This window comes from Dasypus novemcinctus, chromosome 6 (genome assembly GCF_030445035.2).
Source record: "Dasypus novemcinctus isolate mDasNov1 chromosome 6, mDasNov1.1.hap2, whole genome shotgun sequence".
Taxonomy (NCBI): domain Eukaryota; kingdom Metazoa; phylum Chordata; class Mammalia; order Cingulata; family Dasypodidae; genus Dasypus; species Dasypus novemcinctus.
Window position 1 is genome coordinate 100,095,946 of NC_080678.1, and position 144,179 is coordinate 100,240,124.

The 144,179-nt window shown below is 43.7% G+C and overlaps 1 protein-coding gene and 1 long non-coding RNA gene across 2 annotated transcripts; both read left to right on the forward strand.

The window, feature by feature from the left end:
- The first annotated feature begins 49,738 nt into the window (after window positions 1-49,738).
- Window positions 49,739-106,595, forward strand: LOC131278899 (anthrax toxin receptor-like). The gene is made up of 16 exons (XM_058299538.1): window positions 49,739-50,092; window positions 67,402-67,473; window positions 68,154-68,225; window positions 70,110-70,194; window positions 70,299-70,332; window positions 71,347-71,426; window positions 71,504-71,572; window positions 71,915-71,992; window positions 72,111-72,171; window positions 80,134-80,232; window positions 99,237-99,306; window positions 100,216-100,294; window positions 100,735-101,205; window positions 104,019-104,045; window positions 105,331-105,414; window positions 106,530-106,595. The coding sequence occupies exons 1-16, from the start codon at window positions 49,902-49,904 to the stop codon at window positions 106,593-106,595; spliced, it is 1,638 nt and encodes a 545-aa protein (XP_058155521.1). The 5' UTR covers window positions 49,739-49,901.
- A 104-nt stretch (window positions 106,596-106,699) lies between these two features.
- On the forward strand, window positions 106,700-116,027 carry LOC131278998 (uncharacterized). The gene is made up of 2 exons (XR_009186343.1): window positions 106,700-106,779; window positions 115,706-116,027. It is a non-coding gene; the product is annotated as an uncharacterized lncRNA (long non-coding RNA).
- Window positions 116,028-144,179: the final 28,152 nt, after the last annotated feature.

The following is a 144,179-nucleotide window of genomic DNA, read 5'->3' on the forward strand; positions in this document are numbered from 1 at the left end:
CAGGCTGTACTGTCTTTGGCACTGGGCAGCTCTCCTTACGGGGTGCACTCCTTGTGCATGGGGCTCCCCTACACGGGGGACACCCCTGCGTGACAGGGCACTCCTTGCACGCATCAGCACTGCACATGGGCCAGCTCCACATGGGTCAAGGAGGCCCGGGGTTGGAACCGCAGACCTCCCACGTGGTAGACGGACACCCTAACCACTGGGCCAAGTCCGTTTCCGGCAAATGCCTTTTAGATACAACACCAGAACTCCAAAACACAATCTGGGAAAGAAAACTGTAAGTTGGACTTTATTTAAATAAAAAACTTCTGCTCTGTGAAAGACACTGTTAAAAGAATGAAAAGATTGGGAGAAAATATTTGCCAAAACACATATCCAATCATGGACTTGTATCCAAAAAATATACAAAGAATTCTTAAAACTCAACAAGAAAAAAAAGAAAATTACACGCAGGGCAAAAGATCTGAACAAACACCTTACCGAAGAAGATATATAGATGGCAAAAATACATAAAAAGATGCTCAATATTGTATTAAAATCTAAAACATCAATGAGACACAGCTATATACCTATTAAAATGACTAAAATAAAAAACACTAAGAATATCAACTATTGTCAAGGATGCGGAGCAAGAGGAATTCTCATTGTTGGTGGGAATGCAAAATGGACCAGCCACTTTAGAAAAGAGTTAAGCAGATTCTTACAAAGCTTACACAGTCTTACCATATGAACCAGCAATCAGGCTTCTAGGCAAATTACACAAAGAGTTGAAATCTTATGTTCCACACAAAAAAACCCTGCACACTAATGCTTAGAGTAGCTTTCTCCTTAATTGAAAAAGGCAAATGAAGAGAAGAATGGTAACTCCCAGAAATCAAAAGTTCTACACAAAAGCTGACGCTAGAAAGGCAAACAGAGGTGAAATCCTATGCCAGGCTAATGGACTTACCCATGATAATAATAGTAACAGAGAGCTAAGGAATCATTTTAAAAGGAAAGTAGCACATTCCTATTTGCATTTTAGGAAGGTTCTGTAGGAGCTGTGAATGGGACACAGTGAAGAGGGCAGAGACCAGGTGAGAGATGGAAGGGGCTGCCACCAAGTTCACATAGTAGGAACAGAGAGATGAAGAACCTAGACATAGGAAGGTGATAGAATCAAAAATACTTTGTGGCCACTTTTGGATGCTGTAGGTGACTCAAAGCTTTCTGGTTGGACAACTGGGTAGTTACATTAAATAAGCTATAGACTAAAGCAGGAGGGTCAAGTTTGAGGAAGAAGTATGGTCAATTAATTTGGAAAAACTGAGTTTGAATGGAATGTGAGTCAAAGAATGGGATTGCCTACTTGATATTAAAACTGTGTTGCTGTGATCTGTTTCTGTTTTATGGTTAGCTTGAGACAGGTGAACAGCCAAAAGCAGCCATGTGTGGGTTGGGGGCAATACCCTTGTCCCACTGCCAATGGCAAGGCAGCATGTAGGCCCCTGCTGTAGATGGACAGCTCTGTTCCCTGTTGTATCTGTAAAAAATTACCAATGAATGTGGCCAGAGCTTGAGGTCTCCAAAGCAGCAGATGTCTCAGCCTATTGGATATGTTTTCGAGGCTTTGTGGCCTGAGAAGCAGCAGTGCCTAAGAACAAAGTGAATGGATCGCTGCAAATAGCCTAGTGGCAGTGGCTGCAAGAACTAGCTGGCCTGGGGGACCCACATCCGAGAACATGCGTAAGGCCCCAGTGCTAGCTACCAGAGCTCATCATCATGTCACAGCTCAAACCCCTGACAACAAAAGTCACACCACTCACTCTTCACCTTTCCCCTGATGTAGACAGGAAAATAACCATTTTTAGCTTACATGGAAGGATATCTCAATATCTGTTTTTGTCTCTGTAGCTTGGTTCATTCCCACAGTTGCACTCATCAGTCGAATTCTCAAGTTCTAATTCCTTAAAGAGGTAAGAAATATAAATCGTGTATTTACTATAACCACCCCCCAAATTACCTTTTTTCAGTGTGGCAATCCTTAAACCCCCATATGTCATGGCCTGCTTTAAATGTGTTGTAAAGTAAAAGTAGAAAAAGTTAGAAGCCCCATTAAAAGAGAATTATGTAAAATATCTCAGGATTGAGATGCCAATCAACAACTTGTTTAATAGAAAATGTTAAAACCTTTAGAGATACTTTTTCCCTTATGAAACTTCATTTTTTTTTCTTTTTCATAAGAAAAAGGCCTTGTAGAATATTTACTCCTTAGGACCCCCTCTGCCTACCCATCAGTTTATGGATATCTAGTACTTTTCCAGATATTGAAGTACAAAGATGAATCGAAAGTGGCCTTACTCTGAGGAGTTAGAGTAGTTAAGGAGAAGGGTTGCCGCCAAATGATGTGATCAGATTCAGAGAGAGGAGTATGGCAGAGCCTTAGGCTGTGCCCAGAACATGAGGCAGTGGCCCTTGAACTTGGCCTTAGTGAATCGTCGGCAGTCGCCAGGTGAAAGTGAGTATGTGTGGGAAGGAAAGAAGTGGGAAGATGAAGGCACAACTTTCTAGGTGGAGGATGTGAGTAGGCCAGGGAACAGCGTGCTAACAAGAGCACCAAGCACAAGAGCTGGCCCAAGGCAGGCTGGAGCTCCGCTGGAGGCCTAACTCACAAAAGAAAGGAAGAGGTATCCTGTCCTATGTACTCGAATATCTGTGGGGCAAGCCTGAGAATCTGCATTTTAATAAGCACTCCAGGAACTCTTGGGTAGCAATCTTGGCACCACCAGTCTTTAAATAAGCATTGGCAACCAGCACCATGGGGAAGGAAGAACCAATGATGAATTAAGAAGGAGGCTAATGTGATCAGATTTGTACCCTTTTAATCTTTGTGAAAGCTGATTCTAAAATAAACCTGGAAAGAATCTGTGAGAAGAACCAGAAAAATTTTATAAAAGAAGAATAGTGAGGGGCGACTACTCTCAACAGATGGTACAAGATAATACAAAGTGAGGCTAACTAAAAGAGTTTGGTACCACCACATGAATGAGCATATCAATAGGAGAAGTCCAAAAATTAAAAAAAATATATATGTGGGGCTTCAGGATATGATAAAAGTGGTATTCTCTATCACTGAAGAGAAGTTTCAAAAGGATCTTGGGAAAATTGGATCACTACTGAACACCTTAGACCAAATTAAATTCTAGCTAGATTGTTTTAAACATTAAAAATGTCATAAAATCACTAAGGAAAAAACACAGAATAATTATGGTCCTAAAATAAAAGAGGCATTCCAAAAGAACAAAGAATACTTTGAACCATAAAAGAAAAGCTTGACAGAATTGACCACTACAAATAAGCTGTTTCTTCATTATAAATATATGTGTGTATGTGTTCATTGCACATGTGTGAGACACAACAAAGTAGAAAAATACCATATATAAAACAGACAAAGGGGATAGTTTCCTCATAATATGAGTCATTATTTATAAGAAAGAGAATAGAAAATTGGACCAAGAATAGGAACCAGCAGTTCCCTGAAAATAAATATGAAAGACTTAAAAACATATGGAAAGAGACTCCTTGTCCTTACTTAAAAAAAATGCCAAGTAGAACATCAACAAGAAATAACTTATCATTTAAAAGATGAACAAAAATCCACATATCTGAGAGTACAAAATACTGGTGATGGTGTTAGCAAACACTCAGATTCATTATTTTTATGAAGACGTAAACTGATGTAACCTTTTTGAAGAGCAATTTAGCAAAGTCAAAATAGAAAATATCTGCACCTTTGACCTGGAAATTCCATAGGACTTCGTCCTGAGTCATCCCCCCCTCCTGCCCAGCCGTGGGAAAAGGGATGGTTGCTGTTCAGATCAGCCTGCACGCCCACCACAGAGGCCTACTCACATACACCCAGGTACGTGCCCACACGGTTAACTACCGTGCAAGACCTGAAATGATGAGATAGAGGTAAATGTGCGGATAATATATTTGGAAATTGTATCTTATGTGGAAAAAAATAAAGTATAGAACAGTGAATGAAATACATGCCAACAATTTTTCTCGAAGTTTACGTGAAAAATTTAATAGTGGAAAGGGACCCTCGGAAGTCTAAAGTGAGAGAAACACTTACTACCTATTTTACCCTGTTTAATGCTATGTGACTATTTTACCATGTATATTTGTTACTTTAAAAACTAATTTAACATTTAAAAGAAGATCACTGCTCCCAATTTAAAAAGAGAGAGAAGTAAATGAAATGAAACCCTCTGGTAGTGTAAAAAAGAAATCACATAGATATACAGATAGATACTTTTTCAATATCTAAATAATTACCATAAATTCCTGGAGAATTTCAGAGTTTGCTACTTTTTCTTCAAGCTTTTCAAAACAAGTCTTGATGGATGATTGCGCTGAAACAGTGAGTATCAATGGTCGAATCTGAGCTAAATCAGCTAGCTCCATTTCAGAAACAATTTGTATACCTAAGAAAGGAAAAAACCACATTTGGAAATTACTTGTATGTTACAGTGTTTAAGGGCGATTTTATTTTTGTGTTGTTTTCTCTTAAGTACAGGTACAGCCATTTAAGAGTGAATGGCTTTTTACTGTTTAAGAGGTGAACAGTATATTTCTTTGAAAGAGACTGCCTTTGTTTTAGAAAAATCATGACTATCCATATTTTAATTACACAAAACCTACTGTTCTTAGAAGAACTGTGAAGTATTGACAATTGTGTGAATAATTAAAGGAATAACTGACAATTATACCATGGCAGGAATAAACGAGACTTGCACTAGGAAAAAGCGAGACCCTGCTGCCCTCCTGGGGCTGAGTGCCCCAAGTCCCAGACTCTGGCTGAAAGACTGCAGAGACCCAACACGTTCTCCTCCTCTACAGCAGACCAGGCAGGCAGGCCTGCACCCTCCCTCCAAGGGCAGGGAAGAGCTGTGCACCATAAGTACAAGACTGAATCACAGACAGCTCCATCTGTAAGGAAACATGTCACCAGTAACAAAAGAAGAGAATTCCTTCTACTTAACAGCATGCAGGGAGTCACTGTTTTTAAAATGATATTTTAAGACACATTGACAGATTAAATTCCAAATATCTGAAATTGTACAGAACATGTCCTCTAATCCAGATGCTATCAACCTAGAAATCAAAAGAAAAATAATATTTTTTTAAATTTCAGAATTTTGAGGTAAAAATGTTGAAGTGAAACCAATTTAAAAAATCTCCCTTCCCAAATGGCAAGTAATACGAATAAAAATCTAATTAATGTCTGGAAAAAATATACAAGAAACAGTTAAGCAAAAGAATGGCTACCTCACACAAACCAGAAGTTTCTAAGCCTCTGCACAGCCCAGGGCAGCTCATCTTGTTTTGGAACCCCAAAGGGATAGACAGTTAGACAAGCTAATGAACAAGTTGGAAATAAAACAAGGGAATTCTGTAGGCATGATGCAGAATAAAATGAGGAATGCAGTATACTATGTATGTTAGGGTTTTCCAGAGAAAAAGAACCAACAGGATACATGCCTAAATCAATCAAGTGATTCATTTTGTGAACTTGGTTCACATGACGTGCAAGCTGGCAAGTCTAAGATCGTGGCACAGGTTAGCAGACTGGAAATCCCAGCAAGTGCTGATGTTGAAGTCTTTAGCCTGTGATCTGCAGAGGAAGGCAGCAGTCTAGAAATTCAGAAAGAAGTAGATGGTGTGGTCTTGAGAAAGAATTTCTGTCTGTCTGTCTCCCTTTCTTTCAACCTCAGTTCTTAGCTTTCAAGGCTTTCAGCTGACTAGAAGAGGACCACCCATGTCATCAAGGGTAGTATCCTTAAAGTCAACTGTCTAGATGCTCATCCCATCTACAAAAGACCTTCCCAACATCTGGGCCAGTGTTTGATCAAATGACTAGACACCATAACCTGGCCAAATTGATACATACAATTAACCATTACAGTATGCCAATTGAGTTTTTATATCCTGAAATGGAATATAACCTAAAAAAGAAAATTTACTGAGAATAAGTCATCTGTAGAAAGAAATAAGAAGAATATGAATTATTTAAGTAAACATTTTAAAATTAAATCATAAAACAATAGAATGATATGAAAAAGAAGATACAGGTATAAAGAAATAAATTAATATTCCAAAGTTCATGATTATTGTATTAGTCAGCCAAAGGGGTGCTGATGCAAAATACCAGAAATTGATTGGTTTTTATAAAGGGTATTTCTTTGGGGTAGGAGCTCATGGAAACCAGGCCATAAAGAATAAGTTACTTCCCTCACCAAAGTCTATTTTCACGTGTGGGAACAAGGTGGCTGCCGATGTCTGCCAGGGTTCAGGCTTCCTGGGTTCCTCCCTTCCAGAGTCTTGCTTCTCTCTGGGTTCAGGGTTCCTCTCTTCCTCGGGCTTCAGCTTAAGGCTTTAGCATCAAACTCCCACATCAAAACTCTAACATCAAAAGCCCCCAACTCTGTCCTTTGTCTTGCCTTTTATCAGTGAGTCCAGAGCCACCAAAGGGTGAGGACTCAATGCTCTACTGGCACAAGAGGTTTACATGATTACTTAAGCAAACCTCTGAATCCAATATAATCTAAAATGCCCAGAGGAAAAGATCAGTTTACAAACATAATCCAATATTTTCTTTTTGGAATTCATCAATAATATCAAACTGCTACAATTATAGAATAATAACTAAATTTTTCAAAATGGAAAGAAACAAAGCTACAGTTGAAAATTAAGTGATTGACACAGGACAGAAATATGTATCCTTAAAGGTAATGAAGAGGGAAAAAGGCAAAACAAAATACACAAAAATCATGATAATGCATATGTGCATCTCATCAGAGTTTCAGGAGAAAACACCAGAGAAAGAATGAGGGACTGGGAAAACCCTCTCTCATGGTCCAGGCTTTGGGAAAGGAGCAGTAGCTTCTGCAGGAAAGGCATGACATCCCACCCAGATCCTTTCCCCCTATCTCCTTTATGAATCAAAAGCCTAAGAAGGTGAGGAGAAGACAGCAAATCCTTTTGTCTTTAAGGCCCAAAATAAGCCCCATAACCTTTGGGGACAAGGAGGGGGACCTTAGGGGATCCTCTATCCTGAAGAAAGGCAAGATAACTAAGCAGGTACCACACCTGAGGCTGAGGACACTGCACTGGGCTGCCTAAGAGTAAGGCTGAACAAGAACAACAGAGAATGCCACCACCCCCTCCACACCCCATCTAAAAAGGCAAGCAAAGGACTGGTTACCGATAAGGGAACAAGCATACTCTACTTCTGAGGTATGGACAAAAACATGCAGAGGGACTTTCTCCAAGGTCCAGGCACAATGGGAATTTCTAAAGCAGACAGTGGAGTAAACATTGAGAAAAACCATTTGGCAGGGAAGGGATGTGGTTCAAGCAGTTGGGCACCCACCTCCCATATGGGAGGCCCAGGTGCAGTTCCCAGAGTCTCCTAAAGAAGACAAGCAGACAAGGAACTAGCACAACGACCTGATGCAAGGACTTGATGCACTGAGGAAACACAATGAGCAGGGAGTGGATGTGTCTCAAGTGATGGGGTGCCCGCCTCCACCATGGGAGGTTTTGGGTTCAGTTGCTAGTGCCTCCTAAAAATAACAACTACAAACAGCAAGCGGACATAGTGAGAGGACACAGTGAGCACCCAGCAAGCAGACACAGAGAGCAAACAGCAAGCGCCAACAAAGACAGATGAAGGAATCATCTTGGGCAGTGGGGGAAGAATAAATAAATAAAAATAACTAAATCTTAAAAAAAAACTTATGGCAAACCATTCCCTATTCTAAGCATAAGGCAGGAAGTACAACAATTTGAAGCTGAGGGTAGCCATAGCAACATCAAAACACAAACCCAGTTCAATTCCTGACTAAATGAACTCAACTCCCCACACTAAGACTTACCAAAGAAGAAACAAGGCTTTTCATAATTATCTCAGTCCCTGAACATAAGATATCCCTCTTTTGACAGCAGCCACCAAAAACCATGACATATATAGCAGCAAAAAAGGGGGGGAAAACTGTCATGAGACACAGCAATCAGCAGAAGGATATGCAACACAGATGATAAAACTATTAGACAATTAATTTTATAATAACTATGATCAGTATGTTATTGGCAAAGTAGACAACATGCATAAACAATGGTAAATTTCATCAGAGAGATGGAAACTATAAGAAAGAATTAAGTGGAAATGCTAAAAAAAATATATTTACCAATGAAAAATGCCATCAGTGGGCTCAGCATATGGCTTAACAAAGAAAAGAATCAATGAACTGAAAATATGTCCACTAACATGTGAATGGGTGAACAAAATGTGGAAGTACACATGATAGAATACTAAACAGCAGTGAAAAGGAGTGAAGTCCTGACGCACGCTGCAACATGGATGAACCTTGAAAACATTATATTGAATAAAATAAACCAGATGCAAAAGGATAAATATTGCACAGTTCCATTTCTATAAAATATCTAGAAATAGCAAAGTAGATTAGAGTTTACCTGGGGATGGGGGAAAGGAGGAGTTGTAGCTTAGTAAGTAAAGAGCAAGAAAAAAAGTATGGATCTCATATCAGACCTACTGAAGCTGAATCGCCAGAGGTGGTGGAATTTTAAAAAGCTGAGGATGGACTTTGGCAAGCCAGACAAAGAGCAAGACAAGATGAGGTTAGATGTAGACAGGAACTGAAATATGCAGAGTCTTAAAGGCCTTACTAAAGAGTCTGAAATATATTCTGCTATTTTACATCTATATTGTGTTTTAATTTCTTCTTTAATAAATTATGAAGCAGGGAGATATTCCACACAAGCATCTTCCACAGTTTTCAGTGGAGATGCTCTGCTATTGTCCATTGTTTAAAAGATAAAAATTTTAAAAAGACAAGAGAATTACCCAAACTAAAATGTAGAAGGAAAAAAAGAAAGAAGGGGGATGAGGGGAACAGAAGAAGCGCTACAGACTAATACTAAACAAACTAATATGCCTGCAATAAGAATCCAAAAAAGAGAAGAAAGAATGAAGCAGAAAAAAATCTTTGAAACAATATTGGTTAGGAATTTTTAAAAATTAATGAAAGCTACCAAGCCTCATATCCAAAAGCTTATAAGAAATAATATAAGCCAGAAGACAGTGCAGTGACATCTTTAAAGTACTCAAAGAATTTTTAAAAAAAGTAACTCAGTCCAGAATCCTCTAGCAACAAATATAACTTTCAAAGAAATGAAGGAGAAATAAAGACTTTTACAAACAAACAAATACTGAGAGAATTCATTAACAGCAAATTTTTACTATAAGAAATGATAAAGAAGTTCTTTGGGCAAAAAAGAATATATGACAAAACAGGAAACTGGACCCAAACAAAGAAATGAAGAATTCTAAAAATGACATAAATATAGTTAAACATAAAATTATTTTTTCTTTTTTATAAAGAGGTACTGAAAATTGAACCCAGGACCTCATACATGGCAAAGAGGCACTCAACCACTGAGCTACATCTGCTCCCCAATTAGAGTTGTTGTTTTTTTCACTTGTTTGTTTGTTTAGTTTTTAGGAAGTTCCGGGCATTGAACCTCATACATGGGAAGCAGGTGTTTAACCACTTGAGCTTTATCTTCTCCCCTATTTTTTCTTAATTATCATTTTTCTGGAGGATTAATGGCTATCTAAAGCAAAACATGATAGACATGTATTACGTGTTTATTGTATATTAAAGTTAAAATGTATGACAACAATTGTACAAAGGATGGGAAGGAAAAATTAGGAAAACACTATTGTTAGGTCCTACACAGATGTGAAGTGATATTGATGTGGGCTATGGGTGGGAGGCTCTTTGTCTCTTCGGAGATAACCTAAGCTGTCTGTGATTTGTGGGTGTGGGACAGTAAGAGGCTGCAGTCCTGCCCTTGGTGACCATGGCAATGACTCCAGTCCTGGGAGGCAATTTACAATGCAGAGTCTATATACATACCAGTCAGTCCAGGGAAACTCTGATAGTGGTGATACCGAAATTTAATGGAACTTGGACTTGGCCTTGAATGGGAAATATAATATAGTCTGTGCATAAATTCAAAATCATCTAATTCTGTATCCAAGTATGCCTAGTCTCTAGAAGTCCAGTTAAGTGACATGGACTTTGAATGTTCAGAAAGGATGTAAGACTAAATGTGTATTCAAGGTTGCATCCAGACAGAATATGGGCAAGATGCTAATTCTGATATAGCCTGTGCATAAATTCAAATTGTTTCCAAGTGTAACCTAGTCCCTAAAAGTCCAAACAAGTAATATAGGCCCTACAGTCTTTGAATGTTCAGAAAGGATGTAAGGTGTATTCAAGGTTGCATCCAGATGGAATGTGGAAGATATGCTAAACCCAAGCTGGCCTGGAATGTGGGGAATATGCAACTCACCTGGAGGAAACAACCTATGTGACGCTCAGCTCAAACACTGAAGAAACTAACCAAAGGTCTGTTTGCATACCATCACCCTTTGTCTCCCTAATTTTAAACCTCTGTATAAAAGGGACCGAAAAATGTTATTCGGGGCTCAGTTTTTATTAGGACAAGAGCCGCTGAGTCTGGCCAGTCAAAATAAACCAACTTCCTTCTCAGAGTTCTCATGTCCTGGCCTTCAAAACCATGCACACCCCACTTCTCTACAACAATTCAAGCTCACCTGAAATGTGGGTGATATGTTAATTCAAAACCTACCTGGTACTCAGGCAAAAACTTAACGAACAAAGAAAGTAGTTTTCTTTGAGAAAAGCACCATTTGACGCCCCACCCTGTATAAAAGGAACTTGAAAATCTTGTTCAGGGCTCAGGTTTGAAAGGGAAAGTTCCCAAGTCTGGCCTGCCATCAATAGATCATTTTTCCTTCTCAAAATCATTCCTGAGTCCTGGCCTTTCTAATAATTGAACCTCTCTCAAATTCTACAACAATAATAATTGAACCTCTCTCAAATTCTACAACAATATGATTTGAAAGTAGACTGTGAGTTAAAAAATAAATTATAAATTCTAAGGTAAAAATTTTTAAAGAGGCATAAATAATAAGCCAATTGTGGAGATAAAAAATGGAATCACAAAAATAATCCAAGGGAAGGAAGTAAAATAGGAAAAAATAAAGAAAAGAAGGAAGAGAAACCTATCAGCAAGATGTTAGACTTAAATCTAAGATGGTAGCTATAAATGCAAACAGTATAAATATACCAATTGAAGGACAGTGATTTTTATATTGGATGGAAAAGCAAGGATTGGCTACATGCTGTCCACAAGAAATGCATTTTAACTTGCCTATGAACATAGGCAGGTTAACAGTAAAAGGATGGAAAAATATATAGCATGCTAACATTAATCCAAAGAAAGCAGAGTGGCTACATTAATATCTGAAAAAGCAGACTTCAGAACAAGAACATTAAGAGGATAAAAGGGTCATTATATACTGATAAAGAGATCAAGTCACAAAAAGATGTAACAAACCTAAATGAGTAAGCATGTAACAGAGTTTGAAAATGCAGAAGCAAAAAAACAGATCTGAAAGAGGAAACAAAAAAATACACAATTGTAATGAAAGATTTCAGTATTCTTTCAGGAACCAATAGAAGTACAAAGAAAATCAGTAAGAATATAGAAAATATTAAGCAACACTATCAAACAACTTGAATAAATTGATCTTTATAAAATACTCCTTCCAAAAACAGTAGAATAACATTTCTTTTACAAGTGTATGTAGAACCATCACCAAGATAGACCATATTCTGGCCAAAAATCAAACCTTAACAAATTGGAAAGTACTAGAATAACACGTAGTACGGTCCCGGGCAATATGGAATTAAGATAAAAATCAATAACTGAAAGAAAATCCTCAAGCATTCATAAAGCAAAAACACTTCTCAGTAACCCATGGATCAAAGAGAAAGTCACAAGAGAAATTAGACACAGATTTTTAAAATTCATACTTTATTTTTTAGAACAGTTTTACATATACAGAAAAATTAGGCAGACAGTACAGAGAGTTCCACCACATACACGCACATGGTTTCTACTATAATGAACACCTTACATTAGTATGGTATATTTGTTACAATTAGTCAACCAACACTGACACATTATTATTAACTAACGTCCATTCTTTATTCAGATTTCCTTAAGTTTTATACCAACTACCTTTATCTGTCCCAGAATCCCACCCAGAATCCAACATTACAATTAGTTTTGGTGTCTCCATAGGCTCCTCTCGGTTTTGACAATTTCTCAGACTTTCCTTGTTTTTGACGACCTTGACAGTTCTGATGTGTCCTGGTCAGTTTTATTGCAGGATGGCCCTCTATGGAATTTGTCTGATGATTTTCTTATGATTAGACTAGAATTATGGGTTGTGAAGAGGAAGACTGTAGAGTTAAAAAGTCCATTTTTAAGACATCACATCCAGGGCATGTACTATCAGCATGATTTACGACAGTCAATGCTGACCTTGAACACCTGGCTTGAAGTACCATTTTCTTGTTTCCATCAATCCCCCATTCACACATGCTCTGAGAGGAAGTCTTCATGCACAGCCCACCCTTAAGGGAAGGGGGTTATGCTATCTGTCCTCCCATGGTGGGGTATCTACATCATTTATTTGGAATTCTTCTGCATGGGAGATATGTCTTTTCATTTATCAATTTATTCTGTCATTTACTTAATTACTATGGATTCATGGATACTTATTATATAAATATCCACTACTACTTTAATTTGTTGCTCACACTGTTCTGACTTTGGTCATTGCAAGTGTGAGAAGATTTTTAATTGAATGAAAATAAAACATCAGCATCTGTGGGATGCTGCAGGTAAGAGTGCTTAGAGGAATACTTATTGTATTAAATGCTTATGTTAGTAAAGAAGAAAGAACTTGAATCAATGATCTAAGCTTTCACCTTAAGAAATTAAGAAAAGAGTAAATATAACCCAAAGGAGGAAGAAAATCATAAAAATAAGTGCAGAAATCAAAAAAGTTGAAACAATAGAAAAAAACAAATGAAGCTAAAATTGGAAAAGAACAATACAAGTAATAAATCTCTAGCCAGATTAATCAAGAAACAGAAGATATATTTTACCAAGTCAGGAATGAAAGAGAGAGCATGAATGCAGATATTACAGAGATTAAAAGATTAACAAGGGAATATTATGAACAGTTCTATGCCCATAAATTTGAAAACTTTAATAGGAAAATTCAAGTAAAGATGCATACTGGTGAAGCTCATTAAAGAAGAGATAACTTGAATAGTCCTATATGAATTAAAGACACTGAATCTGCAATTTTTATTTTAAAAAACATTTTATTTGTCTAAATAAATAAACTTGAAAAGTACACATAAGTGTATACATTGATGAATTTTCACCAATTCTACACCCAGATCAAAAAACAATATATTACTTGTACCCTAAAAGCCCCTCCCCTCATAATTCCCTTGAGTTGCTACACACTTTATCGTTAACCTCTGTGCTAACTTCTAACATCATGTATTACCTTGGCATATTGTGAAGAGGAATGTAATCACATAATGAATAGCCACAGTTTTCCAGAGAAACAGAACCCATAGGAGATTTTATTAATACAAGTGTATATATAAACATGCCCTTACATATATAAGTATGTACATATATACACCCACAGGCATACATCTGAACATGTATTTTAAATTCTTCTCACAAGCAAACTCCAGACCCAGAAGGCTTCACTGGTGAATTCTACCAAACATTTAAGGGAAAAATAATTTCAATATAATACAAACTCTTCCAGAAGATAGGCAGAACACTTCCCAACTAATTTTATGAGGCAACATTACCCTGACACCAAATGCAAAGATATTAACAAAAACAAGAAAACTACAAATCAACAGCCATTATGATCAAAAATGCAAAAATCCTCAACAAATACTAGCAAGTCAAGCCATGCAATATGTAAAAATGATAGTAATCTTTGGAGACCAAGTGGGGAATCAACATTTGAAATCAAAGTAAATCACCATATCAATATATATGATCATGTCAATAGATGCAGAAAAAAGCATTTGACAAAATTCAACAGCCACTTTATAAAACTTGCAGCAATGCAAAAAGTCATTCACAAAATGCCTACAGCTAACATTAGACAATGATGGAAATGGAATGCTTTCCCTATAAAATCAGGAATAAGGAATATTTATTCTCACCACTCCTATTCAACAGCATACTAAGTCAAGAACAAGAAATAAAAGGCATACATACTGGAAAGGAAAAAACATAAAATTGTTTCTAATCACAGACAACATGAGTGCCTACTTAGAAAATCCTAAAAATTATACAAAAATATTCCTAGAATTAATGAATGAGTTTACAAAGTTGAAGTTACAAGAACAATATGCAATACTCTTGTAGAAGTTGAGAGAGGTTCAATTATCTGCATATAGAAAGGCCAGGACTCAGGAATGATTTTGAGAAGGAAAAATGATTCATTGACTGCTGGCAGGACTCAGGACCTTTCTGTTTCAAACCAGAGCCCTGAACAAGATTTTCAAGTTCCTTTTATACAGGGTGGGGCGTCAAATGGTGCTTTTATCAAAGAAAACTACTTTCTTAGTTAAGTCTTTGCCTGAGTACCAGGCAAATTAACATATTGCCGACACCTCAGGTAAGCTTGAATTAGCATCTTGCCCACATTCTGTGTAGATGCAACCTTGAATACACATTCAGTCTTACATCCTTTCTGAACATTCAAAGCCCATATCACTTAACTGGATTTCTAGAGACTAGGCATACTTGGATACAGAATTAGATGATTCTGAATTTATGCACAGGCTATATTATATTTCCCATTTGAGGCCAAGTCCAAGTTCCCTTAAGTTTCAGCATCACTGCCATCAGAGTTTCCCTGGACTGACTGGTATGTATATAGAGTTTGCATTGCTAAATTGCCTCCCAGGACTGGAGTCATTGCCATGGTTACCAAGGGCAGGATTGCAGCCTCTTATGTCCCACACCCACAAGTCAGGACAGACAGCTTATCTCCGAAGAGACAGAGCTTCCCACCCATAACCCACATCAATATCAATCATGTATTTCTATACACTAGCAATGAACAATTGAAAGTTGAATTTTTTAAAGTACCATTTGCAACATCATAAAAATCATGAAATACTTAGCTATAAATCTAACAAAATATGTATAAGAACTATATATATAATTTTTTTCTCACTGAGAAGATGATTTATTCCAAATGCACAAGCAAGGAATTAAGGGATCTGCCCAAAACCAGTTCAAAGTGAGAAAGGGTCTAGGGTTTTTATAGGGGGAATAGGGGTTGAGGATCAAGCGATGATTACATGATATATTCCTGCCATGTGGGTGAAGATTCTGGAATTTTGCTTGCAGGGTCTCCTGTGTTATCTCCTATATGCAAAGCTCCTGTTTGATGCCTAGTTTGCAGCCTTTTATCCCAGGGAAGTTGTATTGTAGCAGTTGTGAGAGGTTCAATTATTTGCATATAGAAAGGCCAGGAATAGAGGAGAGTATGGGCCATGATGTGAACCAATGTATATGAGGTGCAGAGGTGCCCAAAGATGTACTTACCAAATCCAATGGATGTGTCATGATGATGGGAACGAGTGTTGTTGGGGGGGGGGGGAGAGGGGGGGTGGGGGGGTGGGGTTGAATGGGACCTCACATATATATTTTTAATGTAATATTATTACAAAGTCAATAAAAAATAAAAAAATTTAATAAAAAAAAAAAAAAAAAAAAGAGAAAGAAAAAAAAAAAAAAAGAAAGGCCAGGACTCAGGAATGATTTTGAGAAGGAAAAATGACTTATTGATGGCCGGCCGGACTCAGGAGCTTTCTGTTTCAAACCCAAGCCCCAAACAAGAATTTTGAGTTCCTTTTATACAGAGGAAGGGCTAAATCATTCTTTGTTTCAGTGCTCAATAGGTTTGAATTAGCATATATATCTTCCACATCCTAGGTAAGCTTTTAGCATGGACTTCATACATTATAGATAAGCTTTTAGCACATTTGCTTTGCATTTTCCCTGAATATTTAAAGTTTATAGAGTTTGCATTGATAAACTATTTCCTGGGACTGGAGTCATTGCCATGGTTACCAAGGGCAGAGCTGCAGCCTCTCACCATCCCACACCCACAGGTCAAGACAGACAGCTCAGGTTAAGGTTATCTTGGAAAAGACAAAGAGCCTCCCACCCATAGCCCACATCAGTTGCAGATTTTCTGGGCAATAAGGTGCTCCTGGTACCATTCTGTGGTTTTGTGGAGATGTTATCTTACTACTGACATTCCTGGAAGTAGAACTGGGAAGTTCTGGTTATTGTCCTTCTAGGAACTAAGACCAAAATGTAAACTACTATGATTAGGTTAATAGAAAACTAGGCCAGTGGATCTGCAGACCAACAGTGCTGCACTGTGCTGGCTGTGTAAAGGATACACCCAGTGGAGCAATAATTGCCAGAGTAAATGGGTAGTTCAACTAGATCTGGAAAGGGTCTTGGAATTTTTCATAACTGCTTAAGAAAAGATATTTTCAATAAGCACATTTTCCAGCCATCAAGTCCCACCTTGTGATTATACTCTTCTTATTCTTAAGAAGAAATATTTGTAAGCATTCCCCATTTGAGGGGAATGGGCAAAGGTCCATCTTCAGTAGTTACTTCCTGCTGAGCATGGGTGAAGAAAATATCCATATTATTTTAGAGGATGCTCTTGACATAAACCCACAAAGACAACATAGACAGCAGCAAGACAAGCACACGGCAAGCAGAACAAAGGCAGTTCTTGAAACAGCCACTCTCCATCTTGTAGGCAAGTTCATCAACCACTCAGAAAATGAATCTAGTTTTCTGAGATTTTTAACATGTTCAATATCATTTTGCATATGATCCAGTACAGGAGATATTATTATTATCATATTCACCAGGTACAGTACTTAATACTAATCAATGCACAAGCTTTTCTCTGAGTGGCAGTTAATAGATCTAAGCTCCAGGTTTGCAATACTATACATGTTGTCCCTCCATGGAAGCAGGCCATAATGCCAATTGTATTTGTTTAGGTTCTACCCATTTACTCTGGCAATTATTGCTCCACTGGGTGTATCCTTTACACAGCCAGCACAGTGCAGCACTGTTGGTCTGCAGATCCACTGGCCTGGTACACAGCACCCTGTGGCATGATGAACAGAGTCAACCTGGAGACAAGTATCCATTGTAAGTCTAGCGATATCAAGCCATCACTGGCTGGCAGAGCCACAGAAGCCTGAGGCAGCAACATATTTCCACCTACTTCAGAGCATGACCAAATGTGGCAGATACCTTTATTGTTTTGGGGGTCTTAGTGACCAATCTAGCCAATAAATCAAATGGAGAGACACCGTACATGGCACTGGGACCTGGTTTAAATGTACAAGAGAGTCCAACAACATCCTCTTAGTGTGTGGCTTTCTGGATATGTCCCTATGTCCCCTGCTGTAAGGCACTGTTTGTGGCTGACATTGAAAACAGGCCTCACAATCTTGTATGATATGAACTTGTATGATATTAATAGGGATGCCTAATGCCTTAGCCAGGCCCACCCTGTGGCAGCTCCTCTATGGTATGCTTTTTGTATATGTACCCATGGGGCTACTTCTTTATCACTTCTAGAGCTGGAAACTTTAACTCTGGGTTCCTGATGTCATATGGGTGCTAAAAAAATTTGGGGAGCTATTAGGTTATACATAAAGAACAAAACATCTCAGGATTTAGAAATACCAATCATAGACCAGAGCTCAAGAATAAATGTGACTGCTATAAAAGCTTACAATCTAGGCCTTAATATCCTTAAATTAAGCTATTTCTAGAGATCATTAACTACAACTTATAGTAGATGTTTTGTTTCATCTTGCTTTTACTCTTTTACCAAGATTATGTTAATCAATAGGAAAAACATAACAAACTTCTGCCTTGCTTTTTCCATTAAGGTCTTTTTGTTTATGATGGGGTGACTGCATGATCTATTCGAGAAGCATCATAGCAAAAGAGTGTAGCTGATAAGAGATTTTGGTTGTTCTCACAGCATCACATTTTTCTAAGAATAACTAAAAGTATAACCAAAAATCATGTCATACAGATCAGTATTAGGATAGAACAGACAGTGTGAACTTTGAAATTCTTTAAGAATTTTTTTATATATTCCCCAAATATATAAGGAAATTACACATTTAATTCCTTCTTCATGTTTTCTCTTTTAGAAAGATACTGTTTACCACAAAGAAACTTCAGAAGTGCTGGAAGAAATTTATTTTTGTAAATTTATGAAAACTTGAGATGCCCTATGGAATCAAGATCATATTCTCACTACCACCAACTTAATATATTACCGATTTTTTGGGACATTAATATCCCCACCATAAGAATATATTACTTTTTCTGTGAGTAAGAGAAGATGTACATCACCATTGCAGGGTGAGGGGAATATGGAGAAACATGGGAAAACTACAATTGGTGTGACCTACAGACTCTGGTTAACAGCAATACTATAATATTCTTGCATTAATGCCAAGCTATACCGTGTTGATAACAGAAGTGTATGGAAAAAGTGTGCCAAATGTATGCTATGGACCATGATTGGTGGTAATAGTCTGATATTATCTCATAATCTGTAACAAATGTTCCACCAGGGTTTGGAGTTGTATGGGAAATCTATACATTTGTATGATTGTTTTGCAAGTTCACAATATCTGTAACAAAAATACATTAAAAAAATAGTATGAGTTGGGGGAAAAATAGATCAAATGTAAGATAAGGAATATAGTTGGTAGTAATATTTTGACAATGCTCTTGCATAGTTTGTAACAAATGTTTCACACCAATGCAAGGAGTTGGTGGAGGGGTGATGTGTGAGACCCCTGTGTGATGTTATGAATGTTTATTTTTAAGTTCACAATCTTTACTATATACTTATTGTTTATGTGTGTTCATGTATGAATGATATAATTCAATAAAACAAAAATTTAAAAAAAAGAATATATTACTTTTAACAATGTGAGTGATTCCCTAAACTTCAGAGTGGTAAATGTAGTATGGGTTTTTACACATTATTAAGTGTATATATTTTAGCACCTCACTTTTTACAAGGCGAAAAACAAATTCTTCTATAACAATTTGCAATTAAAGAAGTCCTTAAGGGTTTTAGAACATTATATTCAAACAGACCTCTACTTATCACAGTAACAAATAAGTTAATCAAATAGTAAGAAAAGACCACTTCTAAAATAGTACTGGTTCTCTATTGTTTTAAAACCAATAAGAATATGATGAAGACATTCTGATAAGGCACCGATTCTTTGTTATATATACACTGATTGTCTCAAAAGTTTTATATCCATCCATTCAAAACAGACCAGCCATTTAAGAAAACTGTGTTATTTAACAGAGAGAGAAAGTCAAATTTTAGTTTTACATCAGTACACCACTTAGGAAACAAATCTTAGCATATATTAGAACAGACTGAGGATAGGTTTTTTGCTATAAAGTTAATTTTTGCTATCAATATCAACTCTTAGATTTCTACTTAATAATGATTTCCTGAAATCCGTCCTTTACATTGTAATCTTTTAGTTTGGAAAATGCTTCTACAAACTTCCCATAACCATCCATAACCACATAGACTAATTAATTCAAGACAAATTTCACCTTTAAATAAGCTTATTGAATTACAGTTAGCAATAAGCAAAATTCCCTTCTGCTAACCGATCTACAACTTTCCATATGCATTTAATTCTTGTCCTACATTTTTCCATCCTGATTTTATGAACACCGGCCATCTTATCATAGGACAAAAGACACTATCTTAAAGAAGCTTTCACAAACCTTCTACTTCTTTCATATCCATTCATATCTTATATCATTCATTCTGAAGAACTACATTTTTAAACTACAAAACAAATAAGCACTGTTGAAAGAAATCAAAGCAGAACTAAGAAGAATGAAGAATGCTTCCATCAGAGGAGACAACACTGAACTGGAAGTTGAGAATATCACCAGGCCATTTTGGGCTCCTCATGCTACTAAACTGACAGGCAATGAAGGAGATTTCTGTGCTGCCTGATGTAACTGATTCTAATTATCAAGGGGAAATTAGGGTGCTGCTGCACAATGGGGAGTATGCAGGACGAGTGTGACTGGCATGCAAGTGACACTCAAGGGTGCTTCTTGGGTGATTAAAGTAGAACAGATGGGAAACAAAAACAACCCAATTTAGTGAGGACTGTTAAAGGCCCAGACCCTCCAGGAATGAACAAACTTAAAATATATGAAACAAAAAGTGACAGAATGCAAAGAAGAAATAGACCAATCCAAAATTGTAGCTGGAACCTCAACACTCTTCTCTTGCTGATTGAAAGAATTACATAGAACCTCATAAGGATGTAGAAGACATGAACAATTCTGTGAATTCACCTGGCCTGACAGAGAACATAGCACCCAATTACAGAAGAAGACACATTTGTTTCAAGTGCCAATGGTGCATTCACTAAGACGGACCATATTCCAGACCATAAAACAAACTTCAACAAAGTAAGAAGAATTAAAAGCATGCGAAGTATGTTCTAACCACAACAGAATTAAACTAGACATGAATAAGGAAAAGATATGAGGAAAATATGCAAATATTTGAAAATTAAGGAACAAACTTCTAAATGACCCAAGTATCATAGAGGAAGTCACAAGGAAATTTAGAAAATATTTTAAATTGAATGCAAATATCAAAATTTCTCTGTGCAGCTAAAGCAATGTTCAGAGGGCATTTATAGCTTCTATTAGAGGGCTTAGAGGAAAATTATAGCACTAAATATTTACATTAGAAAAGAAGATCTTAAATCAATGATCTAAGATTTCATCTTGAAAAACTAGAAAAGGAAGAGCAAAAGCAAGCAGAAAGTAATAAAAGTAGGAAATAACAAAGAAAGCATATTAAAGGAAATAATAAAGATAGTAACAACAGTTACTGAAATAAAAAAGGGAACAAAATCAAGGATATAAAACCTGATTCTTGAAAAGCATCAATATTTTGATGAACTTCTAACAAGATGGATTCAGAAAGAAAAGAGAAAACAACAATATTAATATCAAGAATTAAAGAAGAGGCATCACTACACATTCTACAGACATAAAAAAGACAATAGGGGAATATTATGAACAATTTTATGCCCCAAAATTCTACAACTTAGATGAAATGGACAAATTCCTAGAAAAACACTAACTACCAGAGTTCACTTTTTAAAAGTATGTATATATATATATATATATATATATACACACACAGAATGAATAAATCTATGTTTAAATGAAACATTATAGTTTATAAATTTTTCAACAGACAGAACATTGAGCCCAGATTGCCTAATAAGTTCAACCAAATATTTAAGAAAGACCCAATTCTCCACAAATTCTTCTGAAAATAGTAGAGAAATAAGCACATCATAATTCATTTTATGAAGGCAACATTGCTCTCACCAAAGCCACACAAAGATATTACCTTAAAAAAAAATGAAGACCAATAAGCCACAGGAATAGAGATATAGAAACCCTCAAAAGATTATCAATAAACCATATCCTGAAATGTAAACAGGGAATGAAAAGTCAGTTCAACATTCAAAAATCAATATAACTCAGGATATCAACACACTAAAGAAGAAAACCATATGACCATTCCAATAGATACAGAGGAAACATTTGCAAAATTCATTTTTCAATGCATGATGAAACTTTCAGCAAGCTAGGAATAGAGCTTCCTCACCATGATAGAAGACATCTCTGAAAAAACTACAGCAAACACAAAACTTAGGTGATGAAAAGCTGAATGCTTTCCCCTAAGACAAAAATAAGGCGTGGATGTCCTCTCTCTCCACTCCTATTCACTAGCACAATGGGAGTCCAAAACAGTGCAATAAGGCAGGGAAAAAAAGGAATAAAAGGCATACATATTGGACAGGAAGAAATAAAACTTTCAATTTATAGACAGCATGAACATTTACATTTAAAATCCCAAAGAAGCTACAGAAAAGCTACTTGAAGTAAATGAGTTTAGCCAGGTTGAAGACTGAAATAACTTTGGGAAAGACAAAAGTAAAAGGAATGAAAACAGATCAGTGGCTGCCACGTGCCGGAGGTGGAGTTAGGGACTGACTACAAAGGAACACAAGAGATGTGTTGGAGATGATGGAAATGTACTAGATGGTGACTGTGGTGGCAAATATAAGACTGTATACCTTTGATAAACCTTATTGAACTGTATGCTAAAAGGATGAATTTCACCATATGTAAATTATACCTTGACTTTTGAAATATATTTTCTGGCTAACTATTTCTGTATGAGACCTGTATTTTAATAATTGCATAATATAATACAGTTTTTATTAGCGTAAATGACACCAGCACTTGATGGGAAGTTACATGGGTGATCTTTTAGATCCTCTAGGATCCAAAGTTTTGAGGTACCTATGTGATTCTCCAACCTCACACACAAAAATTATAGATACATATATATATATCATATATAGGCACACATATATATTCCTATTTATAGTTATTATGTTATCTTATATACAAATGTGTACACATACATATAAACTTTTTTGAAATATTCTTCAGTGTTATGATTTATTTTATTAAACATGTTCAAATTTTCTTTTTTTCCACATTAACATATGGTTATTTGTAATCCAAAAAAAAGTTACTATTTTAGATAAACAGTAAAAACCATGCAACAAATCAAAACTAAGTTAATGAGGAAACAGGTCAGATTACTCAAATTTATGCAAATCTATAATCTAATCCCTAGTTTAAGAAAACATCAGTAGTTCATTGTATTAAATTGGCATGTTTGATATGATTAAATTCTTGAAGGAGTAAAAATTTGCCCTAGTAAATGGGGGTGTGAGGACATTTTCTTCAATTTAGAAAGAAAATCCTAGAAAACTATGTTCTCCCCCATTTTAAAAACTTTTCCTTCATTTGTATTAGAAATGTCTTTGTGCCCTCATTCTGAAATACATCCTCCTCAGAAATTTGCTAAAAATGATGAAATCGTACCTGCAAGCCCAAAGGATGTTTTCCATGATGACCCTGCATCCTCTTCATCCTTACTGCGCCAACTTGCTCTTGCAAAGCATCCACTGGCCTGCCACAGAGTAGGCTTACTCTCATTAGAAAAGAAATTTATATAGTTATCCATGGTGTCAAATAACACATACATTTTAAAAAGGATCTCTGATAATCTAATTATTCAGTTGACCTTCATCTCCATTTTAGTTCAGCCACTCTCCTTACCATCAGGTAGAAATGGACCACTTCTGAGCTAATTCCCAAATCCCACTGTCTGGCTACAAGCTCCATTATTTTACACTTCCACATGGCTTGCAAGCAAGCCCCCTTGGGTCCATCCACATATTCTTCTTCTCCCCTAATTTACCAAAGCTGTCGGAGAGAAGTCCTGGGCTCACTGGGGTTTCTAAACCCAGCAGAACCATTTGGAAGATATTTGCTACTGTCCCTAGCCAGTTTCCTCTACCCTTCCTTCACTGCAGCTAATTCCCAACTACCACCCTCTTCTAGCCCCTACCTTAATTCTTTGTCTTATGAAAGTGTAGCCTCTTCTTAGAAGTACAAGCCAGCAACTCATTCTCTTTGTATACTTAGATGCATCAGCATTCTTCATAACACCTTACTTTCCCCCTGTTCAGAATTAATTCTTCCACATTCTCAACCCTATTTCCTTCTGCTTTCTCTGAGACATTTTTCCATAATTTATTTTTCATCTATCTATATATATATACACACACACATGCATATATATAATCTCTACCTATCTACAAGTTTTTACATATCATAATTCTCAATTCTCTCACCTTAAAAATAGAAACCCCTTTCAACTTTCCATCTCCATCTAGCTATTGCTTTAGCTCTAACAGATATTTCAAATACTAGTCTATACTCACTTTCTCTGTTTCCTTTCCAATGTCTCACTACTCAACTTACTCACTTAGGCTATCTGCTTGGCACTGGTTGAACTTTGGTTTGCAATTCCACTTAGCAAAAGTCTCCTAAATTGCCTTCTTGGGTCTAGTCTCCACTGTCTAGGAAAAAATTCTTCCTACAATGCAAATCTAATTATAGCCGCCCACTGACTTCAAGATAAACCATGGATTCTTGCTAGGCATATAAGTGTAGACCATTGACTACCTGGCCTTTGCCTGCCTGCTCACCGTGACCTCTACTAATTTCCTACATGTACTTTATGTTTTACCCATAGCAAAATACATGGCTTTTTCTTTTGCTTCTATGGGTAAATTCAAGTTTCTAACTCTTTTCTCCTTTTCATCTTTTCTTTTAGATTACTGTAAACATCTACCTACTAATTTATTGTGAACATCTGTCTAGTAATTGTTTTTCACTTCTTGCCACTCCAACCTATCTTCCACCTTACCAGCAATCCACCTTCTAGACAAAGAGATGATACATAGATGGTAGGTAGACAGGTAGGTAGGTAGGTAGGTAGATTAGAGATAGATAGATAGATAGATAGATAGATAGATAGATAGATAGATAGATAGATAGATGTAGGTAGGTAGATGAGAAAGTAAAACAGGAAGTCTCCATCTCTGTTTTATTTTCATTCTATGGGACTGAATCAAATGCATACTCCTTGGCATCACATATAGAATTCGTTTCCACTCTGGCCTAGTTTCTATTTTCAGCTCTACCTTTCTTCAGGTTTCCTAGCATTCCACCTCACCCATTCCCTACAACTCCTATTACATAAAATTTCTCACCACTAAGATCTTTTCACAACTCCTTGCCTTTGCTCCACTGTAGCCTGGTTGAGATTCTTATAACAAGTGCTTATTATTTTAGTTTACTGTGAATATAAAACTTCCAGCACTATATTTATCTTTATTTTAGTATTTATTCCATCTAATCCAATAATATTATGTAGTTCTCCCCCATGAGATTTTGCTCTGCCTGAGGAAGACTTTTAGTCCACTTTGATGCATTTATAGCGTCCTCTACAGTACTTGGTCCAATGGGGAATGAAACTGAATTACATTAGATGGCAGAAAAAAATCACATTAAAATAAAGATTCACTAGTCAGTATTTTAGCCCTCGATTCTGCATCATCTACTCATTCATTCAAAAAATATTTTCTGAGGACCTCCTATGTGCAGATATTATTCTAAGTGTTTGGGATACCCAGTGAACATGACAGATGTGCTCTGCCCTTACGAGTGTATATATTCTCATGAGGAGACAGATAATAAACTAGCAAACAAATAAATCATTGCCACTGGCGATAACTATTAACAAATAGAGCCTACTGATACATAACTGCCATGTGCCTAATATATGAAAAGAAGCTCAGCAAGGAGCAAAAGGAATGACAGGTTCAAAGGCCCATGGCCTTAAATTAGCTGGCCCTGCCTAATTCTCCATCCTCAGCTCATGTCACTCTATTGCTCCCATTCCTGCTCCAGCCATAATCTATGCCCTTTCTTTTCATCTTCTTGGTGGTGTCTGTTTATAATTTTGAATGCATTTATTTTTTCCTTTCTTGCTATTTAGTGCTATTTAGTGTGGGTGTGGGTGTGGTGCTTAATTCTATTCCATGAGATGCTCTAGCCTTGGAATGACTCTTACAGACACAATTAGATATGTGATTCCAGAATAGGGGCCTGAGCACAATCATTTTTACCAATAAGCATGTACATGTACACATGTAAACAACTACCTTGCATTCCTATTAAGCAATTAGTTTGGCTGAATGAGCCAAAACATGTTTTTACACTAACATGACTATGAATCTCCTTACAATAAATATCAGTCAACTTGTGTTTTAGCAATAACTTGATCGTTTTGGAATGTATTAAGTTCTAATGGATTTCTAAAATACAGTGCCGTTTTGAATTATATATAAAACATAGATTTAAAAAGCCATTCCCTACAATGAATAAGAAAAATATCAATTCTGCATATACTACTTTTTAAACATTTTTGCTTTTCCCTCTGACGATTTAGTCTCCATGGAATGAACCTCAGTGAACCTGCCCATTCTGCTCAACCACCAAAAGTGGGCTGTGAGCTGCTCACTCACTCCATTAGCTTCATGGAAGGACAATGGAGAGGAACCTCAGCATGCTTGCAGGACAGCCTAAGCAGGGGGCCTCAAAGCAGTCTAGGGTCAGGCAGGTGTGAGGCAGTGAGAGCACATGGGTGGGTCCACGAGAGCCCCAGGTCCATGGGAACCAGTGTAATAGAGCCCACAGACCTAACTTCTGGGGATCACAGTGAGAAACGTCCACATTTAGAGCAGACTCCATCTGTACTTTCAACAAGTCACAGTCCCTCCAGTCCAGGTGCAGTTCACCAGTCAGCACTGAATTTACCCTGTGCAGTGGTGCTGCCAGGTGACACAGTGGAGATTCTACTTTTATCAGGTTTCCAGAGAAACATGGTGGTAGCAGGCTAACAAAAGACCATTTTCTTATTGAGAAGGACAGGCTTGATTGACATTTACTCACAGGTAGTATTGAAGTTTTATTTTTACTATTTGGATAAATTGCTCCAGCACAATTCATCGAGTTGACCATTCCATCTCCAATGATTTGCAATGTCACTTGTCATATATAAAGTGCCCATGGGTCTTTGCCAAGACTCTCCACACCTATGCACTGGTCTTAAGTGCCAATTTCTACACCATTACCACATTTTCTTAATGTACAACCTTATAATATCTTACGATCTTACTAATTTGCAGTGCAAGTCACCCCTCCATCATATATACTGTACACATGCTTTCATGCTTTTTGCTTCTTTTCCTTTTTTTTTTTTTGTTTTTGTTTTTCAGGAGGTACTAGGGATTGAACCCGGGACCTTGTATTAATATATGTGAAGGCAGGCACTCAAAACTGAGCTACACCTGCTCCCTCCTTCTTTTCCAAATCTCTCTTGACCTTCTGCTTTCCCAAGTAAATTTTTGAATCAGTTGGTCAAATCTACCTACCGTGCAAAAACAGATATTCATTGAAATTAAATTCATTATGAATATTAAGTTGGGGATATCTGATATCTTCATTATAGTATGCCTTGCTATCCATCAAAAACATTTCTAACATTCTCAAAGGCAAATCACATCTTTTTAATTTATTCTAATACTATATAATTGATACTATTGTAAATATAAGACTTCTAAATTAGATTTGCAAAGCACTGTACAATCAGCAAACTGCAAGTTTTCATGTAAAATATTTTTATATGTATTCAATTCTAAATACTTGATATTCCTCTTGATTTCTTCTTTAACTCACAAGTTTAAAACTATGTATTGTGCCTGAGTTATTCAATGCATTTTCCAAAACTGTGGAGGATGGTAGAGACTGGAGGACTCCACAAATGCTGATTGAAGAAAGAGTAAAATATCAGATCCAGTGTCAAACATGAAAGTGGACATGCATTGTTAAGCTCTTTCTGCAATGAAGACAGTGTTCTGGAGACTGAGGCAAGATGGCATTGGTTTAAGTGCGCACTCACCACCTCTCTCGCAAAAAAGGCTAGGAAGGAACAAGATCCTGGCCGAGAGAGCTGTTTTGGGAACACACAGAGCAGGAGGCATCAGGGCATCGATCTGCAAGGAACAGGGCAAAGAGATAAAAAACCCAAAGGAAAACCATCAGTTTCTCACCCCAGTGACTGGAAACGGTGGGCAGCTAGGCCCTCAAGACAAAAAACCACAGCTAACTCCCTGACTCCCAATAGTCACTGAGCAGGAGGGAACCTTCTCCAGGATTAATAGGGTTCTGGCAAAGGGTGGAGAGGGGTTTCCTTTCTGTGGGCTTGGTTACCTGGTCCCCCTTTGAACTTTAGGGAGCATACCTAGGTGGCCCTAGGAAGAGGGGAGGGCAAATTTGCTCAAGCAGCCTGATTTACCAAGCTGATCTGGGAGAGAGGAACTTGGGCTGAGAGATGGTGGAGTCAGGCAACTGACTGGTGTGGTGCTGAAAACTATTAAAATTCCAACTCCCCTAAGGGAGGCAGGCAGTAGGAAGCATTTAATAACCTTCCAAGAGCCTATTAGGGTCCCCCAGGTGGAGGGGGAGGTCTGGAAGAAGGTTGAGAGTCATTTCTCCATGGTGAGTTCACATAACAGGGTCCCATTTGAATTTCAGGAGGGAACTCAACCTGACCGGAGAGGTGAGGGGAGATCCAGTCACACAAGCTGTCATGTCCTGCTGCCCTGGGAGAATAAGCAGTAAGAGTAGAAAGGGGGGACAGGGGACAGACAGGCTCCTATAAGTAGTAATACCCCAACTGCAGGGAGTCAAGCCTATCCTGGGGAAAGTGACTGGATAGCTCTCTAGCTAACAGACCAAAGTAGAAAGGTTAGCTCAGTGGAGGAGTCTCCAATTTGAATATACAAGGGCCCTGGCTTGATTCCCACCTCTCCTTAGAGTAGTGATCTACCAGGTGATCAAACACACAGCTGATACTTTAGAACAGGAAACACATAAACAGTATTGTATTAGCTTCTCTTGGGTCTCTTATTTTTCTTCAAAAAAGGTTCCTTTTTAAAATTTTACTTATTTTACTTGCTAAAATCCGATTCAAAATTTGCAGAGGGCAGGCTTCAGGGTAACTGATTGACAAACACTAGTAACCTGAGAAGCTCTTCAGGGGCTTAAGTGAGAAGGCTGTTTCTCCTAAATTTTTGTTTGATTGCTTATTTTTTTGTTCTTTTTTTTCCCCTTTTCCTCCCCTTCCTCACCATTTTTTAAAAATTAGGTACTGCTGTCTTGTTTCTTGTTTGCTATTTTCCCCATCCTTTGTTTCCCCCCCTTTTTTTTGTATACAGATTTTGTCTATTTATGCTATTTCTCTTCCTTCCTTATGTTCCAATATTCTGCTTTCTGTTTTGGTTCTTAAATTCTGCCTCTCTATGTTTAGTCTTCAATTTTTCTTATTTTTATTTCTATCTCCTCTATTCTCTGTTTTCTTTCATTTTTAACTTTTTTTCTTATTGTATTTTTTCTCTTTCTGTCTCTTCTTACCATTCAGGCCTTTTAATTCATTCTAGATATTTTTCTCTATTCAGTTTTTCATTTCATTGTACCCCTCTTCTTTATTCTAATTCCTCTGTACTTCTTACATGAGTTAATTATTCATTTTCCTAGGCCTTATATGGTTCCTCTTCTATCTTTTACTATTATTATTTTTGTTATCCTTTTTCTCTTCTTACCTCTTTCCTTTTCTCTGGCCCTAATCTTCCTCTATCAAGGGAACACAGACAACAGTAAGGAAACAGAATAGGAAGAACTAAGTGTCAAAGAGAAAACTTACCACACACACAAAAACAGCAATTAAATAAAACCCAAGTAGAGAGAGAAACTAATCAACTGAATAAACCCATCAAGATAAAGAGATGCCTAAAAACCAACAAAAATTTATAAGTCATGCTAAGAAACAGGAAGGCATGGCCCAGTCCAATGAACAAACTAAAAACCAGGAGGAGATACAGAACATGGAACAACTAATCAGAGCTGTCCAAACAAATATCTTGAACCAATTTAATTAAGCAAAGGAAGAGATTAAGGATATTAAGAAGATGCTGGGAGAGCATACTGAAGAAATTGTAAACATATATAAAAAGATAATGGATATGATGGTGATGAAAGGCACAATCCAAGAAATCAAAAATACACTGGAAGCATATACCAGCAGATTTGAACGGACAGGCGGAGGAAAGAATTAATGATGTGGAAGACAGTACAGCTGAAATCAAACAGAGAGTAGAAATGATAGATAAAAAGAGAGCAAAAATCTAGCAGGGACTTAAGAATCTGAAGAACACAAAACACTCAAAAATATGCATTATAGGCATCCCAGAGGGAGAAGAGAAGGGAAAGGGAACAGAAGGAGTATAGGATGATATAAGAGCTGAAAACTTACCAACCTTATTGAGAGAGATGGATGTACATGTCCAGTAAGTGGAGTGCACCACAAACAGTATAATTCCCAAGAGGCCTACTGTAAGACATGTACTTGTCAAATTGTCCAAGACAAAAGACAAAGAGAGAATACTAAAAGCAGCAAGAGTTTAAAAGAGAACCATCACATACAAGGGAAGCTCAATAGAATTAAGTGCTGGTCTGTCATCTGAAACTATGGAGGCAAGAAGGCAGTAGTATGACATAGTTAAGCTGCTAAAAGAAAAAAACTTATAGCCAAGTTTATCCAACAAAACTGGCATGCAAAAGTGATGGAGAATTCAAAATATTCACAGACAAACAGAAAGCAAGGAAGTATACCAATAAAAAACCTGTCCTTCAAGAAATAATAAAGGGAGTACAGCAGATTGAAAGGAAAAAACAGGAGAGAGAGAGTTTGATGACAGTGTAAGAAAAAATAAATTTAAAAAAAGACAGAGAAATATAAACAACACATGACGTACATAAATCCAAAGAAAATATAGCTTATATAAGTAATTCCTTGAAAGTAATAACACTGAATGTTAATGGATTAAACTCACCCGTCAAGTGACAAAGAATGGCAGAACGGATAAGGAAATATGACCCATCTATATGCTGTCTACTAGAAACCCATCTTAGACCCAGGAATTCAAGGAGTCTGAAAGAGGTTGGCTGCAAAACAATTTTACAAGCAAACAACAATTAAAAAAGGGCAGGAGTAGCTATACTAATATCAGACAAAGTAGACTTTAAATGCAAAACTATTGAAAGAGACAAAGACAGGCACTATATATTAGTAAAAGGGGTAATCTTTCAAGAAGAAAGAAAAATTATAAGCATTTCTGCACCTAACCAGGGTGACTCAAAATACATGTGGCAAACACTGGAAAAACTAACTGGAGAAATAGATACCTCTAAAATTATAGTGGGAGACTTTAATACACCATTAACACCACTAGACAGAATTTCTTAACAGAATCAATAAAGAAGCAAAGACTCTGAACAACACATTAGAGAATCTGGAGCAAATAAACTTATACAGAACACTACAGCCAAATACAGTGGGATATACATTCTTCTTGAGTGCACATGGATCATTCTCCAAGATATACCACATGCTCGGCCACAGAAAAATTCTCAGTGAACTCAGAAAGACTGAAATCATACAAAGTAACTTCTCTGACCACAAAGGAATGAAGCTGGAAATCAGTAAGGGCAAGGAACCTGATTTGGCACAAAGATAAGGAAGTTAAACTACACACTAATAAACAAACAGTGGGTCAAGGAGGAAATTTCAAAAGAAATCAGTAACTACCTTGAAACAAATGAAAATGACAACACAACATATCAAAACCTATGTGATGCAGCAAAAGCTGTACTGAGAGGGCAATTCATAGCCATAAGTGCATACATCAAAAGAAAGAGCTAAAATCGAAGACCTAAATGGACACATAGAGGAATCAGAAAAAGAACAAGAAAGTAAACCTAAAGGAAGTAGAAAGGAGGAAATAGTAAAGATTAGAGCAGAACTAAATGAAGTTGAAAATAAAGCACTAGGCAAACAAAACCAAAAACCTGATTCTTTAAGAAGATCAACAAAATTGACAAAGCCTTAGCTAGACTAACGAAGAAAAAAAAAGAGAAAAGATACAAATACACAAAATAAGAAAGAGGAAAGAGATATTACATCAACCCCACATAAATAAAGAATATCATAAGAAGTTACTTTGAAAAATTATATGCCAACAAGAAGGATAATTTGGAGATAATGGGCAAACTCCTAAAAACACAAAAGCAGCCTACATTAACAAAGGAAGAAATTGGTGAACTCAACAGACCAATCAGAAGTAACAAGATTGAACTAAGAAGAGTCCAAAACTAGATGATTTCACAGGTGAATTCTACCAAACATTCTGGAAAGAACACTAATCTTGCTTAAAATCTTCCAAAAAATAGAAGTAGAAGAAACATTGCCTAACTTATTCTATGATGCCAAAATTACCCTAATACCAAAGCCAAACAAAGACACCACAAGAAAGGAAAATTATAGGCCAATCACTCTAATGAACATAGATGCAAAAATACTCAACAAAACACTTGCTAATCATATTCAACAATACATCCAATAAATTATGCACTATCACTAAGTGGGTTTCATTCCTGGTATGCAAGGATGGTTCAACATAAGAAAATCAATCAATGTAATACACCACATAAACAGATCGAAAAAAAAATATCACATGATCATATCTATAGATTCAGAAACAGCATTTGACAAAATACAGCACCCTTTCCTGATAAAAACAATGCAAAAGACAGGAATACAAGGAAACTTTCTGAACATGATAAAGGGTATATATATGAAAAACCCACAGCTAACATCATTTACAATGGCGAAATCCTAAAATGTTTCCCTCTAAGATCAGGAACAAGACAAGGATGCCCACTCTCACCATTCCTATTTAACATTAGAAGTACTTGCTTGAGCACTTAGGCAAGAAAAAGATATAAAAGGCATCCAAATTGGAAAGGAAGAAGTCAAAATTTCACTCTTTGCAGATGATATGAACCTATACATAGAAAGCCCTGATAAATCTATGACAAAGCTTCTGGAGCTTATAAATGAGTTCAGTAAATTCACAGATCATAAGATCAATGCAAAAAATCAGTAGTTTTTCTGTACACCAATAATAAGCAATCTGAGGAAGTCAAGAAATAAATCCCATTTACAATAGCAAGTAAAAGAATCAAATACCTAGGAATAAATTTAACTAAAGATGTAAATGACTTATACACAGAACATCCTACAACACTGTTAAAGGAAATCACAGAAGACTTAAATAAATGGAAGAATATTCCCTGTTCATGGATGGGAAGACTAAACATCATTAAGATGTCTATCCTACCCAAACTGATCTACAGATTTAATGCAATTCCAATAAAAATTAACACAGCATTTTTTACCAAATTGGAAAAACTTTGAAATTTATTTGGAAGGGCAAGAAGTCCCAAAAAGCCAAAGAAATATTGAAAAAGAAAAATGAAATTGGAAGAATCACACTAGCTGACTTTAAAAACTACTACAAAGCTACAGTGCTCAAAACTGCATGGTAATGGCACAAGGATAGATATACCGACCAATGGAAACAAATTGAGAGTTCTGATATAGATCCTTGCATATACAGTCATCTGATATATAACAAGTCCACCATGCCCACTCAACTGGGAGTGCATGCCCTCTTCAACAAATAGTGCTTGAAGAACTAGATATCCATATCCAAAAGAATGAAAGAGGAACACCATCTCACACCCTATAAAAACTCAACTCAAGATGGATCAAAGATCTAAATATAAGAGCCAAGACCATAAAGACCTTGGAAGATAACATAGGGAAGCATCTACAAGACCTTGTAATAGGAAATGGTTTCCCAAACTTCACACCCAAACCATGAGCAGTGAAAGAAAACATAGATAAATGGAACCTCCTCAAAATTAAAAACTTTTGCACCTCAAAGGAGTTTATCAAGAAAGTGAAAAGACAGCCTACTCAATGGAAGAAAGTATTTGGTAACCATCTATTTGATAGGAGCCCAATATCCAGCATATATAAAGAAATCCTATATCTCTAAAAGAAAAAGAAAAACAGCCCATTAAAAAAAAATGGGCACGTGATTTGAACAGATACTTTTCCAAAGAAGAAATACAATGGCTAAAAACCACATGAAAAGATGCTCAACATCACTAGTTATTAGGGAAATGCAAATCAAAACTATAATGAGACTTCATCTTAAACCCATTAGATAGGCAGCCATTTAAAAAACAAAGGACTACAAGTATTGGAAAGAATGGGGAGAAATGAGAACCTTCATCTACTGCTGGTGGGAATGTAGAATGGGTCCAGCCATTGTGGAGGCCAGTTTGGTGGTTCCTCAAAAAACTAACTATGGATCTGCCATGTGATCCAGCAATTCCAATACTGGGTATATACCCAGAAAAATTTAAAGCAAGGACATGAACAGATATATGCACAACAGCAATTCCAATACTGGGTATATACCCAGAAAAATTTAAAGCAAGGACATGAACAGATATATGCACAACAATGTTCATAGTGGCATTATTCATTACTGCCAAAAGTTAGAATCAACCCAAATGCCCAACAACAGATGACTGGATAAATAAAATGTGGTACATACATACAATGGAATATTACTCAGCTTTAAGAAGGAATACAATAGCAACACACAGGATAACAAGGATGAATTTGGAGAACCTTATGCTGAGTGAAGCAACCCAGGCATTGAAGGACAAATATTACATGACGTCACTGATAGGGATTACGCAAATCAAGCAGAATCAGAGAGCTAGAGTCTGGACAATAGGTTTACAGGAAATAGAAAGGGAGAAGGAAGTTGTGAGCCAATGCTCATTTGGGCGAAATCTATGATAAGGTAGAAATGAGTAGTTGTGCAATGAAGGAATATGACAGGGATGTAGTGATACTATTGGGTTGGGTGATGTAAGTTTGACAGGAGAGTGAGGGGGAAGGGTGGGTTGGACATTTATAGAACTGGGAGAGGGTTGGGGAGTGAGCAGGTGAACTCTGGAGATTGGCTGGTATGTGGTTGAAACTACAATGTTGAGGAACTTTTTTTGGCAATATGACAAGGAAGGTTTACTGTCTTACGGTGTTGGATGAGGGGGCATTTGGGACAGGGTGCACCTGGGGCAGTCTTCTAAAGAATGTGCAAGTGATCATTTTGTTATAGTGTGTTGTATCAGTGGGTGGAGACCCACATAATGAGAGGGAAGGAGTTGGACTCACATCCTGGGGAGGACCAATATATTCTCAAATAGAGGGGTGGGTGTCTCAGAGAGCATGGGTGGTTCCTAAAAGGTGGGGACAGGCCAGTGTGTCAAGCCCTTGGTGTTGTTGCAAGTAACTATGAATCCTGTCCTTCAAGGAGTGAAGCCTGGTAGTCACTGTGGGTCTTCACAGGAGGAGGAGGGAGGATTAGAGTATATGGAAGAGGGGGTATTTAGGGGGCAATGGAAGTGTTCTGCTTGATCTTGCAATGATGGATACAGGCCATGTTGAATTTCATTAAAAAATTTATAAACATGTGTGGTCTAGAGTGTAGACCATAATGTAAACCATTGACCATGGTTAGTGGCTATGTATAAATATTTATGCATCAGTTGTAACAAATGTACCATCCATATATAAAAAGTTTATTGATACAGGAAGGGGGAAAAGAGGGAAGATGTTGGGCCTATGTGAGTCCCCTGTGTACTGTATGTGACTTTACTGTGACCTAAAATGACTTTTGTAACATCATTTACAATGGTGAAATCCTAAAATCTTTCTTTCTAAGATCAGGGACAAGACAAGGATGCCCACTATCACCCCTTCTATTTACTATTGTGTTAGAAGTACTTGCTTGAGCACTGAGTCAAGAACCAGATATAAAAGGCATCCAAATTGGAAAGGAAGAAGTCAAAATTTCACTATTTGCAGATGACATGATCCTATACATAGAAAGCCTTAGAAATCTACAACAAAGCTTCTAGAACTTATAAAGGAATTCAGTAAAGTTGCAGGTTACAAGAACAATGTGCAAAAACCAGTAGCATTTCTGTACACCAATAAAGAGCAATCTGAGGAGGAAATCAAGAAACAAATACCATTTACAATAGTGAATAAAAAAAATCAAATACCCAGGATTAAAAATTAACTAAAAATGTAAAAGATTTATACACAGAAAACCAACACTGTTCTAGGAAATCAAAGAAGATTTAAATAAATGGAAGAATATTCCCTGTTCATGGATAAGAAGACTATCATTAAGATATCTATCCTACCAAAATTGAACTACAGATTCAATGCAATCCCAATAAAAATCAACACAACAATTTTTAATGAACTAGAAAACCTACCTATGAAATTTGTTTGGAAAGGAAAGAGGCCCCAAATAACCAAAGATATATTAAAAAAGAAAAATGAAATTGGAGAACTCACATTACCTGACTTCAAAACATACTACAAAGCTACAATAGTGAAAATGGCATGGTAGGGAAGCGGACGTGGCTTAACTGATAGAGCATTCACCTACCATATGGGAAGGTCTAGGGTTCAATACCCAGGGCCTCCTGACCTGTGTGGTGAGCTGGCCCCCATGCAGAGCTGCCATGTGCAAGGAGTGCCATGCCACTCAAGTGGTGCACCCTGCAAGGAGAGATGCCCCATGTTGAAAAAAGTGCAACCTGCCCAGGAGTGGCACTGCACACATGGAGAGCTGATGCAGCAAGATAACACAACAACAAGAAAAGAGACGCAGTTTCTCAGTGCCACCACGGGTGCAAGCGGACACAGAAGAACACATAGTAAGTGGACACAGAGAGCAGACAATGGGGGGGAGGGGAGAGAGGGAAGAGAAATAAAAAAATAAAACATAAAAAAAGTGGGATGGTATTCACACAAGGATAGACACACTGACCAATGGAACTGAATTTAGAGTTCTGATACAGATCCTCATATGTACAGTCACCTGATATTCAAAAGGCCACCAAGCCTACTCAACTGGGAGAGAATGGCCTCTTCAACAAATGGTGCCTGGAGAATTGGATATCCATAAGTAAAAGAATGGAAGAGGATTACCTTCTCACACCTTATACAAAAATAAACTCAAGATGGATCAAAGACCTAAATATAAGAGCCAAGACCATAAAGACCTTGGAAAGCAATGTAGGGAAGCATCTACAGGACCTTGTAATAGGAAATGGCTTCATGAAATTCACACCCAAAGCATGAGCAGCAAAAGAACAAAAAGATACATGGGACTTCATCAAAATTAAAGCCTTCTGCACCTCAAAGGAGTTTGTCAAGAAAGTGAAAAGACAGCCTACCCAATGGGAGAAAATATTTGGTAACCATGTATCTGATAGGAGACTAATATCCTGCACATAAAAGGAACTCCTGTATCTCGAAAATAAAAAGACAAAAGACCCATTTAAAAAATGGGCAAGAGATTTGAACAGATGCTTCTCCAAAGAAGAAACACAAACGGCTAAAATGCACATGAAAAAAATGCTCAAAATCACTAGCTATTAGGGAAATGCAAATCAAAACTACGATGAGATACCATCTTACTCCCATAAGAGTGACAGCTATCAAAAAAAAGAAGACTACAAGTGCTGGAGAGGATGTGGAGGAATGGCAACACTCATTCACTGTTGGCGGGAATGCAGAAGGATCCTGCCATTCTGGAGGACAATTTGGCGATGTTAGAGGTTTGCAATAATTAACAAGCTGTACCTGTTTCCCCTGATGTGCACTGGGAAAAAGGTAAACCCCCTCCCCCCTGTGGCACTTTCCCACAGGTTAAACAAAGGAACCCAGTAAGGACAGGAGTAAAGGGAGATAGAGATCTTCACCATCCGCATATCAGAGGGAGATGGAGATCTTTACTACCTCTAACTGCATATCAGAGGGAGATGGAGACAGAAACCTTCACTATTTACAGACCCTTTTAAAACCCTACAGATCAAAAGAAACATTTGCTCTGGCAGCTTTCCAAGAAGCCATAGACAGCCTCAAACCCCCCCCCCCCCCACTAACTATCATTTCTCTGCCTAGGAAAGTTCTGTATAAACTCAAGTTCCCCTTTTCCAGGAGTGGGCTGAAGTCTCTCTTCAGACCCCCACCATGCTGGTGGGGAGATTGAAATCTGTTATTCAGATTCCCTCCATTGGGAGAGTTTCTCAGTAAATAAATTCTTTGCTTATGGTCAATCAGTCTCCATGTCTCAGTAAGAGCCATATTTTCTCCAACAGGTGATTTCTAAAAAAACTAGCTATAGATATGCCATATGACCCAGCAATCCCATTGCTGGGTATATATCCAGAAGAGCTGAAAACAGGGACAGAAACAGATATATGCATACCAATGTTCATAGCAGCATTATTCACTATTGTCAAAAGTTAGAATCAACCCAAATGCCCATCAACAGATAAATGGATAAATAAAATGTGGTATATACATACAATGGAATACTACTCAGCTATAAGAAGAAATACAGTACAAATACATGGGATAACATGGATGAATCTTGAGGACCTTATGTTGAGTGAAGCAAGTCGGGCATTGAAGGAAAAATATTACGTGACCTCTCTGATATGAAATAAGCAAATCAAACTGTCTCAGAGAGCCAGAGACTGGATGATAGGCTTATAGGAAATTGAGGGAGAGAGGAAGGTTGTGAGCTGATGCCTACATGGGTGAAATCTATGATAAAGTAGAGGTAAGTATTTATACAGGAAAGGATAAGATGGAGAATTAAGGATACCTTTGGGTGGGGCAGTGAAGGCTTGAGGGGGGCTAGGTTTGGAAGGGTGGGTCAGATGGCCCAAGGAATTGGGGGGAGGGCTGGGGGAACAGTTGAACATGGGAGATTGTTGTGTGTGTGGTTGACACCATAATGTTGAAAAAACTCTTTAGAAAATAATATAAGGAAGGATTACCTGCTTAAAGGTTCTTAAGGGGGGTGGGATGTGCACAGGGGCAGGCTTCTAGGGAGTGTGTGAGTGCTCATCTTGTCATAGTGTGTTATACCATTGGGTGAAGACCCATACAATGAGTGGGAAGGTGTACCCACATCCTGGGGAGACCTGATGTTCTGAAATAGAGGGAATTGTGTCTCTTGAGAGCATTAGTGGCTCCCAAAGTCAAGCCCACAGCATTGTTGCAATTATCTGTGAATCTGGTCCTTCAAGCAGTGAAGACCAGTTGTCTCTGTGGGCTCTGAGGGGAGGGGGAGAGAGGAATAGAATAGATAGAAGCAGGGCAACTGGGGAGGGCCATGCAAGTGTTCTGAAAGATTGTGCAATGATGGATAAAGGTCATGTTAAATTATAACAAAAATGTATAAAAGTCTATAGGCTAAAATGTAAACCACAATGTAAAATATAAGGTAGCTAAAAATTTTGAAAATTTTACAGTCTAAAATATAAACCATAATGTAAACCAAAATGGAACCATGTTTGGTAGCTATGTTTCAATATCTGTACATCAGCTGCAGCAAACATAACATGAACATGTAAAAAGATCATTGCTGGGGAAGGCAGAAAAGGTTTTGATGGTAGATATATGGATATATGGGAGTCCCCTAAGTAGTATTTGTGATTTTACTGTGATCTGAAACTTTAAGGCAAATTAAAAATTAAAAAAAAAAAAAGGATGTAGAAATTGAGGAAGAAATGAAAAAAATTGCCTTGTCACTGTACATACAGGGCAATATCCACTACAGTGATGAAAGGCAAAACTTCAAAAACAAAGTATTATAGTATTTTTCATTTTTTAATACACCAATTTATTTTTACTTTATTTTAGCTTTTCTAAATTATGTATTCTATTTCTAATCTTTAAACCTATCACTACTATTACATTTTCCTATTAATTGAATTTGGCAATATATTAGAATTTATTGTTGAAGATGTCTTGGTTATTTTCATAGTAGTTAGAGTTACAAATGACAACTGAGTGAGTGCTGAGCTCCCAGCCAGAGGAGCTCTGTCACATTCCTCAATGGAATAGCAACAATTCTTCAAGAGCAAGGGCAAAGACCAGTAAAGAAGGATCCTCCAATGATGAGCCCTTGATTCTGATGACAATGCTTATGAGCCTGTGTGCCTGAAATTTCTATGAGGCCTAGAGCTGCAGGGTGCCTAGAAGTTATCTCCTGAGAGCCTCCATGTTGCTCAAATGTGGCCACTCTCTAAGTCAAACTGAGCATGTAAATGCATTACCATCCCCCCAGCATGGGACATGACTCCCAGAGATGAGCCTCCCTGGTGCTAAGGGATTACTACCAATCACTAACTGGTGATGCAACTAGGAAAAGACCTTGATTAAAAGGGGGAAATGGTAAAGACAAATGAATTTATATGGCTAAGAGACTTCAAAAAAGAGTCATGAGGTCATCATAGAAGTTGACCTTACTCATGCCTCATCAGAATCCCAGAGACAGCCAAAGTAGATACAACCCCAGGCACTGGTGCTCCTGAGGGCTATGGAGACACACAGGCTCTACAATCATGGCAGTTGGCTCTGGAGTTCAGTGCTTTGTCAGTGGGCCCTACTTTGGAATTTGTGTTCCTGAGTGTGATGGAGTTGGACCCAGATTCAGATGGGACCTCTCTACACATGCCTCTTCTATCACTTTTACTGGACCTGTGGTTGGTGCTGGGGTTGGTGTATACCCAGGGGACTTCAATCTCTGGACCTGCCATGTGGCACCTGGGCCCTGAGCCTCAGCAGAGTTGCAGCTCCTATTCTCCAGTTTGTTGGACTTGCACAGGTCAGCTAATAGGGAGGTGAAGATGGTCAACTACCACACCAGGGAACCAAGAGTGCCTGTAACTCCAAGCAGGAGAATTGTGTCCATCAGCCATGTGGGATCTAAGCCCCCTCTTGATATAGAGGTGGAGTGGACATCAACAACTCAGCATCCACAGGATGGAGGAATAAAATATAGATTAGATTTAACTTACTGTATTCTACTATAGAACTATTGTGACTAGTAATGGAACAAACTGTAGCACTGACCTGGAGAAAGTGGCCCTGCTGAGGGCAGGGAGAGGGAAGAAGAGATGAGATGTGGGAGCATTTTTGGGACTTGGAGTTGTCCTGAATGATATTGCAAGGACAGATGCTGGACATTATATATCCTGCCATAACCCACTGAATGGACTGGGGGAGAGTGTAAACTACAATTAAACTATAATCCATGTGGTGCAGCAGTGTTCCAAAATGCATTCACCAAATGCAATGAATGTGCCACAATGATAAAAGAGGTTTTGATGTGGGAGGAGTGGGGTGGTGGGGTGTGGGGTATGTGGTAACATGTTATATTTTTTAATGTAACATTTTTTGAAATCTATGTATCTTTTCTAAAAAAAGACAATTTAATTTTTAAAATAAAAAAAAAACCGTAATGAGATATCATCTCACACACATACACACACAAAAGCATAATAAAGATAAAAAGAATTGAATCAACCTTGCATCCTCAGACTAAACCCAATTTGTATAATGTGTATTTTTCTTTACATATAATGCTGGATTCTATATAATAATATATATTTTAAAGATGCCAAGTCTTTATTCCTCAGTAATATTGACCTATAATTTTCTTTTTCTATCCTGTCTGGTTTTTCTAGTATGGTAAATTTGACATTATGATCTAATTTTGATAGACTCCCACAGTTTGCTTTGAAGACAATTCTAATTAAAATTCCAATTTTGTTAATGAAAAAAGTAATAATAATAAAACTGCTTTTAAGACAAAATGAAAAAAAGTAAGACACTGGGGGAATAAATGGAATAAAATGCCACTATACACACAGGACAACAGATCTTACAGTGATGAATGAAAAAACATCAAAAATTTTTAATATTCTTTATTTTTTTAATATTCCAATTTTTTTATTTTAGTTTTACTTTTTCTAAATTATTACATATTTTATTTCTTATGTTTAAACCTATCATTATTATTTCATTTCACTATTAATTGTATTTCATGATCTTGGCTTCATTTTTGAAGAAGTTTTGGACCACAAAAGGGTCACAACTGTGGCAGGGGAGGATCATTGGTATGGGCTTCAGTGATAGGGGACACATGGGAGGAAGTTCACCTGGGCAAACCTATAAGGTACATAAATATGTTCAAATGTTCATGGGGCATTGTCACAGTTGGTGGAGATTCACACAATAACCCAAAGAATATTGAATTCCCATCCTGGGAGCTCTGCCACATTCTCTAATGGAACATCACTGATCCCCGAAGTGCAGGGCAATGACTACTAAAGAAGGATGGTCCATTGATGGACCCTTGATACTGACAATTATGCTTATGAGACTTTGCTCTTAAATTGCAACTTAGCCTAGTGCTACAGGGTGCCTAAGAGTTCCCTCCTGTGAGCCACCTTGTTGCTACAATGTGGCCTCTCTAAGCCAAACTCAGCATAAAAATGCTTTATTTTCCTCCAAGCATGAGATATGACTCCCAAGGATGAGCATCCCTGGCACCAAGGGATTACTACCAAGCACCCAAAAGCAATGGAACTGGAAAAAGACCTTGAATAAAAGGGGGAATAAGGTTTAAATCATGTCCTTTTTCAAGCAGGTTTATGAGCAGATTTCTATCAAGTAAGTCTTTTTCTTTTCTGCCTAATCATCCTAATACTTAAATGCATCAGGGAATAGCTCTGCTGGAAAAGCATTTATTCCATGCATGACATCCCTGTCTGTGCACTCAAGGTTCAAAATATGAAAACCTGTTCTGTGTGTGTTTGAATAAAAACCATAAATAAATATTTTCTTTAAACAAAAAAAAGGGGGGGGGGTAAAGACAAATGAGTTTATATGGCTAGGAGACTTCAATGTGAGTCGGGAAGTCATTCCAGAGGTAATGCTTATATAAGTCTCAGTAGGAGCTCATAGATTGCCAAAGTAGATACTGCCCCAAATAGTGGGGCTCCTGAGTGCTACGGAGACACCCAGGGCCTACTATCACAGCAGATAGCTCCAGAGTTTGGTCCCTTGCCAGTGGGCCCTATTTTGGAGTTTGTGCTCCCCAGTGTGACAGAGTTTGATTCAGGTGTGACTTCTCTACACATGCCTCCACCATCCCATTTTATTTGAATCTATATTTGGTGCTAGAGTTCTTAGGTGTATGTCCAAGAGATTTGAATCTTTGGGCTGCCCATGTACCAGCTAGGACCTGAGCCTCAGCGGAGTTTCAACGCTTACTCTCCAGTTTATTGGACTCAACCAGGACAACTAACGAGAAGGTGAGGATGAATAACCACCATGCCAAGGAAATGAGAGAGTCTACAGTTGTAACCAAGAGAGTCCCATCCATCAATAGGCAAGATGGCAGCAGAGTAAGGCACTCCTAGAGTCAGCTTCTGCTACAGGGCAGTTAGTAAATACCCAGAGCTATCTGGAGCTAGCTGAAACACCTATCTGGGGCTTCCAGGAGACCAGAAGAGCATTCTGCAACATCCTGGAAAGAATGGAAAGAGGAGATTGCCCATCTGCAGAGAAGACTCATAAGTAGAGACCTCAATGCCAAGGAGGGTAGTGCCCATCCTCTACTGGAGGCTCAAGCCGCCTTGGGAGCTGTTCTGGGACTGGAATTGAAAGCTCCATTTCCCAAAAACAGTGGAACAAGAGACGGTTTTTCAACAACTTCAACTACTTATGAGTAAATTCAGCAGGCTAAAGTATAATCCTGAGAAAGCTAAAGTTTGAATCTGTCCAAGTCAGAAATAGGCCAGTAACCACCATCTTAACTCCATGCCTGGCATCAGGAGAAGTGGGGCAGAATGAAAATCACAGTGCTGGTAGGGACTGGCTTCTCTCCATCTAGATCAGTTTGCAGCTCTAGCATAAGACCAAACCCCACCTGGAAGCCAGGGGGACCTGTGCCAGCCTCTCCAAGAAATTACCAGCCAAGCCACAGAGGCCAGTGATCATCCTACTTTGGCAGTACAAACTGTCCCAGGAGCTATTCTGTGGCTGGAATTTGAAGCTCCATTTCCCTAAAACAGGGGAGGAGGAGATGGTTGGACACTGATTTCAGCTACTGATTGGCAGATTTGACTGGCTAAAGTATAACCCTAAGAATAGATAAAGTTTGAACTTGTCCAGGTCAAAAAGAGGCTGGTACTTGCCATTTTGACTCCGACCCCAGCATGAGGGAAAGCTGGGCTGACAGAAAATCACAGTGAGGGTGGGAACCAGTTTCTTTCACCCAGATCAGCCTACAGCCCTAGCCTAGGCAGCAGCCCCACCCCTAGCAGGGAGAAGGCTGGCAGGCCCTGCACCAGCCTATGCAGTAAACTGCAGGTACATTTGATTGGCACAGACTGAATAATCAGAAATCTATCAGGGCAACTGCAGTCATCTTGGACCCACACTGCTTAGATTGCTGCCCACAGCTGCAGCTCCATCACAGCCCCAGGTAGGGGAGAAAAGGACATGAAGGGACTTCAGTCTCTCTGGGCAAATAGAGTATAGGCCTAAACAACTTGAATTATTCCACACAGCTGTGACTCCATCCCTACCCCTGGAAAAGGAGAAAATTGGGAGAAGCTTCATCAGTCCCTGGGGTAATGAGGGCAGCTTGAGCCTCCACAGCTTATAATACCAACTACATCCTTGGTTTCTACTGCACAATCAGCAAAGGAGAAAGGGCAAGAAGCCCTAAACTAAAGAGAAAAACTACACCCAGAATAATTATGCTAGTAAGCCAGGTGCCAAGACATCAACAAAAAAATTACATCCACACCAAGAAAAAGGAAGCTATGGCACAGTTAAAGAATAAGTTAAGCCTCCAGATGACATAAAGAAGTTGAGACAACTAATCATAGATGTTCAAACAAATCTCCTTAATAAATTCAATGAGATGGCAAAAGAGATTAAGGATATTAAGAAGACATTGGATGAGCACAAAGAAGAATTTGAAAGCATACATAGAAAAATAGCAGATCTTATGGGAATGAAAGGTACAATAAATGAAATTTAAAAAACACTGGAATCATATAACAGCATATTTGAAGAGGCAGAAGAAAGCATTGGTGAGCTTGAAGAAATGGCCTCTGAAAGTGAACATACAAAAGAAAAGTGTGTTATATCATTGGGTGGAGACCCATACAATGAGTGTAAAAGTGTACCCACATCCTGGGGAGATCTGATGTTCCCAAATAGAGGGAATTGTGTCTCTTGAGAGAATTGGTGGCTCCCAATTAGTTAGGGCAGTCTACTATGCCAAGCCCTCAGCATTGTTGCAGTATCTGTAAATCTGGTCCCTCAAGTAGTGAAGATTAATTGTCACTGTGGGCCCTGAGGTGAGGGGGAGAGAGGTATAGAATAGATGGAAGCAGGGCAACTAGCAGGCAATGGAAGTGCTCCACAAGATCATACAATGATGGAGATAGGACATGTTAACTTACACCAAAAGTGTATAAAAGTTTATAAACTAAAATGTAAACCATAATGTAAAACATAAGGAAGCTAAAAATTTAGAAATTTGTACAGTCTAAGAATATAAACCATAATGTAAACCAAAATGGAACCATGTTTGAAAGCTATATTTCAATATCTGTACATCAGCTGCAGCAAATATAACATGAACGTGTAAAAAGATCATTGCACGGGAAAGGGGAAAAGAGTTTGATGTTGGGTATATGGGAGGTCCCTATATTGTGAATGTGAGTTACTGGGATCTAAAACTTTTTCTAAAAATTAGAAAAATAAAGAAAGGCTATAGACACTGAGGAAGAAATGAAAGAAAGTGCCTTCCCACTGTACATACAGAGCAACAGCTATTACAATGATAAAAGGCAAAATGTTTGAAACAAAGGTTTATAATATTTTACATTTTATTAATACACCAATTCATTTTTACTTTAGTATTTCTAAATTATTATGTATTCTATTTCTAAGCTTTAAACCCATCACTGTATTTCAATTTCCTATTAATTGAATTTGGCAATATATTAGGTTTCATTGCTGAAGAAAATTTGGACCACAAAGAGGTTCAACTATCGCAGTGGAGGAACACTGGTGTGGGATGTTATTGATGGGGGGCACATGAGTGAGGGGGAGTTCTCCAGGGCATGTATATAGGGGACATAAAAATGTTCTGATACATGTTGGATATTTTTATAGTAGTTACAGTTACAAACATCAACAGAGGGATTACTGAGTTCCTACCCAGGGGAGCTCTGTCACATTCCCCAATGGAACAGCATCAATCCCCCAAGTGCAACGGCAAAGACCAACAAGGAAAGATGGTCCAATAATGAGCCCTTTATACTGATGACTATGCTTATGAACCTGTGTGCCTGAAATATGAACTGGCTTAGAGCCGCAGGGTACCTAAGAGTTACCTCATGAAAGCCTCGATGCTGCATAAATGTGGTCACTCTCTAAGCCAAACTCAGCATGTAAATGCATTACCTTCCCCCCAGCATGGGACATGACTCCTAGGGATGAGCCTCCCTGGCCCCGAGGGATTACAACCAATCACTAACTGCTGATGCAACTAGAAAGAGACCTTGAATAAAAGGGTCAACTCAGACCAGCAGAATATCTCAGCCTATATGTATGATCAAGTGTTAAAAATGACCTTTTGTCCTTGAATAAAAGGAGGAATTGGCAAACACAAATGAGTTTATATGGCTAAGAGTCTTCAAAAACGAGTTGGGAGGTCATCAGAGGGGTCACACTTATGCACACCTCAGCAGGACCCCAGAGAGAGCCAAAGTAGATGCAACCCTAGGTGCTGGGTCTCCTGAAGGTTATGGAGATCCACAGAGTATATGGTCATGGCAGATTGATTTGGAGTTCTGTGCCATGTCAGAGGGCCCTACTTTGGACTTTGTGCTCCTGAGTGTGATAGAGCTGGACTCAGATGTGACCTTCCTACACATGCCTCTTCTGTCACTTTTACTGAAACTGTGGTTGGTGCTAGGGATGGTGCATGCTTAGGGGTCTGGACTGCCCATGTGCCAGCTGGGCCTTGAGCCTCAGTAGAGTTGGGAATCCTACTCTTTGTTTCTTTGGACTTACCCAGGCCAGCTAACAGAGAGGTGAAGATGGTAAACACCACACCAGGGAATCAAAAGTGCCAACAACTGCAAGCAGAGGAATTGCATTCATCATTCATGGAACCTAAGCCCCCTTTTGATCTAGAGGTGGAATGGACATCACTATCCCAAGGTCCACAGGATGGAGAAATAAAATATGGATTAGAGTGGGCTTACTGACATTTTACTATAAAACTATTGTGACTAGTAATAGAAGAAATTGTAGCATTGAGGTGGAGAATGAGACCACTGTAGTTGCTGAGGGCAGGGAGAGGGAAGAAGGGATGTGATGTGGGGGCATTTTGGGGACTTTGAGTTGTCCTAAATGATACTGCAGGATCAGATGCTGGACTTTATATATCCTGCCATAACCTTCTGAATGTATGGGGGGAGAGTGTGAACTACACGTAAACTATTATGTATGTGGTGCAGCAGTGCTCCAAAATGTGTTCACCAAGTGCAATGAGTGTGCCACAATGATGGAGGAGGTTGTTGGTGTGGGAGGAGTGGGGTGCGGGAGTTGGGGGTATACGGGAACCTCTTATATTTTTTAATGTAACTTTATTTTGTGTGATGTATATATCTTCAAAAATATATAATTTACAAAAATGATGGGGTGGGGGTGGGGAGTGGGGTATATGGGAACCTCATGTTTTTTAAAATATTTTTTAATGTAGTGTTCTTTGTAATCTATTAACTTTAATTTAAAAAGTGTAAAAATAAATAAAACAAAATGGATCAAGGACCTAAATATAAAAGAGACAACTATAAAGCTCCTAGAAGAAAATGTTGAGAAACATCTTTAAGATCTTGTGGTAGGTAATATTTTCTTAATCTTATACCAATAGCACGAACAATGAAAGAGAAAATTGATAAATGGGACCTCCTCAAAATTAAACACTTGGTCCTTATAGGACTTTGTCAAAAGGGTGAAAAGGCAGCTGAATCAATGGGAGTAAATATTTGGCAATCATATATCTGATAAGGGTTTAATATCCATGATATATAGAGATCATACAACTCAACAATAAAAAGTCAAACTGCCTGATTAAAAAATGGGCAAAAGAATTCAAAAGACAATTGTCCAAAGAAGAAATACAAATGGTGAAGAAACACATGAAGAATGTTCAACATCACTAGCAATTAGGGAAATGCGAATCAAAACTACGAGATATTATTTCACACCTGTTAGACTGGCCACTAGTAAAAGTTGGAAAACTGTAAGTGTTGGAGGTAGGAACACTTATTCACTGTTGGTTAGAATGTAGAATGGTACAGTCACTGTGGAGGACAGTTGGGCATTTTCTAAGGATGTCGAATATAGACTTACCATGTGACCTGGAAATACCATTACTAGGAATATACCCAGAAGAACTGAGAGCAGTGTAACGAACAGACTTCTGCACACCCTTCTTTATAGCATCATTATTCACGATTGTTAAAAGTTGGAAACAACCCAGGTATCCATCAACTGATGAATGGGTAAACCAATTGTGGTGTATTCTCCCAATGGAATAGTATGCAACCATAAGAAGAAATGTGGAAACATGATAACATGGATGAACCTGGAGGACATTATGGTGAGTGAAGCAAGCCAGATACAAAAGAACAAATACTGTATGATTGTGCTATTATGAACTGAATATATAATATAAAATTATGGAGTGACGCCTTCTCCCAGGGGTTCCAAGCACCCTCTGCTTGCCCCTTCTCCCCCAGCAGCTGGGATCCTAGGCCCTCCCTTCAACAACACGTGCTCGCACCCGGAGCCCCTGCACGCCGGCTTTGCGCTCCCTCCCTCAGCAAACACTTCAGCCCTGGACGAACCCCATGTCCCCCCGGGAAGCTGCGTGGAGGAGAAAGGCCCCAAAGGACCAACCGGCCCCGCGGGGCGGCAGCACCACCGACTCCACGAGTCACAGCGCTGCTGGCATCCAACTCCACGGTGTGGGGACGGCTGGTCCCGGGGCCGAGGCTCCTGGTCTGATAAGGGCTGAGCGCCGGGCTCCCCTCCTCCGCGCACAGGGCACTTCCCTGCCGCCCGCAGCCAGAGCAGGTGGTGATCGCAGTGCTGAGCTCGGGGATGTGAAAGAAGAGCCCGTGCCCAGTCATTGCAACCCCAGCCCAGAGACAGCTCCAGGCCAGTGGACTCAGAGGGACCCCAGCCCCCCTCCCTGCAGGCTTGGAACGCGGCGTGGCCCCGCAGCCCTGTCAGCGCCTGGCCCTGGCCCAGGGGCGCTGAGCAGGCAGGTCCCCACAGCTCCGCCTCCGAGCCAGGAGAGTCTAGGCTGGACCCTGGGGCGCGGGCTGCGCCAACCCGGGCGGGACTTTCGCTCCAGGAGAAAGGGCCCCTCAGGACAGACGGGGGCTCCCAGAGCCCCTCCTGCTCCCTCAGCCGGCTTTCCCTTCGACCCCTCCAGAGGCAGCCCCAAGGGAGAGTCGGGAGACCCTCGTAGCCCGTGGCTGACCCCGCCTCCCCCACTGCCTGCTGCAGGCCCTCGGCGCTGGCCCCTCCTGCAGGGCCTCGGTTTCCCCCTGGAGCTGGTCAGGGGAGGACCGCCTCCTGCTGGGTGAGGAGAGGGAGGCGTCCTCAGCCTGCCAGCACCCTCTGGGTTCCACTTGCGTTCCCCGCAGGATTGACAGTAACTGAGGACCAGAGAGATGCCTGAGCCCAGCCTCTGCCTCTGGGCTCTGCTCCCAGGCCGGGGTGGGGAGAGCGGGTGGGGGGCGAGGGAGTGCCGGGTCCCCATCCGCAAACACCCAGACCCTTCTGGTAACATGCTGTTAAGCAAAAACGCAGCGATTTTGAGAGTCCTAGAGCCCCCCTGTGAGGGTCTGGGGGAAAGGGGCGCCTCGTTTAGCCCCTCCCACCCCGCACAGATCCTGTGACTCCCCCTTGCTGTTGTGAACAGCCCCGCAGTGCTGCAGGTCACAAAGGGGCCACGTCAGCCTCATGGCCGTCATAATAACCGGCCCCCGAGCGGCGGAAGGGGGCGAGCAGGCAGTTGCTGCTGGTGCCCAGAGCCAGCCGCTGTCTTGCTTGGCGCGCTGCGCGGGTGCGTGGCGAGGTCGTGCGGGTCTAAGGTAGAGGCGCGGGCCCGCGGCTGCTCAGCATGCACAGATGCGGAGGTAGCGCCTGAAAGAGACGTTGGTGGACTTGCTGGGCCTGACTCCAGGCTTCCAGAGCGACCAGACGGATGGGGAGCCGCGCTCCCCGGGCGCCCGGGCCAGCGCCCTTATGGCTGCCGCTGCTGCTCCTCCATCTGCAGCTGTTGAGCGTGGGGGGCAGACCCCATCACGTGCGGAGCGGGAGGGGCGCATGGCTCCAGAATACAGGGGATTTGGAAACCTGCCAGCCCTCCTTGGATCTCTATTTCCTCCTGGACAAGTAAGTTGCTGGGGGCGCCTGGTGCACTGGGGGGGGGGGGGGGGGGGAGGAGGGGCTGGGGGGAGGGTTATTGGAGCAGGTCCAGGCTCCACAGGGGGGTTCTGACTGGGTGCAGGGCCTGGGGAGCCCCTGTCTTGTGGGCGCTGCGGGAGGCCCAGGGGTGAGTCGCAAGAGAGGTGGCTCTGGGAACGCCTGGTTTCCCGAGGCAGAAGGATGCTCCAGGCTTTTGTGTCCAGATACTTTTCCTTTGGAGGTTTCTACTGAGAAATAGACTAAGCTGCAAGACAACCAAGACGTTCATCTGGGGTCCTGAATGGCAATTCGGGGAGCAGAGAGTCAGGGAGCACCCCAAGTAGTGTTGTGTTGTGGCATTTCCAAGCAAGAGATTTCAAAGAAAAAGACGAGCACAAAAGTTGACTCTGGTTGGAGGATGGTTGGGGTTATGTTAGGAGTTAGCTGAGTCCTTTCATTGCGCTTTGCTTTTTGGTGTGGGGATGCCCCTGAGGTTTTGAGGAGCCTGTGCCTGAGACTTTGCAGACTCCAGCGGTTTGTGACACCTGAGACCTGCCTAAGAGTCACCTCCCGTGTGGCCTCCTGACTCCATTTGAAATCTCTTGGCTGTCTAACTCTGTTTTCTTTTAGTTCTTTATGAGGAAGGGAACATAAGCCACCACAATGTTTCTGAAGCTTCTGTCCCTCCTTCTAAGTGGCCTTCAAGTGGGCTGATCTTTAGTCTAGAAGACTTCTGTCTCTACAGGGTCCCAAAGAAGCAGGTTCGTGGCTTTCTTTGGGTATTTTAAGTGTCGCTGGTGCTTGGAAAATCCTTTGCTTTGCTTCTTCTGGTGGCTTTGCTTCCTTCTTCACAGTCACTTTCAGGAGCAGCTGGCGGGTCTGCTTGTGGCCTTGGCCCCTGGGCAGTGGCTCAGGTGCCTCCTGGCCCCTGTGAGGTTGTCCTTCCAAAGAAGGAAAGGGAGGTGCAGGGTCAGCCTTGGAGAGATTGTCTTGCTTCTACCTTCAGCTCCTCCTGTTGGGTTGACAGTGAACTTTGCATTCATTGAAGAGTAATGGAAGTGCAACCAATGGTAATTCTGCTGGAGCACTTTACGGTTTCACCGTGGTTGTCTTCTTTCATCCTCCAAACAGCCCTGGAATGGACAGGAGCAAAGGGGGGTGTCCATCCAATTCTGGGTGGGAGGGGTGAGGCCCTAGGGGTGAGTGAGGGATCCAGGGTCAAGTGATGGCAGCAGATCTTGGAAGAGAATCCCTTCCTCTGCCCAGTGGGGGGACTTCTGACATACCCTGGACAGGTCTCACCTGGTTGACGTCCCCTTGGCGAGTGGATCAGGGTTGGAGGACGGCTGGATCTGGAGGGGATGACAGCCTCTCTAGTTTAGTCTTTTTGGAAAGGGCAGTGAGGCCAGAGGGCCCCCCGCTGCTGGGCAGCCTTCCCACTGCTCTCCCAGCCTCTGCTGTTTGGCCCAGTGGGGGCACAGCCCAGCCAGGGTTGGAGGAGGAGCTCTGGCACCAGGGGTGTGTGAAATCACATTAACTGAGCACTTACTACATGATAAGCAACGTACTAGACACTTTAGTCCCTGACAACTGAGGGAGTGTGTTCAATTCCCTCTTTTAGGATGACGCAACTGAGGCTTGGATGGGCTAAGTGGGTTGGTCAAAGCCAGTTAAACCTAGTTTGCATTTATATTTCCCTACTGGCTAATGTTGTAGAGGCTCTTTTCATATGCTTATTTTTCATTTGTGCATCTTCTTTGGTATGTTCAAGCTTTTGCCTTTTGTTTGACTGAATTTTTTATGCTTCTGTTGTTGCATTGTAAAAATTTCTGTATATTTTAGACATTAAACCCTTATTAGTCTATGATCTGCCACTATTCTCCCATTTTGTAAAATATTTTCAGTTTTTTTAATACTGCCTTAATGAATTAGTTTTAATTGTCATGAAATGAAACTTACATTTTGTTTCTTTTGTTGTTCATGCGTTGGCATCATATCTATGACTCCATAGCCAAACAGTATATCATAAAGATTGTTTTCTTGAAAGAGCTTTGCATTTTTAGCCATTATAATTAGGACCTTCATCCAATTTGAGTAATTTTTGTATATGATATGAGGTAGGAGTCTAGCCTCATCCCTTTGCAAGGGGATATCCAGGTGTTAATGATGTCATTTGTTAGAATCTAATCTTTCACATATGTGTGTTACTGACAATTTTGTACAAAATCAATTGTCCATATATGTTTGGGCTTATTTCTGTACTTTCAATTCTATTCCAATGGTCCAACGATGCATTCTCTTTAGGCCAGTTCCACACTGTTTTGATTACTGTAACTTTGTAGTGTATTTTGAAATTGGAAAACGGTATGCTTTCAACCTAATTCTTCTCTTTCAAAATTGTTTTGTTATCTGAGGTTCCTTGCAGTTCTATGTGAATTTGAGGATCAGCTTTTCCATTTCTGCAAAAATGGCTGCTGTAATTTGACAGTGATTGTGTTGGATCTACAGATCCTATTGGGCAGAATTGACATTTTGGCAATATTAACTCTTTCAATCCATGGATATGGGATTTGTCATGCCACACATTTATGCCTTCTTTAATACCTTTCAATTCTCTTTTGAAATTTTCACTATAAAAGATTTTACATCCTTGCTTAAATTTATTCCTAGATATATTATTCATTTATATGCTGTCATAACTGGAATTGTTTTCCTATTTTTGTGTTTAGATTGTGCATTGTTAGTATATAGAAACATAATTGATCTTTAATGTGTTAAACTTGTACCCAGTTGCTTTGCTGAATTTGTTAATTCTAGTAGTTTTCTTATGGATTCCCTTGGCTTTTCTATTTAAAAGACAACATCATTTGCAAAATAGATAGTTCAATTTCTTTATTCCAATTTGGATACAGTTTATTTCTTCTTCCTTCTTAATTGTTCTGGCTAGGACTTCTAGTACAATATTGAATATTGAATAGCATGATTAAAATGGGCATCCTTATCTTGTTTCTGATTTTAAGGAGAAAGATTTCAGTTTTCATCATTGAGCAAGATGTTAGATGTGAGTTTTTCTTTTTTCTTTTTTGTCTTTATTTTTTTTGTTACATTCAAAAAATATGAGGCCCCATATAACCCCCACCCCCTCACCCCACTCCTCCCCCATAACAACAACCTCCTCCATCATCATGAGACATTCATTGCACTTGTTGAATACATCTCTGAACACCACTGCACCTCATGGTCAATGATCCACACCATAGCCCACACTCTACCACAGTCCACCCAGTGGGCCATGGGAGGACAAACAATGTCCGGTAACTGTCCTTGCAGCACCACCCAGGACAACTCCAAGTACCGAAAACACCCTACATCACATCTCTTCCTCCCCCTCCCTACCCCCAGCAGCCACCATGGCCACTTTCTCCACACCAATGCCACATTTTCTTCGATTACTAATCACAATAGTTCATGAATAGAATATCAGTAATTCCACTCTAATCCATACTCTATCCCTCCATCCTGTGGACCTTAGAATGGTTGTTTCCACTCCACATCTATATCAAGAGGGGGCTTAGATTCCACAGGCATGCTGGATGCAATTCTCCTGCTTTCAGTTGTAGGCACTCTTGGCTCCCTAGTGTGGTGGTTGACCTTCTTCACCTTGTTGGCTGAGTGGGGTAAGTCCAATAAACCAGAGTGTAGGAGTTGCAAGTCTGTTGAGGCTCACGGCCTGGCTATCACATGGTCAGTCCAGAGATTCAGGTCCCCTGGGTATACATTAAACCCCAGCACCAACTACAGTTCTGGTAAAAGTAACAGGAGAGACTTGTGGACAAAGATCACATCTGAGTCCAGCTCCATCACACGGAAACACAAACTCCAAAGTAGGGCCAACTGACATGGCACTGAACTCCATCTGCCATGACCATAGAACCTGTGGGTGTCTGTAGCCCTCAGAAGAACCAGTACCTGGGATTGTATCTACTTTATCTGTCTCTGGGACTCTGCTGAGGTGTGCATAAGGGCAACCCCTCTGATAACCTCCTGGCTCTTTTTGGAGACTCATAGCCATATGAACTCATTTGTACTTTCCATTTCTCCCTTTTATTCAGGTCAAAAAGCATTTTTAACTCCTGGTATTATATGTAGACTGAGATATTCTGCTGGTCTGAGTTGACCCTTTTATTTAAGGTCATTTTCTAGTAATTGACCTTTATCATAAAGAAAAAGTTCCCTTCTAATCCTAGAATTCTAAGTGTTTTTATCAAGAAAGGGTGCTGGTTTTTTTCCAAGTGTGTTTTCTGCATCCATTTAGATGATCATGTGTTTTTGTTTCCTTCATTCTATTCATGGATTGATTTTCATATATTGAACCAGTCTTGAATTTTGGGATATATACCACTTGGTCATGGATACAATCTTTTGTCACATGCTGTTGGATTCAGTTTGCTAGCATTTTGTTCAGGTTTTTGGCATCAGTATTCACAAGGGAACTTGCTCTGTAATTTTCTTTCCTTATTGGCCTTTGGTATCCAGGTAATGCTGGCCTTATAGAATGAATTATAAAGTATTCCTTCTTTTCGAATGCTTTGGAAGGATCAGAGAAGGATTGGTGTTATTTTGTACTTGAAGTATTGGTAGAATTAACTATTGAAACCATCTATTCCTGGACCTTTGGTGAATGGTTCTGTTTATTCAGTGTCTTTATTTGTTATAGATTTGTACAGATTTTCTCTTTCTTCTTGAGTCAGTTTAGGTAGTTGATGTATTTTTAAGACTTTTTCTAATTGACCTTGGCCCTTTAATTTGTTGGTATAAAATTGTTTAGAGTACTCTTTTATAATTCTTTTTATTTCTATAAAGTCAGTAACGACATCACTATTTTATTTTGATTTTAGTTATTTGTATATTTTTTCTTTGACACTGTAGGTAAAATACAGTCCTTTTTGTCCAATTATCATAAACCCAAGTTTCTTTGTGTTGATTGCCTCAAATGGTTTTCCATTCTCCATTTCATTAATCTGTGGTCTAATATAGAAATTATTTCCTTCCTTCTGGTAACACTGAATTTATTTTGCTCTCACTGGTTCATCAGGATGTGAAGTCAAGTTATTGATTTGAGATTTTTCTCTTCTTTTTCATATAGGAATTCATTGCTATAAATTTCCTTTTCAGCACTGCATTCATTCTATCCCATGAATTTTGGTATGTTGGCTTTAAAAAAATCTTTCTAAGTATTTTCTCTTTTTTTCTTCCTTTTTAATTAAAAAAATTGTTACATTAAAGGAATATGAGGTCTCCATATATCCCCTACCCCCCTCACCCTACTCCTCCCACATCAACAACTTCTTTCATCATCGTGGCACATTCATTGCATTTGGTGAATACATTTTGCAGCACTGCTGCACCACATGGATAATGGTTTACACTGTAGTTTACACTCTCCCCCACTCCACCCCGTGGGCCATGGCAGGACATGCAATGTCCAGCATCTGTCCCTACAGTTCCACCCAGGACAACTCCAAGTCCTGAAAATGCCCCTGCATCAGATCTCTTCTTAATTTCCTCTGTGATTTCTTCTTCAACCCACTGGTTTTGAAGAGTTTGTAGTTTCATTTCCATATATTTATAATTTTTCCAGTGATCCTTCTGTTATTGATTTCTAGCTTCATTCCATTGTGCTCCAAGAAGTTACTTTGTATGATTTTCATTTTTTAAAATTTACAAGTCTTATGCCCTAACATATGGTCTTCCTATGGAATGATCCATGTGCACTTGAAGGATGTATGTGTTCTGTGTCGTTGGGTAAATTGCCCTATATATGTCTCTTAGTTCTAGGTGGTTTATGGTGCTATTTCAATTTTCTATTTCTATGCTGATTTTCTGTCTCAATGTTTTATCTACTATGGTAAATGGTGTGTTGAAACTATTATTATAGAACTGTCTATTTCTCCTTTCAGCTCTTTCTACTTTTTCTTCATGTATTTGGGGCCCTGTTGTTACATGCATATATGTTTTATAATTGTTATATCTTCTATTTTAGTTGACTCTTTTATCAATATATAATAACCATCTTTGTTTCTTGTAAGAGTGTTTGCTTACCATATATTTTTTCAGATATGAAAGATATCAGATATCCATCTTAGCTCTCTTTCGGTTATAATTTGCTTGGGGCATTCTTTTTCATTTTTTCACTTTCAACCTATTTGTGTCTTTGGAATAAAAATGAGTCTCTTGTAAGTGCATATAGTTGGATCATGCTTCTTTATTCTTTCTGCCAATCTCTACCTTTATATTTGAGTGTTTAATTCATTTACACTAAGGTATTTATTTAAAAGGCAAGACTTCTAGCATTTTGCTACTTGCTTTTTGTATGTCTCATCCATTTTTATCCCTCCTTTGCTCCATTATTATCTACCTTTTTTGCTAAGGTGATCCTTTATCATGACCCATTTTGAATCACTTCTCATTTCCATTTGTGTAGATAATTTGGACATTTTTGTGATTAACATATGGATCACATTTGACATAATAGATCTATTATAGTTTATTTTCAATAGTTTACACATAATCTTTTCCTATTTCACTCCTTCCCTATGTTACATTTATTGAAAGGTACTTCTTACATGTGTGTTCTATAATGTATCATTATGGTTGGCTTTATGCATTTGAACTTTAAGCCATATAATAAATAAAAGATGGTTTTACAAATGACACATGCAGTAATATTGACATTTACATTTAGCCATATATGTACCTAAACCACAGGTCTTTATTTTTCAAACAGCTTGGAGTTGATGTCTAGTGTTCTTTCCTTTCAATGGGAAGGAGTTCCTTTAACATTTTTATAAGGCATGTCTATTTGTAATGAACTTCCTCAGTTTGTGTTTATTTGGAAATATCACAGTTTCTCCCTCATATTTGAGGAGACCTTTTGTAGATATATTATTTTCCTTTGACAGTCATTTTTTTCTTTCAACTCTTCAAATCTTTCACGCCATTGCCTTCTGTCTTCCATATATTTGAATTAACAACCAAATGTTAATCTTCCTAAGCATCCCTTTTACAAGATGTATCACTTCGTTCCTGCTGTTTTCAAGATTCTCTTTTTATCTCTGGGCTTTGCCATTTCCACTAAAATGTGTCTTAATGTAGATCTCTTTGAATTTATCTTTCATGAAGTTGATTGAGCTTATTGGATTAGTTTATTTCTATCTTTCATCATATTTGTGACATTTTTGGCAATTATCTCTTTTAGAATTCTTTCTTCCACTTTTTCTCCTCTACCTCTGGGATTCCTATGACATATGAATTGGTACACTTGATATTGTCTTACCATTTCCTTATACTCTCTTCACTTTTTCATTCTTTTTTCTTTCTGCTTCTCAACTTGCATAATTTCAATGGTCTTATCTTCTGGTTTGCTGATCCTTTCTTCTTGTTTCAGTCTGTTCATGCTATTGAATTTTCCTCATGTTAGAATAATTTTAGTTCAAGAATTTCTATTTGATTCCTCTTTATAATTCCTGTCTCATGATTGAAATAATAATTTTGTTAATATATTGTTTTCCTGGTTTCCTTTAGTTCATTTGTCCTGTTAAGAGAATTGATCTATGATCTTTGATTAGTAATCCAAGTGACTGGGATTCCTCTGTTAAAAGATTCTTTTGAATTCATTTTTCCTGCAAATGAGTCATACTTTCCTCTCTCCTTGCATTTTTGTAATTTTTGGTTGAGAATTGGACATTTTGAGTTTCGAGTATTGTGGTCACTCTGCAGGCTAGCTATTGCCTTCCTCAGTCTTCCAGATCAAATAAAAGACAAAAAAGTGAGGGGGTAGAATAATAAGGAAAAAAAACATACCCTCACCCCTTCCAAAAATGTCTGCCACCCCTTAATTCTCTAAGTAGATGCCAGTGGAAAGCTGGAATCTATTGTTGCCAGGAAAGCCAAAATCAAGGCTTGTGTCTCTGCAGGTCCTTCATGACCCATCCACCAGAAAATACACACAAAAAGAGAAATGAAACTGTGTTAGTCAGGGTTCTCTAGAGAAACAAAATCAATAGTAGATATCTGTCAATAGTATGCGATTTTATAAGAGTCTCTTATGTCACCGTGGGGTTGCACACGTCCAGGTTCCACAGGCAGGCTGCAAAGCATGGCTCTGATGAACGTCCAATGAAGGTCCTTGATGAGTTTCTGGGAGATGTTGGCTGTCCAAAGACGAGATGGGAAATTCTCTCTGAGTGCTGAATCACTTCCCCTTTTAAGGCATTCAACTGATTGGATAAAGTGTCACTCCTTGCTGACAGAAATCTCCCTGACTGATGTAGATGTAATCAGCTATCTATGCAGTAAAATCAGTGGTGACTAAAGCCTATAAATGCCCTTTTACTACAGTTAGCCCAGTGCTTGGTTGACCAAACAACTGGGTGCGATTACCTGGCTGAGTTGACACATTAGTCTAACCATCACAGATACCAATCAAATATAAAGATGCTTGGATCTTTACCAGAACCCCCTTCTGCTGAGTGGGCCCAGACTGAACTTAGCATGTGTGCTGGTGTCTCAGGATTTCCCAAACTGACCTTGACCTCCAGCCAGACTTTTAGAAACTGATGTTTCCTCTGCCCACAGTGACTACAGCCAGCTACTCCTAGAATCTATGACATGTTGCCATAGCTGTGCCACCTCCACTGCCAGCACTGCAGGTCTCATGGTTTCTAGTCTTCATTACAAAAACTGAATTCTTGGCAGTCTTTCCTTACATCCTGAACTCCCATCATTGTTCTGAATGTCTGATCTGGTTTTGGGGTTACCCCCTAGTTAATTACACTCTCTTTTTCTAGCTCATTTTTTTTGAGGTGGAGGGAAGATTCTTTAATACTTCCTATTTTACTATTTTGCTCCTAATAGCTCTCATTTGGCTTCTTAAAAGAGGGGAGGAAGCACAGGTACCTCTAGATATCCTTGGAGGGCAGGGGACAGGGTGAGCAACTCAAGTTGCCTATGGCCCAGATCAGACCCTAGGATTGATGATGCTCTACATGGTCCCTTTCTCAAACTCAGTCTATACAATTGCCAGTCCACGATGCTACTGGATTATGAAAGTGGAGTATATGCTGAGCTTGCCAAAGAAATCGCCCTTGTATACACATTGCATATCCTCAAGGTGGCATGTGGCCAGAGGTGGGTGCAGAAGTCTTATCAGGACCACAGTGGACTTCTTAACCCCAGGGAACTAATGTGCCCTATTTCCTGAGCTCGGCGCACATTCACGTGGGGGTTGGAGAAGATGATGGGGAGGATATAGGTTGGTGGAGAATATGGTAATTGGCCACATTCCAAACCCATATTGAAAGCAGAGGCCATGAAATTTTTGACAGTTTGAGTGGGGAAGGTGAGTTGTGGCCTGGACTGGGGTAAGTGTAAGGAGGAAGTGAACGCCCCTGCCTGAGTGTCTGACAACACTGTGGGTAAATGGCATTACCCTTACTTTGTAGAGAATGAGAGGAGGAGGCTCATGGGCTGAAAGTGATCTGTTGACACTTCTAGAAGGAAGACCTGGAGACAGAATAGAAACTTTGGAGTGTGCAACTCCAGGACCCAGTCCTAAACCAATGGCTGGGGTCCCTGGGAGCTGCTGATGTGGTCTTGGAGGCAAAAATAATCTGTTAGGGAAGAGGCTGTGGCTCAATCAGTTGGGCTCCCGTCTACCATATGGTGGTAGGCTTGTGAAGGCAGGCTCACCTGCACACCATGAAGAGCCAACCCAGCAAGGTGATGCAACTAAAAGGGAGACAAGTAAAATCATAGAGGAGTGTGCAGCAAATGGACACAGAGAGCAGACAAAAAGCAAGCCACAAAGGGGGGGGGGGCAATAAATAAAAATAAATATACAGACACACAGAAGAAAGCACAGTGAATGGACACAGAAAGCAGACAACAAACAAACTGCAAGGGGTGGGGGGAATTTTTAAAAAAAATCTGTTAGCTGTGTGGAGGGTCTCTGGTTATCACTCCCATTCAGGGACACCCAGGATTTGGGGAACAGGTGTTTACACTGGATGGACTTGGAAAATGTGGGTGAGCCCCTACTGTGTGCCCACTTCCTTGACTGGGGCACCTCTGAGTTCTAGGGAAGGAACTCCATGCTGAGGGCAAAGCCTGTGCAGAGATCCAGAGAAAGCAGATGTCAGGTGGTCTAGGAGCTTAAAGAAGGAAGGGGAGAAAGGAAGAGAAAGAGGAGAGGACAGGCCAGATGGCAGGGACCTGGGGCCATGAATAAGGTTTCCTCTTCATCTCAAGGGCATTTGGGGGTCATTGAAAGGAGGCCTTCATCAGAGGTGTGATGGGTCAGACTTGTGTTTTCAAAAGAGCCTTTGGCATCTGTGGAGAGAATGGATATGAAGGAGGAAGGATGGAAGCAAGGACTGAAGTGCAAAGGAGAAGTTAGCCCAGACTTCTGTTCCGATGGCTCTGCCCCTGCAGTCATTTTTTCTTGATTTTGTCCCATCTCTGACCCTTTGTGCCAAGGCTGGCAGTGCCTGTACTCAGAAAATTCTCAAAATTCTTGTCAGTTTTGCATGCAGTTCAAGAGTACCCATGCTACCAGACAAAAGGATTTCCCACAGATCCTTCCTGGATAAATGCATTTCCAAGCCTGACTTCCTCTGAAGTGGCTGGTTGGATCCATGAGTCATACACCTCATCTTTGCAAATTTCAGTTCAACCAAAGCCTCCTGAGGGACCGTGTTCTTGGGAGCTGCCTTCCTCCAATCTTGGGGAGGGCCCTAATAGAGCTGTTTCCGTGCCTAATCAGAATATGTTGTCTTGATTGGCTGAGAACTTTCCAAAGCATCAATAGCTGGTTCCTTTTAGACTTGTTTTCCCTCCCTCAATTTGCTAAAAATAGCAAGGAGATACCAGGCAGCATTTTCCACACTTACCTTGGCAATTTCCTAGCTAAACATCCAAGAGCTCACTTACAAGTTTTGTCTTCCATCCAGCTTAGCTACACAATTTCACCAAGTTCATTGCTACATAATAAGGATTTGCCTTTCTTCCAGTTTCCAAGAACACATTCATCATTTCCTCCTAAGGCCTCACCAGAAGCACTTTTGATGTCCATATTTCTACAAACATTATGTTCATTGCAATACAAGTATTCTCTAAGTTGATAAGAAGCTTTCTCTACACCTTTCAATTATTTCTGAACCCTCACCAGAAACATTTGTTTGCCAATTTCTCTTTTTTTATTAGAACAGTTGTAGGCTTACAGAAAAATCATGCAAGAAAAAGAATTCAAATATACCACCCTATTTTTAATACCTTACATTAGTGTTTTACATTTTTTACAATTCATGAAAGGACATTTTATAATTGTATTATTAACTGTAGTCCATAGTTTACAATTTGGTTCTCTGCCTGAGTTGTACAGTCTTAAGTTTTCTTTAAAAAATTTAATCTAGTAACATATTTACAACCTGACATTTCCCCTTTAACCACATTCATAATGTAATTCAGGGCTATGAATTCAGTGTTGCTAATTACATTCACAATGCAGTGCAACCATAGCCACCATTCCTTACCAAAACTTTAGGATCACACCAAATAGAAATTGTATACAATTTACTTTTAATATACACATTTCTACCACTCTTCTCTTCAAAGTAATCTAGGCTTTTTTTTTTTTTTTATCAAGTGCTTCACATTCTTCCAACCCTCACCCATTATCCAATTCTAAAGCCACTTCCATATGTTTAGATAATTTTAAAAGCAGCACCCCACTCCCAGTACCAAAATCTGTCTTGGTTTGCCGACGCTATTGAGGCACACAATGAGGTAGCTTAGAACAGCCTTTTATTGGCTCACAGGTTTCAAAGTCCCACACTAAGGTCCAATCAAGGACATGCTCTTCCCACAGTCTCCAGTATTTGCTGATGGCGTGCTGCAGTCCCTGAGGGTCCCTGACTGACTTTCTGCTCTGGGGGCTGTGAGTCAGGGCCCCACACTACCATTCCTCCTCGGTCTCCAGCCCTGCCTCCATCAGGCTGGATGGCAACACCTGGAGGAATGCAACCTGGTGCCTCAACCCTGTGAAGAAGGAAGGAATGTTCCTTCTCAGTTGCAGCTTTATCCTTCCAGGTTTCGACCAGAACAAGGCAGGCCCACTCTTGATTCTTTTCGCAGAAAAGGAAAGGCTCAGGTTGAGTGAGGAAGCCCTTGCCTGGGTCTCTGCTGGGTTGGCTGTGCCTGTCCTCAGCTGTTGGCCAAGATCCCTGCAGCTGGGATAGCCTCTGCAGTTCCAGGGCCCACGCTGAAGCCCCCTGGTGGGGGGATAGCCCCACAGGCAAGGGAGGTGGGAAGGGATGTCCAGGGCTGCCCCCACCCCCCTCCGCTCTCTGTAGCACCACAGTACCCACCCACACCCTTTGTCTGCCCATGACATGGCTCTTTTCTGGCAGCACACAAGCCTCAGAGCACATGCCAGGTGTCCCGACCTGGGTTCCAGGCCAGGCTCTGTGGGATGTGAGCCAGGCCCGCCCCTCTCCATGCTTGGGGATCTCAAGGTCAGGATGTAAAATCCCTTGGTTCTTTCTTAACCAGCTCTCTGTGCAGCCTCCCCATGAGTGCTTTGGATTTGGACTGTCCTGTCGCTTCTTCATCTCTGGGGTTTGCAGCCAAATTTGGGGGGGGATTTAACTGAAGGAAGGCCAAAGCATTTCAGCTGGTTAATTCTTTCTTGGACCTGGAGTAGATGGTTGAGGAGCAGCTTCTCATAGGCTGATGACAGACCTAGAACCTGTCCTAAATTCTCTTCCAAAGGGGAGAGGTCCTGCCTGTCCTGCTCCTCTCCTGGGCATCTCCGAGTGTCCCTTCATCTCCCTTTGGCCTGTGACATGCAGTTGGTCCATCTTTTCTTTGAGGCTTCACACAGCTTGCCTCAGGGGGCTGCAGCCTGGAACCCCCAGTTCACACCAGGCCTGAGCCAGTGTCACAGCAGAGATCTAGCCAACGGCCCGAGGCAGTGAGCCTGGAGTCTTCCAACAAAATTCTTTCAACCCATGAAATAGGCTGCCACACAGCTTCCCTACAGCCTTGGCTGTGACTTGTACCCCCTTCCTCAGCATCCTTGAGATCCTGGTGTACTGCTGGATTAAGTCAGTTTCCAGGAACTGACCTTAGGAAGGCAGCAGATGCACAAGGATGAACAGAGACAGGCAAGGCAGCAGTTAATCTGTGCTCTCCCTTTCAGAGGGCCATCCAGGTTCTCTTGTTTTCACCTTCTCAGGACCCCTCACAAGGCCACAAGGAAGCACCTGTGGCTGATGTGCAGGTGTGGAATAAAGGGCATTCCAGGGTAAAGGCTGGATGGGATGCCTGGTCCCACCTGCAGCCTCCTGTCCTTTCCTCTGACACTCCTGCCATCCACCACTTCCTGCTGGGAGTTGTCATCTCACTGCCCAAGAAGCATCAGCCTGCTCTGGACAGTCCTAGTAGCCAAATGTTGGGGCCTCTCCCCAAGATGCTTGAGGCCTAGCAGCTCACTGGAAGCCTCTGCAGGCCAATGGCCCCATGTGGCTTTTGTGGTCTGACCTCAGTATATTCAGGCAGTGGGAAGATCAGGAGGAAGGTACAGGCTTGATGCTGAAACATATTTTTTCTACCCTGTCTTGTTTGCTGCTTGGTTTCAGAATTCACAGCTCAGAGAGTGGTTAGTGACCTCACAGGTCATCAGGCTCAATCTCCACGTGGGGATAGAACTGTACTGGTAATCTACCTCCACTCACATATGTCCAGTGCCCAGGGACACATTCTTTATGGAGACACTGTGAAGATAACTCTGAATTTTAGGTCACGTTTCCTTGCATGGACCAACATTTTCATACCCTGCAGGAATGGCCCCATCAAAACTGAAAATTAACCTCCCATCTCCTGACCTCCAGTCCTACCTTCCAGAAGCAGCCACTTGCAAAACCTCTTCTTTTGTGAGCATGTTGCACATTATTCTGATAACATGGTTGTACTGGCTGCAGTTTCTTATTAAATTTTACATATTATCTCTTGACCTCTTCCATTTTCCTAACAGAGTTAAATAATTTCAGACTAAGTATTTATTGCTTACTTTGCCATTACAATATATTGTTTATAGCTGAGCTATTTATTATGGTGTTTAGTTTTTAATGATTTGTTATGTTTATTTTTTATCTTGTTACTTCAGGGATCTTTTAGTTTCCCATGCTTTCTGATTATGTAGAAGCTTCCCTCTTACATAACTAGCTTCCCGATTTTTTCATAGATATTCTCTTAATTCTCTGAGACTATGAATTGCAGAATTTTTACATTTTATCCCGCTCACTGATTCTTCTGAATTTTTCTGGTTGTTGCTGTAGGTACCGATATTTTGGTCACAAATTTTAAGAGCTGAGGTGTTCCTCGAGTGTCTGACCATCTTTGTCCATTCTCATCTAAAAGGGGAGCACAAAAACACTATCACGGCTCATTGTGCCAGAAGCTTTTTGCTATTCCACACTGTGTCCTTCTCCAGTCTTTGGGTATCCTGTGACTCATTCTACTGGCCATAAGCCCTTGCTTTCTTTCTGTAGCCTAGACCCTCCTTCAAAATCATCTCAAACTGGGAACTTTCCTAGATGGTGTGTGTGAGTTGATGACTCTTGCTTCCTATAAATATTCTTGTAATTGTAATTCTTTGGAAGGCCCTTTTCAGTCAGGGCAAGAAGAGAAGAGTAGAGAGAAGTGTTAGCATTAGCTAGGAAAAGGAGGGGCCTTGTACTTTTTCCTGTGGGCTGAGAAGGGTAAAGTCTGTACTGTGGGTGCCTTTTCAGAAGCTAGAGCTTTGCAGTCCAGAAGTTGTCCAATGCTAGAGAAGACCCAGAGTGCCTGCACCTCCTGCAAAGGGCAGAGCAGGTGCTTTGTGATTGGAGATGGGTTCTTATCCATGCTAGCCCCAGAAAGTGTGGCCAACGACTTGACCTGCCTGACCCTCACTTATCCCATCTGTGAAATGATAGTAACACCGGTCATCAGGTTGTCCTGGAATTGGAAGTCATGCATAAAAAGTGCCTGGGATATAAATACCCCATAAATGATAGTCCTGATATCTTTAGAACCATCTGTCCTTAGTTTCCTCATTGTCTGCTGGCAGTTTTACTTATTTAAAAAATTTTTTAAAAAGATAAATAGATCACACAACTCTTATGTTAAAAAATGCAAGTTCCCATATACCCCACTCCCCACTCCCCACCCCCCACCCCCACTCCTCCCACATCAACATCCTCTTTTATCAGTAAGGCACATTCATTGCATTTGGTGAATACACCCTGGAGCACTGCCCTGCTGACCGTTTTAGACAAAGCCTAGAGGAGGCAGTAAAGAAGGAGGGGAGGAGAAGGTTGCTCTTGCACGTATAGCAATGTCTGTAAACAGGACATGGAGATTTGTTTTAGTTTCCTCATTGCTAAAGCAAATACCATACAGTGGGTTGGATTAAACACAAAGCCAGCTAACAGGGAGGTGAAGAAGGTCAACCACCACACCAGGGAGCCAAGAGTGCCTACAACTGCAAACAGGAGAACTGTGTCCATCATGCAAGTGGAAGCTAAGCCCCCTCTTGATACAGAGGTGGAGTGGACATAACCATCCCAGGGTCCACAGGATGGAGGAGTGGAGTATGGATTAGAGCAGACTTGCTGATGCTCTATTCTGGAATTGTGATTAGTGATGGAAGTAAATGTGGCATTGAGGTGGAGAAAGTGGCCATGGTGGCTGCTGGGGGTGGGGAGTGGGAAGAAGAGATGTGATGTGGGGGCATTTTCAGGACTTGGAACTGTCCTGGGTGATACTGTAGGGACAGTTACTGGACATTGTGTGTCCTCCCATGGCCCACTGGGTGGACTGGGTGTGAGTATGAACTTAAATGTGGACCATTGACCATGTGGTGCAGCAGTGCTCAGAGATGTGTTCAACGAGTGCAGTGAATGTCCCATGATGTTGGAGGAGGTTGTTGTTGTAGGAGGAGTGGGGTAAGGGGGTGGGGGGTATATGGGGACCTCATATTTTTTAATGTAACATTGAAAAATAAAGACAAAAATTTATTGGCTCATGGTTTTGATGCTAGAGAGGTCCAAGCCAAGATGATGCTTTCTTCCCGAAGACTGGCCTCCCAGGGCAGGCTGTTTAGGTCTTTGGTCCTGAGCCCCTATGTCATGATGCAATGCACATGGCAGCCTCTCCTGGTCTCCCCCTTCTCTTCTAGGCTCTGTTGACTTTTACCTTCCAGCTGCTCCCTTTCTGGCTTTTTCTCTGTGACCTTACCTATAAGGTCTTCAGTAACAGGATTAGGACCCATTCTGGACCACATACTACTGAGGCAACCTCATCAAAGTCCTTATCCTCAAGGGTTCATACCCAGAGTAATGGATTTAGTTTCAGAACATGTTTTTTTATGGGATACAGAGCTCCAAACTGCCCAAAGTTACATTAATTGCTAGAAGGGAAAGGAAGGGCCTCCCTGTGGGTTGGTCCCTCTGATGCATGCAATAGGGGGGACTTGAGTGGTCACAGATCCAGGGAGAGAGCCAGCAGGGAACAAGGAGGCCTGGGGCCAGCCTTGCCCCCATGACTTACCTCTGCAGGCCCTCAGACTGCAGGGCTGCAAGGAACCCAGGCACCTACCACTTCCTTCCATAACCTGAGTCATGCCCAGCTCCGCAAAGCTGTACACAACAGATCTGTGGATGTGCAATGACCTTGAACCCAGGGGAGATACGTAGATATGAGCAGCTTCTCACCTGGCCAAAAGGGGCTCTGAGCCTCAGCCTCCTCCAACCACCTCTCTTCTTCCAGGCACTGAACACAACCTGGAGAAGCTTCTCCATTTACTCAGAGGGAGAAAGAGCCTGAAAGTGTGGGCGGGAGGGCCTGTGGCTTTCCCTGCTGGTCAGCACCTGATGGGCTCAGCCAGCCAATCCATCGCCCCCATCCTGGCCCTCTCGGCTCCTCCAGTGTCCACATCTCCATCTGCCTGGGGCTGACTTGGCTTCAGCACTGGAAGGTCCTGGTCCAGGAAGCTCCTCTGACCTGGGCAAATGGGCTGGGGGCGCCCCTGCCCTGCTCACCAGATGTGCCATGGGGCCTGAGGGCTGCTGCTCTCCAAGGCTGTGTCCGGGAGGGAGGCGCCTGTTAGAGAGGCTGCTGGAATTGGGGGACAGGTAGAAACTCTGCTTGCCCAACAGGGCACCTCGTCCCCCTGACCCATGCCCTCTTGTCCTCAGGTCGACGTTTGTGGGGAAAAGCTGGAGGAGCATATTCAGATTTGTTGCTGACATCATGAATGAATTAAAGAAGTATGGCTTCTCCGAGCTGCGGGCCCCTTGGGCTGTGGGAGCTCGGCCCCGGCCAGGCAGAGCACACATCCCTTGGAGCCTCCAGGGGCCTGCACGTCCCTTGGGTGGGAGCCCCGAGCCCAGGGCTCTGAACAAGAGCAGAGGACAGATGGAGAGATGCCAGTGGATGCCCCCTATGGTGGCCAAGGGGTGGTGCCAAGGGGAGGGAGCTCAGTAAAATCCATCCATGGCCAGGACAGGGAGGTGGGGACCAGCTCCCCAGAGAGGGCTAATTGTTGGAGGAGGGGCGATGGGGGAGGGGCGATGGGGGAGGGGAAGGAGGGACAGAGCTGCAAGAATATCACAGTAGAAGGGAGACGCCTCAGATATGCGAGTGCAGGTCTTGATGTCTTGATGCAGGTGTGTGCAGGTGTGCGCAGGTGTGCACAGTTGTGCGCAGGTGTGCACATGTGTCTTCTGGGGTGTTGGGCTCTAGGGGTGGGCAGAATGCCATCCTGGCACCCGCTCTTGCATGAAGCCTCCAAGTCCTTCACTCAAGTTGTCGGCACTGCCTGGTGGGGAGTGGGCCCAGACGTGAGACGCGGTGGGGAGGGGACGGCTGGGCGGGGACCTGGCCTGGCTGCCTGGGTGTGCGGCTTCCAGCTGTGAGCGGCCTCTCACGAGTGGGTGCTTCCTCGCAGCCCGAAAATGCGGATCGCCTTCATCACGTTCGACTCTCAGGCCTACGTGTCCATGGACCTCACGTCAGACGAGTAAGACCCCCAGATGTCCTCAGTGGACCCAGAGGCCCCACATGGCAGTGAGGAGCAAGCCCCAGTGTCAGGCTGGCCCTCACCCAGGACCCGGGTTCCTCAGGGACGCCTGGCACCTGGCACTGTCTCCCCCAGTGTTCTCTCCTCACCCCTTCCCCTGTCTCCCTTCTGTCCCAAGCACCCATGGCAGCACGTCCCTTCATCAGAGTCTCTGAAGAGTCCAGGGACCCAGGGGGGCTGGTGGAGACTCGTGTGTGTCCTGTCCCAGCCCTGCCTGTGCTGTGAGCCCAGCTCTGTGCCTGCTCATCCCCCTCTAGATTTGGGGGGGCAGGGTCCGAACCAGGCGGGACGATGGGGGCAGTCAGGGTGCTGGAGCAAAGGGTCCGGGGAAGCCAGAGTGGGTCAAAAGGAGGAGCCCAAGGGCAGGGTCCCACAGGCGTGGGACAGGCACAGGTGGGGGCATGCGGTGGCCTGAATGGGGTCACAAAGCCTGGAAGTGGGGCTGGCAAAGTGCCTGGTGGCCGCAGGGTCCAGGCACTTGGGGACGCCAGTGCTGGGGCCCCATCCCGAGTGGGGAGCCCAAAGGAGCCTTGGGTACATGTCAGCCTGGGGGTGGTGCCTGGGGTTGGAGCAGAGCACGCTGCCCGCACCTTGGAGGGAAGCCAGGGAAGCAGGGGAAGCAGGAGGCAGCACCTGAGGGGGGGTGCCGGGGGGGCCAGTCCTCCCCATGGTGCTCCAGGAGGAGCTGCAAGGGCTGATGCTCTGGGCAGGGGTGAGAGCATGGAGGGGGAGTGGGTGTCATGTGGGTTTGGAGGTGGGAGGAAGCAAGTCTTGGAAAGCTCCTGGGTGGGGCCGTGGTGTCCAGGGGAAGCTGGCCTGGGGCAGGAAGGCCCCCCCAGGCAGGAGGCTGCAGGAGCCGTGCAGGAAGGACACGTGCAGGGAGCCCGAAGTCCTCAAGCAGCAGCCCTGGGGGCGTGTGGCCTGCAGCAGAGCTGGGGCGACCTGGGACTGGTGCTCCCACATGTACTCCCTGCCAGAGCTGAGGAGGGGTGGGCAGAGGGGCGGGGTAGGGCCTGAAGGGTCCCTGGACTTGGGAGCAGAGGGAGCCCGACCCCCTGGGGGGTGTGGAGAGCATGTGGCCGTGGGTGGCAGGTGCAGGGTCCTGGTGGATCTGCTGTGGGGGCAGAGGCCAGAGCACAGGGACTGGGTGGCCCCAGCTGGGCTGTCAGGAGAGTGAGACCAGGGAGGGGGGGTCCTAGGGCAAGAGTCACCTGCAGGAGGAGGGGCTTGCCCAGGGAGGTGGAGCCTGCACACCAGCCTCGAGGGGCCCCAGCACCACCTCCTGGGCTGGGTGGGCCTGTGAGGCTGCCCCCACTGCCCCCCTCTGCCCACAGCCCACCCTCCTCCCAGCTTTCGGCCTTTCTCCCCCAGCAGCCCAGGAACCCTCTTAGGCCTATTTGCTGCTTCCTCTAGCACTGACACAAGCATCTAGTGGCACTGAGCTCCCCCCCAGGGGGCTGCTGAACAGGGGAGGGGGAGGGCAGTGGAGAAGCAGGACGAGCTTTCCCAAACTCAGCCTCCCATGGGCCACCTGCAGGGGGTCCCCCAGGAGTTCCACAGAAACACTGGTCCCTCGTGAGTGCTGCCTCGCAGCTGCATGTGCAGGGATGCCCCTGCTGTGGAGTGGACGGTCAGAGGCAGGGCCCCCGGGGCTGGGTGCTGGGTGCTGTGGGTCAGGGATGCACCCAGCAAGCCAGGCCAAGCCCATGGGGACAGCGGAGCCCTGTCTGCATGTGAGATGCACCAACGTCCTTGCACGTCCACGCAGAGTGACAGTGGGAGGGCCACGCCCACCTCCACTGCCTTCTCCATGTTGCGTTTCAGAGAATATCTTCAACAAGGTCTTCGGAGACTCATGCATGAGCGTAATCTGGTGTCATCTTCCTACGTGAATGTAGGACTAGAGAAGGTACAGCTGCTGGAGTCTGGGGAGTTCATGCCTCTGTATCACGTTCTTAGAGGGCTCCTTGCTCATCTAACCCCCTTGTCCAACATTTCCTTCTTTTGTTGCAGGCAAATATGATGATGAGAAAATCCAGCTCTCAAGGTAAGCCCCCTCCTGCCCTCTGTGTTCTCAGGGGCCCAGGGCAAAGCCGGGTTTGGGCATCAGCGCGTTCGGGTCCCGATCCCTCCCCTACGTTCTAGCTCTGAGCTGGAGGAAGTTCCTTACGGTCTCCCAGTTACAGATTCCTCTGTACGAGGAGGCTAAGATAATACCCACCTCGCCTTTACGAGAACTAAGGTATCTGCCTGCACCTTTGGATTTGAGAGGCTGCAGGTGCATCCAGGTGAGGCCACTTACCTCTCTGACCTGCAGTTGGGAAAAGATAAGGAAGCAGACGAGGGCCCCACGCAGACATAGGGTTTGATTTACGGAACGTCTTCTCGACTGCCACCCTTTGTTGCCTGCTGCGCCCTCTGAGCTGCACTGTGGCTTTCGGCTCTTCTTCCTTCCACCCTGTGCCTCCCTCCCTGATGGTATTGGGTGCTGTCCTCAGACCAGGACTGACGTCCCTCCAGGCTTCTCAGGGGGCTGCACTGTGGTTTGCAGAGCCCTTGGCTGGGTGCATGGTCCCCCTTCAAGGGCCTTGGCCAGGGGCCCTGGGGCCCGGGACACTGGCAGGAACCCCCAGGCCAGCCCGGCTCAGGGATCCCTTACCCTAAACCTGCAGCCCACCCATTACAGCAGGTCAGCCTGTGGTCTCCCTGCTGTTCTGGAGTCTTGCACCTGTCAGGTGCACAAGCTGGGTTTCCCTTCCTGGCACAGGTGGTACCATCTGGTGGGGGAGGGTGGGGCAGCCTGGCCGAAGGGGCCCTGAGTTGGGCTCAGTCTCCTGTCTGCCAGGTGGGTCCTGGGCTCAGGCCCTTCTCTGCTGAAAGCCTGCAGAGTAGGGTGGCCGGCACATGCATCCCGGTGAGCTGCCCACGCCTTGCCTGCAAGGACTTGGTGTGGGGCACTGGGCCGTGTCCCAGCATGGGCAGCCCTGCAGTTCTGCTGCCATGGCTCCCTGGTGCACCCCAAGTGCCATTCCCACCTGGCCCCTCTTTGCTTGTCCTCCAGGTAGGAAGGTCACCAGAGTGGTCTATGCTCTGACGGCTGCAAACATACCTCAAGGGGCAGACTGGCTGGCTGCGGAGGAAGTGAGTCCAATCCATCATTACAGCCATTATGCTGCACTGATTCTGGGGAATTCTACTCAACGCCTTCTTTCTCTTAGGCTCGAAAGGCTCGGAAGATGGGAGCTATCATTTTCACCATTGGTGCGAACGACTTTGAGCAAAAACAGGTAAGTGAGAACAGGTAATGCAGGGGCCGCCCTTGAGCCTGATTGGGGGCAGGTGTCAGAGGCTGCTTTCCCCAGGTAGCCCAGGGATGCCATCCTAACCCTCCTCCCCCCAATTACTTGGGTCTACCCCGTCCACTTTAAAGGATGGAGTTGGCAGGCTCAGTTGCACCCCAGCTGAGGGTGGAGGCTGTCCCCCATGAGTTCTGCTGCAGATGAAGGATCTAGTTCCAGGGAAACACTGCCCAGACCCTGACGTGTTGGCCAGGCACTGTCCCATTTGTGGAACCAGCTGCCCCTTCCATGCCCTGGCTGTGCGTCCCAACCACCTCCTCTCCCTCGTAGCTGGAAGGAATTGCACATTCCAAGGACCATGTGTTTGGGGTCCCTGATCTGAACTCCCTGTCAAGCATCAGTTCTCAGGTGAGTGGAAGCTGGACGTGAGAAGCCCGATGGGTGTGGGAAGCTGAAAGTGAGGAGGGGCTTGTCGAGAATCTCCCCACAGCTCACACCCTGCCCTTCTGCCCACTGTGGATTCTAGGTAATTGAGAAGAGCTGCATCGAAATTAAATATCTGGAACCTACCAATGTCTGCATGGGAGGTAAGGGCTGAGGTGTCACTGGTGTAGACAGAGGTATGTGTGTGCATGTGTATGTACATCCATGTGTGTATGTGGATATGCATGTGTGTATGTGTGTGAATTGTGTGTGAGTGCCTTTCATGAGTGTATATATGTACATGTGGGTGTTGGCATGTGTTTGTGTGTGTGTATGTACATGTGTTGTTGTTGTGGTTGAGGCTGTATAGACCCCAGAAAAGCATGTTCTTAAAGCTATTCCATTCTTGTGGGTGTGAACCTAATGTACGTAGGGTCTTTCCCTTTTGATAAGGTTACTTCATTTAAGGCATAGCCCAGGGTTGTTCTCTGTCCTATTACTGGAGTTGTTTAAAGTGAATGAAATTCAGAAGAAGAGAGAGACAGCAACAGAAGCAAGATGCTGGAAATAAGGACACCCAGAAGAGAAGAGAGAAATCAGCAGATGCACCATGTGCCATGCAACATACATTGGAGTCCAGGATCATCAGCAGGTGGTCTTCAGGAAGAAGACCTCAGAACTGTAATCTGAAAGCAAATAAATCCCCACTCTAAAAGCCAACGCATTTCTGGTATGTTGCTTTTGGCAGCCTAGCAAACTGGAACAGATTTTGGTAATAAGAAAGTGGGTAGCTGCTATTGCAAATACCAAAAATGTTTAAAAAGCTGTTAGATAGGACAACCAGCAAAATGGCAACAGAATAAGGAGCTCCTGGAGTCAGTTTGTGCTACAGGGCAGTTAGTAATCCCCCAGAGCTGTCTAAAACACCTGTTTGGGGCTTCCAGGAGACCAGACAAATATCCTGCAACGTCAGGAGCTATTCTGTGTCTAGAAATGGAAGTTCCACTTCCAAAAACCAGGAGGACATGTTTGGGCACCAAATTCAACTACTAATTAGAAAATTCAGTGGGTTCAAATATAATCCTAAGAACTGCTAAAGTTTGAGCCAGTCCAAGTTTGAAAGAGGCCAGTAGCCACCATTTTGACTCCATCCCCCTGGATGAGGTTAAGCCAGGTTGACTGAAAATTACAGTGAAGGTAGGGACCAGCTTCTTTCACCAAGATCATCCTGCAGTCCTAGCCTATGCTTCAGCCCCACCTCTAGCAGAGAGGAAGCTGGCAGGCCCTACACCAGCCTCTCCAGGTAACTATGGGTTCATTTGTTTGGCACGGACCAAATAGTCAGAAGTCTACCAGGTCATCTGTCATCATTTTGGGCCTGCATGGCATAGATTGCTGCCCACACCTGCAGCTTCATCTCCTCCCCAGGCAGGGAAGAAAGGGGTGTGAGCTTCATTAGTCTCTCTGGGCAACTGCAGTCTAGGCCTGTATGACTTGGATTATTATACAAGGCTGCAGCTGTGTCCCTACCCCTGGCAAAGGAGAAAACTGGGAGAAGCATCATCAGTCCCTGGGGCAATGAGGGAAGCTTGAACCTCCACAGCTTACAGCACCAATGACATCCTTGGCTTGTACTAAATAACGAGCAAGGGAGAAAAGGCAAGAGCCCTAAAGAGAGAAACTGCACCCAGAATAAATACATTTAGTAGCCACATGCCAAGCAGCAACAAAAAATTACAATCCACACCAAGAAACAGGAAGATATGGCCCAGTTAAAGGAACAAGACAAGCCTCCACATTACATAAAGGAGTTAAGACATCTAATCATAGATGTTCAAACAAACCTCAATAAATTCAATGAGATGGCTAAGGGGATTAAGGAAATTAAAAAGACATTGGATGAGCACAAAGAAGAATTTGAAAGCATACATAGAACAATAGCAGATCTTATGGGAATGAAAGGTGCAATAAATGAAATTAAAAATACACTGGAATTATATAATAGCAGATTTGAAGATGCAGAAGGAAGGATTGGTGAGCTTGAAGAAATGAACTCTGAAAGCAAATACACAAAAGAACAGATGAAGAAAAGAATGGAAAAAATTGAACATGGTCTTGGGGAACTAAATAACAGCAAGAGAAGTGCAAACATTCATGTCATGGGTGTCCCAGAAGGAGAAGAGAAGGAAAGGGGGCATAAGGAATATTTGAAGAAATACTGGTAGGAAATTTCCCAATCCTATTGAAGAACATAGATATCCATGTCCAAGGAGCACAATGTACTCCCAACTGAATAAATCCAAATAGACCAACTGTGAGGCACATACTAATCAGAATGTCAAATGCCAAAGTTGAAGGGAGAATTCTGAGAATAGCAAGAGAAAAGCAATGCATAACATGTAAAGGACACCCAATAAGACTAAGTGCCAATTTCGTATTAGAAACCACAGAGGCTGTAAGACAGTGGTATGATATATTTAAGATACTGCAAGAGGAAAAGTTTCCAGCCAAGAATCTTATATCCAGCAAGATTGTCTTTCAGAAATGAGGGAAAGTTTAGAACATTCACAGATAAACAGAGACTGAGAGAGTTTGTAACCAAGAAATCAGCTTTGCAGGAAATACTAAAGGGAGTGCAGGAGCCTGAAAAGACAGGAGAGAGAGGCTTAAGAGAGATTCTACAAATGAAGAACATATCAGTAAAAGTAAGTAAAGGTGTAAAAAGAATAGTGAAAATAAAATACAAAAGATAAAACCCAAATATTTAGAAATAAACTTAACCAACAATGTAAAGCATTTTTATTCAGAAACCTGCAACTCATTGTTAAAAGGAAAAAAAAAATGACCTAAATAATTGGAAGAACATTCCATGCTCACAGATTGGAAAACTAAATATCATTAAAGATATCAATTCTACTCAAACTGATAAACAGATTCAATGCAAACCTGATAAAAATTCTACCAGCATTTAAAAAATAAATGGAAAACACACTTATCCAATTTAATTGGAAGGGTAAGGGGTCTTTAATAACCAGAAACATCTTAAAAGGAAAAGTGAAGTTGGTGGACTCTCACTTCCAGTCTTTAATTCATATTACCTAGCTACAGTGGTAAAATAGCATGGTCCTGGCATAAAGACAGACACATAGACCGATGGATCCAGACTGATGGTTCAAAAATAAGACCCTCACATCTATGGTCTAGTGACTTTTGACAAGCCTGTCAAACACCTCCAACTCGAGCAGAACAGTCCATTCAACAAATGGTGCTGAGAGAACTAGATTTTCATAGTCAAAAGAAGGAAAGAGGACCCCCCTATATCTCACACTTTCTACAAAAATTAACTCAAAATGGATCAAAAATCTAAATGTAAAAGCAGGAGCCATAAAGTTTCTAGAAGAAAATGTAGGAAAATATTTTTAAGACCTGGTGGTAGGTGGTGGAGTCTTAAAGGAGATAAGAGGAGGACTGAGGTATACCACTGATGTTTAATGTATGTAAAAGTTTTAATTAACCTTACTGTAAAAGTGTGGAACTGTATAGAGTTGAAGGTACCACATTACAGTTAGTAACAGCGGGTTTATAAATGGGAATGTGGCTGAAAAGGGTAGTCTAGGAATGTAAATGCCAATTGACAGAAAGCTAGAGAATTACCTAGGGACTAAATCACACAGTAAAACCAGAGGTGGGTGGGAATTGTGGTTGATGGTACAGATGCAAGAGTTCTTTGTGAGCTAGAGCAGAAGTACATCACTACTGCAGGTTGGTGGGAATGTGATGAAGCACGGGAAAACAATTGGAGTGACCTATGTGCTGTAGTTAACAGCAGTGATGTAATATTCATGCATCTATATTAAAGATGTACTGTGTTGATACTGTTTGAGTATGGAAAAAGTGTGCCAAATATATGCTATGGACCTAGTAATGATCAATGATATTATCTCATAATCTGTAACAAATGTTCCACCATGGTGTGATGTGTTGACAGAGGGATGTTGTATAAGCATTCTGTACATGTACATGATTGTTTTGTAAGTTTGTAACTTCTATCATAAAAATACATTAAAAACATAATAGCAGGGTGGTTTGGGGGGAAAATATACCAAATAAAAGATAAGGACTATGGTTAGGAGTAAGATTTTGAAGATATTCTTTCATAATTTGTAACAGATGTCTCACAACAATGCAAAATGTTGGTGGTGAGTTGATGTATGAGACCCCTGTATGATGTTATGCATGTTTGCTTTGTAAGTTCACAACTTTTCTATACACATATTATTTATGTGTGTTCATGTATAAATTATATAAACATAAAAAATAATAATAATAGGGTGGGTTAGGGAAAAATAAACCAAATATAAGATTCTTTGGTTATTAGTAGTATTTTAAGGATGCTCTTTAATCATGAGTAAAAAATGCTCCACAACAATGTAAGGTATTGGTGATAGGATGAGGTATGAGAGCCCCTGTATGAGGTTTATGTTTCTTACACTAATTCTTTATCTATGTTTATGCATGAGTGATATAATTCAATAACATTAAAAAATACAAAAAAAAAAAAAGCTATTAAATGGGATAAAAAGTAGAGGTGGGAAGAATTGGGTGGTGCTTGATAGGAAAGGCCCAGAGTACTTTGAAGAAAATGTCGGTAGAAACACAGATGCTAAAGGAACTTCCGATGAGGCCTTACTCAGAGATGATGAGTGTGTCGTTGCAAACTGGAAGAAAGCGATTCTTGTTTTAAAGTGGCAGAGAATTTGGCAAAGTTGAGTCCTGATATCATATGGAAGATGACAGAATTTGGAAATGGCAAGCTTGGAAATGTAGCTGAGGAGATTTGAGACTAAATGTAGAAAATGCAGCCTGGCTTCTCCTTGAAGCTCATAGTAAAATGTGAGAGGAAAGGGATAAGTGAGGACTGAACTGATGGGCACAAAGAGAGCAGATATTGATGACTTGGTAAATTCTGAGCTTCTGGAAAGCGCGTCTCCAGAGAATAGTGCCCCATGTGAAAACATCTCTGAACAGGGAGCTGGTCATCAGTGTGCATCAGGACTGGGAATGCAAACATCCAGGGAGGATCTCCAGAAGATCTTTTGTCTTATGGCCTGGACCCCAGTGTTCTACCTGTGAAACCAACAAGTTTTTTGCAAAATCTGTACGAATGGAGCCATTACCGGTTTGGTCTATAAGGAACAGAAATGGGGTAGATTGATGGGAAAATGACTTCAAAGGCACAACCATGGCAGCTGAGGTCTGGACTGTAGACAGTATTCAGCCAAGAGAGCAGACCAGCCAGGCCATGTAGAAGGTGTGAGTACACCCAGGAGCCTGGAGGTCATCCCTGCCATGTGGAGGTGTGAGAATGCCCGGGAGCTTGGAGGTCAGCCCTGCCATGTGGGAGGTGAGAGTACACACAGGAGCTTGGAGCTCAGCCCTGCCATGTGGAAGGTGTGAGTACAACGCGAGCTTGGAGTTCAGCCCTGCCATGTGGAAGGTGCGAGTACACCTGGGAGCCTGGAGGTCAGCCCTGCCATGTGGAAGGTGTGAGTATGCCCAGGAGCTTGGAGGTCAGCCCTGCTATGTGGAAGGTGTGAGTATACCTGGGAACTTGTAGGTCAGCCCTGCTATATGGAAGGAGTGAGTGCGCTTGGGAGCCTGGAGGTCAGCCCTGCCATGTGGAAGGTGTGAGTATGCCCAGGAGCTTGGAGGTCAGCCCTGCTATGTGAAGGTGTGAGTACGCCCAGGAGCTTGGAGGCAGCAAACTTTTGCCTTGTTGTTGGAAGAGTGCCACCACCCCAGATTTCTCAGATGCCTTGGGGATGATGGAGAGGTTGTTTGCCACCCAGATGCTTGACAAGGTGGGGCTGAGAGCTGGCTGTCACCTCAACATTTGATGATGCTGGAGCCTTCACCCCAGTGTTTGGGGTGGGCAGGGATCCTGTCAAACACCTGGAAAGGGTGGGGCTTCTGATGTACTAGGGCCTGAGGTCACACCATTGTTCCATAACGACTCTCAGACCTGGAAATCTCATGGGTCTGCCCTGAAGGGTTTCGGAATTGTTTGGGACCCGTGACCCCTGTTTTCCTTCCAATTTCTCCCTATGGCAGTGGGAATGTTGGCCCTATGACTATCCCTTCTGTGTCTCTTGAAAGCAGGTAACTTGTTCTCTGAGTCCCCAGGTCCACAGCCAGAGAAATTGTGCCCCAGGACAGATGACAGCTGTAACTGATTTTGATGATAAGTTTACTTAATATTGTTACTGAAATGAATTAAGGCTTCTGGGATGTTGTGATGGAATGAATGTATTTCAATATGGCAAGAACATGTCTTTTTGGAGTTCACAGGGTGGAGTGTGATGGTCTGAACCTGTGTAGACCCCAGAAAAGTATGTTCTTAAAGCTGATCCATTCCTTGGGTGTGGACCTATAGCAAGTAGGGCCTTTTGATGAGGTTCCTTCAGTTAAGGCCTGGCTCAGGGTGGGTCTTAATCCTCTTATTGGAGTCCCTTATAAGACAATGAAATCCACACAAAGAGAGAAAGCCATGGAAGGAAGAAGCTGGAAGCAACACAGCCTGGAAGAGGAGACCAGCAGATGCCACCAAGGACCTTGCAGTGTGACAGAGGAGGCTAGGGTCACTGGCAGCCGGTCTTCAGGAGGAAGGTACCATCTTGATGGTGCCTTGATTTGGACCTTTCCAAGGCTCAGAACCGTGAACTTGTACGCTAATAAATCCCCACTGTAAAAGCCAACCCATTTCTGGGATATTGCTTTCGGCAGCCTAGTGGACCAGAACAATTGTGTGTGTGGGCAGGCATGCTTTTGTGCACAGATACGAGTGTAAGAGGAGCATGAACCTGTATGTGTGTATGCGTGCATGTTTGTGTGTATGTGTTTCAGACTTCATATGTTGGTGCATGTGGATATCATCATGTGTGTACATGCATGTGTATGTGTGTATTTGGGTTGTGTATGTGCATGCACACATATCCATGTGTGTTTGTGTGTTCATGGGTGTGTGTGAGAATCATGTTTGTGTATGTATCTGTCTATGTACATGCAGTGTGTGTGTATTTGCAATGTATGCATATGTACGTGTGAGCATGAATATGTGTGTTTGAATGTGTGGTGTGTGCACATATGCATGTGTATGTGCCTTTGTTTATATTTGGGTGTCTATATGTGTGTGCATGTGTTTGTGTGTGTGTGAATGTGTGGTGTGAGAGTGTGTTTGAAGTGTGCAGGAAGTTGCTCATTTGTGAGTGGCTCTGTGAGGGTGCTTGTGGGTATGTGTGTGCAAGTACATTTTTCCCCTCTCAAAAAAAAATGTTTACGAACAAGAAGAAAGGAAAAGCATATTTAGAGCCCCCTCGACACAGCACCAGCCAGTGGAGCACAGGAACACATGAGACGGACGTCACACAGAAAAAATTAGCCATCATCCCTGCTGCGCAAAACTGAGCGGCCATTTGAAACCTGCAAGTCACAGCATCAGAGGACGGGGAGCCCGACAAGTGTGGCTCAGGTGTGGAGGAAAGACATGGCCAAGCCTGACATCCAGCATGCCCAAGCTCAGTGCAGGAGGAGAAGGGCCTCCCAGTGTGGCAGGGGCGCCTGCTCATTGGCCGGCAGCTGCCTCCTCCCTGATGTGGAATCCTGAGCCCCGCGCCCACCTGGGAACTGGGCAGGAGCCCTCTCCCTAGCCATGGCCATGGGCCCCTGCTGAGCGCGGCCAGCGGGGACCTGCTCGACTGTGACTTTTGGTGCCAGGTCTGCGAGTGTGGGAGGCCCTCCGCACCTGGGCCGAACTCTGCTCTCACCTGTAAAGCAAGGGGTGACTGCCCACTGCCAGCATCCCATGGCTTTAGGGAGCCCCTTGGGATTTCAGGGGCGGAGCTCACCCTAAGGAGAGGCCTGGCAGGGCACAGTCAGGGTTTCTAAGAATCAGTGGTGAGAAGAGGCTGCTTGGAGGCGGTGTCCCCCAGAGGTGGTGTCCCCACAGCTGCTTCCTTGCCTGAGTCCCCTTGGGTGTTTGTTCTGGGGCAGCCTGCCCTGAAAGGAAGAGCCAAGCGAACACAGCCCTGAGTGTGTCCTCACAAGCCTGTTCCGCGTTGTCCTTGCAGAAAGCCCTGATATCAAGGTGCACGGAAGAGGCTTTGCGAATGCCCTGAATAAGAAGGACATTATTTGCAGATTCAAGTTCAGCAGAACCAAGTTCAAAGGTAAGTACCTGCCCAGATGCCTCTGAGTCCCGAGTGACCCCACAGCACCTGTTGGTTCTGAGATGCCTAGCCTTGCCTGTCCTTGCTGGCCTCTTTCAGTAGACGTAGTAGGGTCAGAGGCAGCATGCCACACAGAGTCAGATGGGTGAGGGGCCTGGCCCCCTCCCACCCTGACCGGAAACAGACCCCAGGCACCTGGAGCAGGGCTGAGCTCTGCCTCGCAAGGAGCCCTCCCCAGGGCCAAGATGGAGGCCACAGGTGGCTCTGGGGGCATGGGCAGCCAGTCTGGGCCCTGCACCCTGCCTGGGCCACTGGCCCCTGCAGGGAAGGTGGCTCATCCTGAGCTGAGATGAGGAGCCCTGGCAAGGCCTGCGCTCCAGAGTCTGAGGCCCAGGCCCCAGGGCCTTAGCTCCTGAGCCTGTTTTCTTTCCTATAACACGGGCCATGGTCGTTGCAAGATCTCGTAGTAGACGGGGAGGTGCCCTTGAGGGCGTAATAATTGTGTGAAAATGTAAGAAGCAGCCTATTACATGGCAGGACTGAGGTGCCAGGCACGTGGCCGAGGGTGAGCAGCCTTAGGAAGCAGAGGGCCTGGCAGGTGGCCCCCGGGGAGCTGGGGCTGGGTGAGCCTTCCCCAGAGCCTGGGCTGCTGGGCGGCCCTCAGCACCCTCTGCCTGCCAGCTCCTCGCTGCCTCCGGTTGTTACGGTTGCATTTTCCTGGGTCAGTGCCTTGCCCAGCCGCCTGGTAGACCCAGAACTGCTCCCTTCTCCAGCACTGGTGGGCATCTGCTCCTCTAGGTGGGCAGAGCACAGGGAGGACCTTGGCGCTGGCTCTCCACTCAGGAGAGTGCTGTTCCCCTTTACCTGCCCTTCCCCAGCGTGGGTGGGCCCGAGCTCCCCAGTGCTGATAGCCAAAACCATGGAGGGTGCCTTCTAGTTCACCTAGAAGAGAGTTCCTGGTGCAGGCGGAGCCCACCTGACGGCCCTGGAAATGCTTCTGGGTCCTTCCCAAGAGGACTGGGGGTTCCTGTGCCCCCTTGGGGGTCCCTGGTGTCCCCTCTGAGTCAGTGCTGGGCACCGGGCCCCCAGTCACACCACGTGGGCAGAGCCATGGCATGTGGCACATCGTGAGCAGCTCTGATGTGCTGAGAAGAATTTGTCTTGTTCCTTCCAATCACATGTTCCTCTTATTAAAACACCTGGGAAAACTTTTGGAAAACTGAGAAATGAGAAGAAAAATTTAATAGCCAGTATGGCCCCCTGTTCCATGAGTTCTGTCTTTCGCATGTTGTTTTCACGACAGGGGGAAGGCCTGTGAATTCGGGTGATGAGCTCGTTCTGGGAGGCCCCTCCCTCCTGATCTGCCTGCCTTGCCCCTCACACAGCTGTCTTGGCCATGAGCCATCTTGGCTGTGACTTGGCAGCACCTGCAGTGCCCTGCACTTCCTGCCCCTGACCTTGGACATGCTGTGGTCATCCACTCCCTGGGGCTCTGTTTTCCAGCGAATCCCAACCTTCCCACATTGCCTCAGCACCTACTTTGAAGATGAGTTTCCAGATATGTCCAGATCACCAGTTTCTTGGCTCCTCTGACAATTGAGATGGGCCAACACACCCGTCCCCATGGAAATGAACCTTTTGTTGAGAAGAGCCCTGATCCGTGGTGGAAAAGAGAAAAACAATCACAATTGTTAGAGATTCTTAATTATAAGATTGATGTGGCCACAGGGAAGTAGAGGAAAGAATAGAGAATAAAATATTACCCTGATCCAAAACCCAAGTAACTATTGTTTCCAATCTCAAATGCAGCATAGTGAAATTTACTTTCCTAAAATTTATGGAAGAAAAACAGACTGAACTGGAATCAAAGAAACTGTAATCCCCTACAAATATTTCTTCATGAGACCTTTGAGTTCCTAAAATTAATGAAGTGGTTAGGGCCATAACTGAGGGTTCTCTTTCATTTTTGATCCATGTGTTTTAAAAATTAAGTTACTCAGGAAATAACACCTGGATGCTAGTCCCATCAAAATTAGCGAGCATTTCTAAACTGATAACAAACTTAGTTTTTTTTAAACAATTCTATTTTATTGAATCATATTAATAAAGCATAAATCCTTCCAAAGGATATAATCATTGGTATTCATTATAATCACATAGTTGTGCCATTCATCACTTCAATCATTTTTGGAGCATTTTCATCATTCCAATAACAGCAATAACAATAATAATAAACAAACAAACAAACCAAACTCAACACCTCTCAATCTATGCTTCACCTGCCATACACAGAGCTGTTCTGCTCTTTGTCTAGTATATTTGCATTTACAGTGTGCATGCAGTATCACACATATTCATATTTTACATGAGGTTTCACTGTTATACAATCCCATGTTACATTTTTTAGCTTTCTTTCTAGTAATACACATTACCTTAAACATACCCTTTCAACCACTCTCATAGCCATATAATAGCTCTACTAGTTACAAATACCGTGGTGTGTTCTCACCTGTTCCACATTTTCTGTCTTTAGCATGTACTATTTTCACAATAGTACATGCTAAAGACATTTATTTCCAAAGATTTACAAACAACCTTTTTACCAATTCTGTACAAATTAACCCTCAGCTCTCTATTCTCTAACCTCATTCTATTTTCTGGTGACCTATATTTAAATTATTAACTCCATGAGTTTACATAATACATTTTGTTCATAATAGTGCAGCCATACAGTATTTGTCCTTTTGTGTCTGGTTTACTTCACTCATCATAATGTCCTCCAGGTTCTTCCATGTTGTCACATGCTTCATGACTTCATTTCTTCTTAAAGCTGCTTAATATTTCATCATGTGTACACACCACAATTTGTTAATCCATTCATCAGTTGATGGACAGCGGGGTTGTTTCCAGCTTTTGGCCATCATGAATAATGCTATGAACATCCATCTATTCTTGTCACTGCTCTCAGTTCTTCTGTGTATACACCCAGTAGTGGTATTGCCAGGTCACATGGCAAATCTATATTTGACTTCTTTAGAAACTGCCAAACAGTCCTCCACAGTGGCTATACCATTCTACATCTCCACCAACAGTGAATAAGCATTCCTATCTCTCCGCATCCTCTCCAACTCTTCCAATTTTCAGACTTTTTAATAACGGCCAGTGTAACAGGTATGAAATGATATTTCATTGTAGTTTTGATTTACATTACCTTAATCACTAGTGCTGTATAACATTTTTTCATGTTTCTTTGCCATTTTTTTTCTTCTTTGGACAATTGTCTTTTCAAGTCTTTTGTCCATTTTTTCATTGGGTAGTTTGCCTTTCTATTGCTGAGTTATATGATCTCTTTATATAGCATGTATATTAAATCTTTATCAGATATGTGATTGCCAACTATTTTCTACCATTGAGTCAGCTGCCTTTTTACCCTTTGGACAAAATCCTTTGAGGTACAAAAGTGTTTAATTTTGAGGAGGTCCCATTTATCTTTCTCTTGTTGGTCATGCTTTTGGTGTAAAGTTTATGAAAATACAGCCTATCACAATATCTTGTAGATGCGTTCCTACATTTTCTTTTTTTTGTCTTTCTTTCTTTATTTATTAATTTTAACAATGGGACATCATTAACTTTACTGACAAAGATTTTCTTACAGCTTCATTGAGACATAATTCACATTCCATAAAGTTAAATGTTAAAAAAGGTACAATTCAGCGATTTTTAGTACATTCATAGAGTTGTGCATCCATCACCACTATCAAATTCCAGAACATTTTATTTTGGGAGTTTTATGGTTCTCACTTTTATATTTATGTCCTTGATCCATTTTGATTTAATTTTTTAAAATAAGGTGTGAGATAGAGATCCTCTTTCTTTCTTTTGGATATGGATATCCAGTTCTTCCAGCACCATTTATTAAAGAGACTGTTCTGGCTCAGCTGGGAGGACTTGAGTGCTTGTCAAAAGCCCCTTGCCTGTAGACATGAGGATCTATTTCTGAGTTTTTGATTCATTGGTCAATCTGTCTGTCTTTATGCCAGTACCATGTTTTTAGTGATGTAGCTAAGTGTATACTTCAAGTCAGGAAGTGAGTGTCCTCCAATTTTGCTCTTCTTTTTAAAGACAGTTTTGGTTACTGAGGGCCCCTTACTCCTCCAAATAAATTTGATAATTGGCTTTTCCATTTCTGAGAAGATAAAAAGGGTGCCAGGATTTTTAATGTAGTGTTGAATCTGTAAATCAGTTTGGGTAGAATTGACATCCTAACGATATTTAGTCTTCCAATCCAGGAACACAGAATGTCCTTACATTTATTGAAGTCTTCTTTGGTTTCTTTTAGCAATATTCTAGTCTTTTGAATATAGGTCCTTTATGTCCTTGGTTAAGTTTATTCGCAAATATTTGATTCTTTCAGTTGCAAATATGGAATTTGTTTTCTCATTTCCTCCTCAGATTCCACATCAGTAGTGTATAGAAACGCTATTGACTTTTGGGTATTAATCTTGTGTCCTGCCACTTTCCTGAACTTGTGTTTTAGTTCTAATAGCTGTGCTGTGGAATTTCCAGGAATTTCTGGAAATAGGATCATATCATCAGCAAATAGTGAAAGTTTTACTTCTTCCTTTCCTATTTGGGTGCCTTTTATTTCTTTATCTAGCCTAATGGTTCTAGATGGAACTTCTAGCACAATGTTGAATAACAGTGATGGCAGTGCGCATCCTTGTCTTGTCAGTGATCTCGGCAGGAAAGCTTTCAATCTTTCATCGTTGAATACAATGCTAACTAGTTTTTTCACTTATGTGTTTTACCATTTTGAGAAAGCTTTCTTCTATTCCTATCGTTTGGAGTATTTTCTATCAAGAAAATGTGCTATATTTTTTCAAATGCCTTTTCTGCATCATTCAAAGGGATCATGTAATTTTTCTTCTTCAATTTATCAATGTGGTTTATTACACTAATTTTCTTGTGTTGACTCACCCTTGCATACCTGGGATAAAACCCACTTGATCATGGCATATAATCTTATTTTTTAAAATAAAGATTTATTTATTTGTTTGTTTGTTTGTTTATTTTTAACTTGCTCCCAGATGGCTCCTTTGTCTGTCTGCTCGTTGTGCTTGCTGTGTCTGCTCATCTTCTCTAGGAGGCACCAGGAACTGAACCCAGGACCTCCCATGTGGGAAGCAAGTGTCCAAAGCCCTGAAACACATCCACTCCCTGCTGGCTGTGGTGTCTGCTCATTGTGGTGGTTGAGACTTCTGCTGATTACGGTGTCTGCTGATTGTGGCAGTCTGCTTGTTGCAGCGGTTGCAATATCTGCTTGTTACAGCGGTTGCATCTGCTCTTGCGGTGCCTGCTTGTTGCAGCATCAGCTCTCTGTGGTGTCTTCCTTAGGAAGCACTGGAAATCAAACCCAATTTGTTTAGTTCCTCATTGATTTCTTTTAACATTATTTTGTAGTTCTCTGCATGTAATTCCTGTACTTCTTTGGTTAAATTGATTCCTAGGTATTAGAATCTTTTTCTTGCTATTGTAAATGTAATTTCCCCCCTGATTTCCTCTTCGGATTATTTAATATTAGTGTACAGAAACATTATTGATTTTTGCATGTTGATCTTATATCCTGCTACTTTGCTGAACTCATTTATTGTTTCAAGTAACTTTGTCATAGACATTTCAGAATTTTCTAAATATAGTATCATGTCATCACAAATAGTGAGGGTTTTACTTCCTCTTTCCCTTTTGGATGTCTTTTTTTTTTTTTTTTTTTTTTTTACTTCTCTTGTCTAATGGCTTTGGCTAGAACTCTGGCACAATGTTGAATAACAATGGTGAGAGTGGGCATCCTTGTCTTATTCTTGATCTTGGAGGGAAAGCTTTCAAACTTTCCCAGTTAAGTACCGTGTTGACTGTGAGTTTTTCATATATGCCTTTTGAGGGATTTTCCTTTTACTCTTAACTTTCAAAGTGTTTTTTTAATCCAGAAAGGATACTGGATTTTGTCGAATGCCTTTTCTGCATTAATTGAGATGATCATGTGTTTTTTTCTTTCAATTTCTTAATGTGTATTACATTGATTGATTTCTCATGTTGAACCGCCCTTGCATACTAGTAATAAATCCCACTTGGTTATGATCTTTAAGTCTTTTGATATATTAGATTCTATTGGCAAGTATTTTTGTTGAGAACTTTTTGCATCTATATTGATTAGAGATTGGTCTGTAATTTTCTTTTCTTGCAGTGTCTTTATCTGGTTTTGTTATTGGGATGATGCTGGCTTCATAAAATATGTTGAGTAATTTTCCCTTCTCTTCAATTTTTTGGAAGAATTTAAACAGGATTGGTGTTCATTCTTCTCAAAATGCTTGGTAGAATTCACCTGTGAAGTTATCTAGTCCTGGACTTTTCTGCGTTAGGAGTTTTTTGATGACTGATTCAATATCTTCAAATATGATTTAAGTTCTTGTATTTCTTGTAGCTTCAGTGTAGGTTGTTTGTAGATTTCTAGGAATTTGTCCATTTCATCGAGGTTGTCTAGTTTGTTCGCATACTATATTCTCTTATAATCTTTTTTTATTTCTGCAGGGTCATAGCTGCATCTCTTTCCTTTCTGGTTTTGTTTATTTGCATCTTCTCTCTTCTTTGTTAGTCTAGCTAGGGGTTTGTCAGTTTTATTGATCTCAAAGAACCAGCTTTTCGTTTTGTTGATTTTCTCTATTTTTTAATTCTCAATTTCATTTATTTCTGCTCTAATCTTTATTACTCCCTTCCTTCTGTTTGCTTTGGGAGTGGTTTGATGTTCTTTTTCTAGTTTCTCCAGTTCAGCCTGTTCTGACTTTTGCTCTTTCTTCTTTTTAATATGGGTGTTTAGGGCTATAAATTTCCCCTCTCCAGACTGTCTTCAATGTATCGCATAACTTTTGATAAGTTGTGTTCTCATTTTCCTTTGTCTCAATATGTTTACTGACTTCACTTGCAATTTCTTCTTTTTTTTAAAGGACTCTTTTCTTTTTAAGATTTATTTTATTTATGTCTCTCCCCTTCTTCACCCCCGTCTGCTCTCTGTGTCCACTGGCACCCTCGGTGGCACCTGGAAACTGCATCTCTTTTTTGTTATTTCATTTTACTGCATCAACTCTCCTTGTGTGCAGTGCCACTACTGGGTGGGCTGTGCTTTTTTCATGCAGGGTGGCTCTCCTTGTGCATGGGGCACCCCCATGCAGGGCCGCCCTGCATGGCATGGCACTCCTTGTGTGCAGCAGCTCTGTGCATGGGCCAGCTCACCGCATGTGTCAGGAGGCCCTGGGTATCGAACCCCGGACACTCCCATATGGTAGCCAGACACTTTATTGGTTGAGCCATGTCTGCTTCCCGCAATTTCTTCTTTGTCTCATTGAATATTTAAGAGTGTGTTGCTTAGCTTCCACACATTTGTGAATTTACCTAGTTCCTGTCTATTATTGATTTGAAGTTTCATTCCATTATGATCTGAGAAGGTGCTTTGTATAATTTCAGTCTCTTTGTATTTTTTGAGAAATGTATTGTGATCTACCATGTGGTCTATCCTGGAGAAAGATCCACGTGCACTTGGGAAGAATTATAACCCACTGAGTTTGGGTGCAACATTCTGCATATGTCTGTTAGGCCTAACATGTATTGTTCAAGTTCTCTGTTTCCTTGTTGATCTTCTAACTGTTCTATCTAATGATATGACTAGTGTGCCAAAGTCTCCAACTGTTATGGTAGAGGTGTCTATTTCTCCCTTTAGTTTTGTCAGAGTTTGCCTCATGTATTTTGGGGCACCCTGGCTAGGTGCATAGACATTTATGACTGTTATTTCTTCCTGGTGGATTGTTCCTTATATTAATATATAATGGTCTTCTCTATCTCTTATAACTTTTTTTTGCAATTCAAGTCAGTTTTGTCCAATATAGCTAGCTCTGCTCTTTTTTTGGTTACTGTTTGTGTGAAGCATCTTTTTGCAACCTTTCACTTTCAGCTGGTTTGTATCCCTGGGTCTAAGGTGAAACTCTAGTAAGCAATATATGGATGGTTCTTTTTTAAAAATCCATTCTGTCAGCCTATATCTTTTGACTGGGGAGTTTAATCCATTCACATTCAATAATGCTACTGTACGTACATTATTTACTTATAGCATTTTATTCTTTGGTTTTCATGTATCAAAGATTTGTTTTCATCTGTCTTTTTACTCTTTTGGTTATCCTTTCTGCTATTCCTTCTTCTATCCTGTTTTCCAAACCTCTCTCTCCTATCTTTTCCTTTCAGGCTGTAACTCTTCCTTTAATATTTTCTGCAAAGGTAGATCCTTTTTGTTTTTTTAATAAGTTATCTTAGTTTCTATTTGTTTGTGAATGTTTTACACTGGCTTTCATATTTGAGGGACAATTTTGCTGCATAAAGGATTCTCAGCTGGCAGTTTTTCTCTTTCAATATCCTATTTGTATCATATCATACTGCTGTCTTCTTGCCTCCATGGTTTCTGATGAGAAGTCTGCACTAAGTCTTACTGGGTGTTCCTTGTATGTGATGATTTGCTTCTCCCTTGCTGCTCTCAGAATTTTCTCTGTATCTTTGACATTTGACATTCTGAGTAGTATGACTCTTGCAGTGGGTCTATTCAGATTTATTCTGATTGAGATACACTGAGCTTCTTGGACATGTAAGTTCATTTCTTTTGTGTGAGTTGGGAAATTTTCAGCTATTATATCCTCAAATATTCTTTCAGCCCCTTTTCCCTTCTTTTCTCCTTCTGGAATTCCCTTGACACGTATGTTGTTGCATTTCATGTTATCATTCAACTCCAAACCCCTGCTCTATTTTTTCCATTCTTTTCTTTCTTTCTTCTTTTTTCTCTTCAGTTTCAGCATTCTGTCTTCTATATGACTTATTCTTTCTCCAGTCATTTTGAATCTACTGTTGTATGCCTCTAATGTGGTTTTGATCTTACCTATTGTGTCTTTCATTCCCATGAGCTCTGTTACATTTCTGTTCAGGTTTTTAAATTCTTCTTTGTGTTAGCTCAGTATCTTCTATTGTAATATTATTTTTATTTTTAAAGAAGCTTTGGATTACATAAATGTCACATAAAAATTATAGGGAATTCCCATATGTCCCATCCTCTCCCCCGTCCACATTTTCCCACCTTAACAACATCTTTCATTAGTGTGGTACATTCGTTACAATTGAAGAACACATACTGAAGCATTGCTACTACCCGTGGATTATATTTACATTATAGTTTTTAACCTCTGTCCTGCACAATCTTATAGGTTATGACAAAATATATAATGGCCTATACCAATCACTGCAGTGTCATGCAGAACAATTACAATGTCCTGAAAATACCCGGTATTGCACCTATTTTCCCTCTCTGTCCCTTCAGAAACTCTGGCGGCCACTGATTAGTGTTTTCTCAATATTCTTTATGTCTTTGGATGCCTTGTCTTTCAAGTCATTAATTTGATTTTGGAAATTTGTGTTCATCACATTGATTAATTGTCTCAAATCTTCTATCTTTTCTGAAGTTTTGATATATTCCTTTTCTTGGGCCATTTCTAACATTTTCTTACTATGGCTTGTAATTTTTGATATCCAGGCATCTGATTAGGGTGGTGAGTTTACTCAGATGCTAAATTTTTTTCCTCTTTCATAGGGCTTTAGTGGCAAGAGGCTATGTGTTACTGCTATTCTTTGATTTTTGGTTCAATCTGTTCTGAGTCTCTGGGATTGTCCTGGTTAGTTGATCAAATTGGGCTATGAACCCAGTAATGGGGAGCAGACCTGCTTCCTAGGGCTTTGTGGAGGAAGATTGCAAAGGCCAGAAAAAGCCTCTCTTTCTTATTTAATTTTAATTTTCTCACATGCAAATACTTGGTCACCCAGCAGATGGCGATCTTTGGTAACCCTCTTTCAATGTCCAGTTGAAGTGTGTTGCTGAAACATTGACTGGATCATTGTGACAAAGTTTCCTGTCTGGAGGCTAATAGCTTTGTAATTGACACTTTCTCAGGGGCAGTTCTCCAAACTTTGCTGGCTGCCCCCTCTCATTTCCCAGGTGGGAAGTAATTTCTCTCCCCTTTGTGACCTCAAAAACCAGTCCTGGTCAGTAGAGAGGGAGATTGAGAGAGTTGGATCTCTTTAATCTCTTGCTAGCTCTTAAGACAAACAATGGTGTGGCCCCATCTGGTTTGGAAGGGCCCATGGGACACAGCAGACCAAATTTGTGGGTCAAAAGCTGGGTCAGCCTTAGGCTGTGTCCTTCTCTCTCACTTTTTCTGGGGAGGTAGATCCCTAGGGCCCCATTTGTAGCCATCAATCCAGAGGCCTGAGAATTCAAAAGCTTCTATATTGTGGGGGAAGGTGCTGGCATTTGCAGCTATGGCTTTTAATGCATAGTTTTGTAGACACAATTATTTTCCCTTGCCCCTTTCTCTTCTGGGAAGTGTCCAGTCATCCCCTGGTGTCCTAAACCCTAGAAGATTATTTTCCCAAGCTGTTTATGTCTGCCGTCTAGATATTTTTTAAGGAAAGAAGAGAGTCCAGTGTGTTTTTAGTCAGCCATCTTTCTGGAAGTTCTAATGTATTTTTAAAAATATTATTTATTATTATTGTTATAATTATTTATTTATCAGTTGTATTGGTGTATATCATTCATACATGAACACACATAAACAGTGTGTAGTAAAAGTTGTGAACTTACAAAACAAACATGTATGACATTATACAGAGTCCCATATATCACCCCACCCCATATATCACCCCACCCCACATCTTGCATTTTTCTGAAATATTTGTTACAAATTATGAGAGTATCATCAAAATATTACTACTAACCATAGTCCGTATCTTATATTTGGTGTATTTCCCCCCAAACCCACCTTATTATTATTATTATTTGATAAACTGCTTTTGTCTGTTATTTTATTTTATTTTTATCCCCCCCCCCCTTATGGCTTTTGCATACTGTCTGCTCTCTGTGTCCGTATGCTGCACATTCTTCTGTGTTTGTATGTATTTATTTTATTTCCCCTCCCCCCTTGTGGATTGCTTGCTGTCTGCTCTCTGTGTCCATTTGCTGCACGTTCTTCTGTGTTTTTGTCTCCCTTAATTTTTTTGTTGTGTCATCTTGCTGAGTCAGCTCTCCACACTGCTTGCGGGCTGGGTGGTGCTCCGCAGCATGCAGGCGAGACTGCCTTCACAAGGAGGCCCCAGGATGCAAACCCAGGGCCTCCCATATGGTAGATGGGAGCCCAACTATTGCGCCACAGCCACTTCCCCCTATGATTATTTTTTAATATATATTTATTACAGGAGTTGTGCACCTATAAAACAATCATGCATATGTGTAAAATTGCTGTACAACAGTCCTTCACCCTTCACCAACACACCACACCATAGAAACATTTGTTACAGATTATGAGAAAATATCATTAGACCATTACCACCAACTATGGTCCATAGTGTACATTTGGCACACTTTTTCCATATTCCTTCATGATCAACATAGTAATCTTTGGCATAGATGCAAGAATATTACATTATTCCTGCTAACCACAGTCCATAGGTCACAGCAGTTGTATTTATTCCATGCTTCTCCACATTTCCACCACCCTGTAATAGTGATGTACATCTGTTCTTGCTCACAGAAGGACACTTTCATCTGTACCATCAACCACAATTCTCTTCCACCTCTGGGTTCACTGTGTTATTTAGTCCCTAGATTAAGCTCTAGCTTTCTTTCAGTTGGCATTTACATCCCTGGATCACCCTTTCCAGCCAAATTCCCATTTATAAACCAGCTGTTATTCACTATAATATGTTACCATCAACTCTGTCCATTTCCATGCTTTAACGGTCAAGTTAATTAAAAATTCTACATACGTTAAGCATCAGTACTCCTTCTCAGACCTCCTCATAACTCCTGATAACCTGTCCTCTAGGGTTTAACTCCATGAATTTATTCTTCATATTTCATTCATATTAGTGAGACCATGCAAGATTTGTCCATTTGTGTCTGGCTTACTTCACTTAGCATAATGTCTTCAAGATTCATCCATATTATCATTGGTGTCCCAATTTCATTTCTTCTTAATGCAGCGTAGTATTCCATCATATGTATATACCACATTTTGTTTGCCATTCATTGGCTGTTGGAAACTTGGGTTATTTCCATCTTTTGGCAATTGTGAATAATGCTGCTATGAACATCAGTGTGCCACGTGTTCTTCTGTTTGTGCCACAGACTTCAGTTCTTCTGGATATATTCCTAGTAAAGGAATTACTGGATCATATGGAGGTTCTATATGTAACTTCCTGAGGAAGAGCCAAACTGTCTTCCACAGAGGCTGCACCATTTACAACCCCACCAACAGTGAAGGAGTGTTCCTATTTCTCCACATCTTCTGCAGCACTTGTTTTGTTTTGTTTTTTAAATTATGGCGATTTTATGTGGTGTAAGATGAGATCTCATTGTCGTTTTGATTTACATTTCTCTAGTAGCTAGTGATATGGAACACTTTTTCATGTGCTTTTTGGCCATTTGTATTTCCTCTTTGGAGAAAAGTCCATCTAAATCTTTTGCCCATTGTTAAGTTGGATTGCTTGTTTTTTTATTGTTGTTGTATGCTCTCTTTTATTTAGAATGGAAATCAAGCCCTTATCAGATATGTGGTTTCCAAATATTTTCTCCCATTTAGTGGGATGAAGTCATTTGCATCACAGACGTGTTTGAGTTTGAGGAGGTCCCATATATCCATGTTTTCTTTTGTGGCTCATGCTTTTGGTATAAGGTTTAAGAATCTACCACCTACCACCAGGTCTGGAAGATGTTTTCCTACATATTCTTTTAGGAGCCTTATGGTTCTTGCATTTATATTTAGGTCTTTAATCCATTTTGAGTTAATTTTTGTATAAGGCATGAGATAAGGGTTCCTTTTCTTTCTTTTGACTATGGATATCTAATTCTCCCAGCACCATTTGTTAAATAGACTGCTCTGCCACAGCTGGGTGGGTTGGATAGGCTTGCCAAAAATTACTTGACCATAGATATGAGGGTCTACTTCCAAACCATCAGTTTGGATTCACTGGTATATGTGTCTGTCTTTATGCCAGTACCATGCTATGTTTTTTTTTAACCATTGTAGCTATGTAATGTGATTTAAAATCTGGAAGAGAGGGTCCTCCAGCTTTGCTTTTCCTTTTCAAGATGTTTCTGCCTAATCAGAACCCCATTACCCTACCAAATAAATTCAATAATTGTGTTTTCCGTATGTTTAGAAAATGCTGGTGAAATTTGTATTGGGATTGCATTGACTGTATATCAAATTGTGTAGAATTGATGTCTTAATGATATTTAGTCTTCCAATATATGAGCTTGGAATATTCTACCATTTATTTAGGTCTTTTTAAAAATTTCTTTTGACAATGCATTGTAGTTTTTTGAATGCAAGAGCTCTACATCCTTGGTTAAAATTATTTTTATATATCTGATTCTTTTAATCACTAATGTAAATGAAATTTTTTTCCTGACTTCCTCCTCAGACTGCACATTATTAGCGTATAGAAACATCACTGATGTTTTTGTGCATTGTGGGTTGCTTATTGGTATAGCATGCTGATTGATTTTCTTGTGCTGAACCACCCTTGCATCCCTGGTATAAAACCCACTTTATCATGATGAATAAGTTTTTAAATATGTTGTTGGAATCAATTAGCAAGTATTTTGTTGAGGATTTCTGTACCCGTATTCATTAGGGAAATGGGTCTGCAATTAAAAAAATTTTTGTAATATCTACATCTGGCTTTGGTATTAGGGTGATATTGGCTTCATAGAATGAGTTTGGTAGCATTCCTTCTTATTCCATTTTTTGGAAAGAGCTTGAGTAAGATTTGTATTAATCATCTTTGAATGCTTGGTAGAACTCACCTGTGAAACCATCTGGTCCTGGGCTTTTCATTTTGGGAGTTGTTTGATGACTGTTTCAATCTCTTTACCTGTGATTGGTTTGTCAAGGTCTTCTATATCTTCTAGGGTCAGTGTAGGTTGTTCATACATTCCTGGGAATTTTTCCATTTCATCTACATTGTCTAGTTTTTTGGTGTACAGTTGTTCATAGTATCCTCTTACAATATCTTTTATTTCTGTGGGATCAGTAGTAATGTCCCCATTTTCATTTTTTATTTCATTTATTTGCATCTTCACTCTTTTTTTCCTTGTCAGTCTAGCTAAGGGTTTGTTGATTTTGTTAATCTTCTCAAAGAACCAATTATGAGTTTTGTTAATTTTCTCTATTGCTTTTTGTTCTCCATTTCATTTATTTCTCTTCTGATATTTGTTATTTCATTACTTCTACTTGCTTTGGGATTCATTTGCTGTTGTTTTTTTCTTCTTGATTTTAGCTCTTTCTTCTTTTTTAGTATAAGCATTGAGTGCCATCAATTTCCCTTTCAACACTGCCTTCACTGCTTCTCATATGTTCTGATATGTTGTGCTCTTGTTTTGTTTTGAGATATTTATTGATTTCTATTGAAATTTCTTCTTTGGCCCACTGATTATATAAGAGTGTGTTGTTTAATTTCCATATATTTGTGAATGTACCCTTTTTCCACCTCTTGCTGATTTTCAGCTTTATTCCATTAAGATCAGAGAAGGTGCATTGTATAATTTCTATCTTGTTGAATGTATTGAGATCTGCTTTTGCAGAGTTAAAATGGCAGCTACTGGGTGCTTTCCAACTTGAACAGGTTCAAACTTTAACTGTTTTTAGGGTTATATTTTAGCCAGCCGTGTTTACTAATCACTACGTGAATTCAGGGACCAACTATCTCTTCCTCCCCCATTTTTGGGAAATGGAGCTTCCAACTCCAGCCATGGAATAGCCCTTGAGGCAGCTTCTCCACCAGTGGAGAATGGACACTGGCCTCCATAGTGTAGAGTGCTCTACTCATGAATCTTCTCTGCAGATGGTAGGTCTCCTCCTTCCATTCTTTCAAGGATGTTGCAGGATGCTCATCTGCTCTCCTAGGGCCCCCAAGCAGGTGCTTTACATAGTTCTGGGAGATCACCAACTGCCTTGTAGGATGAGCTAACTCTCAGAGCACCCTACTCTGCTGCCACCTTGCACCTCCTCCCTCTAATGTATTTTTTTCTAATTTTTCATACTTTATTCCTTGTATGAATAGGTTAAGAAAGTAGAATTTCCCCAAGCACTGATTTATAGATAATGTGAAAAAGCAGCACACAAAACAAAACATTCAGTTTCACAGATAGTTACATTCAATGATCACTTTAAATGCAATTTCAACTCTCATTTTAAGCTAAGTGCAATAATAATTTAATACAAGATAGTTAAATACACACACAACCTGTATATCCTGAACTACAAGTGGTTTCTGTGGCCACATATGCTTTTAGGCAAGTACACATTTCCACAATGAACAAGTACTAACAAATATATTAATAAAACACTACCCCAAATGCTTATCCTGCCATCAGCTTTTTAAGCAATGCCATTCATGCTACTGAAAGCATTTCTTTTTAGAAGATTTAAACTGACTTGGGAAACTCAGTTGTAAAGCTTGACAAACAGAATGTATAAACCCCAAAGATTTTAAATTAAAAAAAGCCTACCAACACTGAGGCATTTACATGAAACTTAGTTTCTCAAAAAACAAAACACTCTTGCTATGTGAAGAAAATTAAAACAAATGACCACTTAAGACACTTAAGCATTCTCTAAAAATACCGTATTTTCCTATATCATCATCTACTTAAGAGAAACACAAACCAGTTCACTTCATTAGCAATATCAGAGTTTTGTCTAGAAACTTAAGAAAATATAAAAAACATGTCTCAGCTATCACAGGATCAAAGGTGCCATTTACTTGTCACATATAAAACAGCTACAATATAGCCTACAATGACAAAAAAGGACACCTAACACATAAGTACTTCTTCATCATCTAGTCAAAAGTCAGAAGGAGTTACATGAATTGCAAGGTACTTTGACTTATATGTGATCATTAAAACCCAATGACAATATAAAGACAGGCAATTAAAGACTCAAAAGCTCTAAAATTGAAGACAGGAAAATAAAGGCTGAAACCTGTATGTTTCTCCAGCTTTCATTTTCATGGTTAGATATCCAGACCTTACTATAGGAAATATGCAGTTACTATATATATTTGACCCAGAAGATAAGGAAGCTTTAAGAAGTACAAAAAGGATCAAGATCCATAGTTTGTGTGATCAAATGCTTTTCTAGCTTGTTTCAATTCTTCATTCATAGTAAGTCTTTAGCTCTAGCAAACTTCCTTGGGTCCTTTCGAATCAAGAAGATGATATCTTCAACTTGTACTTGACCTTGTCTTCCAACTGACATTGCCTTGTGAGTCATCTCAGTGATGACCTCTATGACAAGGTCTTCAAGAATATCCACTGACTCAGTATAAGGATTCGGGTCATCCCCAAATCCATACATCATACACTGTAGTTCCTTAGAAAAAAGTCTCTATTACCCTGTCCACCTTCTGCACCTCCTCCAATTTCTTCATTTTCTTCCTCAAATGTGGGGTCTTCCTCTTCATCTTTCTATTTTTAATTTCATCCATTGTGTCTTTAATTCCCATAAGCTCTGTTACTTTTCTTTGCAGTCTCAAATTGGTCTTTATGCTTACTCAGTGTCTTCTTAATACTCTTTATCCCTGTAGTCATATTTTCTTTCAATTCTTTGAAGTGATTTGGGAGTGTTGCATGATTATCATTCATTAATTTTCTTAAATCCTGTATATATTCAGGATATTTGGTCGGTTCCTTTGGCTGGGCCATCTCTTCCTGCTTCCTAATATGGCTTGTAATTTTTTGCTCATGTCTAGGCATCTGAATATGTCAATCAATTTGCTCTGATAGCCAATTTCTTCTGTTGCCTGTTTGCTGCCTCCCCCCCCGCCCCACCCCAGCTCTTCTTTGATACTTGGTTCACCTTATTCTGAGTCTTTAAAATTACCCAGCTTAAGTTATCAAAACCGGGCCAGGGATTCACTAATGGTGTGCAGATTTTCTCCCAGGAATTGGGGTTAAGAGAGTCCTTAAAGCAGTTTTTGTCCATGCAATTTCCAGACCATCCAGCACATGGTGTTTCTTGGGAAACCTTTCCATGGAAGTGTTTCTTTCGACCTCTACTTTCCTGTGTGGTGCAGTCAGAGCTGAAACTCACAGCAGGCTTTGCTGGCTGAATTCATGGAAGAGAAGCCTTCTGATGCCCCTTCCCTTTTCCCTTGAAACAGCTGGCAGGGAGGAGGACATCTGTTCCCCCCGCACTGGGCTGCAGTGAGCCAGGCTTTTACCCCAGCTTAATATCTTGGGATGGGGGAGGGGAGCCCTTTTCAGCCATGGTGGGCATTTGATAGCTCAGGTTTCTTGTTTTGGGTTCTTCATCTCTCTGTCCCCTGCCCTCCTGGGAGTTGCATAGCACTGTCCTGGTCTGTTGACTCCCAAAGCAGGTCCCTAGGACAGCTTTTGGCCCTTTCTCCATTGTTTTTGTGAGAGAGTTGAGCCCTACCTGCCTACTCCAATGCCATCTTCCTGGAACTCAACTAGCCTAGTTGAAATGAAAACATTCCACGAGAGCCACCCCTGTGAGGGGGCTGGCTTGCCACCTCCAGGGTCCCTCTGCTGGAGAGGGCAGCACTCCCAGCAGCTCTGAGCACAGCCCTCATGGGCTGCAGGTGGTGGGAAACCCAGCCTCCATCCTGCAGAGAGACAGTGGATGACGCTGCTCACCCTCCTTCCTGGGTGCAGCTGGGCCCGGGCCTTGGAAAGCAAAGGTCCTGCTCCTCCAGCCTGGGGGATGACTGTGAGGCCAAGCCCCACTCAGAGGGCGGCTTTGCAGTGCTCTTCACCCCAGTCCAGGGGCCAGTGAGCATCCAGGCTGCAGACTGAGAGGTGCCCCTACAGCTGTGGACCTGCGCTCAGCCTCCTGTGCCCCAGTCCCAAACCCCACAGTAACCGAAGGCTAAAGGAAAGCCAAAGCATCCAAAATCCCCTCCCATGTCAGGCTTCCCCATTGCAGGAAAGGGCACCCCTAGCCACTCAGTCCTCTCCTCCAAAGCTCACGGCCCCCTCGTGCCTCTTTGCTTCCCCCGCATCCAGCCACCAAAAGTCCTGCTGCCTTCAAGTCCACAACACCCCGGGATCTGTCAGGCCCTGGCACACTCGCTGTCCTTGGATAAAGCCCACGCTGCCCGTCCTGCTCCCTCCCTTCCTCCCTGCACAAGCACGAGTAGTTCTGACCTCAGGACCTTGGCACAGGCCCCTCCACAGCCTGGAAGATTCCTCCCTCAGACCTCTCCCTGGTGGCTTCCTCACCTGTTGGGGCTCAGAGCAAGCACTGCCTCCTTGGAGAGGCCTGATTTTTAGTGAAGTTTCAACAGCATACAATCGTTGTGAGAATCGTAGAATGAACTTGAAATACTCATCACCTACTGTCAGTAATGGCCCACCCATGCCAAGCTGGTGACGTCAGTATCCCCGCTGCCGCTTATTTGAAGCAAATCCCAGACATCACGTCAGTTCATCTGCAAATATCGTAATGTCTCCAAACGAGAAATTGTACCTGTAAAAGATGATCCAGGCCACCCGTTCTCAGAGGATGTCCCTTCACTTCCGTGCTCTGTGCCTTCCCCGTTTTTGTTGTCATGCACTTCACACTCCCTGACATTTATTTTGTTCATGGTTCTATTTTATGGGATTGCCTCCCCATCCAGTCACAAGAACGTTCCTGCCTTGAGAACGTCTCTCTGCCTGCCTTGTTTCTTTTAAATACCATCGGCTGCCCAGTGCCAGGGATCCCACAATTTCTCAGAGTAGACGATGGCCGAAGGAGAGGCTGGCCCTCTGCCAGGGTCCACTTGTCTGGCCGAGGGCAGCAGGAGGTGGTGGATGGATGGACGTGCACTGACCTTCTGCTGTGGGTTTTCTCTTTTAGATAAAGCAGCAAGCTCTTCTGGAGACAATGTCATAACTTGTCCTGGAGTAGAACCTCAGATACTTGGAAAGTAAGTGCCCCAACCTGGGGACCCTTGTGGCAGGAGACCAGATGGGCAGTGGTTTAGGGGTCCTGGGTGAGGACACCCTCGGCCAGGGCACCCGGGGAGCCCTCTGTACCTACCCTGATGGGTGGTCCTGGGGGTGGGCAGGGATCCGTGTGGCCCAGCTCTGCTGAGGATGGCAGGAGGTGGAGGGAGCCTGCCTTAGTTTCCCCACTGCTGGGACATCTAGCAGCCATGGGTTGTCTTGACAAGAGGGATTTCTTGGCTGCCAGTGTTGGGGCTGAAAGCTGGCTCCCTCCAGGGTGCGCAGCGCTCTGGTGCTGGCAGCCGGCAATCCTGGGGTCCCGTGGCTCCCCCACCACATGGCCGTGTGCTCTCCTCTCTCTGCCGGTTCCCAAGGACTTCCAGCGTCTTCTCCTCCAAGTGGCTTTCCCTTGAAAGCCCTCAGTCACAGCACTAAGGGCAGTCTCATTCCCCTGACCGCAGCATAACGATGTCCTCAGAAGTTCCACTGACGCTGGGTTACACCCCAGGACTGGGTGCAGGTGGTGAACATGGTTTCTTCTGGGGCACACGCTTCAGCCCATCCGGTTCCAAAGGGCTCCTGCCACTCACCAGAGCTGAGCCCATGTGCCCTGCCCACACAGAGGAGCCCAGGGAACCCCCCCATTGCTGCCACTCACGTGGCACGTGGCCACACGGTGCACAGACGATGCTGGGCTCCTGGGGCCGGCCGTGTCCCTCGGGGCCTCTGCACCAGGCCGACCTCGTGCTCTGGGGAAGGAGAGCTCGCCCCATTCTCTCCACTACCCCACTGCCTTGCTGGCAAAGTCACTGCACCCAGGAGAGCTGGGGGCCAAAGTTCAGCCACAGAGGGGACCTGGTTGTCACCGGCCAACCCCCTCTGTGCTTTAGGCCCATCTTCATTGAAATCAGCCTCAACAAAGGCATAACCTTCATCACCAACAACCTCAAATTCAGTGGAAAGGACTGCGTGAGTACTGGGTGGGGACACCCCTGTCATGGGGCCCACTGGCCCAGCTCTGATGCAGACACACTGGGGGGCAGCTGGCAGCCAGGGCGAGTGGTTAGGGCAGGGGTCCACCAAGACCAGAGTCCAGGCCTGCAGCACCCCTGGCTGTGTGGGCCCCAGGGCCCACCCCTCCAGGTCAGGGATCAGGCAGGGGGATGGGGCAGCCTCCACCACACATGGCGTCCGTGGCCCTGGGCACTGCCGAGGTGGTCTGGGCATCTGGCCATGGACTCCTGGCCCCCCTGGGGTCCTCCGAGGTGGAGCGCCTGAGGAGAGGAGGAGCTGGGGGTGGAATGCCAGGGGACGGGAGCCGGGAGGGGGCCACCCAGCCCCAGCCCAGCCCTCGGCCACACCTGTTCTCTGGCATCCACGGCTGGATGGTGATGGTGGCCCTTCCACAGGGGGAGAATCCTGCTGCCAAACCCACCGAGGGCAAGGCTGGGAACACAAGCAAGGTCAACAGCCAGCGCCTCATTGAGCAAACCCCTGAGAAAGCCCCTGAGATGCCCCAGGAGGCCTCCCCAAAAAACCTCCTTGGAAAGGTCTCCGAGCAGGCCCCTGGAAAGCCTCCTGAGAAGCCCCCCACAAAGCTCTTCAGGCATCTTGCAGCCAGAGCCCTCGAGTGGCTTTCGAAGTACCACAGTGGTGATGCGGACAGCAGCAATGAGCGCACTGACCAGGAGGGGACCCCCGAGGGCGAGGGCGGTGGTGAGGAGGCTGAGCCCCGTGGCTTGGAGATCCCCTTACCACCACTTGTTGAAAGCTTCATCAGCACCGGCAGCAGCGACTTCCCCTGGATCCCCGTGGTGGCTGGCGCAGCTGCCCTGCTCTTCCTCCTGCTGCTGTGCTGCTTCTTCTACCTGTGCTGTCGGGTGAGTGCCCCTGCTATGTGAGCAGGCAGATGAGTGCCCTGCTACGTGAGCAGGCAGGTGAGTGCCCCTGCTATGTGAGCAGGCAGGTGAGTGCCCCTGCTTCATGAGCAGGCAGGTGAGTACCCCTGCTATGTGAGCAGGCAGGTGAGTGCCCCTGCTCTGTGAGCAGGCAGGTGAGTGCCCTGCTACCTGAGCAGGCAGGTGAGTGCCCCTGCTTCATGAGCAGGCAGGTGAGTGCCCTGCTATGTGAGCAGGCAGGTGAGCGCCCTGCTATGTGAGCAGGCAGGTGAGTGCCCCTGCTGCCTGAGCAGGCAGGTGAGTGCCCTGCTCTGTGAGCAGGCAAGTGAGTGCCCTGCTGCCTGAGCAAGCACCTGAGTGCCCCTGCTGCCTGAGCAGGCAGGTGAGTGCCCTGCTGCGTGAACAGGCAGGTGAGCGCCCCTGCTATGGTTGCATCTCCCAAGACTGACTAAGGCTCAGGCTCCATCACCCCCTGGAGCCTAGAGGTGCCCTGGCCTCCTGCCCCACCTGCCATGGGGTGCTCACGGGGAGGGTGTGCATGCTGGGCCAGGCTGCTCCAGTGCCCACGGCCTTTCTAGAGGTGACCAGAATCAAGTGTGCAGCAGGGCAGCAGGAGGCCAGAGAGGAGTGCTCCTGGGCTAGGAAGGAGGGGACTTCGAGGGGCTGGAGGACCGTCCCGAGGGCTGCAGGGAGGAGGAGGAGAAGGGGGGGCAGAGAAGGAGCAGGCGGGTCCCTGCCCAGGGAGCACTCAAGGGAAAGCCTGTGGGGACCATCCCACAAAGGGCTCTTGGCTTGGGGTGGCCTCAGCCTGCCTGGCCTGCCCCAGCCCTCCAGGGAGGGGCGGTGTCCCTGTGACAAAGGAAGAAACTGAGGCTCAGAGGCAGCTGTGCTGGCCACAGCCCCGCAGGCATCGGTCTGTGCCCCGCGGCTCTGAGCAGGGTCCCCACCTCTCCCAGGGGCTGAGGCTGAGCCCAAACCGCACCTTCCAGCACAGGTTATGTCTTTTTTTAAAATATTTAATTTTAAAGAAGCTTTATATTACATAAATGCTACATAAAAAATATATACATAAGGGATTCCCATAAACCTCACTGTCTCCCCCTCCCACACTTTCCCACATCAATGACAACCTTCCTTAGTGTAGCACATTTGCTAAAATTGATGAACACATATTGAGGCATTGCTACTAACCATGGACTCTAGTTTACATTACAGTTGACACTCTGTCCTGCACAGTTTCGTAGGTTATGGCAAAATCCATAATGCCCTGTACCCATCATTGCCCTGTCCTGGAGGACAACTCCAATGTCCTGAAATTCCCCTCATGTGACACCTCTTCTTCCCTCCCCCTCCCCTCAGACCCTCTGGTGGCCACTGCCTTTATATCAATGATAGAAGTTCTTCCATTGCTAGAATGTCTATAATAGAATAGTAATAAGTCTACTTTAGTCCAGTGTTCATTCCCCAGTCTTGAGGATTTGACGATGGTGATGCAGTTTCTGATTGAGAGGGGCCCTGTTTCCCAGGTGGTAGGTGGATGTTACTCTCTTGCTTGCAGTTGCAGACACTCTCTGCTCCTTGGGATGGGCGTTGTCCATCATCATCTCCTTGTTAGTTGTGCTGGATGAGTCCAATGAGCTGGAGAATAGGTGCTGCAACTCTGCTGAGATTCAGGACCCAATTGGCACATGGATGGACCAAAGATTTTAAGTCTCTGGAACATACATTTAATAAGTAGAGTGCTAATGATATTTCAAATAAAAGGGACAGAGGAGCCTTGTTTAGGGAAACTATTCAAGAGTCTAAGTCTGTTACACTGAGGAGCATAGATTCCAGAGTAAGGCCAGCTGATAGGGTGCCTAACTCCTGAGCTGCTCTGTGCTGCTTTTGGTGTTTGGGTGTCTCTAGCTCTTAGGAGCCCTGCTGTTTGAGGCATTGTTTACCATGGCAGTCAATGGGATCCTGCTGAGCCTGCTGAGATGCGCAGAAGTGTAACCTCTGGAATGGCCTTCTGATTCACTTTGAAATCTCTTAGCCATAAAAACTCATTTGTATTGAATATTTCTCCCTTTTGGTCAAGGTCTTTGTCTGCATGCGTTGTTGGTTGTTGGTTGGTGTTGGTAATAATCCCTTGGTGCCAGGGGGGCTCATCCACAGGCATTATGTCCCATGCTGGGAAAACGATAGTGTGTTTATATGCTGAGTTTGGCTTTCAGAGAGGCCACATTTCGGCAACAAGGAAGCATTCAGGAGGTAACTCTTAGGCAATATATAATGTTAGGCTAAGTTTCAAATTCACAAGGACAGGTCTGTAAGTACGGTTGTCAATATCGAGGGCCTGGCATCATGGTCTCTCCTCCTTCACTAGGCACTGCCCTTGTACTTGGGAGATTCTTGCCATGCTGTTAGAGAATGCAGCAGCCCTCCCCAGGATGGGAATCCAATATTCTTTTGCTTACTGTGTGGGTCTTCAACCATCCAGACAGTGAACGCTTGAACATATTCATATGCCTTCGAGGCATGCCCCAGGTGGACCCCTTCCCACATTTCTGTAACCTACAGCTTCTTTGAAAATAAAGTGGAAAAAATAAGACCCTGGAGGAATATACAGGAGAAATTATTACTGTACATACAAGACAACAGACCTTACAGTGATGAAAGACACAGTGTCTAAAAACTTTTTATATTATGTCAATTTTTAAAGGTTTTTTTTGTATTTTACTTGTTATTTTAAATACTAGTATTATTTCATTATCTTATTAATCTTATTTGGCTATGTCTTTTTAACTTTCTAGTGTAAAAGGGAGCCGGACCCATGTAGGGTAAGTCCTAAGTGCGTCCTGACTTCCTGTGAGCTCATCTGCCATGCACCGAGCCTCCTGAGGCCCATGGAGGGGTCCGCTCCCGCCCCAGGAGCTCCACTGCCTGTGCCAAGAGCCTGCAGAGCAGGAGGAGGGGGTGCAGGGGTGGGGGGATGGGGACTGCTAGGGTAGCCAGGCGTCCCCCTTCCCAGGCTCCCACCAAAGGGGCAGTGTGGGCAGCCTGTGGGGGGTCTGCCATGGGCCCTCCTGAGACAAGTGGGACACTTGGCCCCTGCTGGCTGGCAGGATGGCACTTGCCCAGGACTCAGGGAAGCTTCTGGAAAAGGAGCCTCATGTTGCAAGGACCCAGCTCTGGGATCTGCCATGCCCTTTTCTTAATCACGGTCTCCTGGTGGGCAGAGGGGCCTGGCCAGGTCAGCCCTTGGGGCCTGCAGGGCTGAGGGTGGGTGAGGGAGCTTACCTGGCACAGAGCTGCGAGGGACGCCCACCCGGGGGAGCCCAGGGCCGGGTTCAGGGCAGCAGCCGTGGGGCCAGGTGGGCCTGGGGCAGTCGCGCTTTCAAAGCTGGAGCCCGGTGGCTGAGGGGCGTCCCCTGCCCATGTGCGGACCCCTGGCTGGCCCAGCACGTGGTGTCTTCATTTGCCAGGGCAGCTCTGACAAATGCCATGCACCAGGTGGCTTGAACCCGGAGGTCACTGCCTCTGGTCTGGAGGCCAGAAGTCCAGCTTTCTCCCGGATCCGCAGGGTTCCAGTGCCAGCCACTGCAGGCCTCGGGGTCCTTGGCTGGCCTCTTGCCTCGGCTACATGGCGCCATCCTTGGTCCCCTCCATCCTCTGCTTTCAGGCTCCTCCCGAGTCACGTTTCCTCCTTCATGAGGCTCCTGGAGTGTACAGAGCCCCCGCTTCTCTTTGGCCACCCATCCAATAGTGACATCCTGGGCACGTCCTGTTACAGACGGCTCCCCCCAGAGAGCACGGCTGCAGGCGTGAACCCCTCTCTTCTGGGGCCCTCAATCCAAGCCCCACACAGGGCACAGCCTCAAGGCAAGGCTCTGCCAATGGGGGTGTCAGACGAGCAAGGGGACAGGGAAGCTTTGCAGCACTTTGGGGACGAGCCAGATGCCGTCTTGTTTGCCCCAGAGGATGCTCCCTGGAGGCGCGGGCTGTGGATGGAATCCGGGGTCCCTCACTCGATTGTTCCTTATTCACCCCACAAACATCGGCTGAGTGGCAGCACAGGCCCCCCCGGTTGTGCCCCCCTGGAGCAGGTGCTTTCTCTTCCTACAGACAGTGTGCTGCAGCCCGCCATGCCCCATGATGATTACCCGCTGCTGTGACTGCCCGGGCACTGGGCATGTGAGGCAAATGGAGGTGAGGAGGGCTGGGGCAGGGGAGAGGGTGATGGTTCAGGTGCAGAGGCCCTGCTGGAAGGCTCCACCTGGGGGAGTCCAGGGTTCAGGGCACTTTGCTTCCTCCCTGGGTGCCAGGGGGTCAGTGTCCCAGGCACTCCAAGTCGACCGAGCCCAGCTGCCCCTGCCCCACCTGGTTGCTGGGTGCTGGCAGGCAGCCCACATCAGGCAGGTAACCGGTTGCCACCCAGGTTTCCTCAGCTCAGGTGTGGCTCAGGTTTCAAACCCCAGCCAGCGGTGGAGGGAGAAAAACAGCCTGAGCCACAAAGAGGGGTGAATGAGTCAGAGAAATAGAGACTTGCTGAGCAGCCGCTGTTAGCGCCTTCTCAATTCTCTGGAGACACCGCAGCTGTGCCCAGCCCAGCAGCAGCCTTTTTGGCAGAATGAGGACAAGAGCTGCTGGCTTCATGGCTGGTGACACGGGGTGCAGGGCTGCAGGGAGGAGGAGCCCCAAGACCCCATCCTTAAGTGACCAGTGCTGGGCCTTGAGTCCTGGGAGCCCAAGTCTCAGCCCTTCACCCCTCCCTGGACATGCTGCTGCCCACCTGGTCGGGAGAGCCCTGCCCAGCCGAGGGTCCTGGGGTGAAAGGGCCACCTGGAGGACAAGAGCCCCAACCTCCTGCTGGCTGGGCCCCTCCGTCCTGCTCTTGCATCTGCTCCGTGCTCCTCTGCAGCCCTGGAAAGCACTGGAACAGCCAGCCTTGCCCTTGTCCTGACACAGTGACTTGTTCGGCCTGCTTGGCCCAGACCTGCCCCACCCTGTGACTCAGGCCAGCCAGGTGCTGCCCTCCACTGGCCCAGGGCTCCTTCTGGACTGTTCTCTTCCCTTCCCACCCCCATATCAGGAACCTGCCCCCGAGCTGGGCACGGGACCTCCCACCTGGCCCCTGCCTGCCCCCTCCTCCTCCACCCCAGCTCAGGCCTCCCTGCAGACTGTGGGCTCCTGCCCAGCTCCCCGCACTCCCCAACTGCCCCCTCAGGGACCTCTCCTGGCTCCTGGTGTAGCCTACCCGACCTGGGAACTTGTCCCCTAAACGAGCCACTGACCCCCCACGCCAAAAGGGTGTCTTGTTCCAGATTCTGACACTTAGCACAGCGACCACCATCCCAGCAGTCACGCAGGCCACCAGGCTCCGCTCCTGAGCTCATGCGGGTTCTTGGGGCTCAGCGGGGGTGCCTGACCCTCTCTGGACTCTGGACGTGTCGCTCAGCTGTGCCGCATCCTCATGCCACGTCTCCTTTGCAGGGCAAGCTGAACCTCCTGTGTGCCCTGTTGAGTCGGCGCTGCTCCCCAGTGCGCCTGGTGCGGTCCCCGTTCCAGTGCATGGTGAGCAGGCGCGGTGCTGCACCCGCAGCGGGCCCACGCCCCAGTGCTTTTTCTCGTGATGCCTGCCCACAGGCAGGGGCCCAGCCCTGGGAAACGGCCTCAGGAGCACGCAGGCCCCAGGGGCCGGCCGTGGCTGCCCACACGCTCCTTCCCTGTGGTCTTGGATGGGCGGGGGACTGTCCAGGCTGGAGGCTGAAGGGCCACGGCCAGAGTCAAGGGCAAGGGGCTGCAGAGCAGGGCCGACCGCCGGCTCCAGCACTCCTGGCCCATGAGCCACCTGGGCCTGCAGCCCTGGGGGTCAGCTGGCTGGCTTTATGCCTCCCAGGAAGTGGCCTCCCACGTGGGGGCCTCTGGGTGCAGCCCCCACGGGCTCTTCCAGCTAGCTACGGTCCCCTGGAGTGGGCTCCCCGGCACAGGGGGTAAATGGCAGCGCTGCGTGTGCACCTGGAACCAGGGCAGTGCTGTGCCCATGGTGGACCTCCTGGGCAGCTGCCCTCAGGGGGCCCTACATTCCTCCCCTCCAGCCCCTCCTCCAGCTCAAGCCTTGGCGCTGTGGTTATGTGCAGTTGTAAAGACCGGGAAGCAGGAGCACAGACAGGCTCGTGCCTTGCCCCACCTCACACAGCCTCTGCGGGGCGGGGATGGACAGGGACCCAGCAGCCTGGCTCTGGAGCCCAGCGCCCTCCTCACCCTGCACTGCCTGTGCTCGGGTCAGCACTTGGGATCTCGTGTGGTCATCCTACATCACCTGGCAGCTGTGCCCACGTGGCTGCGGGCCCCCTGACCCAGACTGCTGTCCACCCTGTGCGGCCTCCCCCGTCATGCTTTGTGCAGGTGGGGCAGGGGCCCTGGAGGCGCCCAGCCCTTGACCGCCATGTCTGTGGCTCCGGTGGTGCTCCAGGACTGCTCTGGGCTGGGGCACAGGCTCACTCTGGGCACGGGCCGAGGCCCTGAAGGTCACTCACCTGGCGTCCTCACCTGGGCGCAGGGAGGCAGCCGCCCACCCCTGGCCGGCCCTCACTCCTGGCCTGGCCGCCTCCTCTGCACCTCCCAGGTGTGGAGACAGAGGCTCCGCCTCAGTGAAGGGCTGGGTGCTGCAGGGGGCAGTTCCTCTCCCCGCAGAGCCCCTGGCTGGCCTGCATCTGGCCATCAGGTGGACCCTGGGAACACCTGGAAAGCACGTTTCTGTAGTGGACTGGGCTGTACGTGCAAGGCTCTCGTGGGCACTGGTGTCTTGATTTCCACACCATGTCCCAGCAGACTCCTTCTCCATGGGAATCCGCCTGTGTTTGTGGGCCTTGGTTGGAGCGTGTTGGGGTGGGGCTGAGACTGCATGGGTGCCCAACGGGCAGCTGAGTCTTGTTCTTCTCATCCTGCCCATGATGGAGCTGGACCAAAGGGGGCACAGACGTAGGGCTGGGGAAATCCTAACGTGACAGTGTCCTTCCACCAGCAATCTTTAGAAACATCTCTGCTTGTGCCTCTGGACTGTGATGGCACCTGGCTCCCCTCCCTCCCACTTCCCCAGGAGATCCAGAAACAGGGTCCAAGCCCTAGAGCCCTGGACGCTGAGGCTCCCTATCAGCTCTGCCGGTCCCTTCAGGAAAGGTCCTGAGCTGTGCAGTAGCGAGCTGAGGAGACGTAATGGTAGTTGGCTTCACTTGGCAATCGCTGATGGCCAGAGAAGAAGGAGAGTCACCCCCTCCAACCTCACATCCCTTCACCCCCTCATGCCCACGCCACGGACTCAGGATCCCTGCAGCCCCCAGAGGGCTCCTCTCCTGGGTGGAGGTGTCCAGGCGCTTACATCTGCCCCTCTATCAGCACCTGTTCAGATCATTCCAGGGTGCCCCTGCAGCCCCAGGATGGGCATGATTGGGGCGAGAGACTGCAAGTGTCCCGTAGACCATGCCCTGAAGGAAAGCAGAGGGACCTGCAGCCCTTGGGGAGCACCAGCCCCAGAATCAGTTGCTCGTGTTCTAGAATAAATGAGCAGAAATAAAGGAGTGAGAAACAAAGATAAATATTCCATTCTATGCCCAACAGCGACAAAACCCAAAGTTCCTGTAAATAAGTAGAACTCGATGGATGTTATCCCAGGGTGGCATGCTCTGGGTGAAGGGAGAGGCAGCGAGCCTAGAGAGAGTGGGAAATCAACATGATCTTCATCAACCCAGTGGTCAAGGTGCTCGTGATGATACTTAGTGTTGGTGCAGAGAGAGGGTGGGGGACGGACACCTGCCTGCCCTGCAGGCGTCAGTGTGTACAGGATCAGCTTTCTGAAGCACTTATCATCCTATGCCTGGGCCTGTAGATGCAGCACTCTCTGTGGATGGAGGGATAGATGGATGAATGGGAGGATGGATGGATGGGTTGATGGGTGGATGGGAAGGTGGAAGAGTGGGTGGATGGATGGATGGGAGGATGGATAATGGATGGATGGGTGGATAGATGGAGGTGTGATGGATGGATGAATGAGCATTTATGGTTGGACAAGGGCCTGCAATGTTACTTTTGGTCATTTCTCTGACACCAAGAGGCATGTTTGGATCTGGCATGTATGAAGGCACAGAAAACCTCTTTGGGGGACAATTGTGGAAGGATGGAAGGGGTCCCTGTAACATTTCCAGGGGTGACCATAGGAAGAACTTTGTTTAACCAGTTACTACTTGTGTAAACTTGGCCTAGTTTCTTAACCTCTCAAAGCCTCACTTTTCTCATCTGAAAAACAGGGAAAAATAATAAAACTCCCTTGTGCTGCAAAATACAAAGGCCACACACCAACCAGACCCAGGCAGGAGCCCCTCCCCAGCCCAAGAGTCGCAGTCCCCAGGCCAGATGAGTAGAGGGTCTTGTGGCTCAGGGTCAGTGCTGGGGGAGAAGTGCTGTGATTGCAGGTAGGATTGGGAAGTCCCAGGAGGCACAGGCATTTTATTTTATTTTTTTATTGATTGAAATACATCACTCATACATAAACATACATAAACAATAAATGTATAATAGTTGTGAACTTACAAAACAAGCATATATGACATCAAACAAACATATATAACATCTCGCCCTACCACCAATAACTTGCATTGTTTTTAAACCTTTTCAACTAATGATTAAAGAGCATTGTCAAAATATTACTATTAAGCAAAGTATTTTTCCCCTAACCAATCTGATTATTATCTTTATATTATTTATATATGAACATACATAAACAATTAAGTGTATAGTAAAAGTTGTGAACTTACAAAGCAAACGTGCATGACATCATACAGGGGTCCCATACATCAACCCTCCACCAACACCTTGCATTGTTATGAGATGTTTGTTACAAACTATGAAAGAACACTGTCAAATCTCACTACCAATTATAGTTACTATCTTACACTTGGTGTGTTTTTCTCCCAACCCACCCTATTATTATTTTTTAAATGTATTTTTTATGACAGAAGTTGTAAACCTATAACACAATCATGTACATGTGCAGAATTCCCAAACAAAGCACCCCTCCATCAATACACCACAATGTGGTGTGTCATTTGCAACAGATAAAATAATATCATCTGATTACTGCCATGTCCATACTGTACATTTGGCTCACATTTCCCATACTGCCTCAGAATCAACACAGTGTATCTTTTGCATAGATGCAAGAATATCGTGTTGTTACTACTAACCACAGTCCATAGGTCACTCCAGCCATACCTTTCCCATGCTTCTCCACATTCCCATCGCCCTGCAGTAGTAATATACATTTGTTCTAGCTAACAAAGGACACTCTTGAATCTGTACCATCAACAGCAGTTCTCATCCACCTCTTGGTTTACTGTGCTACCCAGTTCCTAGATTATTCTCAAGCATTCTGTCAGTGGCATTTAAAAAACTAGACTACCATTTTCAGTCACATCCCCATTTATAAACTAGCTGTTACTCACTGTGTGTTACCATCCACTCTATACATTTCCATGATTTTACAGTAAAGCTAATTAAAACTTCTACATACATTAAACATCAGTAGTCCACTCAGTTCTTCTCTTATCTCCTTTAAGAATCCACCACCTACCACCAGGTTTTGTGCTACATTCAGCTCACAATAGGTTGGCTTGAAGGGAAGGCAACACAGAAATAAAGGTAGAGACACAAGAGGGGAGAGAAACCTGAGACCAGGGGACTCATGGCTTCTGGAATGAGAGCCTCAACCCTGGTTTTCCCATTGCATATATTGGGAAACTACCAAGCAGTTGTTTGCTATCTGAACTACAACATCATTTACAAAAACAGGAAACAACTGCAACATCTAACAACAGCTACATTTAACAGGTGTAACATTTACAGTAACAAACAGGTAAGCCAGTTTTCCACAACAGTCTTGAAGATATTTTCCAATAATTTCTTCCAGAAGTTTCATGGTTCTTGCTTTTAGTTTTAGTTTCTTGATCCATTTTGAGTATGTGTCTTGGAGTTGGTCTATTTGGATTTTTTCAGATGGGAGTTTGTTGTGCTTCTTGGACAGGGATATCTATGTCCTTCAATAGGGTTGGGAAATTTTCTACCATTACTTCTTTAAATATTCCTTCTGAATCTCTGGACTGACCATGTGATAGCCAGGCCCAACAGACTTGCAAGTCCTATACTCTGGTTTATTGGACTTACCCCACTCAGTGAACATGGAGGTGAAAAAGGTCAGCCACCACACCAGGGAACCAAGAGTGCCTACAACCGAAAGCAAGAGGATTGCATGCAGCATCCATGTGGAATCTAAGCCCCCTCTTGATATAGATGTGGAGTGGACACAACCATTCTAAGGTCCATAGGATGGAGGAATAGAGTATGAATTAGAGTGGACTTACTGATATTCTATTCATGAACTATTGTGATTAGTAGTAATCGAAGAAAATGTGGCATTGGTGTGGAGAATGTGGCCATGGTGGCTGCTGGGGGTAGGGAGTGGAAGGAAGAGATGTGATGTGGGGGCGTTTTTGTGACTTGGAGTTGTCCTGGGTGGTGCTGCAGGGACAGTTACCAGACATTGTATGTCTTCCCATGGCCCACTGGGTGGACTGTGGGAGAGTGTGGGCTATGGTGTGGACCATTGACCATGAGGTGCAGTGGTGCTCAGAGATGTATTCACCAAATGCAATGAATGACAGAGGGGGTTGTGGTTATGGGGGGGGAGGAGTGGGGTGAGGGGGGTGAGGGGTATATGGGGGCTTCATATTTTTTTAATGTAACATTAAAAAAACAAATAAAGACCAAAAAAAGTAAAAAAAATATTCCTTCTGCCCCTTTTCCCTTCTCTTCTCCTGCTGGGACACCCAGGACACGTATGTTTGCATGCCTTTTGCTGTCATTTAGTTCCCTGAGACCTTGTTCAATTTTTCCATTCTTTTCTTCATCTCCTCTTTTGTATGTTCACTTTCAGAGGCCATTTCTTCAAGCTCACCAATCCTTTCTTTTGCCTCCTCAAATCTGCTATTATATGATTCCAATCTTTTTTAAATTTCATTGATGGCACCTTTCATTCCCATAAGGTCTGCTAATTTTCTATGTATCTTTCAAATTCTTCTTTGTACTCATCTTAATATCCTTAATCTCTTTAGCCATCTCATTGAATTTATTAAGATTTGTTTGAACATCTATGATTAGTTGTCTCAACTCCTTTATGTCATCTGGAGGCTTATCTTGTTCCTTTACCTGGGACATAGCTTCCTGTTTCTTGGTGTGGATTGTAATTTTTTTGTCGGTGTCTTTGCATCTAGCTTACGAGGGTATTTTTTCTGGGTGCCGTTTTTCTCTCTAGTTTAGGGCTTCCTGCCCTTTCTCCCTTGCTGGTTATGCAGTAGGAGCCAAGCATGTAGTTGGTCCTGTAAGCTGTGGAGGCTCAAGCTGCCCTCATTGCACCAGGGACCAATGAAGCTTCTTCCAACTTTCTCCTTTGCCAGGGACAGGGACAGAGTCATAGCTGTGTGGAATAATCCATGTGCAGGCCTAGACTGTAGTTGCCCAGAGAGACTGATGGAGCTTCACATCCCTTTCTCCCCTACCTGGGGCAAGGATGGAACTGCAGGTGTGGGCAGCAATCTCTGCAGTGCAGGTCTAAGATGACTGCAGTTCCCCTGGTAGTCTTCTGATTTTCAGTCTATGCCAGCCAGAGTTCCCTGCTGTTGCCTGTCTAGGCTGGTGCAGGGCTCCTCAGCCTCCTCCCTGCCAGAGGTGGGGCTGAAGCCTAGGTGGGCTGCAGGCTGATCTTTGTGAAAGAAACTGTCAGCCCAGCTTCCCCTCAGGCTGGGGGTGGAGTCAGAATGGTGGCTACTGGCCTCTTTCTGACTTGGGCTGGTTCTCACCCCAGCTGTTCCCAGGGTTATCTCTTAGCCAGCCAACTCTCCCAATCAGTAGCTGAAATCAGCAGTCAACCGTCTCCTCCTCCCCTGTCTCTGGGAAATGAAGCCTCCAATTCCCGTCACAGAACAGCTCCTGGGGTGGCTTGCACCACCAGAGTAGGATCATCACCTGTGTCCATGGTTTGGCCAGTAATTTCCCAGAGAGGCTGGCACAGGTCCCTGCAGCTTCCTCCCTGCTGGAGGTGGCACTGGGGCCGAGGCTGGAGCTACAATCTGACCTGGAGGGAAAGAAGCCAGTTCCCACCAGCACTGGGATCCTCAGTCTGCCCCGCTTCCCCTCATGCCAGGCGTGGAGTTAAGATGGTGGCTCCTGGCCTCTTTCTGACCTGGACAGGCTCAAACCTTAGCTGTTCTCAGCATCATACTGTAGCTGACTGAGTTTACCCATCAGTAACTGAAGTTGGTGCCCACCCATCTCTTCCTCCCCCATTTTGGGCAAGTGGAGCTTTCAATTCCAGCCACGGAACAGCTCCCGAGGTGGCTTGTGCCTCCAGTGGAGGATGGGCACTGGCCTCCAGGGTGTGGAGCCTGTACTTACGAGTCTTCTCTGCAGATGGGCAGTCTCCTCCTTCCACTCCTTCAAGGATGTGGCAGGATGCCCTTCTGGTCTCCTGGAGCCCCCAAACAGGATCTTCAGCTAGCTCCAGAGAGCTCTGGGTGTTTGCTAACTATCCTGTAGCAGGAGCCGACTCTAGGAGCTCCTTACTCTGCTGTCATCTTGCTGGTTCCCCAGGCGCAGTCATTTTTGATGGAAATGAGACTTTGTGGAGGAGGTAAAATTTGGGTTATCTTTTAAAAGATGAGTAGATGAGAAAAAAAAGGGCATTCCACAGAGAAGAAGAGTGTATATAAAAGCTTAGAGATGGGGAGAGCTTAGTGAATGTAAGATTTGGCCACATTCTGAGCCCCCTGAGCAGGCTACCCTGGTCCCTGACACGGTGGGATTGCTGCAGGTCAGCACAGGCACCATGGGGCCAATGAATGACCCCAGCCAGGGGACAGCAGGTCTCTGACCCAGGAGGCGTCCACCCAGCAGCAGCGTGTTCGCGTGCTGGAAGGTTCTCCGAGCACTCCCGGGCAACTCGTGGCCCCCAAATCCAATACCCACTGTGTCCCTGGTTGGGGGTCAGGCCCCGTGTCTTGCGGAGGAAAGCCCTGAGCTTCCTGAGGTGCCAGGCCCCTCCTCAACCCCAGCTGCGTGGGGCTTGCTTCCACCTGCCTCCTGTGTCCTCCACCGTCCCTCGTGCATGAGGCCCTGAGGTGACCCCACCACACAGGACAGGCCCTGGTGTGTGCTTGGGGTGTGGGGAGAGACGCATGAAGTCAGCAGGGCCCGGGGACCTCACATGGTTCCAGTGGCCATTCCTGTGTGGCTTGGAGGCTGTGACATGACCGTTTCCTGGGGCCCCTGCTTGGCTGTCCTGGGTGGTGTCTTAGCTTCCTCCAGCTGCCGTGGAAGTTTCCTGAGCTCCATGGCTTCGGGCACGCACACTGGCCCGTCCTCCATCCACAGGCGGGAGGGGGTCTCCAGGCCCCTTGGCCTTACCTGGTGATGTGCACAGCTCTGCAGGCCCCTCGAGGACCTGGGTGCCCTGGGCTCGCTTTCCAGCAGCCGGGGGGCCACGTGCCTGAGAGCAGGGCTGTCTTGACATCAGGCGCCTGGCTCAGAGTGGGGCATGGGCAGGCCCTCGTGGAAGGCCAGGCAGGCACGGATACACAGGCGAGCTGGAGGACCACGGCCCCGGGCCTGAGCCGAGGGGGGTGGGCGAGCACCCGCCGGGGCCCTGCTGGGCCTGTCCTGCTGAGGCTGGCCTCTGGGGCACCGGGGGTGCTGGGCTCTAAAGGCAGACACCAGGGTCTTGGGGTGCTGCCCGCTGGAGGCGAGCAGGGGTCCCAGAAGGCCGGGGGTCTCCCTTCTCCCAGGGGGCTGCCCGAAGGTGCGGGGAGACCCTTCCTCACTGGAGTGAGGGAGGGGCCAATGTGCTCTGGTCGCTTGCGGAGGCCTTGAGTGGAGGGTGGGGGTCCTCGGCAAGCCCGGGAGGGAGGGGCAGGGATGACAGCAGCGCCGGGGCGGCGAGTGCCGCAGACAGACGCAGGGTCTGCACGGGCTTCCTCGCACAGTGGGTGGGGCAGACCCTCTGCCTTCAGGGGCCCCCTGCATCCCCCAGCCTCACGTCCCGCAGTGGCCCAGGGCCCTGGGGAGGGGTCCTCCTTCAGCAGACACTCACCAGGGCCCAAACCAGGCAATGCTGTGGCCCCAGGGGGAGTCAATGCTGTGGCCCCAGGGAGTCGGGCCACAGGGAGAGGCCAAGGTCAGAGGTCAGGCCTGGGGAGGGTGGGGGGACCCCTGCAGAGGAGGTGACAGCCAAACCTTGTCACCAAGTGGAGTGGAGGCTGGAGGCCAGCACCCAGGGAAAGGTCCACCGATGGGTGCAGGTGTCCTGAGCCCAGCCCACCATGCCAAGGGAACTGCAGCCTCCGCTCCCAAGTCGGATGACCTTCCTGTGACCTTCTCTCTCTTCTCTGCCCTACAGGGGAGGTGCCTCACCTTTGCCCCAGTGAGAGCCCCATGCATGCCGGTGGTCTGCAACCCAACCCTGTGCGCCCCACCCTGCCGCGAGGGGGTCCCTGTTGCAGCTTGCCCGCAGTACTGCCGTCCCCCCACTGCATACCCCCATCCCTCCTCCCGGGCTCTGGCTGCCTGCCCTCCACGAGCCCTGCCTGCAAAGTCTCATCGCTAAAGCACCAAAGGGCCAGGATTGTTGACTTGATGAGATGGACACATAGTTTTGGTTTTACAATCAAAAAGATGTTGGCATTTGTTGCTGATGATTAAAAGAGTTTATTAGATGGTGAGTTTCTGTCCTCTCCCAAATGCATATATGCTCCACCTGCTAGAATAATGCATCCTGGGGCCCTGTGGGGGATGGACATGGATTGTGCCTCTCACAGCACCTCGTCTTCATCCATCTGCCAAACTCTGCTCCATGAAAAAGCCCAAAGAGCCTGTTTCATGTGAATCCAGTCCTAACTTCATGCAAAGAGAAGCCTTTGAATTTCTCCTCTCCTTTCTCCATGTCCCTGGTCTCCCACTTTGGAGTCCCACAATCTGAACGTGTCATAGAAGGTGGTGAGGAGCCCCCAGGGTCACTAGCTGGAAGCACGACTTCTCTGTCCAGGTGCCCCGAACTGTGCCCAAGCCCAGAAGGATTCCACTGAACCATGTCCTCTCCACTAGAGAAGAAAATTGAGTCCCCATCTGGTTCCATCTGCCCCTGCTGGAGAATCCACACCCAAGAAGGATGAGTTTTAGTGAGCAGCGTCCTCCCACCAGGTGTAGCCCATGGTCTCTCCATGTCTGTGAAATCACCAGGCCCCCGAGCCCCCAGAACCGGGCGTGGTGTCCCTGACCACCTCAGGAGGGTCTGCAAGGGCAGCTGTGACTGAGGGCGCCCAGGCATCCTCTATTATATTATTTTTTCATTTAAAAAATTTATTGAAATATATCATTCATACATGAACATACATAAATAATAGGTATGTAGTAAAAGTTGTACACTTACAACACATCACACTGGGCTCCCATATGTCACCCCACCACTAATCCTTGCATTGTTGTGAAGCATAGCAAACTATAACAGAGCATCATCAAAGAATTACTCCTAACTACAATCCATATCTTACATTTGGTGTATTTTTCCCCAACCCACCCTATTATGTTTTTTATTCATAAACCTTACAATTTATCTAAAGTGTAAAATCCATTGGTATAATCAAGAATTGGGTATTCATCATTTCTATCAATTTTAGAGCAGTTTCATTATTAAAAAAAAAGCAAACCACTGTCATACCTATATATTAGCAATTCTGATGACAAATTCTCTTATGTGCTCTCACCATTTCTATTCATTTCCAAACATTTACAAACTACTTTTTGCCATTTCTGCTCAGATTAAACCCAGCTTTCCATTCCCTAACTACACTTTCTTCTTTGGTGACATGTCCTAGTTAGCCATTCTTTATTTTTATTTTTTTTAAGATTTATTTATTTATTTGTTCCCCCGGCACCCCCCCCCCCCGCCCTGGTTGTCTGTTCTCTGTCTATTTGCTGTGTCTTCTTTGCTTCTGTTGTCAGCAGCACAGGAACCTGTTTCTTTTCATTGCTTCATCTTGCTGTGTCAGCTCTCCGTGTTTGTGGCACCATTCCTGAGCAGGCTGCAATTTCTTTCACCCTGGGCGGCTCTCCTTACCGGGTGCACTCCTTGTGCATGGGGCTCCCCTACGCGGGGGACAGCCCTGCGTGGAACTGCGCTCCTTGCATGCATCAGCAGTGTGCATGGGCCAGCTGCACACCAGTCAAGGAGGCCCGGGGTTTGAACCGCAGACCTCCCATGTGGTAGACGGACGCCCTAACCACTGGGCCAAGTCCGCTTCCCAGCCTGTCTTTATTGATCTTACTAGTTAGGAAACTAAACTCTCCACCTCAGTCCTGTCTTCTTGAAACTTTCAGTTGAGTGTAAGGCAAGAACAGGTTTTGGTGTTTAATCAATACTGATTGAAAGTAATAACCATAATATCACCCATGTTTAAAAAAAATTCCTGGAGGGGCCCGTTTCTGCGTATGCAGGTTGTGTGTGCAGGCTTACCCTGGGACAAATAACCATTGACCTTCAAAGCCTTCCTGCCTGGCGTTGCTGCTGCTTGAGGGAGCCCCCTCTCCCCCTCCTGCCCCTCGCCCTCCTGTGCAGCCGAGTCCCCTGTCTGTCCAGCCAGCTCCCAGGACGGGCTTGGGGAGAGCATTTCCCACTCTCCTCCCAGGCTGTCTGTGTGCCAGCAAATCCTCTCCCAAGCTGGTGGTAAGAAGGTTGCTCCTGTGACAAAATGCCGCATAAGGCGAGGCCGAGCAATGGGCCAACTCAGAGCCAGGAGCGAGGGAGAGGGGCTTAAAGCCCTGGGGAGGGGCTCGGCAGTCAGTTTAGGCCCCATTTGGAGACTCGATCCCAGGTCAACTGTGCAAGCGGCTTCCCCACACTGCGCTTCCTGGCTTTCTCTGCAGGATGTGAAGCCTGACTCTGTCAACTCTTTTTTCTGTTTTCTTTTTATTTGTTTCACAAAGACTAAGAGCTTCTGGTTGTATAAATAAGAGAATGCTAATGAGGAGGAACAGGACATTGCACTGCCGGCTGTTGGAGACACTCATCCCGAGGACGTGGCTAGCACGTCCTCCACCCCAGGGGCAGGAGGGGCCACAGGGTCCTGATGTCATATGGGTAGGAGGGAGCTACACCCCTGAGTGTGGTGACCCGCTGGCTGAAGGCCCCAGCAGGCCACGTGCCAGGTGATCCAGGCAGCCCTGCCACTGCAGGGGAGGGCGTGGCAGGACCCTCTGGACTTTGACACCAGCCTGGGGAGGGGGAGCCCCCATGGTGAGAGGGGGGCTTCAGGAGCTCGCAAGGCTGCAATCTTTTTTTTTCAAAATTAATATAGTTTTTTATTATTTTTTTAAATGTTACATTAAAAAATGTAAGAGTTTCCCATATGCTCCCCCCCACTCCTCCCACATCAACAACCTCTTTAATCGTCATGGCACATTCATCGCACTTGGTGAATACATTTTGGAGCACTGCTGCCCCGCATGGTAATGGTTTACGTTGTAGTCACACTCTCCCCCACCCATTCAGTGGGTTACGGCAGGATATATAATGTCTGGCACCCATCCCTGCCATGTTGTTCAGGACAACTCCAAGTCCCGAAAATAGCCCGCATCACTATTGCCTAACATGGAAGCTTCCAGAGACCCAAGAAACCTGCACAACTCTCCACAGGCCACTTCCAGATGCCCCCAGCCTGCGGAGTCCCTCAGTGCCTCTGTCCAAGGGGCTGTTTTCATGGAAACATCAAAGCTGCGCTGCGGACAGCACAGGCCTGACCTGCCTCAGGCTGTGCAGAGGCAGTGGCCCCAGAGCAGAGGACAGGGCTGAGGGGGCGGGGCCCGGGGTTGGGTTGGAGCCAAGGGGGGCGGAGCCCCAGGGGGGGTGCCTTGGCGGGCAGCCAGGCCCAGGGCTCCAGCAGCTGGAAAGCCTTGGGAACCAGCAGCGTTTCCTCCTGCAGTCCCCTGCCCTCTGGGTGCTGCCCGCACCCCCCACAGCCCCTGCATGGAGGACTGAGGGGCTCCCAGGCAGCTGCCCGGTGCCCTTACTGGTCAGGGTCCCTCCTGGCCACCCACTGGTCACGTGACTCCAGCAGAGCTGCTGTCAGGGCCCAGGCAGGGGGAGGGGCAGTTAGGAGGGGGGCCCTGGGGCTGTCAGCGCCCCCAGAGTTGTCTCCACATGTTGGGGACCCTCTGCCTCTGTCCTCATGGGAGGCCTTGGCATCAGGAAACCGAGAAGGGACGAGGCTGGAGAGGTTGGGGTGCAGGGCCCTGCCCCGGGTGGGCCGGACTGGAGGCTGTCTCAGATGCGGCTGAGCCAGGGGTGCAGGGCCTTCCTGCCTCAGCACCAGGTGCCCAGGTGGGGCTGGGGGTCGGGAGGCCTGTGTGAGGTGCAGACGGCTCCCAAATTGTGCTCGTAGCTTACATTCATCTCCTTGCCCAATGGCATGCCCTGGCTTCCGGGTGGACAGCTGAGGGGGCTGTGAGCAAGCAGGGAAGGTTCTGGGTGAGAGAAGCAAGCCCTGAGAAAGGCCCTCTTGTGTGGGAAAAGCCTTCAGAACCTTCTGGATGTGGAGACGTTCGGACCCCAGAAACAAGGAGAGAGGAGCCTGTCCCTCACCGGGTGAGCCCCGGTGACAGGGGAGTCAGGGGAGCAGACCGAGGGCTTCCCAGAGGCCGACCGGGAAGGGAAGGTGATAGGAGCGGGGAGGCTGGCGGCGTGCGCCCCTCCTCACAGACCCAGCCAGGAGCCCCGAAGGGGCCTTGACGGGCGCCTCCCACTGGATCCTCACAGCAGTCTTGGGCGTGCCGGGACAATTCCGAAGTCGCTATGTGCAGGTGTGATTTCCAAATTGGGTGTTATCGAGGTCTTCTCGTAGGGTTTATGCGCCCTCTTAATTCTGTGTGCGTCTTTGCCAGGCTCTGTTGCAGGTTCTGTGTGGAAACTGGGTCCATTTTATGCACATTTTACGTGTGTGGGTGAACGCGTACCAGCAAGCGCGTGTATCCCCGCGCCCTGTTCCGCACGGGTCGCTCTGCTGGGATCTAGAGGCCCTGGGGGCCACCCCCGGGGTGCCTAAAGAATGCACAGCCTGCAGGCCGAGGTCTTGCCCTGCCCTTGTGTGGTCCCTGCGATTTCCTGTCCCCTGACCTGGGCAGGGCTGGCATCAGCCTCCCTCTGCCGCTTCTCGCAGGGGACTCGGTACCTGAGCACCGGCTCTGAGGGCATGGAAAGGAGCCGGCCCTGCACCAACGCCTCGGCTTAATGATTACAGGGACGTGACCCAGCCAGTCCTGGAAGCATCAAACCAGGATTGGCCCAGGTCACTCACCCACTACAAGGCTGGGCTCTGAGCCGTGGTCCCTGGGCTAATGCCCTTCTCGGGCAGACGAGGGCCAGGCAGGGCCAGGGGGAGGTTTGAGTCTCAGCTCCCTGTGGGAGGAGCAGTCATAACAGCCCTGGCCTCGGGCAGGAGCCCTGCGTGGTCAGGAAGGCCATGCTCTCCAAGAGGGGACAGAGAACAGAGCAGGGATCCCTGAGCTGAGAACTTGCTGCATCACAGTCTTGGGGGCATATTAGGGAGCTGGCGGTTCCAGCAGGGCCTGGCAGGAGCCTCTCCAGGGCTGGGCTCCTCCCAGCCTTCCATGTGGGGGAGAACACATATTCCAGCCAATATTTTAAGTGACAGGTGGGAGGGATTGCTAATACTACATTATAAGGTACCTTAACTACCTGTGAGGACATAGTGTTATTTGAAGGTGGATTTGAAAATTCCTATTTCAAGCTTTAAAGAAACTAGTAAAATAATTTTAAAAGAAATATATTTCTTATGCTAGGAGAGGAGAGAAAATGGAATCATAAAATGCTTACTCAAAACCACAGAAGGCATAAAAAGAAAGAAAAAGATGTTAATGGAGAAAAGTGGTGGGGGAGGAGGTAGGGTATATGGGAATCTATATTTTCAATGTAGTCTAGAGCTTCTTTAAAAGAAATTTTTAAAAAAGAAGTAAAAGAAAGAACAAGGACAACAGATAGAAAATAGTTACAAAATGATATATATTAATCCAAGCATGTCAATTGCTTTAAATGTGAATGGTGTAAATACAGCAATTTAAAAACAGACTATCAGCGTGGATTAAAAAAATAAAAAGATGACCCAACTCTTTGTTGTCTGAAGAAACCCATTTTAAATATAAAGACAAACATGAATTAAAAGTAAAAAGGATGGGAAAAGATGCACCACACAAACACTAATCAAATAGAAAGCTTTAATAATTCTGTTAACTTCAGACAAAGCAGATTTCACAGTAAGGAAAATAACAGGGATAAAGAGTGGCATTACATAATGAAAAGGTGGGCAGCTTTTCAAGACACAACAATCCTGAATATATTTGTGCCTAACAATAAAGCACCAAATGTGTGAAGCAAAAAGGGTAGAACTGCAAGGAGAAAAGACAAATCTCTCTGGAGACTTCAGTGCCCCTGTATCAGTTACAGACAGATCCAGTAGGCAGAAAATCCAGAAGAATACATTTGACATGAACAGCAACAATCAACTAGATTTAGTTGACACTGATGGAATTCTTCCTCCAAAAACAACAGGATACACATTCTTCTCAAGCATCCAGTGAACACTCACAAAGATAGCCCAAACCCTGATCCATAAAACACATGAACAAATTTAAAAGAATAGAATAAGACAAAGTATGCTCTCAGATCACAGTGCAATTAAAGTAAAAATCAGTAACAGAAAGACCACTAGAAAATCCCAAAATATTTGAGGATTAAACAACACATTTCTAAAAAACCCATGTGTCAAAGAAGACATCTCAAAGGAAATATAAAATTCGTCTCAAATATCAGGGCTACCTGCCAGATATTAAAGCTGTTTTCTTCTTAGCCTTGCTATCATTTCAATGGATAATTTATAAAATCTTGGCAGAATCAGGAGATGTATTCAATTATATATAATATTTCCACTTAGGCCAAATGCATTCCTGATAGTCCTTTAATTAGATACCTCCCAGCAATTGGATACTTATATATGGTGATACATTATGGAAGCTTTACCTAGGCCTTTGGGACCATAGGTTTTCTCTTAGAAATATTGAATATCTGTCTCCCTTCATTTAATTTTTTTAAAGCATATAGGTTAAAGGTTTAGGTGCCCCACTAGTCCAGAAAATATATCCATTTAGCTTGAAAAAGCAACATTTTTTTTCTCCAAACAGTAGATTTAGAATACGAAGGCCAACATGAATTTTTAAATAAGGAGATCCAACTTAAACATTTTATTCAACCATATCTCTTAAATTTACAAATTTGAATACTGTTATGGATAAATTATATTTGCACATACTGCATAATAGGAAACATACAGAAATACTACCTTAAGTTTGTTTCTTTTTCTGTAGATACCTAGAAATGTGTTACCTTAAGTCTAATTCATGGCTTCAGAAAAGAGCATTTTGCCTTTGCTTGTCTTGCATTATGAGCCAATCTCCTCTAATAGATTTATCGCCGTTGGCAGTACTGATCACTAGAATTTTAACTGGATGGCAAAGTTTAAGTAACTCTTGCTTAATTGTATTTCTTCTAAGACTCGCTCAAATATCAAATCAAATTTACTTAACTTATGATTGAAGCAGTTCTATCAATTTCAGACATAACACTTTCTGGCATGTTTGAAACAAATCATTCCCCAAAATATACCACTCTATGAATATAAGAAAATAGGGCACTCTCAAATACCAGGCATATTAAATTCTGAGTCTATTTAAGATTGGTTTATACTGTGAGGGAAAAAACGTGTCTGCTTTCAGGAGGAAAAATGGCTTCATTCAAACAAATTATCCAAAATTTCCTCCTGATGATGGTGCAGCTATCAAAATAAACATCATCACACTTGGCACATGTGCAATAGAATGAAGTCAGAGATACCAGTCAAGGTCTTAGTTTTCCTTCTCTGCAAAAAAAATATGATGAAATGCGTCCATGTTCCTAAGCTGCCAACTTTCAAATCACTGGTATCTTTTTATACCAAAAATATATTCAACTCCCACCCCAGTGCAGAGAATATCATGAACATTTCATGTATAATATATCAGTAATCATTCACTTATTTAAAAATAGAACATATTAATTAACACAAATCCATCACCATCTCATATTTCCTGTCCTTCCAAAGCAAAATAAATATTTCACAAAGCAATGAGTGTTTCATGCAATGCACATATACATTGTACTTGGGAAAATGTGTGTATGCTAGTGTTCCAATATATTTGTTTATAGATGTGCATTATTGCCATTTGCATGTGAATAATGGTCAACCATTTTCTATTTGACCCTTTGCTTGGAGGGCAGCATTCATCTCTGTTTAAATTATATGCTCTTTGCAACATATTGGAAAGCTAACCTGTAAGACAAAACTCTCACTGTTGGTTTTCCTTCCTGGAAAATGGTGCACAAAGTCTTGTTTAAGTGAGTGATACTACTGAAAATAGAATACATCCCTCTGAGCCTCTCCCATGTCCAATCAAGAATGAGTCAAATTTGAAACATGAATCTAGGAGAATAATACAAACGTCCAGCTTCAATTTACAAATTGATACATACAAAGCTCAATCTTCGGCAGATCAAAGTAATAGAGACATTCTGACAGTGAATTGTGTGGTTGTTGGTCAATGCTCTGACCCACGAGGTAAGCCAGTTTGTGAGCGAAGTGGAGAGGCGCAGGAACGCAAATCACATCCTGTAGGAGGGAAAAAACTAAGAGGAAGTTTCTGTTTCTGAATTTAATTTACATCTATTTTCTCTAGATTTACATTTTCACATATGTCACATCACAGATTCAAAACATAGGCATGCAAGTTTGATCCATTCATTTTACAGATCTGGAGGAAAACCGGGATCAGAAGATCCTTACTGGCAAGTTATAATACATGCGGCACAGCTTGTAAGTCAAATGCCGCACTGTGTCTGGGGTCAAGCAAACGGTGTCGTAGATGACATAATGTGTGGGAATAATAGTCCCGTGTTTCACAGGCTGACTCACAATGAAGAAACCATACCTGGAATTATAGGACACATGAGAATCAGCTCATTGCAGAAGAAAAGCACGTAGTGAGTGGAGGCTCTGAAAACATTTAGTCTGTTACTCAACAGAAAGGCGTTCCCTGCGACGGTTTGCTCGGTCGGTAGAGGTGGGGTCTGGCTGCAGATGAGGGGTCGGTCCAGCTCTGGATGAGGGGTCGGTCCCGCTTGGGATGAGGGGTCGGTCCGGCAGCAGACGAGGGATCGGTCTCACAAGGGGTTGCGCAGTTCGGCTGACGGGGTCGCCCGGCGAAGCAGGTGATGAAGGGGTCGCCCGGAGAAGCAGGCGACGAACTGGGGACAAGGGAGGTGAGGCCCTTGTCGGGGGCTCTCAGGACTGGAGGGCGCATGGCAGAAGAACTACCGCGGAGACAAGGTAAACAGGCAAGTCCACTTTATTGAGGGAGAGGCAACAGTTTTATAGGGGCTGGGGAAGGCTGATTGGTCGAAGCCACGCCCTGTTCTGATTGGTTGCCGGCTAAAGGTCAGTGGGCGGTACTGGATGGGGGAGGGGTGGTGGTTAGGGATTGGCTGTCGCTGTTGCTGGGGGAAGGGGCAGGGTTTAGGGATTGGTGGCTGCTGTTGCTGGGGTGGAGGGCAGACTTGAGTTTCCCGCCCATGCCTGGCTGTTGCTGCTGTCGGGGGAAGGGAAAAGGGCAGACTGGATTTTTCCGCCCATGCCTGGCTGTTGCTGCTGTCGGGGGAGGGGAAAAGGGCAGACTGGAATTTTCCGCCCTGCGCCTGCGCAGGGAGAAAGAAGAAGAAGGGTGCCACCCCACAGGCATCATGTGGCACCATCTGGGAGGAGGGGCAGCCGCGGAAGCATGGCTGCCGAGAAGGGGAGACCCGAGGGCACTCTGCACCCATGCCGAGCTCCCTTCAGGGGTGGCGGTGAGTTCGACCAGCCACCCTATTATGGGGCAGTGGCTTGGCCTACCGCGGCCGCTCCCCCGCCAGGCCAGCAAACCACTCTTCAGCCCGAGGGGTGACCGCAGTTCCCCAAGCAGAAAGTGTTTTCTTAAATGAAGCAGTCTGTCGAACAGGTAAACAATGATATAATGACACAACTCCATAAAGGACATTTAAATCATTGGGATGGTACTGTCAGGTGATTTAGACGAATAAGGTACACACAGATGTCTAGAGAGAAAAATAAAATTAGCACATTTGCTATTACCTACATATTATTTCTAAACAACATACATTTCAAAAATGCATATATATTTATATTGTGTGTATGTGTGTATATATATGTTGTAGGTTGTATATGTCAAAAGAACTTTTATTTACTCTAGTTTAAAGATTTACCCATATTGTTGGATAGATCTTATTATCCAGAATTACATAATAAAATGTTCCTAGTCCATTCAGTTGCCTGTTGAGTAATTCCCCATCATATACAGGCTTCAAAATTCATTATCCATTCTCTTGTTGTTAGTTTCCTCCTAATTTTTTTTTCCAGTCTAAAGACATGAGGAAGAGTCTAACGGGTGCTTTCTTAGACCCAAAATGCAAGTCGTTCTCTAAAGTATATAGCCAGATTGGAGCTTAGGTTGAGCAGCTGCGAATTCAGAATTGGTCTCTTTCTGGTGAACTGTTAGTTTTGTTTACTTCTTTTGATCAATATATCCAAGGCCAGCATTTTGAGTTAATATTCTGGTGAACTGTTAGTTTCGTTTATTTCTTTTGATCAATATATCCAAGGCCAGCATTTTGAGTTAATATTCTGGTGTGTTTTTCCATCCCCTTTTTTCCCCCAATTTTATCATACTTTTAAGATTTACTAGGAGTGTTTCTTCCAAAGAACAACTAACTTAATGATTTTTCTCCAAACTGCAATCTGACTTAAGGGGCAAGGTTAATGTTTAAATTATCAGGTTTATTTTATGTGGGCCATATTATTTTGTTCTTTACATTTATGTTTTTTCTGTGTTTTGCTTAATCCTTTCCTGTCTTCTACTAGATTGATCAATATTTCTGCCTTTCTTTCAATTTCATTTATCCCTCCTCCCACTCTATTGAGATGGAAGTCAAGTTTTATTTCACTTCATGGTTTCCCATATATTTTAATTTACATGGTCAACTTAGCAAGTCTAAAGTTAATCATTTAAACTTTAATTTAACCATTCTACCTAGCAACTGATGATCTCTAGATTCTTTAGCCCTGATCCCTATTTTCCCATGCAAATGGTATTTATGTCCAATATTTTATATCTACCTAGTTCTTACATACTCCCCAAATTTGACATTTATAAGGTCAGTCTTTTAAACTCCCAAATATGTTTGATAGCTTTGCTTCTTGAATCTCATTCCTTCTTTATTTGTTCACTCTCCTTTTCCCTAAATATATACTTTAAGATAGTTATATTTCAGTAAAGGTCTGATGCACATATACAATATGTATAATTATCTAAATTGTTTTATTTCACTCTCACCTTTGAATGATAGTTTAACTGGGTATCAAATTTTAGGGTGAGAGTTACTTGTTAGCATATTGAAGATATTATTTCAATGTCTTAGGCTTTCTATTGTTGAATGGAATTTTTATTGTTTAGCAATAAAATATTTTCCTCTTCTGATTTTAAAATCTCTTGTCTCGGATATTTTGATGTTTCACTATGTGTCTAGGTATTGATTTATTTTAATTGTTCTTGCTTAGGTTCTATTATTCCTGAATCTAAGAAGTCAGGTTTTCAACAATTCTCTCTTTAAGTATTGACCCCCTTCCTGCTATCTCCACCTTTTTGAACTTCTACTCAACCTATAGCAAATCTGCTAGCTTAGTTTTACACTTCAATAATCTGTATTCATACCTTCCATCTCTCCATGACTGTGCACTGAATTCTGTGAATTTCTTTGAATGGATTTTGCAGTTACTTATTTCTGTTCTTTTGTGTCTAACCTGCCCTTTAACCCTTCTATCTTCTTTCTATCTCACTTCTACTATCTTTATCATTGCTAGATATTCAATTACAAAGTCAACTTTCTATTCAACATTTATCAGTTCACTTATGTTCTGTTCCATTATACATATATATAATCATTTAAAAATTCATTTATATAAACTATTTGCAACACTTTATCTGAAACTTGTGTGTTTAGCTCTATGTTGTATTGCCTGCAGCTTCCCTCTAAGAGTTGCTTCCTCAAAAGAAGACAAAGCAATTTCTGAATCATCATTTTCAATTATTTCTTGATGTCCATATTATCCAGTCCTGATTTTTAAAAATTAAACTCTGTATTTTGTTGCCAAATAACTGTTAATATTACTTTGGTATTGAATCACCCCAGTTCAGAGGAGATAGGTATTACATGCAGAAAATTTGCACATAAGAGAAATTGTGCTTTAGCTTAGTTTAGATGCTGTCCCCTAGAAGTGCAACAAAACATTTAAAAACAATAAACCTCCTTAGGGTGTTAATTTAATACTTTGATTTTTAGATTATATTTGCTAAGACCTGACTTTGATGACTGAGGAGTGTCAATATAAGCACAATTTACTCTCTCCTATGATTGTAACATACAATTTAGGGCTCCATCAAAAAACAATGGTTTTGGGTCACAGACTCCTATGAAAGTGATATTAAGAAACCCATCCAACCAGATCACCAAGCATGGTTCCTATATCCAAATAAAGAACCACAGTGTAAAAGTAATAATATAAGCTCAAAATAGGTGTAAAGAACCAAAAATAATTTCTAAGAAGAAGTTATTTGAATTAAATGACTTTGCTAAACTGAAGTAATTTGAGAAAATTATATAATCAGATCTTTAAAAAGTGAAAATAAAACTAAAAAAGGGCTTACTATTCCCTTCTGGGCATCTCTACATCGATAATCAAGCCTGGAAGTGATTTTGAATTCTTCCTTGAGACTCAACAAAAAATCTGATGTTAATGCATTTCTTCACCACAATTACAGTCAGTTTGTCACTTTAAAAAATTGTGATAAGTGCTACAGTGTCTACTCAGTCTTATCTTGGAAGCATTCAATATGTGAAAGATCATATACATAGGATCTCCTAAAAGAGTTTGCAGGGAGTGGGTGTAGCTCATAGGTGAGAGCCTGCTTCCCACGTAGAAGGTCCTCCATTCAATCCCCAGTACCTCCTAAAGATAATAATCATATGGGGACAGCAGCACTCTAGGTACCCAATATCACTGTTTTAGGTTCATGTGTCTATTTCAAGATGTAAATAAAAAGGTGTCTACTCCGGTCCAGCCACCTACTCCCCAGGGGAAAGGTCCTTTCCTCCAGCCTTAGGGGCTATTCCTGCTATTCTGGCATGGCAGCAGGGCCAAAAGACACACAGATGGGGCTAGAGAAGCCAGCTGGGAGGGCTTCCCCTCCTGGTAACTGCAAAACTCTGGGTGAAGGGGAGAGGAGTGCAAGCCACTGGCCAGGCTAACATCATGGATCTTGTGAAAATCTGAGGCCACCAAGCCTTCCTACTTCAGGGCTGGAATGGAGATTGAAAATGGCAAAACTTTTACCCTGGATGCAAAGAAATATCTGCTCCTCAAACATACCAATTCTGCCTTTTTCCCTCTGACTCTGGTGTGGGACCCAAAGTCAAAGCAGTAGGGTCTCTATTTTCTCCTCCCATTGCCTGAGGCCCACCATTGGTGTCGGGTTCCTAGTCCTCATCATTAACACTTGGAATTCCTTTGGAAATATATATATATATTGGTTTTTATTTTTGCTTTGGAAATGTTAAAGAATCAAGTGCAGATCTCACATACACACATGCACACATACACATAAAGGTGGCCCTTTGCAATGTAGATACTTACTCAAAGGACTTAGCAACTTGTTTTAAGGAAGTTGAGCTGTGGTATTTCATAATCCAGCAATGCTTGAAGCTGTCCATCTCCCACCCTATCCTATTACATGATAATAACAGATGGCAGGGCTCTAAGTCTAGGCCTTCATGGCAGCTGAAAAGAAACCAGACACCTGTGTTAATAAACAGTAACCATTGGTAGTTTTGACAATTTGAGGCTCATTTTTGACACTACAGCACTTAGGGTCTTTCACAGCCTAAACCTTCAGTCTAGTCCAGGACTTCTCACCACAGGACTGTCGACATTTGGGGGCCAGATAATTCTTTGCTGCAGGAGGTTGCGCTATGCATTGTAGGGTTAGCAGCGTCCCTGACCTCTGCGCACTAGAGGCCAGTCACCAGGCACACCCCCACCCCAAACTGTGAACCATGACATTTGGAAAGTCTCTAGACAAGGACCAGTGTCCTCTGGGGATGGGGGTTGGGAGGGCAGAAGGTTGTCCCAGTTGAAAACTATTAGTGTTGACACTGACCATGCAAGCAGGTCTTCAGCCCATCCACAAGCTCTTGCCCTGATTCCTGGAAAACACATTGAGAGTACCATCTGCTCAGAGAATAATAAAGTGATGGGTTTGGAAAACAAGTCTTGGAATCTTACTTCCCTTCTGAATGAATCTATGACATCAACATTACAATCAGAATTGAGGATCTTATTAAAGATCAATTCTATAACCCCCTACAGAGCTCGCCAAAGTCTTTGTCCCTTATGACATCAAATATTTTTACAAAACATTGATGTGCGCAAAAGGAAGAGATAAGGGGGCATTTAACAGCAATACTACAGATTACACCCACTTTCACTATGCATGGCTGCTGCAGTTTCCCCTATGGGAGAACGCAACAACAACAACAACAACAAACACAGAGCCAGAACTCCTGGGGGCCTCCCCCTGGAGATGGAGTTCTCAAACTCTGGCTCATCTACAACCATCTGCTTTGAGAAAGCAGCTCTCTAGGGAATGGTGACAGCATTTGTAACAGCCACACAATATGTCAAGAAAAATTCTACATTTCCCTCAAGTTTCAACTGTCTTGTTGTGTTTTAGGTTACTTCAGAGCATCTTGACCACTTGTCCTGGGATGTGTGTATTTGTCTGCCTGCCTCTCCACCAGAATTTAAGCTCCATAGGAAAGGGCAGGCTTTTTTGGTCTACAGATTAATGACTGCAATCTGAGTATTTAGAAAATGGTACTCAACAATATCTGTTGAATGAATGAAAGCTTAATTTGTCCTTATCACTGCAATATCATTCTCTAATTCCCCCCCAGGAAAACATAGCAAAAGAAGGTTTTCGTTTTGACAGAGAATATGGTGGCTGGTCAAGTTAATCATCTGTCAAAATAAAAATGGTTCTTCTTGGGGAGGAGATGTTGCTCAAGTGGCTAAGCACCTGCCTCCCATGTAAAAGGTCCCGGGTTTGATCCCCAGCACCTCGTAAGGAAAAAATTTAAAAATAAAAAGGTTGCTCCTTAAAGAATACTCTTGACAGTTATGCTTCACTGACCACAAACATTATGATGAAACAAAATGGTGATTTACGACAGTCATGTATCATGTAAAACAGAAGGAATTATGTTCTGAAGTGTGCACAAATTCATTTCAGGGAGCAGTGTGGTTTGTATCCAAGAGCAGAAAAGAAGAGGGCCTCTGGAGAAAAGGAGAGGCCTGGTAGCTAGAAGCAGCCTTCCTCTTCTGGGTAGTTTATGCACAAATAGATGAGAACCCCCAGATCCTCCTTCCTGGCTGCCTCTGCCTCCCAGTTGGGTTTCCATGTTTGTCTTCCTTCTTGTACTGATGATCCACCTGGAGATGCAGGCTGCATTCCCACAATGGTCCCCCAAATGCCCTACTCCAAACCCAGATCCTGTGTATATGCTGAGTTACCACCCCTGTGATGATATATGCTATGGGGCAGAGTTCCTCTTAAAATAATGTTTTCCAAGGAGGAATAATCTAATTACAGGAGACCCTCTAAAGCAGAGTGTTACTTCTGGCTGGTGGCAGAAAAGACAGAGAGATTCAAATCAGAAGGAAGACTCAGTGTGCCCAGGCTGGTTGGAGATGGAGGGGCCACTTAAGAAATGTGGACGTGCTCTAGAAGCTTATATGACCTGACAGCCAAACCCCAACAGGACCTCAGTCCCACAACAACCACAAGGGATGGATTCTGCCACATCCACATGAGCTTGGGAGAGGACCCCAGGCTTCCAGGCGATGATGCAGCTCGGCTAACACATTTGGACTTTAAACTTGTGAGGCCTGAGCCCATACTGTGCCAGGTTTCTGACCAACAGAACTGTCCAGTTCTGTTACCTGGATGCTGCTAACTTTGTGATGATTGGCTAGGTAGCAATAGAAAACTTTGTGAAGCCTTCCACTGTATTTTGGAAATATACAGAAGGGCAAAGAACAACTTTTCTTTCCAGCTCCTGACCTCTTGAGAAGCTGGCAACTTCTTGTTTGGCTCACCTCTCCAGTTTCACCCAAAGACCACACTCATTCTCTAGGCTTAACACCAACTAAACAACATCTGCAAAAGCTTACTCACTGTGTTAAATCTTCATTCAAGCTTGACACAATCCTGCAATTGACTTCTGTCAATTTTCAATATCATGGAAACAATTGAAACCATTAAACATTGCTTGCTTTAGCTTAAATTTTAAAATAAAGGTAGATTTAGTTATAACAGAATCCAAGCAAACTTTAACCACTGAAATTAAAAAAGAGTTCCTTAGGCTCTTGTCAAACCCCACTAAACACAAACAAATAAGAAGCCAATGAGGGAAGTGGATGTGGCTCACGTGATTGGGCTCCTGTCTAGCATATGGGAGGTTTGGGGTTTAATTCCCGGGGCTTCCTGGTGAAGCCAAGCTGGTTCACATGGAGTGCTGGCCTGTGCAGGAGTGCAGGTGCAACAAGATGATGCAACAAAAAGACACAGAGGAGAGACAATGAGAGACGTGGCAGACCAGGGAGCTAAGGTGGTGCAAGAGAGTGATAACCTCTCTCCCACTCTGGAATGTCCCAGGATGGGTTCCCTGTGTCACCTAAAGAGAAGACAAACAGACACAGAAGAACACACCACAAATGGACAGAGAGAGGGAAACGGACTTTGGCCCTGTGGTTAGGGCGTCCGTCTACCACATGGGAGGCCCGCGGTTCAAGCCCCGGGCCTCCTTGACCCATGTGGAGCTGGCCCATGCGCAGTGCTGATGCGCGCAAGGAGTGCCGTGCCACACAGGTGTGTCCCCCGCGTAGGGGAGCCCCACGCGCAAGGAGTGCACCCATAAGGAGAGCCGCCCAGCGCGATGAAGGGAGCAGCCTGCCCAGGAATGGCACCGCCCACACTTCCCATGTGGCTGACGACAACAGAAGCGGACAAAGAAACAAGACGCAGCAAATAGACACAGAAGACAGACAACCAGGGGAGGGGAGGTGAATTAAATAAATAAATAAATAAATCTTAAAAAAAAAATGGACAGAGAGAGCAGACAACAGGGTGGGGGGGGGATAAATAAATCTTTTTTAAAAAAAGAGAGTAGGCAACGAAATCCAACATACACCTGTGTCCACCTTCCAGAGCTCTCCTCCCATCTTGATAGCAATGCTCATTGGCATCTGTGATCTCTCTATGGTCCGCACCAGCAAGCACTGGCTCAGAATGGGACAGTCAGTACACAAGTATTTTTTTATGCTATCATACTTGTCTTCCCTGTTGTTGGACAGCATGCAGATGACCTTGAAAGCAAACACATGTGAGACTTCCAGAAAAACAGCAAGGCAGTGATAGGAGAAATGAAAACCATCAAGGAAGCAATTGAGGTGGAGCAATGACCAGCTAGAGTAGAATGATTAAGCAAATATTTGGGTCCAAGAGGGTGACATTTCTAGAGCTTACATGACAACTGAGAGGGAGAGTGTGTGGAAGAGACAGGCTGCAATGTAGGCGATTTGGCAGTTGCATCAAGAGCTTAAACTTGCACAGGTCCTTTGGATCTAGTGTTTCAATTCCCTGGAATTTATCATGAAGCCAACAAGCAGGGTTAAAAAAACACTCACTGCAGGATTCCATCATAAGGATATTCATAAGGTGGCAGATTTGGCCCAGTGGTTAGGGCATCTGTCTACCACATGGGAGCTCCGTGGATCAAACCCCGGGCCTCCTTGACCTGTGTGGAGCTCGCCCATGCACAGCATTGATGCCATGCAGGGGTGTCCCCGCATAGGGGAGCCCCACATGCAAGGAGTGTGCCCCATAAGGAGAGCCACCCAGTGTGAAAGAAAGTGTGTATGGCCCAGGAATGGTGCTGCACACACGGAGAGCTGACACAACAAGATGATGCAACAAAAAGAAACACAGATTCCCATGATGCTGACAACAACAGAAGTGGACAAAGAAGAAGACGCAGCAAATAGACACAGAGAACAGACAACTGGGGCTGGGGGAAAGGGGAGAGAAATGAATAAATAAATAAATCTTTTTAAAAACATAAGGATATTCACCATTTACTGGACAAATATGATCAGTCAAGTACTTACCAAGCATTTCATTGGACTCAGTTCATTACTTCTACAACCTACTGAGTTAGGTACTAACCACGGAACAAGCTGGAGAATTCTGGAAACTTCCTGTTTATAAGCAACAAAGGAGGGTATCAAACCTTCACTGGTCTCAAGGCCTGGGCAGTCGAGGAGAAAGGGCTTGTTCCTGATTCAAAAAGAAATTCTTCAAAATGTGGCTTTTCACATCATGATGCTCACAGGACCCTTTGGGGAGGCATCTTTTATTAGACTAGGAAATTCTCTGATTTTGAGAGTGAGGGTTCAGTCCCTATCCTCCTGGTCATCCCTCAATCTCTGGAGAACATAAGAAGAAAGATTCTGGGGCTAGTCTTCTCACCATCTAACCTACACCCTTAGAATATGTAAGGAGATGCCTTGATGAAGAGAAGAGTCTATTGTACCAGGAGGTAAACTAGTCAAGTTCCCCTTCAAGAGGTGAAAAAAAGGGTGGGTAGGTGGGTTGGTTTGTTTTCAGAAATCCCCAAATTAAAAGGCAGATCTTAATTTTTTAGGCAGATGCTAAACAAGCAAAGAAATTCCCATTATGATAATGAGTTGAAATCCAAACACTGACCAAACTCCATCCCGTTCACACAGATTCTCACACGCAAAATGCCATGCTGTGAGAGCTCCCAACAGAAGATTTCTCTGCTCTGAGGACTTAAGGCCACAACACCAGATGACAATATAAGATGGCACGTGATCAAGAAATAGGAAGCGAGCCACAGCATTTGAAGAGAACAGGATTATGAAAGCGAGGCAGCTCATGTAAGAATGATAAGTACAAGGAATTCTTCGGCATAGCCTGAAAAGTCCTCCTTAGTGGAAATTGTGAAGGAGAGAGAAGCCTAGGTTTTAGGTACAAGACAATAGGACAAACAGCTTGGTCGCGTGATCAAGAAAGAACAAGCTCCTAAACAGCATGCTGGAGGAAGCAGAAGAAGGAGATGTGTTAGGAGAAAGAACTGAAGGAACAGTTGGTGAAGGAATTCCCATCCCAGAATGACAACTAGGTCTAAAGCACTGGCTAAGGGAAAGGAAAGGGAAGATTCCAAGAGAAATACTGAGCTTTGGAAGAGACATGCTGGAGGAGATGGGTCATAGATGTAGTGAGTTATAAGTAGGGAGAGAACACTAACAATCACATTTGGAGATTACCATCACCCACAGCACTTAGAAATCTAAAAACACCATAGAAATTTACAGACTTCTGTGACAATTCTAAGTCTATGTACCTCAGAGAATTAGCATGAGATGATATTAAAAAATAGCTAAACTGCAGCTGCCTGAGTTCAGCTACATGAGAGAGGTAAATTCACTTTCCTGGGCTGGTTTCAGAACCACTTGGCAACACTCTAGCTTCTAAAATGCAAGAGTATGCAGCTTTAGAACTACTCAACTGCTAAAGATGGATCATATATCAAGTCGATATGTACCATCTGTATTTTTGATGAAGCATGTTCACCTAAGCCGTTAAATAGGATTCAATTGTATCACCCACCTCAATCCTATAAAATACGTGTATCTTCTATATACATAAGATAACATAGAACAAAACATATAACAAGAATTTTACATAGCCCATGAAATGAATTAGAAAATGGCATAAGATACAATGCTGAGACAAGCATCCTAGGGAAAATTTTGTTTTTGAAAAAACAAGTTCAATTTTCTGAAAACATGATTGGGAACTAGTTCTTATTACTACCCATGCCAATTCCAGATCAAGTTGCTATTTCTGAAGCCTCCTTCAACATGGATTCCACTAGCCACAAACCGTATTTCACAAAATCAAGGTTCAACATATGTCTAAGGGAGACAAGACAAAAGACTTTTTGTTTACAAAATTTTAAAGGGTTTTGTCAAAGAAGGAGACTCATTCCTACAAATTAATATTTCAATTTCTCTGCTGCTGGATTGCCAGGAACCAATTTTTAAGCTGGAATGGATTTCTGCTCTACATACTTACATTTTGGACTTTTCATAGCTATGCCCATGTTTTTTGTCACTTTCTGCAGACTCCGTGCTCAAGACATGGCGGCGTTCTGATTTTTCCTGGTGCACAGCCAGGGCCAGCCATGGAGAGACTTTCTCCTGAGTAAGAGCCACTTCTATTTCTTTTGACCAGTCTGCAAGTTGTGAATGGGAGTCAAGCTGGAAAAGAATTCCAAAGCACATTATAAATCTTACCAACTGCGACTTCCTACTGAAATACTAGTTTTACCAACTGCGACTTCCTACTGAAATACTACAAATGACAAGATCAAATGCTGACTGAATTACTCACTTTTCCTTAAAAATATGAGTTAGTAAAATTGGAAATCTCCCACGGCTTACAGTCTTTTAGATTGATTCTATGAATTTGTGTCTTCATGGATAAATCTGGATTATTATGCCTTGAAAGAATGCCCACATTATTAAGTGATAAAGCCATAATACAAAGCTTACCATGTACCAGGTATTTTCTAAACATTCTTATTGCAAGCCTGTTTTTTCCCTCATGGGGAAGGGATGGCTAACTTGAGAAGACACAGTGGTCACAATTATAGCAGGACTGAGTCCATTTCTCTGGCATCATAATTCATTTGCCCCAAAATTGACACAACAATCTTGAAATGGTCTTACCGTTCTTTCTCCTTGGATGATTTTTACTAATTTCAAAACTCTCCCCAAGAAGGACAGAAATTTGCTATCAAATTTCAGGTCCCACAACCAATCCAATGTCCACATAGAAGAGGTGGCATTGGATTGGGAAAAGTGGACATGGTGGCTGATGGGTATGGGGAAAGGCAGGAAGAGATGAGAGGTGGAGGCGTCCTTGGGACATGGAGCTGCCCTGGATGGTGCTTCAGAGGCAATCACCGGACATTGTATATCCTCACAGGGCCCACTGGATGGAATGGGGGAGAGTATGGGCCATGATGTGGACCATTGACTATGAGGTGCAGAGGTGCCCAAAGATGTACTTACCAAATCCAATGGATGTGTCATGATGATGGGAGGGAGTGTTGCTGGGGGGGGGGAGAGGTGGGGTGGGGGGGTGGGGTTGAATGGGACCTCACATATATATTTTTAATGTAATATTATTACAAAGTCAATAAAATAAAAAAAAATAAAAAAAAAAAATTTCAGGTCCCAGCGCTGAAGCTTCCTTTGCACACACTCATCTCTGAAAATGGAAAACAGCTCATGAAAATAAGCAAGAAGCAATCCGATCATTTGCAAAAAGCAGGTCGACTTTCCTTTGAGCCGGCGCTCATGCCTGCTGCTGCTGTGGAAATGCTGCGGACAAATACCGTCCAACTCCAGCGCAGTCTCGGTTTCGCGCCACTGTTCCTGTAAGCACTTGAGAGCCTTTCCTTCTCGCCCCTCTTAACCTCTTTCAATATTCTAATGATGCAATAACTAGAGTTGGCCAAAAAATGTCATTTTCTTCCCAATTGTCATTTTCTAGTAGAAGAAGCTGAAATGCCGAGGATCTAGACAGGCCTTGAGTTTGGTACGCACAGCCAGAGAAGGAATACTTACTTTTGTGTAGTAATGAATTTTTTTAAATTCAGGTTGCCTCTTTTCTGGATCCAACCTCATATGGACCACCAAATCTTTCATCATCCTATAATCCTTACACTTCTTGTCTGTTAAACTTTTAGAAAAGAAAATCAAAAGGTCTATCTGAACAAGCAAGGCTACATTTATGTCAGAGAAGACTAAACAGTGGCATCTGGGAGAGGAGGAACCCAGCAAGACTGGGCATCTAGTTCCAGGGGTATGGTGAGGTGCTGCCAGAAGCACACGTCTCCAGCCACAGGCCTGTGGGGCACAGAGTGGCTCACTGTGGAAAGACCACATGGCCCAGCAGTACCTGTCAAAGGGAAGAGCTCAGGAATTAGCAGCACAGGTTCTCTTGGGTAGGTCCTCTGGCTCTTCTTCCACTTGCCCTGGCTGATGAAGGTGGCTGCCTGGGATCCATGATCTCTTGATGGTAGTGCTGCACAGGGAAAGCAAGTGGGTGTGGCCACCATTCTCAGGAGGGACCTCAGTGACAGCCACGAGCAGGTGCACAAGGGTTCGCCTTGTTCTGCTTCTTTCCGAGCACACACGGAGGCGAGGAGGCATGCTGGTGGCTGTTTTCCCCAAGTTAGAGATGAGGCTCTAAGTTCTCTTTAGAATTCTCTTACTCTACACTTCCAAGGAACCATCCCTTGCCTTTCTCAGGAGCAGGCATATGTGTTGCTGCACAATGCATGCCAAGGAGCACAGGGCCATTTTCAGAAGAGACAGAAATAGGTGCAAAAGGCCAGAGGTGGCTGGGATTTTCTTGGTGGTGGTTTTCTTTTTGAAAGAAACCTAGGCGTGAGCCTGTGCTGCCGTCTTGAGCTCTCCCATGTGGGAGCACGGGGTTTACACACGCTGGTAGTAGAAGCACCACCACCTTTCACTGGTCCCCACTCCACCACCCAGCTGAACAGAGCTCGGGGTGTGCTGTCCTTCCTGTGGGAAGATTTGCATCTTGCACGCTAATCCTTACCCTTTTCATAAATACCTTCACTTCATCCAGTGCAACATTGACTTCTGACTGTGGCTCTAAGACATTTAAAATGGAGCCAGCAGGTCACTCTACAGGTCACTCTTACAGAGGCCTGAATGAGATGTCACAAATGATACCATAAACTTCTAAGTCGGCAAAGCCTCAAGCAACAGTGCTTCTCAAAACCCCAAGAACCTCTGAACCACAACATAAACCATAAGGTAAAGAACTCAGTTAACCATCTAACCTGAAGGACAAGAGCACCCCAAATACCCACCAACCACAAACAACTTGTCAAACTTCTTTCCTTTATAAACCCTGGCCTGGAAATGCCAAATGGGACATGATTTGAGGTGCTCCCTGAATCTGTGCTTCCCAAATTGAAATTCTAAGACTCCAAATAAATGGGTCTGTTGTCTTGCAGCTTAGTTTGCCATGTCTCAGTTGACACTACCGATACATGCAGGAAAGCAAGTTGCCCTATTGAAAATTGTGCCTTAACCCACTGCTCTGTGACATGGACACACATGAACTAGTAAACTATTCCCAGCTAATTCTGGGGTATCTGATAAGTGCCAGGCATGTGATACTGAAGATATTACTAAAAGCAAAATGGACAGTTGCTGCCCCCAGAAAGTCATAATCTAAAAGGGAAGTAATTAATAAAATAATCACCCCCGTGTGCAGGTACCAGCTGAGATACCTGCAGTGAAGTACTATGACCTCCCTGGGGGCCTCCCCCAGGCCCAAGGAGGCAGGCAGGTACATGCATAGAGGCGGTTGTTGGGGTGTCCAAATGACTCTTCTGAGTCAATGAACCTTGAGGTGAAAGAGTTAGACTGACCAGACCCAAGTAGAGGACACATAACCTTTGACCATAGTAAAAGTGTGGAAGTTTCCATCTCCCCCACATTGTCACTCCCTTAGCTCTCCAGCTGATATCCATGCCCTGTCATTTGAATCCCTTCATCAAAAATGCCAGTGATTCCTTTGTTTCCTTATCCCTTCACCGAGTCTTGTGGGCTCGCCTGTAACTCTGGTCACCAGAATGGGCTGTCGGTGGGAGCACCCAGCAGCAAAACCCTGCTGGTAATTCACACCTGCAGCCTTGGCACACTCTTTGAGGGGTGCTCCCCCAGCAAAGCCCACCTCTTCTCAAAATTCCTACATGTCCCCTAGTCTTCCCCTCTACCCCACTCAGCCAATGACCTGGTTTATTTTCCACTGAGAGATACAAGAATTCAGAAAGAAACTCCCACTCCTTCCATCCACCTTTACCACCTTCCCTTCTACCAGGAGGTAGAGTACAATGGACGGTGTGTCCTGCTCTCCAGAAAGCTCTGTCACTCTGCTTGAGCTCTGGATTCTAGACAATGTCACATTCAAGGGTGCTTCCATTATCACTTATTCCACTTGCATCCTAAATTATCACTTCATTCTGTGCTATTTGAACATTCCCGTCAGAATAAAAACATACTCTAGCTTTCCCTAACTTAAATATATTCAACTCCAGGTATGAAACTATGCCCCTTCTCATCATTTTGGCAAAGCTGGCCACCGTTTTTCTTCAATAACTTCATAACTGGACTTCCATCCTCACTTGCAAAGGTCTCTTTTGGTTTTTGCCTTATTTAATTTCTTGGTAACATTCCTCCTTGAAATGTATTATTCACATGGCTATATATTCTAGGTTATTCTTTATAGCCCAGTTTGATGACATAATATCCAGAGACAGCTGGAAACAGCATCTCCAGCCTGTCCTCTCTCTGGAACTACAACTTACCAACACACCCTAAAAGCAGGCTTCATTTACCCCTTGTAGCAGCAACTACACCATGTCTCCTTGAAATCATTCCACCTCGAGGCACAAGAGGATGGCATTCCCAGCCTGCAGTCAGCTGCACTCAGTCCATAGGACTGAATTTTGGCTGACAGGAAGACAAACAGAAGGGGTCATTACTGCCAATCCAGCCAAAGGCACATATGCGTCACTGCACCACTTCTACTGGTTTTCCTCTAACATACCACCATGGGACCACTTGTCAAGAGGGAAGAGCCACAAATGGTAACACCCTGGATCTTGAGTCATGCCTTGGAGCAGGGTTTCCCTGAAGAGTCCACTCATGGTAGACTTGGTTCAAGATAAAGTAAATCACTGATACAGGGAAGTGGACTTGGCTCAACAGATAGAGCATCCATCTACCACATGGGAGGTCCACGGTGCAAACCCAGGGCCTCCTTGATCCATGGTGAGCTGACCCATGTGCAGTGCTGAAGCACACAAGGAGTGCCATGCCACACAGGGGTGTCCCTCACATAGGGAAGCCCCATGCGCAAAGAGTATGCTCCATAAGGAGAGCCGCCCAGTGCAAAAGAAAGTTCATCCTGGCCAGGAATGGCACCACACACATGGAGAGCTGACACAACAAGATGACACAACAAAAAGAAGAGACACAGATTCCAGGTGCTACTGACAAAAATAGAAGCAGATACAGAAGAACACACAGTGAATGGACACCGAGAGGAGACAACTGGGGGGGAAGGGGAGAGAAATAAATTTTTTAAAATCTCTAAAAATAATAATAGTAATAAAATAATAAATCACTGATACAGCATTTTGTGATCCTTTCAGATCCCATCTTCTGCCCTTCTTACAGTCTTCCCCATCTTATCAAATGGCACCAAAATCAAACCACTTCTTCATAAAATGTCCAAAGGTTACATCACACTCTCCTCTTTTCTTCACCCACTAATCCCAAGACATCAAGTCCTGCCCATTCCCACCTACTTCTCCTGGCCACCTCCTCCCTTGCTAAACGACTTGACAACCTCCTCGCTGGTCTCCTTGCCTCCATTCTTTTCCACACCTCTGAAATCCATTAGCAGATAGTCTACAAATCAATTACTCTATCCTTTCATTCATCTACAGGAAAAAGGTTCAACGAATATGAAATCAAATTTATTTGTCCCAGTCCCCAAAACTTCCTACAAGGTGGCCCCCACCTTGTAGAAGTTCTCAGACTTCTTCCTTACGTCTCCTGAGCCACGCTAGCAGGGTACAATCTGGATACAGCAGCTTCTGAGCTGAGGAAGCTGAGCTCCCAGGTGTGGAAAATAGTCAACTAAGGCCATCCAGCCACAATTAAAGTAGCAATCAAGTGCTGAATCCCTTACTGTGATGGTGGGAGCAAGAGGCTCGCCAAGGGAAAGATTCTGGCTTACCTGTTCCCTTTCCCTCGTGAATAGGACTTGGTTGGATGGGGAGGTGGGGGAGGGTGCTGTGTCCTTGAATGCATCTCCCACCGGAGAAGCCACGGGCTGGCTGTGCACCAAGTCTGGTGTGGGGAAGGCAGCACTGCCAGGTGAGACCCCCAGGTAAAGGCTCTGGGATCAGAGGGACCCTAATCCGGGCAGCCCTGGACTCTCTTCAGTCCAGAAAGAGGATGTGGGCTCTGCCGGAATCCTCTCAGCAAGAATCGGATGCAGCAGATGGTCTAAAAAGATTCTGGGAATGAAAAATCTCCACACCCCAGGGAAGACCCTCCCAGGGGGGCATACTGTCAGGAAAACCCAACTTTAAATGTTAGAAGGGGAACCTGATCACCTCCCAAGAGGACCCCAGCACCTCCAGAAATTCAGGGGGAAGCCATCTTCTCCAGGTCTGAAAAGAAAGAGGAAAAAAAAAAAAAGAAACCTGATGTTTAGGTTCAGCTAACTGCAGTTAACATCTGGTTCCACTTTCACTAAGATAGTGGAGGTTTGATTACAGTGGGAAAAACGTTGATGGGTTTAAGTCTTAATGTATCCTGAAAATTGGTCTGGATTTGGAAAATCTTGGTTACAGGAAAATGGTTTGGTTTTTGTAATACAGTTTGATCTGAGTATAAGGTTACACAGTGAAAAAGTTTAGCCAGAAATAAATCTTTGTTTTGGTGCTGAGTTGCAAATAAGCTTGCTTTGTAAACAGCAAGTGTAAACAGAAAGTCCTATTAAAGGTTTGGCTTGAAAGTTTCCTCTTCCAGGAAGTGGACTTGGCCCAATGGATAGGGTGTCTGCCTACCACATGGGAGGTCCACGGTTTAAACCCCAGGCCTCCTTGACCCATGTGGAGCTGGCCCATGTGCAGTGCTGATGCACACAAGGAGTGCCATGCCACACAGGGGAGCCCAACGTGCAAGGAGTGTGCCCCATAAGGAGAGCTGTCCAGTGCAAAAGAAAGTGCAGCCTGCCTAAGAATGGGGCCACACACATGGAGAGCTGACAAAACAAGATGACACAATGAACAGAAACACAGTTTCCTGGTGCCGCTGATAAGGATAAAAGCAGTCACAGAAGAACACACAGTGAATGGACACAGAAAGCAGACAACTGGGAGAGAAATAAATTAAAAATCTTTAAAAAAAAAAAAAAGAAAGAAAGTTCCTTATTCCTAGGATTACAGTGGTTGTTCAGGGACAGCCGTGCCGGGGGAATAAAGGTTGTGGGTCAGATTGATGAGCTTTGTGCTTCTGTCTCTGTTGTTCAGAATGTTTTCATGACTCTGGACAATGATGCTGGATTGTGTAATTGTGTGAAGTAGTGAACTTTGGTTAACCTGGAGCCCTCCCTTGCCACTGGCAAAGGAGTGAAATGATTGTAGTTTATAAAGCAAAACCATGGAGTCTGAATGTGCACACGCTCTGCTCTCTTGCCTCTGGGTCCCTCCGATTTGCTGGGGCTTGGGGGTCATCTGTGTCTACACCATGCACCCTAGTTTATTGGAGCTGGCCCCAGTCAGGATGGCTGGTGGAACAATGGCTTGAATCATGACCCTGCCAGCACAGGGGTCCCTGGGAAGGCACCAAGCCTGGAAAGTTTTTTCAAGCCATTTTAGCAGGCTGGAACTTGCTGCCATTACCTTCTCTCTCCTCCTCCCTTAGGGAGATACATGACAGCAGTGGAAAGCCAGGGCTGGCCTCTCCCAGTAAGTCCACACCTTCAACTGGTAAGCCACATTCACATCTGATCATGCCCAGCTGCCTAGGAGGGGGGAGGTGGAGGGGTGCTGAGCAGAGCCAGGATGAATGCAATAAAAATTCCTCCCCGAGGGTGACACAGCCAAAATACATTTGCAAAATTAACTTCTGCCCAGATTCTGCCTCTCTGAATTTCTCTTCGCATGTCTGTGTAAAAATGCTTTGAAATGTTTTGAAAACTGTAAAACTGGTTAAGTACATTTGTCCAGAGAAAAAAAACTATTGCCTACAACAAGAAACCTCTAATTACTTAATAGCCCTTTTAATGGTTTAGCTGGGAAACTGTCTGACAATAAAGTCATAAAAAAACTGCAAAGGAAAAGAACAATTTGTCTTGGCAACATCATGCTAAATATAATCAGCCTATCTCCCAATACCCCAGAAATGCTAAAGGTAAAAAATAATAATAATTCTTCCATTTTAATCTGTACTTAACTTTGTGTTCAACTTTAAAATCTATGCTTAACCTTGTCAGTTTGCCTGTGCCTAGAAAATCAAATTTAAAGTCCACTTGTTGAATAACAGGAAAAAAGTAGCTGGACTCAGATGTGATCTTTGTCCACAAGCCTCTCCTGTTACTTTTACTGGATCTGTGGTTGGTGCTGGGGTTTAGTGTATACCCAGGGGACCTGAATCTCTGGACTGACCATGTGATAGCCAGGCCCTGAGCCTTGACAGACTTGCAACTCCTACACTCTGGTTTATTGGACTTACCCCACTCAGCTAACATGGAGGTGAAGAAGGTCAACCACCACACCAGGGAGCCAAGAGGGCCTACAACTGAAAACAGGAGAATTGCATCCAGCATCCATGTGG

Bases quoted from the DNA above. Each gene is read 5' to 3' on its own strand.
- LOC131278899 (XM_058299538.1), top strand. From the start codon at position 49,902: ATGGGGAGCCGCGCTCCCCGGGCGCCCGGGCCAGCGCCCTTATGGCTG. The intron at 67,474-68,153 runs GTATGGCTTCTC...GCTTCCTCGCAG, and splicing joins ATCATGAATGAATTAAAGAA to CCCGAAAATGCGGATCGCCT. The intron at 99,307-100,215 runs GTAAGTGCCCCA...TCTGTGCTTTAG, and splicing joins GAACCTCAGATACTTGGAAA to GCCCATCTTCATTGAAATCA.